The 130,165-nt window shown below is 45.4% G+C and overlaps 2 protein-coding genes across 6 annotated transcripts in view; both read left to right on the top strand.

Moving 5' to 3' along the window:
• chd6 (chromodomain helicase DNA binding protein 6) overlaps nucleotides 1-54,761 on the top strand; it is a 186,725-nt gene extending 131,964 nt beyond the window's left edge. For 4 of the 5 annotated variants that reach the window (XM_055651953.1, XM_055651954.1, XM_055651951.1 and 1 more), the window contains 25 exons: nucleotides 987-1,130; nucleotides 6,083-6,338; nucleotides 7,029-7,239; nucleotides 8,408-8,603; nucleotides 9,429-9,593; nucleotides 10,838-11,017; nucleotides 11,820-11,930; nucleotides 13,387-13,589; nucleotides 14,124-14,323; nucleotides 14,475-14,634; nucleotides 15,051-15,140; nucleotides 17,555-17,658; nucleotides 20,583-20,712; nucleotides 22,536-22,602; nucleotides 24,249-24,309; nucleotides 27,360-27,579; nucleotides 28,671-28,876; nucleotides 30,048-31,565; nucleotides 32,975-33,129; nucleotides 33,585-33,806; nucleotides 36,877-37,320; nucleotides 39,659-39,847; nucleotides 41,120-41,260; nucleotides 45,309-45,413; nucleotides 46,237-54,761. In XM_055651953.1, the coding sequence (XP_055507928.1) occupies nucleotides 987-1,130; nucleotides 6,083-6,338; nucleotides 7,029-7,239; nucleotides 8,408-8,603; nucleotides 9,429-9,593; nucleotides 10,838-11,017; nucleotides 11,820-11,930; nucleotides 13,387-13,589; nucleotides 14,124-14,323; nucleotides 14,475-14,634; nucleotides 15,051-15,140; nucleotides 17,555-17,658; nucleotides 20,583-20,712; nucleotides 22,536-22,602; nucleotides 24,249-24,309; nucleotides 27,360-27,579; nucleotides 28,671-28,876; nucleotides 30,048-31,565; nucleotides 32,975-33,129; nucleotides 33,585-33,806; nucleotides 36,877-37,320; nucleotides 39,659-39,847; nucleotides 41,120-41,260; nucleotides 45,309-45,413; nucleotides 46,237-47,118 (6,360 nt within the window). In that variant the 3' untranslated portion in view covers nucleotides 47,119-54,761. The remainder of the gene's footprint in view (nucleotides 1-986; nucleotides 1,131-6,082; nucleotides 6,339-7,028; nucleotides 7,240-8,407; nucleotides 8,604-9,428; nucleotides 9,594-10,837; nucleotides 11,018-11,819; nucleotides 11,931-13,386; nucleotides 13,590-14,123; nucleotides 14,324-14,474; nucleotides 14,635-15,050; nucleotides 15,141-17,554; nucleotides 17,659-20,582; nucleotides 20,713-22,535; nucleotides 22,603-24,248; nucleotides 24,310-27,359; nucleotides 27,580-28,670; nucleotides 28,877-30,047; nucleotides 31,566-32,974; nucleotides 33,130-33,584; nucleotides 33,807-36,876; nucleotides 37,321-39,658; nucleotides 39,848-41,119; nucleotides 41,261-45,308; nucleotides 45,414-46,236) is intronic. The other variant, XM_055651952.1, reaches the window with a different exon arrangement.
• Nucleotides 54,762-56,656: 1,895 nt separating this feature from the next.
• rbl1 (retinoblastoma-like 1 (p107)) lies at nucleotides 56,657-116,169 on the top strand. The gene is given in 23 exon segments (XM_055651963.1): nucleotides 56,657-56,997; nucleotides 61,212-61,262; nucleotides 61,264-61,346; nucleotides 64,183-64,383; nucleotides 65,110-65,174; nucleotides 74,649-74,777; nucleotides 76,219-76,379; nucleotides 77,319-77,383; nucleotides 82,172-82,358; nucleotides 83,807-83,973; nucleotides 88,784-88,896; nucleotides 89,392-89,495; nucleotides 89,584-89,721; nucleotides 90,461-90,625; nucleotides 91,440-91,572; nucleotides 92,834-93,118; nucleotides 93,287-93,507; nucleotides 96,187-96,363; nucleotides 106,302-106,373; nucleotides 107,668-107,758; nucleotides 108,609-108,814; nucleotides 111,207-111,371; nucleotides 112,810-116,169. Coding segments are annotated over 23 exon segments (3,282 nt in total). The 5' UTR covers nucleotides 56,657-56,865; the 3' UTR covers nucleotides 112,981-116,169.
• The last annotated feature ends 13,996 nt before the right edge of the window (nucleotides 116,170-130,165 follow it).

Consider the following 130,165-nt stretch of genomic DNA (forward strand, 5'->3'; position numbering starts at 1 on the left):
CAGCGGGTGCAGCAGCATCTATGGAGCGATGGAAATAGGCAACGTTTCGGGCCGAAACCGTGTCCAGCTGGATCTTGTGTTGAGATTGGTGAATGTGCAGAGAAGTTAACGGTGGATCATTGACAGTGAGGTGTTCAGAGTGAATTGCAGGATGTTGGAGCATGAGAGGGTAGTGGGAGTAAATTGGATCTTGTTGGTCCTGGGAGCGATGGAGTGTGAGGGATAATAGTCGCGGGTCATGAGTAGTCGCCCAAATAGTTGCACCTTTTTCTGGTCGCCGCTGGAATTTCAACATGTTGAAAATTTTCTGCAACCTGCTGCGACTATGACGGGTGCCGGCAAGTCACCGAAAAAATCACGTAAGTGGGACAGGCCCTTCAGAATAACTTTGTTTTTTGTAGAAGTGAGACTAACACAGGTATTGGACTTGTCAAGTTATGAAGTAGCGAAGGTTTAGATAAGGTGGAAAGTTATTGCCCCTTAAAATGTGAGTCATTGCATTTGGAAATAGGGGACATTTTAATGTGGTAAAAATTGTTTCAAAAAATGCTTTGCTGAGGATGTTTGAAAGTGTCTGTTATCTCCTTTATATCCAATGAACTCAACCTCATCATTTAGAAACAGCACTTTAGATGGTGAAACCTGGATGGCTTTGAGAGCTATATCCTGCCCCAGGGGGTCATTACCAGGTGTTTGTTTATGCCAGACATTAGAAATGATTAGATTTAAGTAAATTAAGCAGCTAGGATGCTTTGATTTGGTCTCAATGTTGTTGGAGTGGCAGTGATTCATGGGTTCACAGTGTTAATCTTCAGCTCAATTAATTTTCTTTAATAAGAAAACTAATTCTAAGAATATAAGCATAGATTTGCTGCACCAATGTGAGAGTGTTCCTTTGCTGTGTTATCTGACAACCTGTTGTATCAGCTGCCCCTCGCATCTATCCTTACTTTCTTGCTGTCTTTTTTTCTCCCTTCCTAATTTAGGAACATAAAGTTCTACTGACTGGAACCCCTTTGCAGAATACAGTGGAAGAGCTATTCAGCTTATTAAATTTTCTTGAACCCGTTCACTTTCCTTCTGAGTCCATGTTCATGGAGGAGTTTGGAGACCTGAAGACCAATGAGCAGGTATGCAAGATCTAGGCGCTGCTTGTTAACTTTTGGAAAGGCAGGAACAGAAGCCAGCCATCCGCCCCTCTCTGGTTCCACAGCCAGTTAGATCATGGGTGATTTGTACCTGAACGTGCCATGCTCACCTTGCCGATCGATGTTCCTTAACGATCGTAACTCCCAACAAATAATTTACTCCCAAACTCAGCAAGTTGTTGGAGGAGAGCACTCTGAATGCACACTGCCTTTTGTTTGTTTCCTAACAGCATGCCTCACTGCCCCAGACTCTGCTATCAGGAATGAGTTTTCTTTCTTTATTTACCTGATCGACATGATACTTTCAGTTGAATTATCTTCTACTCTTCAAGGATATACAGTGCCCTCCATAATGTTTGGGACAAAAACCCATCATTTATTTGTTTGCCTCTGTAACCCACAATTTGAGATTTATAATATTAAAAAATCACATGTGGTTGAAGTGCACATTGTCAGATTTTAATAAAGGCCATTTTTATACCATGTAGAATTTCTACATTTTCACCATGTAGAATTTACAGCAGTGTTTATACACAGTCCCCCCATTTCAGGGCACAATAGTGTTTGGGACATAGTAATGTCATGTAAATGAAAGTAGCCATGTTTAGTATTTTGTTGCATATCCTTTGCATGCAATGACTGCTTGAAGTCTGCAATTCACAGACATTATCAGTTGCTGGGTGTCTTCTCTGGTGATGCTCTGCCAGGCCTGTATTGCAGCCATCTTTAGCTTATGCGTTCTTCACTGGCTCGTCTCCAGTTGGTTCAGAATGCTGCTGCTCGCCTTTTAACAGGGACTCGAAAGAGGGAGCACATATCGCCAATTCTGGCCTCCCTACACTGGCTCCCGGTGCACTTTCGGGTTCATTTTAAGTTACTGTTATTTGTTTTTAAATCTCTGAATGGGCTCGCCCCGCCTTACCTCTCTGAGCTGCTCCACCCATACACTCCTGCCCGGTCCCTCAGGTCAGCTGGTCAGCTGCTCCTGGAGGTACCGAGGTCTAGTCGGAGGCTCAGAGGGGATAGAGCCTTCTCTGTTGCTGCTCCGGCACTCTGGAACACCCTGCCGCTGCACATCAGACAGGCCCCCTCACTGTCCATCTTCAAATCCAGTGTTAAAACGCATTTGTACTCCCTGGCTTTTGACCATGCCTGAGGCTTTGCTTCTGTTTGTGGTGTTTTTGATGTTTCTTTATTTTACATGTCTTTTCCTACTATTTCTTTTGATTGTTATTTTTGGTGTGTATTAACTTTTTTGTCAATGATTAGTGATGTACAGCACTTTGTTGCAGCTATGTTTGTTTTTAAAGTGCTCTATAAATAAAATTATTATTATTATTATTATTATTATTATTATTATTATGCTTGTTTTGGGGGCTAGTCCCCTACAGTTTTCTCTTCAGCATATAAAAGGCGTGCTCAATTGGGTTCAGATCGGGTGATTGACTTGGCCACTTAAGAATTTACCATTTTTTAGTTTTACAAAAGTCCTTTGTTGCTTTAGCAGTATGTTTGGGATCATTGTCTTGCTGTAGAATGAACCACCGGCCAATGAGTTTTGAGGCATTTGTTTGAACTTGAGCAGATAGATGTGTCTATACACTTCAGAATTCATTGTGCTACTACCATCAGCAGTTGTATCATCAATGAAGATAAGTGAGCCAGTACCTTCAGCAGCCATACATGCCCAGGGCATAACACCCCCACCACCATGTTTCACAGATGAGGTGGTATGCTTTGGATCTTGGGCAGTTCCTTCTCTCCTCCATACTTTGCTCTTGCCATCACTCTGATACAAGTTAATCTTCGTCTCATCTGTCCACAAGACCTTTTTCCAGAACTGTGGTTGCTCTTTTAAGTACTTCTTGCAAACTGTTACCTGGCCATCCTATTTTGCGGCTAACTAGTGGTTTGCATCTTGCAGTGTAGCCTCTGTATTTCTGTTCATGAAGTCTTCTGTGGACAGTGGTCATTGACAAAACCACACCTGACTCCTGAAGAGTGTATCTGATCTGTCGGACAGGTGTTTGGAGATATTTTTTAAAGAGAGAATTCTGTCATCAGCTGTGGAGGTCTTCCTTGGCCTGCCAGTCCCTTTGCGATTAGTAAGCTCACCAGTGCTCTCTATCTTCTTAATGATGTTCCAAACAGTTGATTTTGGTAAGCCTAAGGTTTGGCTGACGTCTCTAACATTTTTATTCTTGTTTCTCAGTCTCATAATGGCTTATTTGACTTTCATTGGCACAACTTTGGTTCTCATGTTGATAAGCAGCAATAAAAGTTTCCAAAGGTGATGGAAAGACTGGAGGAATAACTAGGTGCTGAGAGCTCTCTTATACCTGCATTAAGGAGGCAATTAAACACACCTGAGCAATTACAAACGCCTGTGAAGCCATGTGTCCCAAACATTATGGTGCCCTATGTGTAAACATAGCTGTAATTTCTACATGGTGAAACCAAAATGTATAAAAGTGGCTTTATTAAAATCTGACAATGTGCACTTTAACCATGTGATTATTTTCTATTACAAATCTCAAATTGTGGAGTACAGAGGCAAATAAATAAATGATGGGTCTTTGTCCCAAACATTATGGAGGGCACTGTACATGACTCATCGATGTGATTGTTGCACCTAGTTTAGCTCTAGTGTACCTGGTGAATATGTGGTGCAACTCTTCCATGGGCAGTTTACCCGAGACCTAATGTCCCGAGGGTTGCAGGTGCATCTGATGGGATCTGTCCACAACTTTGTACAGCTGAAGCTTCACTTTCTTCTCTTACTCAAGTCCATTGCAAATCACCCAAAGTATAGGTAAGTGGCAAAAGAATCAAAATGGGAGTTGATAGACTTGTCCAAAGAGGATAACTTGCAGGATTACAGGAGAACGGGACTGGTGGTATTTCTCTGATACTATCCTATGTGGGCCGAATGGTGATGTCCTGTGGAAGGATAAGTTAGTAAATGTTGGTCTTTATTGCAAAGAGAATAGAGTATAAAAATAAGTCTACCTGCAATTGTATAGGGTATTGGTAAGACCACACCCGGATGTCTGGTCTCATTAAGAAGGAATGTACTGAAGGCGAGGGAAAATGAGGACACCCATAAACATCATGGCTGAAGAGTTGTGGAAGCAGAGCTGAAAATGCTGGGACCTGTTGAAAAACATGTCGACCAGTGGGGGAATGACCTGAACATGACTCATTTCTCTGTGCACCAGAAATATACTGGATAGATGTTTGGGAAACTGGGGTGAAGGGTGGTGCTGTAAGGAAAGGCTAAGGAGACTGGATCTATACTAATGGTCCAGAAGAATGAGGGGTGATGCAATTAAGCATTAGGCAAGGTAGATACTAAGGGTGATCCCCTTTAAGGAGGGGGCTTGGCTCTAGAGCGCATAGTTTCACATTTGATAGCGGGATGAGAAGGAATTTATTCTGAGGGCCATTAATCTTTGGACTCGGCAACTGAGAATTGTACAGTTGAATATGTTCAGAATTCTACTCTATCTGGGGCACAAGGGGCAATGGAAATAGGTATGAACGTGGAACTGAGGCCAGTATCAGAGAGGCTTGAGGGGGAAGACTGCCTGACACTACTCATCACCTTATGTTTGTAGCACTGAGACTCATTTATTTTCAAAAATTCTAGATTGATTTAACACTTGAATTTGAGTTTGTGCTCGTGCTGATTGATAAATAGCAAGATTGCTGGCGCACCACACATTTTACTGTTAGCCTAATCAATGTTCTGAAGAAGGGTCTCGACCCAAAACGTCACCCATTCCTTCTCTCCAGAGATGCTGCCTGACCCGCTGATTTACTCCAGCATTTTGTGTCTACCTTCAATGTTCGTTCAGCTTTATCTTGCTTACGCCAATACTGCAGGTGGAGACTTGAGCAAATTCTCCACCAGTGGAGCTACTGCCTTTCAAATGACGATTCACCGTCTAGCTTGGCAGCTTTGCATTGCTTTTAATGCTCAAGTTTGTTGTTGTAAACAACTGAAGAGCTTGTTATTGAGAAACAAAATGGCACGATTGTGCCCAGTGACAAATGAAATGGCAGAAGAACAGATTAAAGTTAGATGTCACAGAGCACCTAAAGCCGTTGTGATCAAGATTCCACTGTCTGACCAGCTGTCATTTTTATACTGAGGTGTTGGTGCATTGACTTGAGAGTTCCAATTAGTGGAGGTGATCAGAACACCATGAAAATCAAAGGATTTGGTCATTTGTAGCCATTTTCCCTCCCTTCTGACCACAATCCAATCCAACTTTATCCAATCCAACTTTATTTGTTAAGCACTTTAAAACAGCCAATGTTGACCAAAGTGCTGTACAGAAGAATAAACAAGACATCATAAACAGACACCATAACAGCTCACGCACAAAAATTACATATGAAATACAACAATAAATTAAAAGACATAAAACATGAGCAAAAATAATAGCCACGGAATAAAAGCAATCAAAATGACCTACATCAGTGTAGTCTGATCATCTCCATTGTGTTGGAATCAAAATACTTCACACATTCTGTCTCCCCTTCTTTCTCTCAAACATCCCTTGCTGCCAACTTTTAAGACTTAATGTTTGCTGTAAACTAATATCTACTTCGTGATTTAGATTTCATTCTACTTTCCATTTAACAGTAACTGTAAAACACAAAGTGCTGGAAAATCTCAGCGGGTCAGGCAGCATCTGTGGAGAGAATGGATAGACAACCTTTCAGGTTGAAATTCTTTGGACTTCTACTAACTGGGGCTTTGCCTGCAGCATGCACTTTCCTGCGGGTTTACCAGACCTTTTTATTGTTGCTGTTTGAAATTGCCGTGAGTCTAAAGTGTTAGTAATGGTTTTGATGGGGGTGCCATTTTGGGCCCCAACAGCATATGATTGACTGGGGATATAACTGAACCTTTTCTCCTGTGTTAGGTGAAGAAGCTACAAGCAGTATTGAAACCCATGATGCTTCGAAGACTGAAAGATGATGTGGAGAAAAATCTGGCTCCAAAGGAGGAGACCATCATTGAGGTGGAACTGACTAACATCCAGAAAAAGTATTACAGGGCCATCCTGGAGAGGAACTTCTCTTTCTTGGCTAAAGGAGCTAACCAGGCTAACATGCCAAACCTGCTGAATACCATGATGGAACTGAGAAAATGCTGTAACCATCCCTACTTGATCAATGGTGAGCCCATGTACCAAGCTCAATTTAATGCTGAATGCCCCATCATTGCCCCCGAATGCCTCCGCACCTCTGTTATCCATCGACAATTTGATCGCTGTCCCATTGGCAACTGCGCGTTCATTTCAGAGACTAATACACCCGATTTTCCTGTCTAAAATCCTCTGCTTCATCCTTGCTGTCCTTAAAACATACACCCACATTTTTCTTGAAATTCTCTCGTGTCTCTTTGGGCAACTTTGGGTCAGACTTTATTTGATGAAGCTCGTGTGCATTGCTTTGAAGGACATTTGGGAGCAGAATGATCGTCTTTCTTGAAGTGCAATGCATGTTGCTTTGCTGAGCCTTACAAAGTGGAATGCTCCGGGTTCAATTCCCAGTCAAAATTGCTAGCTGACATCTTAAGTGCCTACATGTGCCCAACTATTATAGGAAATTGTCCTACCACCACCTTTACATTGACCTGATGAGGTCCTCTGGTTAATGCAGATACATGGGTTAGTGTAGATAGGTACAGAATGGACATATTGGGTGGATTGCCGTGCTCTGTCTGTCTGATTCAAGTGTCAGGGACCTGTGAGTGCCAATATCTTTGGCAGTGGTTAAAGTAAAAGAGAGGGCATAAAAAGATCTTGAAAAAGTGCTGGTTCTGGGGAAATATGTAATGAATATTTTAATTTTGATTCCCGTTAGGTGCTGAGGAGAAAATCCTGGATGAGTTCCGTGAAGTGCACAATCCTGAGGCTCCTTATTTCCAACTGCAGGCCATGATCCAGGCTGCAGGAAAGTTGGTGCTGATCGACAAGCTGTTGCCCAAACTGATAGCAGGTGGGCACAAAGTGCTGATCTTCTCTCAGATGGTTCGCTGCTTGGATATACTTGAAGATTATCTCATCCACCGACGGTAAGCCGAGACGAGCTACCAGTCTCTGTGAGCTGGAGACAGGCCCTGTCTCTGTTTTAGTCGCTGCTTATTCATGTAAAGATTAATGGGAGTGAGAAGTAATTTGGATGTCTAGTATTTTGTTAAAAATGAATGCTTAACATTTTTGATGAACATTACAAGAACATGATCCTATTGAGATGTGATTGAAGGCTCCTAGGTTACTCTTTGGCACCAATCCAAGTGAATCAAAATGTCAAGCCTTTCTTACCTAGCTTTGCTGAAGTGTTTGAGCTCTCTAGAAGCAGCATTTGATAGATCCTTTGAGTGGGCAGACACAATACAATATAGACAGTCTATATTGCCAGTGGCCATTCAGTCGTACTTGCTGGATGTGTGTGATATTCAGCAAGTGATGTGTGTGATATTCTCACAGATGTCATCAACAGGTAGTAATGTTTATCCACCTCAGTTTGAATCAGATGTGCATATGGTCTCATTAGCTTGCTACTCTTACATTTCACCATGTCAGGGACTGGAGAAGACTACCTACACCCCACTGCCCGGCCATGTGTGTGACCCATCCCCTCCCCCTCCCCAGCTCCCCCGCTCATCGCACCGCGCGGGGGGCTTTGGCACTGTTTTCTCACGTCAGTCACGGCGAGGGCAGCCAGCAGGCTGCAGTCCACAGAGTCATATCAAGTAGGTTACTCTAGTATGTGCTATTATCTATATATTATAATTCCTGGCTCCATAGCTCCAGTGATAGAGAGAATGGATTTAACATTCCCGTTGTCTGCTCCCTGACCCATGACCTCTCTCACCTAGAAAGGCAAGTATGTCCACCCTCTAATTTGCATATTCTGACTTGGAAATACATTCCATTCCTCCATCATCAACGGCTATAAATCCTGTAAACCATTCTCACAGCATCCTTACTCTGTCCTATCCGGTGACAACGAGCCTGAGCAAAAGGTTGCTCACCACTGTCTTTTCAAGGGCAGGTCAGGAGAGCCCCTCAAAGTTGTCCTTTCCAACAACAGCTGTAACCCACAAATGAATTGGGGGGGGGGGGAAGCAAAGGGAGCTGCTGAGATGAGGCTGTGTCACCTCCTTTAGTTCTCTGAGATTCTTTGTGCATGCACATAGGTTCACGTGTTCTAATTCTGGTGATTTCTACATGTTTAAGGTACACCTATGAGCGGATCGATGGCAGGGTACGGGGGAACTTGAGACAGGCTGCCATTGATCGCTTCTCCAAACCAGACTCGGACCGCTTTGTGTTTCTGCTGTGCACCAGGGCAGGAGGTCTTGGTATTAATCTTACTGCTGCAGACACTTGTATCATCTTTGATTCGGATTGGAACCCACAGAACGACCTGCAGGTGAGTCTTGCAGGGAGCCGCACAGGGGAAGTTCCTGCAGCTAATGGATCTCCCCCAGACACTGCTCTGTGCTCTGATGCTCGAAGCACCCTGTCACGTGCTCTGTGGAGCTGCCTTGTGATTCCTGACCTCACAAATCCTTTGAGGGTATCGGATAGATTTCATTGCAGTAAATTAGTTGACAAAGCAGAAAGGCTAATTAAGAATTCTTTAAGCTGTACAACAGAAATAATGAGGTTTAATTGATGGGTGTCAAATTAGGAGCCGTCTAGACATGCTGAACAGAAAGGATCCATTTCCTTTAGTAGATAATTGTGTAAATAGGATGCAGGGATTTAAATTTATTAATAGAACGATTGAGGGAGTTGAAGAAACACCCAAAAATCATTTAATCAGCAAACCCTGAAATGGGTGGAAACTCTTGCCACTGTGAAAGCACAGGTGGCTGGACATGAGAAGAGCCCCAAACATCAGGGCCACAGACAAGGGGCATGTGGGGTTAACATGAGGTCTCTTTTGGCAGCATGGACACAGTACCCACAAAATGGGACTTCTGCTATCATTTTATTTGTTTTTATTGCTCCAATGCCGATCCCACCATACACTGTGGGGACGTACTGGACACTTTCCATCTGATAAATGGAAACTTCTGAAGGAAATATTGACATATCCATACCTAAATAACGTCTAGAGAGGCTGTGGTGGGGCCAAGAATGTAAGGTTTGTTATTGTATTCCCTTCACCAATGTGTTTCCTCCTCTCCAAGCATTTGATATACGATTGCTCGGAATCTTGGAGATTGCCATAACCTTTTATTGTCTCTAGGCTCAGGCTCGTTGTCACCGGATAGGACAGAGTAAAGCAGTTCAAGTGTATCGCCTCATAACCCGTAACTCGTACGAGCGAGAGATGTTCGACAAGGCCAGCCTCAAGCTGGGTCTAGACAGAGCAGTCTTGCAAGCAATGAACCGCAGAGGAAACACCAACGGGGTAAGGTGGTCTGGTGCAGTACTGAATCTACAGTTATTTGAACTCTTTGTGTTGGACACGTTGTATTTTGTGGGGCTGGCGATGGCAATGGCACAAATTTGAAGCGTCTGCTGGATCAGGGCCCAACATGTCAATCAGGGTTATTGCAGGCAAATGTAATATGGAGGCAATTATACATGGAGAACACAAACGTGTCAGAGATAACTGAGACATGACTACAGTAATATCAGGACTGGGACAACAATAACTATGGCAGTAGGATAAAAGCATGCCGCTATAAGGAAGGCAAAAATAGAATCTATTTGAATCAAGATACAGGATTTATTGCAAAAATGGGTGCAGTTTGCAGACATTTAATAATGGGACAAAAGTAGACTGAAATATGCAAACAAATCAGGAATAGGAGGATTTCAACCGCCCTGATATTAGTTTGAAAGAAAAGGTCGCTGAAGGTGTAAAAGAATGGAATTCATACAATGTATATTGGATTCCTTTCTAGCCCAGTGTTTAGTACGTAGACACAAGGAACTACAGATTCTGATTCGCCAAAAAAGATACAAAGTGCTGGAGTAACTCAGTGGGTCAGGCAGCATCTCTGGAGAACATGGATAGGGATAGGTGGGTGGGGTTGGGGGCGGTGACAAAACTGGAAGAGTTGTGGGGTGGGCCAAAGTCTGGCAAGTGATAAATGGATTTAGATAAGTGTGAGGGGGGGGTGGGGGTTGATTGGAAGATGGTTGGACAAAGGGCAGAGATGAAAAGATATGGAAGTGTAAGATTTGTATAGAAGAGGTATGAAATGCAAAGCCAGAGGAAAGAATATAGATGGAAGGGGATGGGTCCAACCAAGGAAGTCTTGTCATTAGGTTTAGTTATGGGGAATGAACCAGATAAATATAATAAGTAAAAAAACCTATTCTCCTGTTTTCTCCCCATAATCTTTGACACCCATACTGATCAAGAATCTGTCAATCTCCGCTTTAAAAATTCCTAATGAGTGAATACCCAATGATTCTGGTAGCAGCCAATCCAACTTTTGGTTCTCTCAATTGTAGGGAGAGCAATTGGGTGAATGGGAAAGTCAGCTTATGAAAATCCATTTCCAGTAAAATCTCACAGGGCTGTAAGCATTCCCTGTCATCCACCCAACTCGCCCTCAACCCTTTTACATCGCCTTGTTTTGATGGTCAGAGCTGCTCCGTTGAAACAACTGTTTGTTTTAGACTGTGTGCCTCCCTGTGCAGGTGCAGCCATTGTCCAAGATTGAAGTAGAGGATCTTCTTCGTAAAGGAGCATATGGAGCCCTAATGGATGAGGAGGATGAAGGATCAAAGTTTTGTGAAGAAGACATTGACCAGATCTTGCTTCGGCGAACTCGCACAATCACCATTGAATCAGAAGGGAAGGGTTCAACATTTGCAAAGGTTAGAAGTAGCATTCAGGCACAACTCAATGGCTGCAACTCAACGTAGCAACCAAGAGTTAATGATTTGCTGGCGAGGCATTTTGATAGCTCAGTAGAATATTTTAACAGCAGTGTTACTGGAAGGGGGAGGGAAGAACAGAATGATCACAATACCCTGTCTTGTGTGGACTGAACTTTGATCAAATGCAGCTCTTTTAAATAGTTGGCTTCTTAACCAGGAAATAGGCAGAGAGAGAGGAGCATCGGAAGGAAGCAATTAAACTGGACACAAACATAGTTCACTACCTCCGTTTAATTAATTACTCATTAAACATCAACACATTAGCGAATCTCAGCCAAGTTATTTGAGAGCCACCTGCACAAATAAAGTCACCCTTTGAGGAGGGAAGAATGGTATCTCAGAGCACTGCCTGAGGTTGACTGTGGAGCACAGGGTAGTGCTGACCTTGGCAGTCTCACCTCAGCCCCTCTTCCTGAACATTAACAAACTTGCTTCACGGGTCATTTGCGATCACTTACAGGTTCATGAATCAGCATTGGTTCTGTCTATTCTAATTCTGTATCTGTCTGAATCAGTGCATTTATTCAAGTTTGTTTCCAGCATTCTGCTAAACCTGTGCACTCACAGCCAACTACCGATGTTTGAGCAATCCTCTGTCCACCCTCTCGGGCAGTGTCCTGACTGCATAATTTAATATCACTGGCGCATCCAATTAATATTTTTGTCGGTTGCATGAATTGCTTACAGCTCCTTAACAAGTACACCTTCGGTACTCTGATGTGATTTGTTTCTGCTTCAGGCCAGTTTTGTAGCTTCGGGCAATAGGACGGACATCTCCCTGGATGACCCCAACTTTTGGCAAAAATGGGCCAAAATTGCAGAGCTGGATATAGAGTCAAAGAACGGCAAGGTAAGTGCCCCTGACAGGTACTGTCCTTGAGCAGGTGCCCACACGTATCATTAGTGCAGAAGATGACGATCAATGGATATTCTTGGCAGTGGGTATGTAACTGGTTGTGGCCACGTCCATCTATTCCTGCTTGACTCCCCAGCCTAATGGCTCACCTGAGGTATCTGTAATGCGACAGACATCCACTGAAAGTGGCAACACAGGTAAATAGTGGTAAGGAAAGTGTACGGCATACTTGCCTTGATTGTCCAGGGTATAAAATACATGAAGTCATTTTGCAGCTGTAAATAACTTTGGTTAGGCAGCATTTGGAAGTATTGTGTACAATGCCGTTTGCCCCATTACAGGAAGCTTGTGGAGTTTTGTGAAGAATGCAGAAGATGTTTACCAGGATGCGGCCTGGATTGGAGGGTATTCGCTATCAGAAGAGGTTGAATGGACATATTGTTTTCTCTGGAGACTTGGATGCAAAGGAGAGACCTGATATTAGTTTATAAAATGATGAGAGGCACAGATAGGGTCGATATTAATTTCCCCCAGGGTGGTAATGTTAATACTAGAAGGAATAGCTTTAAGGAAGCGGGGGAAAGTGTAATGGAGATCTGTGAAGCAAGTTTTTTTTTACAGTGGTGGGTATCTGGAACATACTGCCAGGGAGATAGTAGAAGCAGATACAGCACTGACGTTTGAGTGGTATTTAGACAGGCACATGAACAGGCAGAGAATGGAGGGATTAGTTTAATTTGACAACATGTTGGCACACACATGATGGGCCAGAAGGCTTGCTTCTGTGCCATAGACTGCAGAGCAGGGCAGCCGTGCTGTCCTGTCACATGCTCACTACAGGACGGCCTTCCTGCAGTCAGAAACTGAAGCTTCACTGTGGTTGGCAAGCATCTTATTGTTAAAATGTTCAGCCTGTGCACATTTCCTTATTTAGATAGATATTGAATGTCTAGTGCCCCTCAGCCAGCTCATCAAAAGACGACTGTTTGCCTTCTGTATAATGTTGTGTTTTGAGTTGTTACTGCATACTTTAGAGGAGGAGGAGGAGGAGAAGGAGAAGGGCATGATCAGTGGGTGACTGGAAGTTGTGCTACGTTGGAGAGGGGACAAGGACTCTAGGCTACGGAACTAGAGATAGTCAAAAGGACGTTATCAAGGTCAGGTACCGCAAAGTCAAGATGCTGGAATCAGAAGCAAGCACTTTCAATTTAATGCTTTAGGAATTTGGAGTACATTTGCCCAAGACTAGAGTGAAAGGTGTGTGATTAGGATTGTATAAATCTTGAGTTGGTGGAGTATATATGATGCAAGCAGGGGCTCAGGAAAAGCCAGGAACTGGAAACGAGGCCATGTAGTTGAAGAGATCGGGTCTCCATTATTGCACATCATGAGTCACGGCAGTGAACGGGGTTGATATTGATTCTCCTCTCTCTGGACATCTTGCACACAGGACAGTTTGGTCATCGACACACCACGTGTCAGGAAACAGACCAAACACTACAATTCGTTTGAGGATGATGAATTGATGGAGTTCTCTGAGCTTGACAGTGATAGTGAAGATAAACCTTCAAGGTCTCGCCGTCTCCACGACAAGACACGGCGGTATCTCCGGGCCGAATGCTTTCGGGTGGAAAAGAACCTGTTGATATTCGGGTAAGTGTTGATTTAACTGGATTTATTGAATATAAACTGAAATGAGTTGTTTCATTGTTGCCTACCAGAACATCCCATGTACTTTATAACTATTCAAGTGAAGTTGAAATCCAATCCCTGTTGTAATATTGGAAATCTGACAGACAGTGCAATACCCGTGTGGCGAGTTCCCAGAAAAGAAGCAGTGATTGACCTAGTACGTGGACATTCTATCTTCATGATTGCGTCTTGTTGTCTACTGAACGCTGGAGGGAGGGAGGTTTGTTCAGAGAGGGCAGCAGAAATCTATCCCATGAGATGGACTTTGATGCTGGTGCTTCTTGTAAGCAAAGCCCATGAGGCCAAGATTCTTCACTGTGTATTTTGCAGAGATAGATCACATCTGAATTGGCCTGATTGGTTACCAATTTTTAACCATGGCTCCAAACTTTGCAGCAGATTGGCTGTAGTCTTGCTTCACGCTTGCCAGGGTGATGTGTGAGATGGGGAACTCTGGGCTACTGTTGCCTACAGTGCTGGTGGACTGTGTTGCAGGTGGGGGCGATGGAAGGACATCCTGTCGCATGGACGCTTCAAATGGCACTTGACAGAGAAGGACATGGAGACCGTTTGTCGCACCCTCCTGGTCTATTGCCTGAAGCATTACAAAGGAGACGAGAAGATTAAAAGTTTCATCTGGGACCTTATCACTCCTACAAAAGATGGACAGAATCAAGCACTGCACAATCACTCAGGTATGTGAGCCAGAGGCTAGAAACAAAGGGAAGGGGGAGGCCCGGTAGATGTTTGGCTTCAGTGCAAGAGTGGTGAGGGTGGAAATATTTGTTTTGGATATACGATTCAGTTCACACTGAATAACAGCACATTTTGGACAATTTCCTGCAGGGTTGTCAGCTCCTGTGCCCAGGGGCAGGAAAGGCAAGAAGCTGAAAACCCCACTGTCCCAACCAGAGCTGAAGAACGCTGACTGGATGGCCAGCTGTAACCCAGAGGTGCTTTTCCATGATGATGGCTATAAGAAACATCTCAAACAGCACTGCAACAAGTGAGTGTAAACAGGGACATGTGTGAGAGGGGGTCGGTATACGTGCACCACTTGCCCGAGGAGGGGGGGAGGGGGGGGCTGGCTGCATGTGGGATGGAAGTCAGGTTTAAGGAGCTGTTTGGGAGGTTTTGCGTGGATGCTGTGATATACATAACTGTCTGCATGTGTGCCATTTGGTTACCCCAATTGCATGTAAAGAAGTGAGATTTTTTTTTCTTAAACTATGCAAACATTCTAATATTTGGGTACAATTGTAATTTGGCCAGATTAGAATCTCTTGTATTTCTCAGTGATGGACCTCATTGCTGTACAGTGACATCCTGTCAGCCTGGTCAAGCACACTTCAGCCCAAGAAGCAATGTGTAGGCAGAGATATTCCTCCTTCCTGTTCTTGAGATTTATGTGGTTGTCCACAGGGTCTTGCTGAGAGTCCGAATGTTATATTATCTCAAGCAGGAGGTGCTGGGGGAGGCCGCTGACAAAGCTTTGGATGGTGTTGATGCAAGGTACGTCACATAGCACAACCACTGCAGTGTGGAGGGTAAAGGGACGTCCTGTTCAGTGCTGAGCCAGTCGGATTAAGGTGGCCTGCTCCTCATGAGGTTTCTTCAAGTTGAACATTGTTTAAATTTGGCAGGAATTCCTTGCTCTCTCTGCAAACTGACGTATAACGTTGGATGACAGCATGATAGAGCTGGACTGCACTGTCCATGTCCGTTTCCTTTGGCCCTCTGCTTCCAATATACAACTTGGGAAACGGAGAAACTGTTTCCAGTGTCACACAGGTTGTTGCCTGTGATCGCGGGGTGATGCCTGTATGGTCGTGAGTAGCCCAAAGTCCCCTCTCTCTTCATCACACCTTGGTGTACAGTAAGCTGGAAGTCTGGATGCCCGAGGTTGACTACAAGAGGTCATGGCCCAAAGAGTCGCACCTTTTTCTGGTCGCCGCTGGATTTTCAACATGTTGAACATTTTCGGCCACCTGCTGCGACTATGACGGGTGCCAGCAAGTCGCCGAAAACATCGCGTAAGTGGGACAGGCCCTAAATGGCAAAAGATGCAACATATTTTACAGAGAATTACATGATCTGAAAAGGCAGTGGGAGTGATTCAAAGCAGATTTCAAGAAGTGGTTGCATAAATATTTGAGGGAAAACACAGCGTAGTGGATTAGGGCCACAGCAGGAGTAGGAGGTCAATCAATCAATCAACCTTTATTGTCATCTTGCAAAGCAACAATTGTACAGTGCAAAATGAGAAGACGTTTCCCAGGGAATACCGGAGCATCCCACATAAATCTTAAACATTTCACACATAAATAAAAACAATCCAGTCCCTGATGAAACAGTACAAATAGTTAAACAGCAGATAAAACAGCAACATTAAAATACAGTGAAAACAGTCATTAATGTGTCCAGGGCAGCTGATTTGAGTGGACAATGCCAGAGTTATTAAATTGTCAGTGCAAAGCAGCAGAATCAGGTGGAGTGACTGTTTAGCAGCCTCACAGCCTGTGGCAGGAAGCTGTTTAGCAGTCTGGTAGTCCGGGCTTTGATGCTACGGTATCGCTTGCCTGATGGCAGGAGATCCAGATGTGTGTGGAATGGGGTGCAATTTGTCCTTAGCTATTCTCAGAGCTTTTTTCAGACAGCGGCTCTGGAATAGTTCATGTACCGAGGGTAGGGAGATGCCAATGATCCTCTCCGCTCCCCTCACTACCCTCTGCAGAGTCTGAGCAGTTACAGTTGGAGTACCACGTGCTCATGCAGTGCGTGAGTACAGACTCCACCGTGCCCCTGTAAAAAGTCCTGAGGATGTTGGTGGGGAGTGAGGCCTGTTTGAGTTTCCTCAGGTAGTGCAGTCGCTGATGGGCCCGTTTGACAATCCCAGTGTTGTTCCTCGACCAGGTGAGTGTCTGAAATTTGCACTTCGAGGAACTTTATGCTCTCCACTCTCTCCACCGTGGTGCCACTGATGTTGGGTGTGTGTTTTGGCTGCGACCTCCTGAAGTCGACAATCATCTCCTTTGTTTTGTCGACGTTTAATGCTAAATTGTTGTTGCCGCACCAGTCCACTAGTTGTTTCACTTCCTCCCTGTACATTGATTCATCATCTCCGCTGATGAGTTCCACCACTGTTGTGTCGTCTGCAAATTTTATGATCTTATTGTCCCTGAATCTGGCAGCACAGTCATGTGTGAGCAGTTACAAATAGCTAGCACATGCATAATGGGCAGAAAGGTTTATTCTATTATTATTATTGAATGCTCTACTTCAATGACCCTAGAATATGGCAACACCAATACCAAGCAATGAACAGGGAAATTGGAGGAGATGACGGAAGGAAAAAGATGAAGGGAACTATTTAAAAAATGCCTAAGGGCATTTAACACTAAAGTTCCAATCACCAAGTTATTTTAATGCCTGTTAGTGTAAAAGCTATCAAAATATCCCACAAGTGCTCAACCTTCCCTTTAAGAACTTATGTTTAAATAATTTTGTGGTGATCTAAATGAGGCGCTCTAAGTCATGAGATACAAAGGGAATGTATTTAACTCATGATTCCAGTACCAGGGAGTCATAACTTTATGATTAACACAAGGTCTTTCGAGGTGACATCAGAAGCACTTCCCACGCCAAAGGAAGTGAAATTTGTAACTCTCCCTCAGGCAGGGTCGCAGAGTGAGACATAAAGAGAAGTGTTTTGTTGGGGGCTGATGAATGAAAAGTCTCGATTCTCAAATTACTTTTATTAATTATTTCTAATGGCATTGAATTATTTTGTCCATCTCTCTGTGTTATTATGTCCCTCTTTGTTGCCATGTGTCTGCCTGTCTGTATGTTACATGAGCTCTATCTCTCTCACTGTCTTACCCGTTCTGCCTTGTTTTCCTCTCTCTTCACCACATCTTGGTGTATAGTAAGCTGGAAGTCTGGATGCCTGAGGTTGACTACAATGATATCCCAGTTGAATGGTGGGATGGAGATTGTGACAAGTCCATGCTCATTGGAGTTTACAAACATGGTAAGCCTGTGTTTGAGGTTTTGTATAACTTGGCGAAAAACAACCTCAAAGTAATTCATTACTCTGAATCTGGTTGATGTATTGTGCTAGATATCTATATTCTAATGGCTATAAATGTATCTGCTATAGTGTTAGATAATAGACCAAGAGAAACTATTAATTTGGAATTTGAAGTGTTTTTGGTAAAGAGTGCTTTTCTTTTTATAAACCTCACAGTATTGGGCACTTCAGAAAATTCAAGATAATCAAAGTCAATCTAGTTCTGAAAAAAAAACATCAGGGACTTTTGAGACATTCAAAATGTACTACAGATGAAGGGTCTCGACCCGAAACGTCACCCATTCCTTCTCTCCAGAGGTGCTGTCTGTCCCGCTGAGTTACTCCAGCATTTTGAGTCTACCTACACTTCTTTGTACATTGTGCCTTGGATAAAGGGGAACCACTGGATGTAGTGTATTCAGATTTCTAGAAGGCATTTGATAAAGTGCTACATGATTTTTATTGAGAGCAAGCTTATGGTGTGGGAGATGATGTTGGTAAGGACAGAGGAATAGCTGGCTAACAGGAAAGGGAGCATAGGTACACAGTACAAGGGTAGTTCTGGTTGGTAATGAGGGGGTGCCACACAGATCGATGTTAAAGCCTGAACTTTTTATGATTCATATAAATGGCTTAGCTGGTGATTAAATTTGTTAATACAAAAAAAGATGGATAGGTGACGTGTGAAGAGGGTGAATAAAAGATCTGGCAAATAGAATGTAACGTGAGAAAATGGGCATTTTGACTATTTTGGCTGGAGAAAATAGCCTAATAACCCTAGATTTACAAAAAACTAGTAACTTGGAAACCTAAGAGAATGTCATTGCTTATTGTGCGGGAATTGAATACCAAAGTTGGGAGGCCATGCTTCATTGGCTATAGGTGAGATTACATATGAAAAACTAAACAGTGTCAGTATTTGTAGTTTAAGAAGGAACTGCAGATGCTGGGAAATCAAAGGTGCATAAACACATAAACATCCTACAAATACTGAGGTAGACAAATATGCTGGAGAAACTCAGCGGGTGCAGCAGCATCTATAGTGCAAAGGAAATAGGCAATGTTTCGGGCCGAAACGGGTCTGAAGAAGGGTTTCTGCCTGAAACGTTGCCTATTTCCTTCGCTCCATAGATGCTGCCTCACCCACTGAGTTTCTCCAGCATTTTTGTCTACCTCAGTATTTGTAGGATGTTTATGTGTTGGAGCAATTCAGAGATCTTCTGACGAATGCCTGAATTGGTGGTTTTCTTATGGAGAAACATTGGGCAGGCTAGGCTGGTATCCACTGGAGTTAGAGTAAAGGCAACAACTGACACATACAAGACCCTGAGAGGTCTTGACAGGGTGAATTTTGAGAGGACAAGGGTTCGTTGGTTAAAAATAACGGATCGCCTAGAGAGCATCAATACTTACATGGATTCCCAGGAGTGCCAATTTTCACAGAGGGATTTGTAGGAGGTTCCCAGGAATGTCTCAGTATTCATGAGGTCACTATGATTCTCTCAGTATTTACAGGCACTTCCTAGGAAGTATTTACAGGGGTTCCTGCGGGATTTTGCAGTATTTGCAAGGATTTCACTGGGTGTGTCTGAGAATTTGCTCTGATTCCTGGGAATGTCTCATATCCCCAAGGAGATCCTGCGTTTGGCAGCAATTACCACGGGGTCCCAAATGCCTCAGTATTTGCAGGAGTGCCTGAGGGAGCATGTGGGCTGACTTGGAGATTTGGATTCACCTATGTTTTGATTTAAAACACACACTTGTGGGAGATTTGTGCTTGTGGGAGTAACGCAACTGAAACGTTGACCAATTGCCAGATAGTTTCAGCTATGTGGACGCTGGCTGAGCAGACTGACTGGCCTCGCTGGATTGGATTGCATTCAATTTATTGTCATTGTCTCATAAGAAACAATGAAATGGATTTTCCTTGCAGTCATAAAAAAAATTAAAAAGCACAAACACAGAAGTCCACGACACAACACAACCCCACAGTGGCACCAAAGTTAGGGAAGGAACCAAAGTCCAGCCAGCCTCCCCGCCGATCTTGCCAGATGTTCACCCGTGGTTGGGGCCTCCCGAGCACCCCGCAGTCGCCGCCATGGGCGGCCCGATGCTCAGGCTCTCTCGCCGGGAACGATGGAACCCCGACGGTAAGGCATCGCCCACCCCGCGATATATCCAGCGCTGCACCGCCACTGCTGGAGCTCTGGTCGGTCCCAGTAGGTAGGCCGGGGGGGGGGGGGGGGATGTCGCGACTCGAACCATCGTCACCCCCCCTCCAGGAAGGGACTGAAGGACGGTATCCCCCTTACCGTACCCTCTTCCCCCCCCCCCACATAAAACACAAAATATCCCCCCAAAAAACGCACTTCTAACATAACAAAAAACAAAAAAGATACCGGACTGAAGGTGGAGGCAGCCATGACAGCGCCACCGGATGTCCATCATTGTGACAGTGTCCTCCAGTCATAGGGACACTCACCCGCCCAGTTTGTAGAGGTTGGGACAATAGATGAGGGGTTCCCTCATGGTTTATTACTACATACAACATAGAACCAGCGACACGGATCCCTGGTGCCTGCTGCTTCTATGTTGTATGTTGTAATAAACATGAGGGAACCCCTCATCTATTGTCTGTCCCGTACCTACAAGAAAGGCACAGAGTGCAGGAGTAACTCAGCAGGTCAGGCAGCATCTCTGGAGAAAAAGGATGGGCTGTTAGACGAAAACGTTGGAGCCGGAAAGATATGTTTAAGGAGGAATATTAGTGATAATGTTGTGGCTGTGATTCCTGATGCACCTGTTTGCCATGGGTGGGACTTTCTCCAGTTGGACTCTCAAGCCGTTTGTTCCATCCACCGAGACCTGACTCTTTCTCTTTCCAGGTTATGAGCGATATAATGCGATGAGAGCTGACCCAGCACTCTGCTTCCTTGAGAGGGTGGGCATGCCTGATGAGACCTCACTGGCAGCCGAGCAAGGAGGTGTTGACCTGCCAGCAGACATAAGCGAAGGGTAAAACATTGCCATCTGTTGAGGGTGGGGTAGTTGAAGAGATGTTTACTGCTGATTCTGAACACCAACTCCTGTGAAAATCCTTTGCTTAAGAAGGAACTGCAGATGTTGGAAAATCGAAGGTAGACAAAATTGCTGGATAAACTCAGCAGGAGAAGAAGGGTTTCGGCCCGAAACGTTGCCTATTTCCTTCACTCCATAGATGCTGCTGCAACCACTGAGTTTCTCCAGCACTTTTGTCTACCTGTGAAAGTCCTTCCAGGTTCAAACTCCACTCAGGAGCTTAAATTTATAAAAGGTCACGATACAGGGGGAGGCCATTCAACCCGTATCTGTACCTCTGAAAGAAGCTCCTCATCCTGGATCACTACCAGCTCCCGTTTAAAAGAAATTTTGGAATTAGTTTGTAGCTTGTCAGATACAGAATGTCAAGTCTTGACAACACTGTGAAAGTTATTGCTCATCACTTTTTCCCGGGATTGTACATCTCTGACCTTGCACCTGACTGCAGAAAGAGTTTCCCTCTTCTTTGAAGAATTCTGTCAGGTCACCCGTTAACCCCATCTGTCAGGTCACCCCATTACCCCTTTCCAGGAACACGGGTGATTCAACATGTCCTAATCCAAGAGGTGCTTGTTGCTGGTCACCTGCAAGACTTCCTCACATCCCATCCTCAGCCCCACAACACTGCTGGGAAGTATTATGCTGATACCTCCAATGGTCCAGCTGAGGTATTGCATTCTCTTGCTCCAATTATAAACCCAAGTAACCTAAACTCTTTAAACCTTTGTATCAACTTGCTCTGCCAGCCTCGAAGGTTTGTCAACAAGAGCTCCCAGGGCTCGCTGCTCATCCATACCTTTCCAGGCTGGCCGTTAATGCAGCCTACCCTGTCAACCATCCCAATTTACTGCACATCCACAGTATTACTGAGAGCGCTGTCTGGCCTGATGCCCTGGTAAGCACAGGGCTGTTGTGGCCAAAGCTGCCACACTGTTCGAACAAGGCTGGGCTATTGTCCAGCCTCCAGCCCAACACTCCTCCATTGCTCAGTGCCATTTCCAATAAACAAGTTAACTAGTCATTTATCTTGTTGCTGCCCACCTGCATAATAGTCATTAGCTGAAACTGAGTGACGACGTGAAGAGGCTGATGGGTGTATGAGAGGTCTCTGTCCTGCCCCAGCTGCTGTGTGCACTTCTGCCCACGTTCTCCAGGGCACTCTTCCCAGCCATTCAAAGCATAAACAGAATGAATAGCAATTCAATGAGTCATGTAGCACGAAATCAGACCCTGCAGCCCAATTCATCCATGCCAACCAACTCACCTAACTGAGCTTGTTCTATTTGCCTGTACTTGGCCAACATTCCTTTATTATCCCTGTGGCTGTCAAAATAGGTTTTAAATGTTGTAAATTGTATCTATTGCTGCCACTCCCTCTGGCAGCCTGTTCCACCACTCAGTTTTGATAAGGTTTCCCTTTGAATACCCTGTAAAATGCTGCCCTTTCACCATTCTCATTCAAATCGTTGAACACAGATGGCAAATACTAGTAGAGCCAGCACCAATCCCTGCAGTACACTGCTGGTCTCAGGTCCGCAGTCTGAAAGATAATTCCCTGCTACCACCTCTAACTCCAACCACCAACTGGCTACCATGGGTCCCATGATCTAACTTTCCAAAGCAATCCACCACGTGGGACCTTGTCAAAGGTCTTGCAAAGACCTAGTTCATGTAGACATTGTCTACTGTCCTGACTTCCATCAGTTATTTGTGATCTCTGATTTCATTGAAATGGTCATTCTCTCTGTCCTGAATTATAGGGTTGACCTTTGTAAAGGTGATGACTCCGAGTTGAAGTCTGATGGCCAGTTCAAAGATCAGCCAGATGTGAGTAAAATGTCTTGATACTCTATGATACATGATGTTTTTTTTTTTTAATCCAGTGTTTGGCCTTCACTTGCATGTATTACTTCAAAGTTCTCCCTGTTCTTCCGGAAGGGACATGTTCTCTCCGCCCCACCAGAGTACAGATCGACAGCCTGGCTTCTGACTATTTCTGATGGTGTGCTACCAGGGTGTCAGGAGAGATAATGGAGAGCAGGCATCCTGTGTAATCCCTTGCAGGGATGCCGACACCATGGAACAGTGCAGTACGGGAAGAGGCCTCTTAAACTCCACTATTGTATCTGCCTCCACCACCACCCCCAGCAGCACTTTCTAGCGCACTTGTGTGTAAAAAAACAAACACCCCATGCATATCTTGCCAGCTTTGCCCTTCCCACCGTAATTGCCCTTCCCACCTGCCCTGTGGTCTTTGACATTTCCACCCTGAGGGAAAAGGTTCTGACTGTCTACTCTATCTTTGTCTCAAATTTGTGAAGATTTTAGAAACAGGTCTTTCAGCAGTGAGATCTCAATTCAGCATTTCATTAAATGATACCTGTTCTGTATTTGCCTTGGTCACCTATCTGAACAGATCCCTTGCATCTACCAGTATAGTATAATGTCACGTGTACCGAGGAGCAGTTAAAAGCTTTTGTTGCATGCTATCCAGTCAGAAGAAAGACAATACGTGATTACAATCGAGCCGTTTAAAGTGTGTAGACACATGACTAGTGAATAACGTTTAGTGCAAGAATAAGCCAGCAAAGTCCGATCAAGGATAGTGCGAGGATCACCAATGAGCCTCGGACTCTACATCGTTTTGCAAGGGAGATTTTCTTACCTCCTCTGTGAAAATGAGCTCAATTTTTTAAGATTATGTCCACTTGATGGTCATTTTCCAATTATATTACTACCTATTTTATTAAATCATCAACATCTGTGAGATCATTCTCGATCTTCTGTGCAAAGGGAATAGAAACAGTCTTTTCAATTTATGCTCATAATGTAACCTGTAATGTTATTCCACCTAGGCCATTATATCCTTCAGGTGATATGATGTCCCTGTATTCTATAACTTGGACAGTAATAGAGGTTCTGAACTCTAACTCCCTCTTAGACCCAATTACACTGTCATCTACAGTAATTTAATCATGTGTTATTAAAGGAACTGACCATGGGTTAACAGCAGCATTGCACGATGTGGTCATCCTGTCTTTAGTAAGCAGGAAGGTGGGTTGCTCTTGTAAGCTTAAATGTTGTGACGGGCAAGATCACAATCTGATATTAATAATAGGGGTAGCAACAGTAGGCTGGGTGGTGTGTGATAGCATCACCAGTAATGTCCATGGCAGGAGGAGGGCAGGATGGAAAACTACTACTTGAAGCATGACCCCTAACTTCCCATTTCCTGCTCTTACACACCAACCACAGATGAACAAAGGAGGAGGACTGACTGAAACATTATTTCCTTCCACCACAGTGAAGAATATTGATTCCACTGTGGTGGATGTTCATGTTGTATTCTATTGTGTATTGTGCTCTTTTTGATTGTTTGGCTCCATGGTAAATCAAATTCCACTTTACCTTAACTGGTGCATGTGGCAATAAATGTGAACTTGAACTTACTTATTGTTTTTGTTGACTTACAGGAAGATGTAAATTCCTGCATTGAATCTGGGATTTTGGAGAAAGGGGAAGACTCAATTTTAGGTAAGATACAGTGTCCTCCATAATGGTTGGGACAAAGACCCTATATTTAATTATTTGCCTCTGGACTCCACAATTTGAGATTTGTAATAGAAAAATAAATCACATGTGGTTAAAGTGCACATTGTCAGACTTTAATAAGGGTCATCTTTATACATTTTTGTTTCACCATGCAGTGTTTATACATAGTTCCCCCCATTTCAGGGCACTATAACGTTTGGGACACAGCAATGTCATGTAAATGAAAGTAGTCATATTTAGTATTTTGTTGCATATCCTTTGCATGCAATGACTGCTTGAAGTCTACGATTCATGGACATCACCAGTTGCTGGGTGTCTTCTCTGGTGATGCTCTGCCAGACCTGTATTGCAGCCATCTTTAGCTTATGCTTGTTTTGGGGGCTAGTCCCCTTCAGTTTTCTCTTCAGCATATAAAAGACATGCTCAATTGGGTTCAATTGGGATTGACTTGGTCACTCATTAATTGACCATTTTTTAGCTTTGAAAAACTCCTTTGTTGCTTTAGCAGTATTTTGGGGTCATTGTTTTGCTGTAGAATGAACCACCGGCCAATGAGTTTTGAGGCATTTGTTTGAACTTGAGCAGATAGGATGTGCCTATACACTTCAGAATTCATTACGCTACTACCACAAGCAATTGTATCATCAATGAAGATAAGTGATCCAGTACCTTCAGCAGCCATACATGCCCAGGCCATAACACCCCCACCACCGTGTTTCACAGATGAGGTGGTATGCTTTGGATCTTGGGCAGTTCCTTCTCTCCTCCATATTTTGCTCTTTCCATCACTCTGATATGTTAATCTTCGTCTCATCTGTCCACAAGACGTTTTTCCAGGCGTGTGGTTGCTCTTTTAAGTACTTCTTGGCAAACTGTAAGCTCTCTTATACCTGCACGAAGGAGGCAATTAAACACACGAGCAATTACAAACACCAGTGAAGCCATGTGTCCAAAACATTATGGTGCCCTGAAATGGGAGGTCTATATATAAACACAGCTGTAATTTCTACATGGTGAAACCAAAATGTATAAAAATTGCCTTTATTAAAATTGGACTTTGTGCACTTTAACTACATGTGATTTTTTTCTATTACAAATCTCAAATTGTGGAGTACAGAGGCAAATAAATAAATGATGGGTCTTTGTCCCAAACATTATGGAGGGCACTGTATATAAATGGTGAGTGGTTTGTGTTGGTGTAAGTGACACCAAGTGTACAGTTTTGGGAAAGACCATTCGGCCCACGTTGTCTGTGCTTCTGTTTACAGTCCTTTTAAGCCCTTCTCATCCTGTTTCATCTCAACCTAATGTTAAAGTCAAGGTGTCTCAGTTCATCACCATTCCTTCGCACCTTACCATTTGCTGGTCCAACCCCTATTGATCTCGCTTCACAATTGTCCGGGTTAAAATGGTGATGCTGCATTTGTTACCAGTAACCCAGATGAACTGACCCAAGTTTCGATTCCACCATGGCAGCGGTAACATTTAAACTATAATAATATTCTACATTTAGCAAACTTAAGTGTTGATGTTGATCACTATAAACTTGTGAAACTCATGGAGTCCATCGAAGATCTTCAGAGGAGGTTATCTGCCACCCTTACTGGTGATGCAGCCATCCAATTTCCTCGACCGCAGAACCATACAATTTCCCTCTACTAATACTTTACTCTGCCTAGCGGAGCTGTTCCTCACCCTTAACATCTTCTTCTCCCACTTCCTCCAAGACCCAGGTGTAACTATGGGCACCCGCATGGGCCTCAGCTATGCCTGCCTCTTTGTAGGGTACGTTGAGCAATCCCTGTTCCAGGCATGTACTGGCCCTATCCCCAAACTCTATCTGTGTTACATTGATGACTGCATTGGTGCTACTCCACCACCTCCAACGGGATCACCCATGCACAACTCATGGACTTTTATCAACTTCACCACCAATTTCCATCGCACTCAAATTTACTTGGCAGTCCTTACCTTCCCACCATATCAGCCATCGCATACAACACATAATCCTACGAAATTTCCACCACCTCAACGGGATCACAGCATTAGTCACATTTTCCCATCTCTACCCCTTACCACCTTCTGCAGAGACCATTCCCTCCGCAACTCCCTGGTTAACTCATCCCTTCCCACCCAAACCACCCCCTCCCCGGTACCTTTCCCTGCAACCGCAAAAGATATAACATCTGTCACTAGACCTCCTCTCTCGACTCTTGTCAAGGACCACAACAGTCCTTTCAGGTTAGGCAGACGTTCACTTGAACCTCCTCTAACCTCATCTACTGCATCCGTTGTTCAAGATGTGGCCTCGTACATCGGCGAGACCTAACGCAGACTGGACGATCGTTTCGCAGAACACCTTTGCTCAGTCTGCCTGAACCTACCTGATCTTCCGTTTGCTGGACACTTTAATTATCCTTCCATTCCTCCACAGATCTTTCTGTCATAGGCCTCCTCCATTATCAGAGTGAGGCTAAACACAAATTGGAGGAACAGCATCTCATATTTTGCTTGGGCAGCTTACAGCCCAGTGGTATGAGTTTGATTTCTCTCACTTCAGGGAGCCCCAGCATTCCCTCTCTCTCTATCCCTCCCCCACCCAAGTCGCACTAGCTTCTTATTTTCACCCAACAAACTGCTAACAATGGGCTGTTTCCTCTATCATCGTTACTTTTTTGCATATCTATCATTCATTGTTCTTTATCTCCACATCACTGTCTGTATCTCTTGTGTCCCTTATACATAATCCGTCTGAAGAAAGGTCTTGACCCGAAACGTCATCCATTCCTTCTCTCCAGAGATGCTGCCTGTCCCGCTGAGTTAATCCAGCTGACTCCCTCATGAATGTCCCATAAAATAGTTAAGAGATGGACGATCACTGCTTGCTTTGTCAATGCTCAGATCTTGAAATATGAAAAGGAAGTATTGTGCTTAAGATTGTTTGTTGCTTTAGGATACTATAGGATGTGGTTACCTGGATATCCAGCTCAGCACTAACTAACTAGTAAGTTTAATCCTTGATTCCATCGAAGGTCAGAATGGTGCAGACATGGACCGTCCCCAGTGGCCGGTGGCTTCAGTGCTCACAGCTCGTCTTCGTCGCCTCATAACCGCCTACCAACGCTGCAATCGCAAGGAGCTGGTGAGAATGGAGTCGCAGGCGCGCAATAACCGGCGTCGCTGGTATCCACAGGATGAGATCTGGGGAAGGGTGTCAGAAATGGACATTGTTACCATGGAAATCCAGCAAAGGTAAATGATTGAGGGACATTAAGTTGCGATTCTTCAGATTGTTGGGAAAAATAGTGGGTGGACTTGTGGTGAGAGCTCGGCTTGTTGTGCCTGTGATGCAACAACATGGGAGTACTCTCTCTGATATGTGCCTCATGGCTTGTTGGGAGGTGAGTGTGGAGACCAGATGCATTGCCCAGCCTGACTTCCTGATCGTTCAGTGCCCAGTTGGTGCTGATGTAAGCTCTGATCAAACTTGAGGAGGAATATTAACTTCTACAGGCAACATCCCACAATTAAACAGCTGTTTTCAAGAAGTAGCATGGTCTTTTGTGCAAATAAGTATGATTGAGAAAGAACATGCAATTTCCACACTGGGTGTGTGGAAGGTCAGGATCGAGCCTGGGTCTCTGGCGTCGTGAGACAGCAGCTGTGCCACACTTGGCCCATTCAGGATCAAAAAAGGTTCAGAGAGAAATGTTTACCGTAACCAATCAGCATATTTCTGTACGCAGCAAAAACAAATTAATTCACCAACTCATTTGTGGTATGATAATATATAATGACTCACTTGGACAAGTACATGGATATAATAGGTTCAGAGGAACATAGGCCAAATGAGACTAGCTTAGATGGTGCATCTTGTCTGCATGGACGTGTTGGGCCGAAGGGCCAGATTCTCTGCTGTATAACTTGATGACAACATGGATAATTTGATTCCAATTATAAATGGTAATGTGTTAAATTCCAAAGTCTTGTCTAGATATGCACATTGTACAGTTACTTAGATTCTGCTATTCTCGAGGAATAGGTGCACTGTTTGAAAACCACCTCTGCCCATCCGCTTCAAATTGTCCTGGGCTGGAATATGTGCACAGATCCAGGCAGTGAACTATGAGCTGAAACTGTTCAGGTCAGAGAGGGGCCAACCCACTCTCAGGGCAACAGTCAAAAACCCAGTCATTCACAGGGAAAATGGTGCAAACTACACACTGACCACACTGAACCCACGTCGCTGTATCATCTGGTCTATTCACAATGGCGGCGGCGTTGACAAGGAATTGCTGCTTGGTGTTCTTTCAGAGGGTCACATCAACTCCTTATTTTTCCAGGTGGACAAGGAGGGAACAGACAGATTTCTACCGTGTGGTCTCGACGTTCGGTGTGGTGTATGATCCAGACAAGAAGCAGTTTGACTGGAACCAGTTCCGCAGCTTTGCCAGGTTGGAGAGAAAAACGGATGGAAGCCTAGAGAGGTATTTCCGAAGCTTCGTGGCCATGTGCCGGAATGTTTGCAGGCTGCCTCAGAGGAAAGAAGGTGAGAATTATGTCCTGTTACATTCCACAGTTTGTTGTGTTTCAGTCCAGCTAAAGCAATGTGATTACCAGCTGGCTGACTCCGTAGGAGACATGTAGCTCAGTTTCTTCCCACCCTCTTCTTGCTGATCTCTAATGGAGATGCAGTCAGTGGAAACATGGCTCCTGAGTGTGGATGTGGGCAGTTCCATTCAATCCTTGCTTCTGATCTAGGAAGTAAAGTGGTTGGACACAGCGAGATTGTGCCTTAGACTGAGAACTTGGTGGTGTGGAGGGTGGGCACTTGAATGAGCTGCTGGGGACTGAGTGAGGATCCGTCTGCAGAGGAGAGGATGGAGAGAGTGATGAAGAACCCGTGAGAGATAGAAAATCAAAAAAAACTGCAGGTGTTGGACATGTGGAACAAAAACTGGCAATGCCAGAAAATGTCAGCAGGTGGCACGGTGATGCCATGGTAGAGCTACTACCTTACAGCACCAGAGACCCGGTTTCAATCCTGACTACAGGTCTGTATGGAGTTTGTACGTTCTCCCCGTCATCTGCGTGGGGTTTTTCCCGAGATCTTCGGTATCCTCCCACACTCCAAAGACAGACAGGTTTGTAGGTTAATTGGTTTGGCATTAATGTAAAATTGTCCCTAGTGTTGTTAGGATAGTTTTAATGTGCGGGGGTCGGTGCAGACCCAGTGGGCCGAAAGGCCTGTTTCTGCTCTGTGCCTCTAAACTAAAGGAAACCAAGGTCACACAGCCACTGTAGATAGAGAAATGGTTAATGTTTGCAGGGTGTGAGAAAGAGAAAGTTGTAAGTTAGTTTTCATAAGGAGGGAGGGATGTGAAGGGTGTGTGTGTGTTTTTTGTTTTTTTTTGATGTTTCAGATGGGCAATCCTTGATCAGACTGGAGAACGAAGGAACTATGTTGGCCTGGGTAAGACCAACATGTAGGTGAAGCTAGGGACATTGTCAGAGAGAGTAAGCACATGGCGGGTGGGATACGGGCTGGAGTTCTGCCTTCAGCAGACAGTGTGGAAGGGTGACACCATCCCGCTGCTTGTGTAGGGAAGCTGGTTGCTAGAGGTTGGACAATGCATCATGTTATTATGCTGTTAGTGTGTATGTCAGTAAAACCATTGTGCACGGCCATTTTCTGACTGGCGACTCTTTCCTTGTTCCAGAGGCTTCAGATCCAAGCATTTTTGTGGAGCCCATCACGGAGGAACGAGCTTCGCGGACTCTGTACCGGATAGAGTTGCTGCGCAAGGTTCGTGAGCAAGTTCTGCGGAGCCCGCAGCTGAGCGAGCGGCTGAAGCTGTGCCGCCCCAGCCTGTACCTGCCGGTGTGGTGGGAATGCGGTAAACATGACCGTGACTTGCTCATAGGCACTGCCAAGCACGGCCTCAGCAGGACGGACTACTACATCCTCAACGACCCTCAGCTTTCCTTCCGCGAGGCTCACAGGAACTACGTACAGAACGGGAACACCTACTTCCAGACAGTGCCGGCTCCTTGCAGCCAGTCCTCCCTCAATTTCAGCCAGTCTGCTTCTCCTGCCTCCACTGTGCTCACTCTGGGGGAGAAGGACAACATTGAGCAGATGGACGCGGAGCAGGAGAAGCTGGAGGAGGTTTTGGATGTGCCGAGCCCCTCGGCAGGAACGCTCAGAGACTGTGCCGAAGTGAAGAATGAAGAGGGTGCAGCTGACCCTGTAAACAAGTGCAGCGCTGCTCAATCTAGTCTCAGTCTGTCTGAGGCAGTGGCTGCAGGGAACGAATGGGGAGCTGTCAACTGCACACAGACCAAGTTTTACCCTATGCCAACAACACACGTCAAATCTGAAGAGACGAATGCCGTGGACGGAATGTGTGCAGAGGGTGATGGCGAGGAAGGTTTACTGAAGCCTGTGCTGGAATCTTGCAGCCGTGGAGAAACCATGTTCCAGAGAAATCTACAGCCTGTGTGTGTTGCTGCTGCCTCACCAATAAACTGTCTGAACTTGCTGCTGGTACAATCCAATGGTGTGTTGGAAGTGCCGTCTGTACCAGAGGAGATGATGGATAGTTCGGCACCAGTGTGTGGTGTGCAGCCTGTGGACCCGGTGCCTGGTGCCGTCCCTCCGTGTCACCTTGTGCACGACAAGCAGGTTAAAGCTGAGAATGAGAGCTCGATGGAAGTCAGTGGTGGGGAGAGCCCCATAGGTGAACACGTTTATGATCTGCAGGCTAACTGCCCGGGCGTGTGCCTCACACAGACCACAGCCAATAGTTCCAATAGACCATGGAATAGAGCCAGCCAGCTGGCTGAGTCCAACTCTCCAGTTACTGCACCTGTAAGTCCACAAGCCACCAATGGGTTGAAGCTGACTGAAGCTGTGGCGGGCACAGACCAGCAAGGTGTGGCTGTGAATGAGACCTGTTCAGCAGAAACGGAGGAGCTCGTGGCCTTTACAAATGCTGAATCAGACCATCCTCCGTTCGTGAAGGTAGCCGTGCAAAGCCTAACGAGCACTCCGTCGCTCGGAACTGCTTACTCGTTAATGAAGACGGTGCAGGCTGAGCCAGATCCATCCTCAGCCCATGATGGCATCGTTCCCATAAAGCGGGAGCTGACAATCAGGCACCTCCTCGAGGACTGCATGAAGGATGATCTCTGTAAAACAGAAGAGAAATCCGAGGAAGATAATTCACAACCTGAAGGTAGCTGCTCTTTCATCCGTTGAAATCAAACAAAAAACAAGCACACATTGAAAGGGAATCATGTGTGTCACTGCATTAGAAATGTTCTTATATTTACTTCCAAACTATTCTAGAAACTATCAAATCTTTAAAAGTTAGAGTTTGCATCTTTGATCCTTATTTAATTGTTCCTTCCTATCTTTTGCTCATAGCAGTTAGTAAACATGCAGGTACAGCAGGCAGTGAAGAAAGCTGGCCTTCATAACAAGAGGAGTTGAGTATAGGAGTAAATAGTTCTGAGACCACATCTGGAGTATTGTGTGCAGTTTAGGTCGCCTAATTTGAGGAAACATCCTTGCTATTGAGGCTGTGTAGCGTAGGTTCACGAGGTTGATCCCCAGGTTGGCGGGGCTGTCATATGAGGAAAGATTGAAAAGACTGGGCTTGTATTCACTGGAATTTAGGAGGATGAGAGGAGCTCTTGTAGAAACGTATAAAATTATAAAAGGACTAGACAAGCTAGATGCAGGAAATAGAAGGCAGAGGAGGCCAAATCACTGGATTAATTTAAAAGAGTTAGATGGAGCTCTAGGGGCTAGCGGAATCAAGGGATATGGGGATAAGGCAGGCACGGGTTACTGATTGTGGATGATCAGCCATGCGGCTTGATGGGCCAAATGGCCTCCTCCTGCACCTATTGTCTATGTTTCTAACCAGGTAGGTGTTAGAGGCAGAGGCTGCAAGCATTTTAAAGGGAGTTTGGGAACAAAGGCATAAGTTTATGTTAAAGGTGCCACATTAAAGCCTTTGGATGTTTCTGTGAATTAAGATATCACGTTCCCAAAGTAGCTCACCTTTTAATAAGCATAACCTGCGATGGTAAAGATCTGTAGCGTGGGAGAAACGCCCCTGGAATGTCACAGAAAGCTAAATGAACAAAACTGTGGTGTCTACACACCATTGTGGAGTTCTGACACTTATCCATTTTACTGAATGTTACATCTGAGGTAAGGGCTATGATGGAGAAGTGGATTCCTTGGCCAGACGTGTCCCAACCTCACAATACCCTTGTTATTATTGACCATGTTGGCGTATTAAAGCAGGTCAATCCAGGGTTGTATAGGGCCCTGGTGGGACCATATCTTCTAGTGCGATGATTCTGGTACATGGGCAACAAGACAGGCAGAGTAATATCAAGTGCCCGTCTTTTATGGCAATGGAAATTGATCCAAGAACCCAGGGAGTGGGCTGTATTTTCCTGTCCAAATAAGTTCAACAGTGTACAGAAACCATATTTTTTGGAATTCAACTTTATGACTTGGCATTTGTGGATTTCAACTTTAAATGCCAGTTTCCAGAGCAGGATGCTGATTGTATGGTTCATTAAACAACTCCAGCTCTTGTTACAGTAAGGATGTTGTTTTTCTCAGTTATCCCGCTGAAGAGTTTTGATGAGGAGAGCAACACATCTGCCAGCCTGGTCCAAGATGAGATCCAGGACACCCTCCTGCAGGACATCCGCGAGCCAACCATCGCACAACTGCTGCAGGAGAAAACACTCTACTCGTCTGCTGAGTGGCCCAAGGTGAGTTGGAATAGAGTCACCAGCTTCAACACCATTCCTGGTGGCCATATCAGTGACACTCTTCAGACAGTAAAGCTGCTAAATAGAGGCCCCATGCCCACACAGGTGAATGGAAACATCCTTGGCATTACTTAGAGAACAGGAATTCTTCCCTGTTTCCTGGACAATATTTGTATCCCATCCATTTTGTAAAAATATCTCAGTATCTTTCTCGTAGCTTTATACAAAATGGCTGCCTAATGCCACGGGTTGCAACTGATGTCAATTTTATGTAAATTGTTAGATGTTTGGGATGCCTAGAGGGTGTGAACATCATGAGAGTAATACAAGCTATTCTTTACGTTTGTTCATTCTGTTTATAAATGTTCTGCTTTGATTAGAACCAAGCATTTCTCTAGACCTGGAGCTGGCAGATATGCATTGACATTGCATTTTTCTTACTTTCATTCTGTCAGGATCGAGTTATCATAAACCGCATCGACAACATCTGCCACGCTGTGCTGAAAGGAAAATGGCCATCAGCACAACAGCAGAACCTGGAAGCTGCTGGTGTAATGTACTCCATGGCTGCCCCAGCAGACAGTCTGAACGTGAGGAGCTGCCTCAGTGTCCCTGTGCAGGCTGCACACACTCTCAGCTTTGCTGACGGCTCTGTCTCCTCCCATCAATTTTCAAAGGCAAGTGCTGCAGCTGACTCCACCTTGGATTGCACCTGCAGAGTCTTCTGCTGCTGGTATAACCTCTGCTATTCCGATATTCTTGGATATAGCAGGGCCCAGAGGTACGGTAAGGAGGGGTGTTGAGTGATTAGGTAGGAGTCAGGAGCTTTAGCTTCCCTTGGGATGCCCACGAGTCTGATGGATATAGTACCAGAAATATACTGTATAGAGTTGTATGTCACTGAAGGAGACCGTTTGACACCTGACCTAGCACTTCAATTAGACCTACTGCCCTTCCACTTCACCAAAGCCACAGTTTAACCCTTTCAATTCTCTTCTGAAAGTTGCTCTGGAATCCTTTCAGGAGTACAGCTCTGATTTCCTGACGATATGCAGCCATGTTCAGCCAGAAGTGCCGAGTGACTAATCCATCTTTGTCTGGAGATCCCATCGTTACAGAAATCAGTCTGCAGTAAATTCCATTCATTCCACATGGTCTCAAGAAATGGTTGTGAACACTGGATACTGTAAATACTGTCACACCCAACAACATAGAACATACAACAGCACAGGAACACAATATCTGTGTCGAACATGACCACAAGACTAACTCTTATATGCCGCTACATAATACCATTTCCCTGCATATCCATGTGCCTATCCAAAAGTCTCAAAGGACTACAACATCCAGACTGTGGTCCTGAAGACCTGAGCTCCGGAACCTGACTGGTCTCCAGCTAAGCTGTCCCATTGTGTTGGCAATGCAGGCATCGTGCTGACGATGTGCTCAGCAGTGTCCTGTAGAACAGTGGCAGTCGGTTATATCCTGTCCTCCCGTCTCATTTCCATACCGGAAATTGGAGGAACAGCACCTCATATTCCACTTGGGGAGTCTGCATCCTGCGGGCATGAACATTGAATTCTCCCAATTTTGTTAGCCCTTACTGTCTCCCCCAGCCCTCGGGTTCCTCCTCCTTTTTCCTTCCTTCTCCCCGCCACCCCCTATCAGTCTGAAGAAGGGTTTCGGCCCGAAACGTTACCTATTTCCTTCGCTCCATAGATGCTGCTGCACCCGCTGAGTTTCTCCAGCTTTTCTGTGTACCTCCCATCTCAATGATCAGTCATGGTGAAGGGTGATGACAGCGCCTTCCAGTGGCACTCACCAATACTGCTGACCAAAGCCCGCTTTGGGTTTTGTCTGCATCACATGGCTCCAGACTCCCACATCCTGGCAGTGCATTTCCGTTTTGGTGTTTGATAAGCCCCACCTCTCCTCATACAATGCTTTTCCTGTTTACATCCATGCAGAATATTTTAGCATTTCCTTTTATGGATGCTACCAGTCTTTTCCCATTCTCTCTCACTGTGTGTGCTATTTCCTTTCTTGTTTCCCAGCTGAACTTTATGTAATCAGTGCGGTTCGCGTGTGTTAACAGTCTGGCCTCTGACGTTGCTTTTCTCTTTGCACCAAGTCTTTGTGGTCATCCAAGGAGCACTGATTGTACTTACCCTACCCACCTCCTGCATGGGTATGAACAGAGATGTGAGCAGAAACGTCTTTGCCCTGAAAATTCCGGTACACACTTACGCGCTTTCATTCCTCTTTACCTCAGCTCAACATGTTTCCACCCAGTTAACAGTGACCCCTGTTCTACATCCTCCTTCACAACGATATGAAAAGCTATGATCACTACTTCCTTACTATATGTGCTTCTCACAACCCGACTCGTCCTTGGGCAAGTCCAGCAATACTGCCTACCTTGTTGGACCAGGACCATACTTGTCAGTAACATTCTCGCAAGCACACTTCAGGATCACCCGCCACTCTATGCCCTAGTATCATTGCAATCCTAGCCTCCATTGCCACCGAGGTATGGACCTCTCACCAAACATCAGAAGATTAGCTTCCAGCCCCCATCTTGTGCTCTCTTGCCTTGAGTGAAACCCCGAGGGAATAGTGGGAGATGAATTAGAAACTTAAAAAAAAAAAAAAAAAAATTATATTTAAGACATAAGAAACTGTAGATGCTGGAATCTTAAACAAAACAAATAGCAGCGCTGAAGGAACTCAGTGGGTCAGGCAGCATCTGTGGCGGGAAGTGAACAGGTGATATTTTGGGTCAGGACCCTTCTGTCTATCTTCTGTCGATGTCATTTGTCTATTTCCCCTCTACGGAGGTTGCCTGAGCCGCTGAGTTCCTCCAGCACTGCCTTTTGCTCATCATAAGGGAGGTAACTGTCTCTGGTAGAGCTGGGTTTTAGTGTCCTTGCGATGGGGTGGTGAGCTGATGCCTTGAACCACTGCAGTCCTTGTGATGAAGGTACTTACATATGCTCCAAGATAGCAAGTTCCAGGATTTAAATCCAGCAGCAATCGTGATACGTCTAAAAGGCAGAATGTTGTGTGAGTTTCTGCTGCTCCCATTCATGTGTTATCTCTCTCCTGTGCAGTAGTAGGGGCAGCGGGTTGGGCGGTGCTGTCAGAGTAGCCCCGAGCAATGTGCGGTGTGTTCTGTCGATGGCGCAAACTGTGACCATGGTCCATCTTTGCCAGGGTTTTCGGGGGGGGGGGGGAGGGGGGAGTGAATGGTTACTTATTTACGACTAGGTACCTGGCAAGTGGGCTGCTTGTCATGGATGGTCTCACATTTCTCTCATCCAGGCAAGTGGGCAATATTGCAGCACATGTTGACAGGAGATTTCAATGTGCTGGAAAGAGGGAGGTTTCTCTCACCACAGCGGCACCACCTGTTCCTACAGCCACAGTGTGTATGTGACTGGTCCTGTTAAGTTTCTACTTGTTGGTGCCCCACCTGGGCAGTGATAGCAGGGGACCAGGCAGTAACGCCAGGTGTAGGGAAAGGGTCTCAACCCGAAACGTTCCCATGTCCAGAGATGGTTCCTGTCCCTCCGAGTTATTCCTGCTTTTTGTGTCTATTGTAGGTGGTTGGCAGCTGCCTTGTTTGAGACAGCCGGTGTAACGTGGGCTCCATCTCACATGGTTTGCATACAACTGCTGTAGGGTTTCGGCTCTTACTAAGATTGTCATAAATGTTGCTGACACCTTGAAATTCTACTTGGAAAGCAGGAGAGCCTACTTGCATTAACGTTCCCGAGGGATCAGAGGAGGAGAAGGCGGAAGTATGAGTTTGAGACAGATCGAGGTGCAAAGAGGAAGAGCCAGGAGGAGGCTGCCTCCATCCTCACTCATCCGCCTATCATTTTGAATGGATGGCAGGAGACTGCCATGGACCTTTCCAAGGCAGCGGAAGAGGTGCCTGGCTCTGTGCCAGTCATCATCAGTGCGAGCACCCCCAGGCTGAGCTCGCTGGACCCCTCGGCTGCTTTCAGAGCAGATATGGCCGGGATCCTGCAGGCAGGCCTCGTCCATCCCGTCACAGGTCAGGTGATCAACGGCGCCTACAGAGGAGAAGACACCTCGCGCAGAAAGAGAGGACGGAGGAAGAACGTCGAAGGTGTTGATATCCTCTTCATGAAGGAGAAGAAACCAGAGATGTTGGTAGGTTTCAAGGTCAGTTTATTGTCACATGTACTAATTAAGGTACAGTGAAATTCGAATTACCATACAGCTATACTAAAAAATAAGCAACAAGACACACAACTACATAAAAATTAACATAAACATCCACCACAGTGGATTCCCCACGATCCTCACTGTGATGGAAGGCAATAAAGTCCAATCTCCTTCCTCTTTATTCTCTGGGGCAGTCGAACCATCCATAGCCGGCGGTCGAAGCTCCCGTCGGGGCGGTCGAAACTCCTGCGGCTTGGAATTCCCCGATGTCGGTCTCTATCATAGACCGCGGGCTCCGTGATGTTAAAGTCCAGCAGGCTCCCACGGTTGGAGTCCCAAAGACGACCCCCGTTAGGGATCACAAACTCCTTTATGGTGAGTCCCGCGATGGAGCTCCCGGTCGATCTCCAGCAAAGGCCGCCAACTCCACGATGTAAGGCCGCAGTGCGGACGGAGATATGATATGGAAAAAATCGCGTCTCCATCGGAAATTAGAAAAGGTTTCCACCAACTTCCCACCCCCCACATGAAACGAGGTAAAGACCACAAAAAACATACATTTAACACATACAAAACAGACACAAAGATGGAAAGGACAGACATACAGTTGGCTAGTCAGCCATTGCTGGCGCCACCCGCAGTTTGCTCCATAAGACTTAGTTGCAAGAACCATTGGTGCAGGCAGACGGCATCGTCTTGCCCTGGGCAGCGCGCCATTACATCGAGCACTGTCTGGTCTCAGTCCCCTTTGCAGCATGAGTTAAGTTTAGTACAGAGATAGTGTGGAACAGGCCCTTCAGCCCACCAAATCCACACCGACCATTGATCACCCATACATTAGTTATATGTTATCCCACTTTCACATCCTGTAATTTATAGAAGCCAATTTACCTACAAACCTGCACGTCTCTGGATTGTAGCAGGAACCCGGAGCACCCAGAGCAAACCCATGCAATCACAGGGAGGACATACAAACTGCACAGACAGTGCCAGTAGTCAGAATTGAACCCGGGTCTCTACCACTGTGAGGCAGCAACTCTACCGCTGCACCACTGCACTACCGCCACCACTTTGTCTTGCATTAGATTTAGAAACTTGGAACCCCATGCAATAATTCAAAACAAACAATGCGTTGTGAATACATTTAAATTCATTTGTTCAGCCTTGTAACTTTCACCCTCTCCCCCATACGCTTTACTCCTGCACACACTCTTCTTGCTTAAGGCACCCCTTGGTATGGTGCATCTTAGCACCCTGTGCTGTTGGGAGGTGCTGCTGTTTGCTGAGACATTCTCCATCTCGGAGACTAAGAGGTTTGTGTGAGAGTTTAGCTTGATTATTATCCTCGTTCTTTCTGTAAGATTAAATGCAAGAAAATTTAAGTCAGAAAGTTTTTATGTGGAAACTGCTCAATGAATAAAATGATATGTAAATGTATGTGCTTGGTCTGCAGCAAGAGCTTAAGCCATGTTTGGTGAAGTTGTGCACAAATGCAGTGTTTGAAATTGTATCCAGCAGTAAGACAACAGCTGTAGCAACAATTCTTTCTGAATGCCACATGGAGAAAGGGATCATAAGAAGTTTAGGGTTTAGAAATACAGCATGGAAACCAGCCCTTCGGCCCACCGCGTCCACACTGATCACCCATTCACACTAGTTCTATGTTATCCCACTTTCTTGGGTAATTTACAGAGACTAATTAACCTACAGACCCGCACACCTTTGGAATGTGGGAAGGAATCTGGAGGAAACTCACGCGGTCACGGAGAACGTGCAAACGCCACACTGACAGTACCCAAGCTTGAGATCAAAACTGGGTCTCGGGCGTTGTGAGGCAACGGCTCTACCAGCTACGCCACGGTGCTATTGGTAGAGGATGTTTATGAAAACGTTATGCGTTTTCTCCCTCATGCAGCATGGAGGTTAAGAAATTCATAGACGAGAGAGATTCAAATAAAGTAGGGAGCAACTCATTCAGTAACATACAGTCCATACATTTACAATCATAGACTGGAGGTTTGGAGTGGAGATGAGTGATTTGATCAGGCACACTCCAATGCGATAACCTCTGAATATGTCAAGGCAAAAGAGGATATAGTCTTGGAAAGCAACTCGGAGAGAGGAAGATGGAGCTTAAATTCCAGTCAGAATATCCGTGACAATGTAAAGATACGGCAGCTTAGGGCTGAGTGGCTGCCTCCTGGTCCTGATTTGGAGAATGAGAAATTGCAAGTTTCTGGAATGAAAGCTGGCTGTGGGACCGAGCCCAAATGGCACAAGCCTGCAGGGCCGAATGGCTGCATGATTCTCATTAGTGGTTCTGTTTTTAATGAAGGAGAGCGGTCTGTCGAAGCAGCTTTTCTCTGGGGTAGCTCACTCCACCGACAACATGGCCGGCATGATGATTAAACTGCCTCAGGGCAAGCAGCAACTGGGAAACGAGGAGGAAGAGAAAAACAAGAGTCTGATTGAGTGGCTAAGGCAGCATCCCACCTACACCATGGATGTGTCCAACCTGGCTCCCGTGAGTACCTCGTCGTTGTCCCTTCAGGCTGTGCTGTCTCTGAGGAGCCCTGCGGCAACCTGCAAAGGCACTTCATGTGCCCGTGGTCCCCACCTTCTGGGTGAGCATCGTGGTTGGTGGGAGCCACACACGTGGTGATGTAGAGATGCATCACTCGTCCTTCGCTGACAACACTGTGTTTCCACAGTGAATTAGCATGCATCATCTTCATCACTGTGTCCAATAATATCCATTAGAGTCAAGTCAAGTCAAGTTTATTTGTCACATACACATACGAGATGTGCAGGGAAATGAAAGTGGCAATGCTCGCGGACTTTTGTGCAAAAGACAAACAACAAAACAACCAAACAAATTATAAACACAATCATAACACACATATTCTTTTACATAATAAATAATGGAAGGAAAAACGTTCTGTAGCGTTAGTCCCTGGTGAGATAGGCGTTTACTGTCCGAATTGCCTCTGGGAAGAAACTCCTGACCGTAGCAGCTGGAACAGTCCGTTGCAGGGGTGGAAGGGGTCTCCCATGATTTTATTTGCTCTGGAGTTGCACCTCCTGTTGTATAGTTCCTGCAGGGGGGTGAGTGAAGTTCCCATAGTGCGTTCGGCCGAACGCACTACTCTCTGCAGAGCCTTCTTGTCCTTGGCAGAGCAATTCCCAAACCAGATGGTAATGTTCCCGGACAAGATGCTTTCCACCGCCGCTGCGTAGAAGCACTGGAGGATCCTCGGAGACACTCTGAATTTCCTCAATTGCCTGAGGTGGTAAAGGCGCTGCCTTGCCTTACTCACGAGTGCTGAGGCGTGTGATGCCCATGTCATATCCTCAGAGATGTGGACTCCCAGATATTTAAAACAGTTCACCCTATCCACAGGATCCCCATTTATCCTCAATGGAGTGTACGTCCTCGGATGATGTGCCCACGGATAAAGTCCATGATCAGCTCCTTCGTTTTTTTGATGTTCAAGAGGAGGCTGTTGTCCTGGCACCAGAGTGCTAGATCAGCCACCTCCTCCCGGTAGGCCTTCTCATCGTTGTCTGAGATCAGGCCCACCACCACAGTGTCATCAGCAAACTTAAGAGGTGCAGTTGTCTGCTGTTATTAGCCTGCACCACACGAGTAGCTGACTACATTGTCTTGTGGTGCAAGAGGACAGCAGTAACTGTGCAATGGTCATCATCTTAGGAGAGGCAGGAAAGATCTGAAAACGTATTTTCTATCCTGTGCAACATAAGGCTTGACTATCTCATGGTTGTATTTCTGTGGCAGAATTGCACGGCTATTTTACACAGCCTTTCGGAGCGACCAAAACAAAGGAGGCATCGCTGCAAGGATCCTAGTAAACTGGACATCAACTCGCTGACTGGGGAGGAAAGGGTGCCTGTCGTGCATAAGGGAAGTGGAAGGAAGGTAAGATTACGTGGCAGGGCTCAGTCTAAAGCTGAGGTCCTCTCATTGGAGCCTGAACACCTAGAGTCATAGAGTGACACAGTGTGGAAACAGGCCCTTCGGTCAACCTCATCCATGCTTACTCTTAAGTATCTGCGCTGGGACCTCTGCTGTTTGTCAGATATATAAATGACCTAGACGTCAATGTACAGAGGAGGTTTACCAGAATACTGCCTGGATTAGAGGGTTTCAGCTGCAGGGGATGTGTGAAGAGACCTGGATTGAAGAGTCAGAGGTTGAGGGGAGACTTGATAGAAGTATATAAAATGATGAGAGGCATAGATAGGATCGACAGTCTTATTACCCAGGGAGGAAATGTCCAATACCAGAGGGGATGTCTATAATGTGAGAGGGGGAAAGTTTGTTGGCAGGTGTTTTACACAGATGATGGTGGCGGTCTGGAACGCATTGCCTGGGGAGGTGGTGGAGACAGATTCAAGGCTTTTTGAGAATATGGACCATTTTCAGGCAGACGAGATCGGTTCAGCTAGGCATCATGTGCGACACAAACATTGTGGGCTGAAGGGCCCGTTCCTGGGCTGTTTCAATCCCCTTTGCCTGCATTAGGCCCGTATCCCTCTACTCCTTTCCTATCACAAGTACCTGTCTAACCGCCTAATAACATTGTCAATGGACCTGCCTCCACTACATCCCCTGGTAGCTCTGAAAAACTCAACCTTTCAGTCTCCTACGTTCACATGAGAATAAACCCAGCCGATCCAATCTCTCCGCATAACCACAGCACTCCATCCCAGGCAACATACTGGTAAATCTCTTCTGCACCCTTTCTATTGCCAGCACATACTGTACTTTGTGTAGTGTGTCAACTATAATACACAATGCTCTAAGCACAGTCTAGCCAATGTTTTGTTCAACTGCAACATGATGTCCCACCTCTTATACTCAATGCCTCCATCTATGAAGCCTTCTTAACTACCTCATCCACTTATGAGACAATTTCAGGAAGTTAAGAACTTGCACCCCGAGACCTCTCTACAATAATGTTCCTAAAGTCCCTGCCATTTACTCTAGACCTCCTCCTTAGACCTCCCATTGAACCTTCCAAAGTGCATTACCTCACACTTGTCTGGATGGCCATCCTAATCTGCTATCTGAATTTCATAATTCTGTCTATATTATAACATATAACTATTCAAAACTCTCTTTGTGTGTTTGTTTCTTTGTTTGTTTTCATATCTCCTCCAAAACCCGACGCGGTAACGGAGAAATGTTGACATATTCCGGTAGAGATTTACCTCATGAACTCAAAAATCTCCTCAACTGAAAATGTGGTTAATTATTTCCCGAGTTTTTAACTAAAATTGTTTTAAAATATAACTGCTGCACGACACCACAATGCCTTTGATCTTCGCGACCAGCTGTGCAGACTTTCAATGCTCAGCCAGTTACGTGGGTTGAAGCCCGCCAACACGTGATCAAGTCGTCCAGCGCTGTGCTTCTTGAAGTTCAACAACATGGCGGCGGCAGTTGTTATTGCACGAAAGAACGAGCAAGTTCTGCAGATCCCGAGGCCACCGGAGGTCACCGGCTTGCTTTTGAATCTTCTCCATCTCCCCCGCACGATCGTAGAACATGGCAGCGGTGGCCGTTATCGTCACGCGGGGTAGCGAGATGAGAAGGTGGCCCTGGCGGCCATTACTCCCTCTGGGAGAGGCCGTCTATGGAGGCCTGAGATTCCTCCGTTGATCGCAGGAACATGGGGAATCGTGAAGCCTTTACTTCGCTGGTGATCCCGATCTCAACTGTTCGCAGTCGACCTCGCCTGCTCACCGAGTTCAAGTCCGCCCACTCCCTCTCTCTCTCCCCCTTCCTCCCCTCTCCCCCTCCTCAAGCCCTCTCCTCCCCCCCTCCCCTCTCTCCTCCTATCCCCCCTCTCCTCTCCCCTACCCCTCTCCCCTTCCCTCCCCCACTCTTCCCCCCTCTCCCCCTCCATCTCCCACTCCTTCCCCTACCTCTCTCTCTCTACCCCTCTCCCCCCCCCTCCCCATTCTTCTCTCCCCTCCCCCTCCCCCTCTCCCCCCCTCCTCCCCTCCCCCCTCTCTCCCCCCATTCCCCCCTACCCCCTACCCTCCCCCCCCCCCCCCATCCCCCTCTCCCTCCCTCCCCCTCTCCTCCCCCTCGCCCCACCCCTCTTCCCCATCCCCCTCTCCCCCATTTCCCCCCTCTCTCCCCCCCTCCTCCCTCCTCTCCCCGCCTCTCTAACCCCTTCCCCCCCCCTTCTCCATCCCATCTCCACCTTTCCTCCTCCCCTCTCCCCCCCTTCCTCTCCCCCCTTCCCTCCCCCTGCCCCCCCCCCCCCCCCCTACCCCTCTCTCTCCTTCCTCCCACTCTCCCCCCCCCCCCCCGCTCTCTCTCTTTCTCTGCCCCACTCTCTCCCCTCGAGTTAGGGTGGGAATGGGATAAAAGGAGCCAATGAATAATATTAATATAATATCAAGGGGGTTCGTTACTGTGTGTGTGAGATGCCACAGCCCCCCCCCCCCCCCCCCCCCCCCCCCGCGTTGACTGGACGGAACCCTCTACCCTCCCCATCCACCCATCCCCCCCCCCCCCCCCTCTTCCCCCTCCCCACTCTCTCCCCCTCTTCTCTCTCCCCCCCCCTCTCTCCCCTCCTGTATCTCTCCCTCCCCCTCCCACCCCCCTCTGCCCCCCTCCCCACTACCCTCCTCCACCCCCCTCTCACCCTCCTCTACCCCCTCCTCTCCTCCAACTGCCCTCCTCCCCCCCTCTCCCTTCCCCTCCACCCCCCCTTTCTTTCTCCCCCTCCTCTCTAACCCTTCCTCTCTCCCCCTCCTATCTCCCCTCCCCCCTCTCCCTCCCCCTTCCTTCCTCCCTCTCCTCCCTCCCCCCCTTTCACCCTCCTGCGCACCAAGGAATAGAGACCCAACCTACTCAACCTCTCCCTATAGCTCACACCCTCTAGTCCTGGCAACATCCTTGTAAATTTTCTCTCAACCATTTCCAGCTTGACAGTATCTTTCCTAGAACATGGTGCCCAGAACTGAACACAATATTCCAAATGCTGTCTCACCAACGTCTTCTACAACTGCAACATGGCCTCCCAACTTCTATACTCTTTCCCCTATACTCAGGGGGGAGAGAGGAGGGGGTTAGAGAAGGGCTCAACTCGACCTTCAAAGAAGCATGCACCTGCACTCCTAGATCCCTCTGTTCTACATCACTTCCCAGAGGCCTACCTTTCACTGTGTAAGTCCTGCCCTTGTTAGACCTTCCAAAATGCAATACCTGACAAACTATCAGCGTCCCCCTTCCCCAGTTTAGGGCTCTATCTTGTGGGCCAGCTTTATCTCTTTCGCTGATGTCTTGAAGCTTATTGAACCATGGGCACGATGTCTGAAAGTTTCCGCGACAGACACTTCACTTCAGCTAGACAAGAATGTCCTCACCTCTACATCCCAGTCTGTAATGGTTCTCCAGGGACATGGCCTCTGGCAAGCGAACAGGTCTGGGCAAAGGTGGCACTAGCTGTTCGATTCAGCACAAACAAAAACCGTAGGAGAGCGCACGTTTTTTGAAGAATATGATTTATTTCAACTATTATTCTATTATCTGCCAAGCTTTGTCCTGCCGCTTCTCTCTTCCAACTTTCTTTCCTTCACATACAATTATTCTGAAGAAGGGTCTCAACCTGAAACGTTGCTATCCACGTTCTCCAGAAATGCTGCCTGATCTGTTGAGTTTCCCCAGCACTTTTTTTTATACACTCACACCCACAATTCCTTGTTTTTACTTTCTTCAAAACGTACAAGGTGGGGGGAGTCAGGGCTAGGTGAGGTGGGGAGTCAGGGCTAGGTGAGGTGGGGAGTCCGGGCTAGGGGAGGTAGGAGAGTCACAATGAGGGATGGTGGTTGTGGAAAGGTGGTGGTCATGGGATGAGGGAATGGAGGCCACGGTGGATGGGGTCAGTGTGGTAGAGAATTGTGCACCTACACAAATGTCCATGAGGATGTGTCTGTGTGTTTCGCAGCTGGGGGGCGCGATGGCACCGTTGCTGAAGGAGCTGGCAACATGGCTGGACGCAAACCCAGAGTACGCTGTCGCACCCGAGTGGGCGGAAATCGTGAAACACTCGGTAAGTCACTCAGACGTGTGTGTGTGTGCGCTCTCTGGAGGGGGTGGGAAGATGAGACACTTCTCCTGACTTTGTTTGCCGCTTGGTTGTGAATCTTGTAAATTTGCCAAATGTTGTACAGTATCATTAGGATTGGGGGACAGACAAAACATGGTGGGAGATGCTGTTACGCTGCTCCGCTGTTCGATAGCATTGGCTTTGATCTTTCACCTGTACTAACCCCAGATCACTGAAGGACTGCACTCTCAGACTGAAATCCATCCTGAATAAAACACCAACATGCTACTGCCGTCCTCGATTCTGTTGAGTCTATAGGTTTGTGTTCAAGGTCTCCCTGAACACCAACACCATTCAAACTCTCAATTAAATGGCACTCTGGCTTACTCATTATTCCTAGTGGATGACACTTCTCCACATTGTTTTTTTTCAATGTTCCCCTTTCCCATACATGGTGTCACTCTCTCTCCAATCGTAGCCTCCTTGCGCTCTTTTCACACCAAACACTAATACGAGTAGCCTGGAAATATTTACACAATCCTCTCGTTGGCTGAATTCCCAACTCCACCGTGTTAGGTTGATTGCTTCAAGTTGGTTTGATGTTAAAGGCCCAGGAACGTGGAGATAGGAGAGGAGTGACTGTATCCTACAGCTACGTGCAGAATCTTTGTATAGCCCCCATGCCATGATATTATAAACAATACATAAAGTATATAAATCAGGAGTGTCCCTTCTGGTTTACTACTGGTGAGCTTTGAGGTACATCTCTGCCCAGAGTCTTCAGGTGCTGCCACATTCATCTATTACTTTTTGCTTTGGTCTTCAGGGCTTTCTACCGGAGAACAAGTTTGGCCGCATCTTGACGGAGCCCGTGGTGAAAGAGACGGGTGCCAGGAAGCGGGGAAGGAGACCGCGGAGTGAGATGGTCAAACCTGGCGTCCTTATGGGTGACACCACCTCGGCAATGGGACCAATGTTCATGAACGGGCTCATCGCTGGGATGGATCTCGTGAGCCTTCAGAACCTGAGAAACATTCATAACCTTCAGCTGGCCGGGTTGATGGGATTCCCAGCGGGATTTGCTGCTATCCCCTCGGGAGAGGATGGCAAGAACAGCCTGAACATGTTGCCTATGATGCTCCCTGGGATGGCTGGGATGTCGCACGTGTTTGGCGTAGGGGGATTGTTGAACAGCCCATCGATGATGTCAAATACCAGCACTTCATGTACGTCTACGTTGACGACAAGTGTTTCCTCTAAAGCAAATAAAGGCAGCGAACAGCACAGTGGTGCTGCCGAGTCAAGGAAACACGAGGATGGATCTTTGTCAGGGGAGAAACCAGGTCCGAGTTCATCTTTCCCTGACTCTGGAGAAGCCAGAGTCACCACCAGCAATGCGTTACCCATCAACCCATTCCTGCTGCACAGTATGCCTGCTGGATTAATATACCCTTCCATGTTCCTTCCGCACGGTGTTGGCATGGCAATGCCTGGCTTTGCACACTCTGAGGGAGACACCACTGGAAGCCCAAAGAAGAAGAGGAAGAAAGCCAAGGACGAGGCTGCAACTGAGGGAACTGAACCCTGCCCACAGCTCATAAACGTTGAGGAGAGCATGAGAAATTCAACAGACTTCACTGCCGTACAGGACAGTTCTGTGCAGGAAACTCAGAAAAACTCTGTAGATGGTACCCAGAATGCCGAGTAGAATTTCTATTTACTTTTAGGTCAACTTTAGATTTTCTTGATTTAAAATTTTAAACCATGTTTATGACCCCTTCCTGCCTCGAACTGTTCTCTTCTCCACACCTCCTACACCCCCCCACCACCAATCCTCCTCTCCACTCACACTGTGTGGGGTTAGGAATCTAAAGCAGTTGTGTTGAAATACACTGAGGTTGCTTTAATGGTCAATTTTAATTGGTGACCGCATTCTCCATAGCACAAACTACGCTTTGATTGTTGCTTCAGAGATTATGGGGGACAAGTAACGGGGATGGGAGGAGAGAGAGTAGGAAGGCAAAAATGTCCTGATTTTTCACCACATAGATATCACTCAAGGGGGGCCATCAACAGTTACTTGATGCCTCTTGCTCTAAGCTCTAGTTTTGTCAGTATTCACCTTACTTTTTTTGTAATACACTGGTCTCAGGAGAGGAGGGAGGAATCTGCCAGTTGAACTCTCCCTGGCTGGTGAGATTGAAAGAGTTCTATGTGCTTGTCCTGCCTTTCCACAGTACCAGTGGCCTGTTGGTTAGTCTGTTCTCTAATTGTGCTGTGGCTTTGTGCTGCAGTTCAGGAAACTCTTTCTAGGAGTTGCATACACCACACAATAGCTGTTCCACTCTCTCTTCTGTTAGTACTGATTGGAGCATTTGATGTTGGGAGAAAGGATGAGGAGAATAAAGATCACTACCGTGACCCTTCTTCAGAACGAATCCCCTTGAAAAGTTTGCAAATTAGACTTTTAAAAGATACCTTGTCCGCAACGATTTTACAGCAAAGCATGTACAGAATTGTACTTTCTCTGAATTAAGGAACCAGTTAAAAAACTCAGTGACAAACGGAGGGGAGTGGTGTTGCAATCTCAGCATGGCGCACACACAAACCAAGATCTGGTGAGAGTGAGCTTGTAGCCCTGTATGACACACAGATCAGCAGGTTATGTTAAGCCAAGCAGATGTAAATACTGGTGCTAATCTATAAAGGTACATTGATGCCGTAAAACTCCAAATATAGATTAGTTGCTTTTAGTAAATACAGAGATGCCGGAAGTACGCAATAGGTTGGATGGCAGCTATGGAGAAAAAGTAAAATAGTTACTGTTTCAGATCTGTGGCTCTCATGAGTTCTCTAGAAAAGTCATTACCCTGAAACAGGAACTCTTCTCTCCCCATAGTTGCTGCCTGATCTGCTGAGTGTTTGCTGCATTTGCTGGTTTGGTCTCTGATTTAATCTGCAGTGTTTTGCGTTTCCAGTAGTTGCTAGTGACTATTTCTCGCTAAACTTGCTGAGGAACTGACAAGGTATTTTCCCGATATCACGCCTTGCTTTTGTCTGCTGTCGGCAGCCAGAATCCGTATCAGTTCTGTCTGCTCATCTTGTCCGTGTGTCAGCAGGCTGGTGCTCAGTAACCAGACCTGCCAAAAGTCCCATCTCCCTTCCCCGTCACACACCTCCACCCTCTGCACCAAATCTTCTCAGACGATGTGACACATTTTGGTAGTATTGCCAGCACCTATAGTGAGGTGTTGGGACACTGGTTTCCCTGTAGCAAGAAGATTCTGAATCGTACTGTAGCAGTTCTGTGTAATTATAAAATTAAATACACAGTGGGTGTGTGAATGGAAGATGAGGTTGTCTGTTACTGTATGACACTTGTTTTTTGTATTTTAGTTGTTTTATGAGGGGTGGGAAGGGAGCCAAATTATAATCAAGTATTTTCTGCCTTTATTTTGCCTTTAGTTTAGTTAGTAAATTGTTGTTATTGATTTTTAAACAAAAAACTTTTAAAAGGATCACTGAAGACCAATTTTCTTGATGACTCTTTCTGAATCTAATCCATTACAAGTTGGTCTCTTGTTTCAGAGTGGGTGGCAATGTATAACCCTCGTAACTTGCTGGAACACTGGGAAGATGGCCTGGGTTAGTATTATTTGTTAAAATGCCCCTGTTCTCTGCTCCACAACCTCCCACCTTCCAACATGTAGCTCAGAAGATGGCGGAATGCAAGCGGTGTAATTATGGCTAATGAACAGAAAGGAATATCCTATAAAGAAGTGATATCACGGTGGCAGCGTGCATTGAAAGAGTCTCTCACTCCAGCCCCTTCCCCTTGACCCAGGCTTTGCTGCTTTGACCATACCAGCAGGTGGACACTGGCTTCAGTGCAGCCGGGCACAGTCCCCTGTGCAGGTCCCATGACAGCTCGGAGATTACGTTTTTTGTTGATGGTTTATTTCCAAAGTGAATATCAAGTTTTGAAGTATTCAACGTTTACTGTCCACTGAAGTTTTTTTTTAAAAAGCAAAAGTTGTTTTTCACTTTCTTTACTGTTACAACCTTGCATAACTTATGGTTTTGTGCCGAGGTCCAAATGTTGAGTCATATATTTCGTTACTACATTATTTATTCATCTGTTGAATGTCTGTTTTTTTATTGTAATTATTCTGAATCACTAACTATGAAATTCTGTCCTGTTTTTTTTTTTAACCTTGAAATGCAAGCAAATAGTCTTTGATGTTTGCACAGTGTATTCAGCAGTTTGAAAACTTTAGATAATTTCCAAAATCTTTAATTGGAGATGCTTTCCAAAGATGCACTGTGTTTATTGAGGCGGTGTCCCATCTGTTTGTCTGCACTTGGTCTTTATGATACACATCACTTTGCGGAGAAAAGTACAGTGCATCTGGTCTTGTATTATGCAAAGTTGCTCTCTGTTTGTGATATAAAGCAGCAATGAACCCGTACATTTTCCTGGAAATTCTACAAACAATAATGGTGGATGTAGATCTGATTGTTATATAGCCCACAAATGATGCTGCTTTGTTAAAATTTGACAGCTAGGTTGCGGGGGGGGGGGGGAGAATTAAAGATGTCAAAAGTGGGGTGACGTAAACAATATTTTACCACTCCACCCAGCAGCTTTGTTGCATCTTGTTGCAGTTGCCCATCCCATCTGTTGCTTATTGAATTTGTAGCTGAACCTGCTTAATTTTACATCATGTTAATACAAGTGTAGAGAGCAAGCATTCTGCATCGAGCAAAGGGAAGCCTATTTCACACAGATGGCTGTGAAGGGAGGCAAACACGGCTTGAATTAGTTAACCTTTTAAGATATTTTTGAAGTAGTTTTGAAGTCACTTGAGACATAATTTGTGTATTATTGTACCAGGAGATGAAGGACTAAACTCAGTGTCACTCAGATCCTGGTTTGATGCTGAAACCTTCAGTGGTACATTATTGTCACATGTACCTAAGTACAGTGAATATATTTTTTGCAGCGGCTCAGTGCCTTCCTACTGTGCAGGAAGAGCAAAGTTCAGGTTAGGCTCTACTTGTCATTCACGCCTTCAAGGGGTTGATGAAAGGGACTCTGGTGGAGTCCTGGATGCAGACAGCTTCCTTAATTCCAGATTAATTTAAATAAAAGCTTTAAAAATGACCAGGGAGCCAGTGTCTTTCAATGGAGGAGTTAAAAGAGCCTTTGTGAGATGGCATTGCACTGAGCCCTGGCAAGCACATTGTAACAGTACTCATTGATGGCTAAAATAATAAATTAGCATCAAATGTCAGTGATTACACTGGAGTAGGTGGCAGTGTAGACCCACAGAGCATCTGTTGACCATTGCTGGACCGGAATACAGCACCTCTCCGTGAACGTGCTGCAGAACTGACTCCTACCACACAACCTACAGGCTCCTCTTTCCCTCTCTAGCCTCTAACAATGCTATCCTATCAGCATGATTTCCAAACAAAATATTTTGAAGAGAGGACCTTGAAGTTGACCATCCGTTTTGCAATGCCTTTGCTTCTTTCTTCCTCTTTCTTGGCCTCCACTCAGACTCATCCCCTAGTAAAGTCAGGACACAATCAGAATAGGACACAAACTCCGGAGGACATGGACAGGAAACGTTTTGGGTTGGGATCCTTCTTCAGATGGATTGTGGCAGAGGGAGAAAGCTGGAAGAGGGGTTGGGGTGGGACAGAGTCTGGCAAGTGATGGGTTGATACAGGTGAGAGGGGCTTTTAAGTTCCAACTCTCTCCCCCTCTACCACAATGAGTCTGAAGAAGGGTCCCGACCCGAAATGTGGACTGCTCATGTTCTCTAGAGATGCCGCCTGACCCGCTGAGTTACTCCAGCACTTGGTGTATTTTTCTATGTAAACCAGCACCTGTTGTTACTTGTGTCCACACAAACAGAAGAGACCATTCTAGCCTCAAACCAGTTCTGCAATTTACTTACATCAGGGGTCGGCAACCTACGGCCCCCGGGCCGAATGCGGCCTGTAACCAAAAATCATCCGGCCCGCAGGCGGATTTGTTTTTCACGTGATCATACGGAGCGCGGCCGAGCGCTGAGCTGTGGCTGTACTGCATCCTGCGCAAAGCCGTGATTTGATGCCTGCAATCCGGGGCGGGATGGGGCTGGATCCATGTTTACACGTGATATATGTGGCATGCCATCCGCTCACAGACATGCGTCCCGGCCCCTATGCAGAACAAGGTTGCCGACCCGACTCAGATGCTTTCATCCACTCTTCTTACCAGACTTTGCTGATAAATTCTATCATCAAGTGATAAACCACCATATCTGTGGTTCCCTAATTTGTGCTTTTGTTAAATAATGGAGTAACATTTGCAATTTTCCAGTCAAAAAGCATAATTCTTGCAGCTTTGGAAAATTACGGCGGTGGGTTAGTCTTGAGTCAGGAAAGACAGACCTCAATAGACTTTACTTTCAACATCCAATGAAAATTCCATATAGCAGACTAGAAAACCAATTATCAAGAATTGTTAGATGTGGTTGCTGGTTACTGAAGCAAGATGCAACACTTCTTGTGGTGAACTTTCGCCCTAATGGACCTCCCAAGCATCAAAAAAATCTAAATTTTTAATTCATTGGGCTACCATTGCGTGCAAAAAATGGTGCAAATCCACTCTTAATCATTCAGTCTAACTGAGGGAGATATTGTTCAAATTGGTTCTGAGCATAGTCTATATGGCTTGAGCAGACCAATAAATGGGAGTTGTCATTTTATAACATGATAGCTTTTATTGTGCAGTGCCCTGCGCAGACTTTTCCATTTCCTGTTACAAGACTTAACACTAAAAACTTAGCAAAGAGGAAAAAAGTGAAAGCTTTGAAAACCATTCCTGTTTGCAGATAAGCCCTATAGTTATCTATGTAATAATGTGTTTTTTTAAATAAAAAAATGAATTTTGCTAATTTGATGCAGGGAGCCACTTTGTCAAGACTGGTCAGGATGGATCCTTTTACTTGAACACAGCAAAGTAATGTCACAAAATTAATATTGTGGGATTCAGTTCCTGTCTAAGGAGCACATTTCAAGTGTTGTGGGAAAATAACCTCAGTTCATCATTTTGTTTTTGCTCTCTATGGTAAATTGACCAAATGCTGATTGAACCAACAATTAGGTACCAGTGAAGGAATTGTGAGGATGCAACGTGTCAATTAGCAGAACCAGACCAGGGTGAATAATTTGCAGTGGTTTAAAGTTGTGTTTGGAACAAGTTACATTTCTACTGCAAGGCAAGCTGTATATTATGAGAAAATGAGCACAAATTGAGAATGGGAAGAATGGGCTACATATCACAAGGCCAGACCTTTTGTAAATATAAATATACTTGACATTCTTTATTTAAAATGCAGAGGGACTCTTTAGAGAATTATAGCAATAAATTAGAGAACTGTTATGTGTTGTATAAAGAATTTGTGAAGTATATTTCTGTTCCTCTGTTCATTTCAGCAGGCTTTGTTTTGTAATGAGGCCACTGTAGAATAATGAGTAAAAAGAAAAAAATTAAAAATACTTTAGAACTGCTTAGACACAATGACAGTGGAAAGTGAAACTAGACTGTGTAGTTTCTTCTATTTATCCTTTTAATTTGAGTTTTACTTTTTTATAGGTATTCCTTTTGTGTAATTTATATATAGGTGTACAGACTATATGCTGATCACTGGTTCCAAGCAGTTTCCCTTTAAGAACTGTTTTTAGTTTTGATGTACCAATTTTGTTTGGATCAGATGGCAGCACTGAAAGATAAGCCCTCTTGTAGACCGACCCACTTAAATCAATGATTTTAAATGTTTCAGTGTTCATGAAAGGTATGTGTGTTCTTGTTACCTTGTGCTACCTAGACCCAGAAATAGCTGGAAGAGCCAGAGTTAATTTCTAACTGCACCTTGTGGTTTGCTTATTGGTTTTGAGGAGGGGTGGAAAATGAGTCAGACTTTTCATGTGAAGCTGGAATATAAATCTTCAACCCTTTTGCAAGCATTGCATGGCACTGGAGAACACATCACTGCAGCAATTACCTGAATGTTGCCTTTTTCCAAATGCACCTGTTTCACAACCCCTCCACACTGCGGTTGGTCTGCGTATTTATACTCAGACCTGAGCTGATGTTCCATAAACCAAAGGCTAGCAGTGACAGTGGAGCTCCTCGCACAACGTCACCCCTCCCACACTTTGGTTTCCAACAAAATGGCTTCTCTTCTCTATTTACCACCCTGCCCCAAAAATTGAGTTTGGACCTCGAGGTGTGAAAAGGGCATCACCTGTAGGTTTTTTTTAATCGGTCGAGCATTTCCAGTAACCTGGCTTTAGGTATAAACTGTTCAGTGATGATTCAAGCACTGTGTTTATTCACTTTTGTTTCCACTGTTGTTTCCATTGTGTTGGAAACAGATTAAAATTTAACTATCAATAAAAGAAAAGATAAATGGAAGTTGATAACTTTTATATTTTAGATGTCTTAATTTCTGGTTAGTATATGCTGTTTGTGATGTACAGCTGTTCGAAAGACCATATTGTTGCGATCTTCGAAACGTGTGCCTCCATTGTCTGATGGGTTATCGTCAGATCCACTAAACTCTGCTTACGCGCCCAGAGGTGGTCAGCTGAAGCTGCCTGTATTAAACAAAGAAATGTACTGCCTGTTTTCCCAAATCAATAATTTAGATATCTGGAGATTAACTGGGGATGAGTAACCAGACTTTTGCTTATCCTGCCAATTTATCTCTGGTTGTCATGGTTGGTCAGGGTCCATGAACAAGTGTGTGGCCAGGATTGTTCTGGCATGACAGCTGTATGGCATAGGAAGGGGAATCAAATAGCACATTGCCATGACAGTTGTCAGACAAATTCTGCCTAATTTAGCTTTACACTCTTGTGATAGGATGATTTCCAAATCCTACCAAGCATGAGAGATTGTTTCGCCATCCTGCAACCCCTCCCCAATGGACCTAGTCCATCAGTTGGAGCTGGCTTCCAAATGTAGGAGCATCTCGGCATTGGGTGTGAAGTGTGTGTAATGCAAGGTTCCTGTTGCAATCAAGGCTTCTTCCAATTGTGTTTGCCCATGTCTCCACAAATAGCATCATGGCTCGGGATTCTCTCTGCTCTTCAGTCTTTTACCAGTTTCCTGTTCTTAAGATTAAGCCTTAGAAGACATTGTTTTCAAATTTAGTTGCAATACTACGCTAAGTACTGAATACCTCATTTATTTTGTAACAGTATCCCCAGTTCTACTGATATGATTGCTCTTGTATCCTAATCCTGTACCTGACTTGTTGAAAGCCTCAATAAAATGTTAACATCCTGGTATAGAGCAGTGTTGGTGTTAGCTCATGTGAGAGTTTCCATCCTGTTTGCTCCATACATGAATACCTGAAGACCAATTTTTAGGGGTGGTACACAAAAATGCTGGAGAAACTCAGCGGGTGCATCTATTTTTAGGGGTGTTTGTGTTTGAGATTGACTAATTTTAGTGTTACACATATTAGGCACTGTTTGTGATCAGTCTCTCCAGCAGTAGCCCTTAACATGAAATGGCCAAGTTTTCTACTTGGTGGTACTGACTGTTCTTTTGTTCACTACTTGAAAATAACGAATGACTTTGGGAGACTAATTACCCTGAATATAATGATTATAGTTTTAACATAAACAGTGGGAATTTTTGTCTCTGGCAAGGCATCTACAGACAGCTGCCTAGCTTGGAATATATCTGCTTGAAATAGAATATTCCTGAACATTACTCTGCCCTGTCAATTTTTTTAAATTGTAACATACTAATTTGCACAAAAAATGCCATTATGATCTCGACCCTAGGTTACTGCCTCTGATGGCTAATTAACTTTTGGCATCATAATCCATGTACATGCTCTAACATGTGATCGGTATTAAATGGTGTAAGGACAGTATTTTAAATAATACTGCTCTTTAATTGCATTTGGATATGAATATGCCATTTAACCCTGAGTCCATTCTGCTGTTGTCAGATCATGGGATTACACCATTGTACATTTGTTCCATCTCCATTGATATCATTGGCTAATAAAAACCCATCCTTTCCATCTCTCAGATTTGAATTGATCTATCAATGACCATCGACGGATTTTTACTTTAATATGTTAAAACTTTCACTGAGTTTGCATTTTGAAACTGATTGGGTTTCATGCAGATATTATGCTTTTCAGATTGTAATTGAGTCTGGGTGTCTTAAATATGAAGGTATGAGGTATTGATATTAAGGAGAGGGCTTTCACGTTATGAAATTCAGAACCGCTAAAAAGCATAATTATCTCAAGCTCAATCCCAGCTCAGGAAGAGTTCTTATCCGACCACTGTGAGCAACTGGTGATGGGACAACTCAGTCAGTACACAATCCCCACCAACCTCTCATACTCTTGCTCAATCACCCTAGCCCCACATACTGCTACCTGCTCCCCCACATTGTGTGTCCTCCTTCTCCACCTCGCGTTCACTCCTCCACCCCTGGCCCCCTCTCCTCAACCCCTGCCCCCACCTTCACTCCTGCTCCTTTTCCCCTCCTCCTCTTTCTGCCTCCTCCACTGTGTCTCTCTTTACCCCCCCTCGCCCAGTTCTCTCCCCACCTGCCTTCTCCCCCTCGCTTCCCATCCCCCCCCTCGTCCCTTCCCTTCTCCCCTCCCCCCGTCCCATCCCTTTCCCTCTCCCCTTTCTCGTCCCTTCCCCCCCTCCTCGACCTTCCCGGTCTCGTCCCCTCCCTCCCCTTCTCGTCCTCTCCCCTTCCCCCCCCTCGTCCCCTCCTCCTCCCCCCCCCCCCTCGTCCCTTCCTTCCCCCCTGCCCTTTCACCCCCCCTTCTCGTCCCCCCCCCCCCCCCCGTCCCTCCCCCCCTCCTCGTCGTTCCCCCCTCTGCCCCTTGTCCTGTTCCCACCCCATCCACTGACCCTCTCTCTCCCCACTCTGCCCTCACCCAGACTACATTTCCCGGCATACGCCACAGAAAGTAGTCCGGGAGGCCGCCCCTCCACCGTTATTTTACCCACTCCGCCCTCGCGTTCACTCAGACCATCACGTCAAAGGCCGTGAACAGTTGAGTTAAATGTTGAGCTGGAATGAAAGGTGCGTGAGACACTGGGTCACAGAGGCACTGCACTGTACTGTACTGTACGAGTGTACTACTGTACAGGGTGGCTGGGCTGGGCTGGGCCGGCGGCGGAAGGCTCTCCCCGGGGCAGCCAGCGGGTGCGACGCGGTTTTGGCGCCACTGGCGCGCGGGGCAGGCTGGGATCGTGGCCGCACAGGGATTTAAACCGGAGCAAAAACCGGCGCAAAGTTGCCGGAGATCGCGGGGCCGGGGCTGGACTGGGCCGGGACCGGGCCACTGTTGCTGCTGCTGCTGCTGCTGCTGCTGCTGCTGCTGCTGCTGCTGTCCGCGGCACAGCTATGCCGAGCGGCGAGGAGCGGAAGGCCAGCGAGAGCTTCGACAAACTCTGCCAGGACTTGAACCTGGACCCGGAGACGGGCGCCGAGGCTTGGGGCAGCTTCCAGCGCATCGGCAGCACCTACACCCTGGAGGTGGGGGACATGAGATGCTGAGGGTGGGGGGTGGGGGAGTGACAGTCACGCGGGGTGAGGGGGTCCTGGGGATGTCAGGGAGAGGGAGGCTGCGTTCAGGGCAGAGGATAGAAGAGGAGCTTGGGGTTGAGAGGAGGGATCGGGGGGGGGGATCCTGAAGGTGGGGAGATCCCGGGTGAGAATGACCCGCAGTGAGGGGACGAGGAGATCCTGGGGCTGTCAGGGAGAGGGGCTGCGGTCAGGGCATGGGGGTGAGGGGAGGGGTAGGTCCCTGATGGTGAGGATGTAGTGGGAGGACTCTGTAGTGAGTGTGGTTCCTGTCTCCCTCTCACCCAGAGTCTCTGTCCCTGCCCCCCCTCCCCAGAATGAGGGGGTGGTGGGTCGTGCCCCCTGTAAGGAGGGCTGGGTGGGAGGTGAAGGAGATTGTGAGTGGGTACCTGTCCCAGGATCTAAAGAAGGGGTGTAGGTCACGAGGGCACGGAAAGATAGGGACAGTGTGGCGGAGAGAATGGGTTATGGCGGTGAGAATAGTAGTATCAGAACAGTGGAAAGGTCAGGGGGTTGTGGATGATGCAAGAGCACCTGAACCCTGATGGTGGGGGCAAGTGGTTATGAAAGCAGGACCTATATTTGGAAGTCAGGTGAGGTTTTTGGGATGGAGATAGAGCCTACATCCTGATGGATGGTGTGGGATTGAGGAAAGAATGGATGGATGGATGGGAGGAGAGGGACTGGGGAGAGGGTCAGTGGTCAATAATTACAATGGCCTGATTACTGTCCAGAAGCAGCCGTTATGTGCTAGGTCAGTATCTGGATTATTGCAGCTTGGATCAATTATCAATATTTGGTCCAATCAAGACTATTTCAAAAATTGGAACAATTGACAACAGTACCCCTTCAACAAGTTTATCCAGCAAAAAAAAAAAAAATGTACAGGTGTGTAGAGGTGTTAGTGTAACAGTGATGGAGAATTAGTAGAAGGCGTGGTATTGATATCCAGTATTACTTTCGCATCTACTGAGATACAGTGAAAACCTTAGTTTCATGTGCTATCCAAAATAATCATACCATGCATCGGTGCCATTGTACCACAAAGGTAGTACAAAAACAGAAAGGAAACACACTATATTCAGCATTATAACAGCTACATGGAAAGTGCAGGTTTTTTTTTAAAGTGTGAGTGCACACAGGGTAGATTGAGAGTAGACTCAAACTGCTGGAGCAACTCCAGGTAAAATGAGTTACTCCAGCATTTTAAGTCTGACTTTCGATTTAAATCAGCATCTGCAGTTCTTTCCTACACGGGGTAGATTGAGAGATCGGGAATGAATCCTTGTCTTATGAGTGGTGTGTTCAAGAGCCTGATAATATAGCAGGGAAGAAGCTGTTCTTGAATCTGGTAGTACATGCATTAAAGCTTTTGTATCTTCTGGCCGATGAGGGAGAGGAGAAGAGAGGATGGCCAGGTTATGAGTTGTCCTTGGTGCTTTACAAAAGTAGCATGATGTATACGTGGTTGATGGATGTTGGGCGGGGAGGCTGGTTTGTGACTTAGAGTTTCATAACTCTGCAGTTTCTGGCAGTCTTGGGCAGAGCAGTTCCGAAACCAAGCTCTGATGCATCCCAATCAGATATGATGCATCTATAATAATTGGCAGGAGTCATTGGAGACATGGTGAATTTCCTTAGTCTTCTGAGGAAGTTGAGGCATTGTTGTGCTTTCTGGGCCATAAGTGATAGGAGTAGAATTAGGCCATTCTTATAATGTGCATAAATTTGAGGTTATCCACTTTGGTGGCAAGAACAGAAAGGCTGATTATTATCTGAATGGTGTCAGATTATGAAAAGGGGAGGTGCAACAAGACCTGGGTGTGCTTGTACATCAGTCACTGAAAGTAAGCATGCAGTGGCATGTTGGCCTTCATTGCGAGAGGATTTGAATTTAGGAGCAAGGAGGTCCTACTGCAGTTTGGGGCTTGGGCCCTGTCCCTGTACATTGCCCTGGAGAGACCGCAGCTGGAGTATTATGTGCAATTTTGGTCTCCTAATTCAAGGAAGGACATTATTGGTATTGAGGGAGTGCAGTGTAGGTTCACCATGTTAATTCCCGCGATGGTGGGACAGATATATGATGAAAGAATGGGTTGACTGGGCTTGTATTCACTGGTATTTAGAAGGATGAGAGGGGATCTTATAGAAACGTATACAGTTCTTAAAAGATAGGACACGCTAGATGCAGGGGAAATGTTCCGTATGTTGGGGAGTCCAGAACCAGGAGGCACAGTTTAAGAATAAGGGGTTGGCCATTTAGGCCTGAGACGGGGGGAAAAAACGTTTTCAGCCAGAGAGTTGTGAATCTGTGGAATTCTCTGCCACTGAAGGAAGTGGGGGCCAATTCAATGGATGTTTAAGAGAGGGTAATAGCCCTGTCCCTCGGTGCAAGTTCATTCCAAGAGCTCTCCCGAGTTTTAAAAAAATCAAACTCGTGGTAAGTACGGAGAATGAACGTAGCCTGTACGTTGGAGCTCGGGGAAGTCTCTTAGCGGCTCATAACGATAACGGCGGGTCCTCAGGAAGTCTAGCTAATGGCAGGTAAGCACGGGAAGATTCGCGAAGATTTTTCAACATGTTGAAAAATGTCCACGAGAGCCCCGAGTACCGACAAGTGGCCATTACCGTAAATCTCCAAGTTCGAATCAGGGCAAACTCGGGAGAGCTCTTGGAATGAACTCTTACCATGGGACAGGGCTTTTAGATTTAGCTCTTGGGGCTAATGGAATCGAGCAGAAATGGGGTACTGATTTTGGATGATCATATTGAATGGCGGTGCTGGCTCAGAGTGCCGAATGGCCTACTCCTGCACCTATTTTCTATGTTCTATGTCCAAAGCTGGAGTAGTGTGCACAGTTATGGTTGCCACACCAGGAAGGATGTGAGTCCATTAAACAAAGGGAATTCACCGGAATGTTGTCTGGGGTAGAATTAAGATTCAGGGTAGGAGGTTTGTAGAATAATTCTTTTCACCCATAGTGTAGTTCAAATGTGGTGCAAACTGTTTGAGGAAATAATAGAGGTAGGTTCTTCCCCCAACATTTAAGAAGCAACTTTATGAGCACTTGAAAGGCAATGGCATAGAAATCTGTGGGAAATGGAATTATTCTCAATTGGTGCTTTTATGGTTAGTATGGACATGGTGGAGCAAAGGGCACATTTCCCCCTGTGTGGCTATTGCTGTAGATCCTGCTCCACAATTAATGGGGACACAATCCTAGTATCGATATCTTCACCAAAATCCCAGCAAGTTCATGTTTCTTCTGGTGGGCATGTTTACAGGCTATAAAGAATCCGTTCATTATTCGTGACTCCTATCGAAATTAGTGTTAGTTGTTCATTGCAGAACTTTTGGCATTATCTGTGATTTATGTGATAAGAGCAGAATTAGGCCATTCGGTCCCTCAAGTTAACTCTGCCTTTCAATCGTGGCTGATCTATCTCTCCATCCTAACCCCATTCTCCTGCCTTCTCCTTAAATTCTGACACCCGTACTAATTAAGAATCTATCTCTGCCTTAAATATATCAACTGGCTTTGCCTCCACAGCCTTCTGTGGCAAAGAATTCCACAGATTCACCACCCTGAAGTGCCAGTGTTTTTCTTACTCTTGTACAACGGCGAGACAAAACGTAGACTGGGCGATCGTTTCACTGAGCACCTTTGCTCAGTCTGCCTGGACCTACCTGATCTCCCGGTTGCCAAACATTTTAATTCCCCTTCCCATCCCATACTGACCTTTCTGCCCTAGGCCTCCTCCATTGTCAAAGTGAGGCTAAACACAAATTGGAGGAACAGCATCTCATATTTCGCTTGGGCAGCTTACAACCTAGTGGTATTGATATTGAGAATATTGATTTCTCTAACTTCAAGTAACCCCTGCATTCCCTCCCCCACCCATCGCACCAGCTTCTCATTCTCACCAAGCAGACAGCTAACAATTGCCTGTTTCCTCATCATCACTACTTTTTTGCATATCTTGCATTCATTTGTTTTATATCTCGCTACATCTCCGTCTATACCTCTCATTTCCCTCTCATTCTGAAGAAGGGTCTCGTCCCGAAACGTCACCCATTCCTTCTCTCCAGAGATGCTGTCTGACCTGCTGAGTTACTCTGGCATTTGTGTCTATCTACAGTGTTTTTATCAACCTATTTTTTTCAGGGAGAAACTCTACATTGGCTGGCTTGTGCTCTATATGTGGCATGTCGAAAAAAGCATCACCCCAACTGTCGGCAAGGGGACGATGGAAGGGAATGGTGTTTCGTTGACAAGAATTCTTCGCTCGTCAAAGTTAAGGTAACAATCATCCCATGTTCCCAAGCTAGAAGTAGGCATTAGGTACATTCCACTTCCTTGTGTCTGGCAAGGTACAATACTGATGTTTATAAGACTGACACTTGGTCCTGACTGAGTAATTTGAAAGAACACTCAACTTTGTGGTTTTAAGTACAATGGGATTTCTATCTACATTTTGCAATTGGAAAGTTGGAATTTACCTCTGCTGTGACTGTAGCTGATACATCTTTAGTTTCAAATTAGCCTCAAATGTTATCTCAGTTAAGGGCAGGATTATTGATTACATTCTGTTAAATTGATATTTTATAGTATGCAAAACTGCGGGGTAGCCAATTGTATTCTGGACTATAATTTGAGTAGAATCTGAACTAATGTTCCACCTTAACCTTCCCAGGAAAATGTAGAACGGTGAAAATATAGTATTACAATGAAGGACCAATAGTTGGTAGAATTGAAGAAACGAACGAACAAAAGTTGGGGAACGATTGTACTTGCAAAGCATTATCGATAAACAGTGTTAAAAACCGTTAGCTAATGGAAGCACATGCTGTAGTAGAACGACACATTGCCACCGCCCTCTGCCTCCATCTCCCACTAGGACGGTCTTAAAGCCCTCCATTTCTTCCTCGACCGCAAAATCTGCCAAATTCCCACTAGCAACGCTCTCCCTTGCCAAGCAGAGATGGTCCTCGCACTTAATGACTTTTCCGTCGACTTCTCCAGCTTCCTCCAAATCCAAGGCGCAGCCATGGGCACTCGCCTGGGCCCCAGCTATGCCTGCATCTTTGTTGGGTACTTCGAACAATCCCTGTTCCAGGTGTATGCTGGTCTTATTCCTGAACTCTATTTCTGCTACATTGACGACTGCATCGGGGCTACCGCCTGCAGAACTCACGGACTTCATTAACTAATTTCATTCCTGCACTTAAATTCACTTGGACCATCTCCAACATCTCCCAACCGTTTCTTGATCTCACCGTCTCCATCACAGGAGATAGACTGACATCTATTTAACTTACTGACTCCCGCAACTGTCTAAACGTCACTTCTTCCCACCCTGCCTTCTGCAAATACTCTATCCCCCTACTCCCATTTCCTCCGTCTACGCCGCATCTGCGCCCAAGATGAGTTCCATACCAGGATATCTGAGATGTCCTCATTCTTTAGGGTACTGGGGTGCCCCTCTTTGTACTCGGTAAATTTCCTCACTTCAAGAGTAATCTTTAGAGAACGGTGGGATCCCCATCTTCCATCATAGATGAGGCCCTCACAAGGGCCTCCTCGATATCCTGCAGCTCCACTCTTGCTCCCCCTCCCCCGAGTCGCAACAGAGACAGAGTCCAGTAGTCCTCACATTTCACCCCATCAACCGACACACACAGCACATAATTCTCCGACATTTTTGCCACCTCCAACCGGATCCCACCATTAGCTACATCTTTCCATCATCTCTGCTTTCTGCAGAGACTGTTCCCTCCGCAACTCCCTGGTTAACTCGTCCCTTCACACCCAAACCACCCCCCTCCCCAGGTACTTTCCCCTGCAACCACAGGAGATTCAACACCTATCCCTATACCTCCTCCATCCAAGGACCCCGACAGTCTTTTCAGGTGAGGCAGAGGTCCACTCCTACTGTAAAATAACCTTTAATAATCCTTTACAGGAAATTACAGTGATTTAATAATCCTTTACAGGAAAAACAGAGCACTGGTCACCACTGAATGGTAGGCACTGCACAGTAGGGGTTGGCAGATGTTGAATGACCTTAGCCTCCTTAAAAAATACAGTTGACTTTGTCCCTTCCTGTACACCGCCTCCATATGACTCTTCCAGTCCAGCTCACTGTCAAGCTACACACCAAGGTACCTGTGGTTGGCGACTACCTCCACCTCAGTGCCCCTGATGGTGATTGGTGTTGGTTGAGTCCTCCTCCTCCCCCTCCTGAAATCCACAACTATCTCCTTCGTTTTTGTGGTGTTGAGATGGAGGTTATTGTGTGCACTCCACTCCACAAAGTATCCGCTGTTCCAGGTGTGGACACCAACCGCAGACTCGGCAATCGTTTTGATGAACACCTCCGATCGGTCCGCCTAAACCTACCTGATCTGCCAGTTACTAAGCACTTCAACTCCCATTCCCATACTGTCCCTTCTGTCCTGGGCCTCCTCTGCTGTCAGATGCAAATTGGAGAAACAACACCTCATATTTTGCTTGGGCAGCTTGCATCACAATGGTTTGAATATTTACTTTTCTAACTTGCAGTAACCCTTGCTTTCCCTCTTTCTCCATCTGACCAGTCTGACTGTCCCCCTGATTAATTTTATCTCTGTATTGCTGTCAACTTTTCCAAGCTAACTGCTCAATTCTACGTTTTCCTTGCACCTTATCCCCTGATGTCTCATTTTCACAACTTGCACTTCCATATCTCTGTATCTCCCTCTCCTCTGATTCTGTCTGAAGAAGGGCCTCGACCCAAAATGTCACCCATTCCTTCTATCCACAGAAACAGCCTGTCCCGCTGAGTTCCTCCAGCATTTTGTGCCTATCTTGTGTGTAAACCAGCATCTGCAGTTCCTTCCTACAACCTCCCTCACCATCCCTTTGCTTCCAAGACCTAAGGTCGCCACTTCCCGAACTGATCATGAAACTGTAGGGCACTCTCAGAAGCTCTGTTCATTGTCACTCACTTTCCTCGTCACCGTCTCCGCCACCATCTGGAGTTATTGGAATGTTAGTGTGGATGCCCCATTAGTGTGCTGTGGACTTTAAAAGTGCACAGCAATTATTTTGGTATTTCGCTGGTTTTCAAACTTTTCATCTTCTGCCATTCTTATAGCCTAATTCAATTCTTCAGCAAGATGAAGAAATGGACCGATATGGCAAACTTATCCCAAGACTTCCGAAAGCGAGTAGAGCAGTTGGAAAGGAATTTTGAAGTTTCAACTGTTATATTCAGGAAATTTGAGCCTATCTTTTTGGATATGTTTCAAAATCGTCACCAGGATCCGCCCCGGCTTCAGCGAAGCAGAAAACAGAGGTACGTTAGTCTTGCTAATTTTCATTTTCATTTTAGAAAGCTACGGTCATCTTTAAACTTGCCAAATTACGGGTTTAAAACACTGCACCTAGTGATGTGCTGTCCACTGGACTGAGAATCACGAGGAAGACATTCATAAAAGATAGACAAGTTTAGCTCCTATGGCCTTACAGGCAGATGTGTCTTACTCACTTCCCTGCTTGGTCTTGTATCACTTTATTCTCTCAGTGTGGAAAGCATGGCAGCGCTGAATTTTTCTGAGGGCTTTTGTACCACTTTAACCTGTTTTGAAACCAGAAGCCAGCTCTGAGGGAAAGGCAGCATCTCTGGAAAGAAGGAATGCGTGAAAACACCCATTCGTTCTCTCCAGCCTGTCCCGCTAAGTTACTCCAGGATTTTGTATCTATCTTCAGTGTAAACCAGCATCTGCACTTCCGTCCTACACATTCGCCAGCTCTGAACCTCCACTGCAATATTGCCCGATAATGCTCAGAATCTAATCCTTTGAATGGTATTTAATTATGTGAAGTGCAGTGCCCAAAGGGAGCTGTTATTTTTATGATACTCTGGGCTGTAATTGCTTTTGGGAGCATGCTATAATACGGAAGGAGAAAAAATGCAAATGGATGTAGAAAGAGGTGTTTCACTTCCTCTACCAAATCTTGGCACAATTCCACAAAATATATAGGCCATTGTATTTAGAATGTGATTTTGATTCTTTTACAGGCGCCTTCCATGCAGTGTAAGAGATGCTTTTAGTTTTTGCTGGACCTTATTCGTATACATTAAAGGTAAGAGATTTTGTTTCTATTCCCCTCTCATTAGTTCTGTGGGGTTCCTGTTGAGATCATGCATTACTGCCACTCCATCGGAAATAAAGCCACCATCTCTATTATATCAGAACTCATTATTGAAGGTAACATAGCTCCAGTGTCCCATCTGTCCTGTTCAGTGTACCTTCTCAGCCACGGCAACAGCCTCATGAATCAGTACCGTACATATTCTGCCTTCCATCTCTAATAAAACAACAAAGTATTTAGTTGCAATCTAATCGTGTTTTAGGTTGGTTTATCATTACAGTTGTTATAGAGTGATACAGCGTGGAAACATGCCCTTCGGCTCAACTTGCCCAGCTACTCTAGTCCCACCTGCACGGGTTTGGCCCATATTCCTCCAAACCTGTCCCATCCATGTGCCTGTCCGACTGTTTCTTAAATGTTGGGATAGTCCCAGCCTCAACGACCACCTCTGGCAGCTTGTTCCATACACCCACTATCCTTTGTGTGAAAAAAAATTACCCCTCAGATTCCTATTAAATCTTTTCCCCTTCACCTTAAACCTTCACCTGAATCCTCCGGTCCTTGATTTACCTACTCTGGGCAAGAGACTCTATGCATGTTCCCAATCTATTCCTTTCATGTATACAGCTCAATAAGATCACTCCTCATCCTCTTGCGCTCCAAGGAATAGTCTCTGCCTACTCAACCTTTCTCGATAGCTCAGACCCTCTAGTCTTGGCACCACCTTCGTAAATCTTCGCTGTACCCATTCCAGATTGACAACACCTTTCCTATAACTTGGTGCCCAGAACTGAACACAATAATCTAAACGGCCTTACCAACGTCTTTGACAACTGCAACATGACCTCCCAACGTCTATACTCAATACTCTGACTGATGAAGGCCACAACTTCTATACTCAATAATCACTCTGCTCTACAACACTGTGTAGGTCTTGCCCATGTTTAATTTCCCAAATGCAACATCGCTCATTCTCTTTACTAAATTCCATCAACCATTCCTCAGTCCACCTGGCCAATTGATCAAGATCCTGCTGCAATTTTTCGCAAATATTTTCACTATCTGCAAACCACCCACATTTGTACCATCAGCAAACTTGCTAATCTTGCCATGTATGTTCTCATCCCAATCATTGATATTGATGACAAACAGTAACTGGCCCAGCACTGAACCCTGAAGCACACCACTAGTCGCAGGCCTCCAGTCCGAGAAACAACCTTCCACGATCATCCCATACAACAGTCCTCATGTCCCTCTCCTTCCTGAAAACCCACCATCCCTCCCCACAGACATCGCTTCGGCCTCCATCTACTCACCTGCCTTCCTCCGACCCCAACCCCCACCCTTGCCGCGTGTTCACCACCTCCCCCTTTCTGATTCGGAATGGTCTGTCCTCAGCAGAGGCCTCGCCTTTGTTCCCCTCCGCCCCCACCTCAACGGGTTCCGTGTCTGCCACGATGTAGAGCTCTTATTCCGTCACCTCTTCCTTCAAGTCTTTTTCTGTGGGAAGGAGTCCTGGCCCAGTGATGACCCCTTCTCCCGTCACCAACAGACCCCCTCCTCTTGGACCCCTGGATGGCTCACAGACACCTCCTCCTACTTATCTTTGAAACATGACCCCACAGACTAGCACCAGGCCTTAATTTCAAGCACCGTTACTGATTTCATCACTTCCGGCTCTCTGCCCCCTAAAGCCTCCAACGTTAATGTTCCCCAGCCCCGCATCAACTTCACCACTAATTTCCATCCTGCACTCAAATTCACTCGGACCATCTCTGACATCTTCCAACCGTTTCTAGATCTCACCGTCTCCATCACAGGAAACAGACTATTGACCAACATCTACTGCAAACCTACTGACTCCTATAGCTATCTTGACTGTACTTCTTCCCACCCTGCTTCCTGTAAAGACTATCTGCTACTCCCAATTCCTCCGTCTACACCGCATCTGCGCCAAGGATGAGATGTTCCGCACCAGGGTTCATACCATCAGAGATGTCCTCATTCTTTAGGAAACGGGGATTCCCCTCTTCCATTATAGATGAAGCTCTCACTAGGGTCTCCTCTTTATCCCGCATTTCTGCTCTTCCCCCCCCCCCCCCCCCCCCCCCCCCACCCCATTCGTATCAAGGACAGAATACCCACTTGTCCTCAGCTTCCACCTCATCAGCCGTCACATACAGCGGGATCCCACTATTGGCCACATCTTCCCATCTCCACCCCTTTCTGCTTTCCGCAGAGACCGTTCCCTCCGAAACTCCCTGTTCAACTCGTTCCTTCCCACCCAAACCGCTCAGATACTTTCCCCTGCAACCGCAGGAGATGCAACATCTGTCCCTTTACCTCCCCCCCCTCGACTCCATCCAAGGACCCAAACAGTCTTTCTAGGTGAGGCAGAGGTTCACTTGCACCACCTCCAACCTCATCTACTGCATCCACTGTTCCAGGTGTCAACTTCTCTACATCGGCGAGACCAAGCGCAGGCTTGGCGATCATTTCACTGTCCGTCTTAACCTACCTGATCTCCCGGTGGCCCAGCACATCGATTCCCCATTCCCAATCTGACCTTTCTGTCCTGGGCCTCATCCATTGTCAAGAGTGAGACCCAGTGCAAATTGGAGGAACAGCACGTCGTATTTTGCTTGGGAAGTGGTATGAACATTGACTTCCCTAACTTCAGATAGCCCTTGCTTTCTCTCTCCATCCCCGTCCCCTTCCCAGTTCTCCCGCTAGTCTTACTGTCTCCAACTACATTCCATCTTTGTCCCGCCCCCTCCCCTGACGTCAATCTGAAGAAGGGTCTCGAACAGAAACATCGCCCATTCCTTTCCAGAGATGCTGCCTCACCCGCTGAGTTACTCCAGCATTTTGTGTGTACCTTCCACCATCATTGTCTGCTTCTTTTCATGAAGCCAATTTTCTATCCATTCAGCTAGCTCTCCTTGGAACCCATGCAATCTAACCTTCCAGAGCAGCCTACTATGCGGAACATTTTCGAATGCTTTGCTGAAGTCTATATATGCAACAGTTCTGCCGTCCATTCACCTATTTGCTCACATCTTCAAAAAAACTCAAATCAGATTTATGACAACCTCACACTTACAAAACAATACTCATAATCATCATCATAATAATACTTTATTAGCCAAGGATGTTTTGCAACATACGAGGAATTTCATTTGCCATACAGTCGTACCAAGAAAATGCAACAGAACACACAAAATATATTTTAACATATGACTCCTCCACATTCCTCACTGTGTTGGACGGCAAAAAAAAGTTCAATCTCTTCCCTTCTTTGTTCTTCCACGGTCGGGGGCCTCGAGCCTACTGTTGACGGGGCGATCTTGGCTCCCGTAGCCAGCGCCGTTTGGGCCCTCATGTCGGGGTGATCAAGCTCCTGCATTGGGGGGATCTCAGCTTCCCCGCGCCGGGCGATCTGACCCCGCGTCGGGGCTGGGCAAAACCTTCTGCGTCGTTTGGAGCTTCCCGACATCGGTCTCCACCCAAGATTGCGAGCTCCTCGATGGTGAAATCCGCAGGCAAGGGATCGGCTTCGATGGTAAGTCCACGACCCCGCGGTGGGGCTCAAAATCAGTCCCGAGCAAGGCCTCCAGCTCCATGATGTTAGGCCGCAGAGCGACCGGAGATACGATCCGGAAAACAATCGTGTCTCCGGCAAGGTAAGAGATTGGGAAAAAAGTTCCCCCCGTCCCCCACCACCCACATAAAACAAACCAGAGAACATTAACACATACTTTTAAATCACATTAAAAGTAACAAAAAAAGATGAAAAGACAGGCAGATCGTTGGCGAGGCGGCTATTGTGTGGCGCCCCTGGTGGTAACTCCCTATTCAGCCCTTGTCCATCTAAATGCATGTATATCCTATCCCTCAGAATGCTTTCTAGTAACTTTCCAATTACAGATGTTAAGCTCACTGGTGTATAGTTCACAGCATTTTCCCTGCAGCCCTTCTTGAATAAAGGCACAACATTTTCCACCCTCCAGTCTTCCAGCAGCTCTCCTGTATTTAAAGACGACTCGTAAATCTTGTCGAGAGATCCCGCAATCTCCTTTCTAGTTTCCCACAATGTCCGCGGATATATCTGATCAGGCCCTGGAGATTTGTCTACCTCTATACATCATCGTACCTTCAGCACCTCTTTGACGGTAACACTGACTGCTCTCAAAGACACTTCCATTGACTGCCCCAAGTTCCTCCATACTCCTGCCAAATACAGAGGAGAAATACTTGTTGAGGACCTTGCCCATCTGTGTCTCCACACAGAGTTGACTGCTTTGATTCCTGAGGGGTCCCACTCACTTTCTAGTTACCCTTTTCTCCCTTATTTATTTTTAAAATTTCTTGGGGTTGCCCTTAATGCTATCCGCCAGAGTTATCTCCTGGCCCCTTTTTTGCCCTTCTGATTTCTTTTTTTAGTTTAATCCTTAGTTCCTGAAACTCCTCCAGGGATGCACTTAATCCCAGCTGCCTATACCTGTCATATGCGTCCTTCCTATGTTTGACCAATGCCTCAATTTCCCTCGAGAACCAAGCTTCCTTACGTTTGCCTGCCTTGCCCCCCACTCTAACAGGGACGTACAATCGTGAGCTTTTGTCAGCACATTTTTAAAAACATCCCACTTGGCCGATGTTCCTTTCCCCTCAAACAAACTACTTCAGTCAACTTGAGCAAGACCTTCTCTCAAATCCTCAAAGTCGGCCTTGCTCCAATTTAGCATTTTAACACGTGGACCCTCTCTATCCCTATCCATAACTATCTTAAACCTAATCAAACAGTGGTCACTGATCCCAAAAGACTCTTCCACAAACTCTTCATTCACTTGCCCTCCCGACTAGATCAAGTGTTGCCCTCACACATGTGAGGTTCTCTACATATTGCTGGAGAAAGCACCGGAACACTTTTGGGAAATTGCACCCCATCTGAACCTTTCACATTATGATTTTCCCAGATAAAAGGGGGACGAGGGATATAATTGGTCCATTAGAGAGTCAGAGTGGACAGCTATCTGCAGAGCCAAAAGAGATGGGGGAGATATTGAACAATTTGTTTTCTTCGGTATTCACCAAATAGAAGAATATTGAATTATGTGAGGTAAGTGAAACAAGTAGAGTAGTTATGGAAACTATGAGATTCAAAGAAGAGGAAGTACTGACACTTTTGAAAAATATAAAAGTGGATAAGTCGCCAGGTCCTGTCGGGATATTCCCTCGGACATTGAGGGAAGTTAGTGTAGAAATAGCAGGGGCTATGACAGAAATATTTCAAATGTCATTAGAAACGGGAATGGTGCCGGAGGATTGGCGTACTGCACATGTTGTTCCATTGTTTAAAAAGGGTTCTAAGAGTAAACCTGGCAATTGTAGACCTGTTAGTTTGATGTCACTGGTGGGCAAATTAATGGAAAGGATACTTAGAGATAATATATATAAGCATCTGGATAAGCAGGGTCGGATTAGGAACAGTCAACATGGATTTGTGCCTGGAAGGTTATGTTTGACTAATCTTCCTGAATTTTTTGAAGAGGTTAGGGAAATTGATGAGGGTAAAGCGGAGAATGTTCCAGAACTAGGGGTCACAGTTTAAGGATAAGAGGGAAGTCTTTTAGGACCAAGATGAGAAAATCATTTTTTACACAGAGAGTGGTGAATCTGTGGAATTCCCTGCCACAGAAGGTAGTTGAGGCCAGTTCATTGGCTATATTTAAGAGGGAGTTAGATGTGGCCCTTGTGGCTAAAGGGATCAGGGGGTATGGAGAGAAGGCAGGGATGGGATACTGAGTTGGATGATCAGCCATGATCATATCGAATGGCGGTACAGGCTCGAAGGGCCGAATGGCCTACTCCTGCACCTATTTTCTATGTCTGTATGGACTTCAGTAAGGCCTTTGACAAGGTTCCACATGGAGGGTTGGTTAAGAAGGTTCAATTGTTGGGTAATAATGGTGGAATAGCAAGATGGATTCAACAGTGGCTGAATGGAAGATGCCAGAGAGTAATGGTGGATGGCTGTTTGTCAGGTTGGAGGCCGGTGATTAGTGGGGGTGCCTCGGGGATCTGTGTTGGGTCCACTGTTGTTTGTCTTGTACATCAATGATCTGGACGATGGTGTGGTAAATTGGATTAGTAAGTATGCAGATGATACTAAGTTAGGTGGCGTGGATAATTAAGTAGATTTTCAAAGTCTACAGAGAGATTTAGGCCATTTGGAAGAGTGGGCTGAAAGATGACAGATGGAGTTTAATGCTGATAAGTGTGAAGTGCTACATCTTGGCAGGACAAATCAAAATAGGACGTACATGGTAAATGGTAGTGAATTGAGGAATGCAGTTGAACAGAGGGATCTAGGAATAACTGTGCATAGTTCCCTGAAGGTGGAATCACATGTAGATAGGGTGGTAAAGAAAGCTATTGGTGTGCTGGCCTTTATAAATCAGAGCATTGAGTATAGAAGGTACACAGAAATGCTGGAGAAACTCAGCGGGTGCAGCAGCATCTATGGAGCGAAGGAAATAGGCGACGTTGCGGGCCGAAACCCTTCTTCAGACTGATGGGGGGTGGGGGGGGAGAAGGAAGGAAAAAGGGAGGAGGAGGAGCCTGAGGGTGGGGGGATGGGAGGAGACAGCTCGAGGGTTAAGGAAGGGGAGGAGACAGCAAGGGCTAGCAAAATTGGGAGAATTCAATGTTCATGCCATCCGGACGCAAGCAACCCAGGTGGAATATGAGGTGCTGTTCCTCCAATTTCCGGTGTTGCTCACTCTGGCAATGGAGGAGACCCAGGACAGAGAGGTCGGATTGGGAATGGGAGGGGGAGTTGAAGTGTTGAGCCACCGGGAGTTCAGGTAGGTTATTGCGGACTGAGCGGAGGTGTTCGGCGAAACGATCGCCCAACCTCCGCTTAGTCTCCCCGATGTAAATCAGCTGACATCTAGAGCAGCGGATGCAGTAGATGAGGTTGGAGGAGATACAGGTGAACCTTTGTCGCACCTGGAACGACTGCTTGGGTCCTTGAATGGAGTCGATGGGGGGGGGTGAAGGGACAGGTGTTGTATTTCTTGCGGTTGCAACGGAAAGTGCCCGGGGAGGGGGTGGTACGGGAGGGAAGGGAAGAATTGACAAGGGAGTTGCGGAGGGAGCGGTCTTTGCGGAAGGCAGACATAGGGGGAGATGGGAAGATGTGGCGAGTGGTGGGGTCACGTTGGAGGTGGCGGAAATGGCGGAGGATTATTTGTAGTATTTGCTGGCTGGTGGGGTGAAAGGTGAGGACTAGGGGGACTCTGCCCTTGTTGCGAGTGCGGGGATGTGGAGAGAGAGCAGTGTTGCGGGGTATGGATGAGACCCTGGTGCGAGCCTCATCTATGGTGGCGGAGGGGAATCCCCGTTCCCTGAAGAACAAGGACATTTCCGATGCCCTGGTGTGGAACGTCTCATCCTGGGAACAGATGCGGCGTAGGCGGAGGAATTGGGAGTAGGGGATGGAGTCTTTACAGGGGGCAGGATGGGAAGACGTGTAGTCCAGATAGCCATGTGAGTCCGTTGGTTTGTAGTGTATGTCGATCAGAAGTCTGTCCCCTGCGATGGAGATGGTGTGGTCAAGGAATGGTAGGGAAGTGTCGGAAATGGTCCAGGTGTATTTGAGTGCCGGATGGAAGTTGGTGGTGAAGTGGATGAAGTCAGTCAGTTGTGTGTGGGTGCAGGAGGTGGCCCCAAAGCAGTCGTCAATGTAACGGAGGTAGAGGTCGGGGATGGGGCCCTGGTACGTATTGAACAAGGATTGTTCAACGTACCCGACAAAGAGGCAGGCGTAGCTGGGGCCCATGCGTGTGCCCATAGCTACGCCTTGTGTTTGGAGGAAATGGGAGGAGTCAAACTTAAAGTTGTTGAGGGTGAGGGCCTAGAGAGTGGAATGTGCGGAGGCGGCGGAGAGTGTCTGAGGTGTCTAGAACATAGGTGGGAAGGGATTTGACCAAGGGGGGATAGTATGGAGTCAAGGTATGTGGAGATGAGTTCGGTGGGGCACGAACAAGCAGAGACAATGGGTCAGAGACAATAGAGGTTTTTAAAATGATGAGAGGGATAGACAGAATTGATGTGGATAAGCATTTCCCATTGAGAGTAGGGAAGTTTCAAACAAGAGGACGTGATTTGAGAATTAAGGGACAGAAGTTTAGGGGTAACATGAGGGGGAACTTCTTTACTCAGAGAGTGGTAGCTGTGTGGAATGAGCTTCCAGTGGAAGTGGTGGAGGCAGGTTCGATTTTATAATTTAAAAATAAATTGGACAGGTATATGGACGGGAAAGGAATGGAGGGTTATGGTCTGCGTGCAGGTAGATGGGACTAGGGGAGAATAAATGTTCGGCACGGACTAGAAGGGCCGAGATGGCCTGTTTCCTTGCTGTAATTGTTATGCGGTTATATGGTTAAAAGTTGGGAAAACGGGAAATTGCCAGGAAATAGCTTGGTGATGTGTGAAGCAGGAATTTATAGATTTAGATTCATAAGCTGATAACAACAAGTGAAGATCTAATCCTGTGACATTAACTATGGTGACCATTTCCACCATTTTCATTTTTTATCTGTTGCTGATGTACATTGAAGAGTAAAGATAGATAAATATGTTGGATAAACCCCCCCTGCCCTCTTTTCCAATATTCATACGTTCCACGTGTCAACTTTGTCCACCCAGGCGTCATAGAGTTATATGGGATGGAAATTTGCCCACATCGGCCAACATGCCCCATCTACACCAGTCCCACCTGCTTGTGTTTGGCTCATATCCCTCTAAACCTATCCTATCCATGTACCTGTCTAAATGCTTCTTAAGTGTCAGAGTTCCTAAACCTCCACTTCTGTGCATTTATATCCAGTCAGTTGCATATGCTAATAAATAGCTATAACATGGAAATGGGCCCTTCGGCCCAGCTTGTTCATGCTGACCAAGTAGCTGAGCTAGTTCTACTTGCCTATGCTTGACCCATATCCCTCCCAATCTTTCCTGCCTACATACCTGTCCAAGTGTCTTGTAAATGTCAATGATCCATACCTGCCATAACCACTTCTTCTGGCATCTCCTTCCACACCTGTCACCCTCTGTGTGGGAAGGTTGCCCCTTGAGTCCCTTCCATCTCTCACCTTAAAGCTATGCCCTCTGCTTTTGTACTTGTCTCCCCTGGATAAATGAGCAATATTTTGATATTGCAAGGAATATTTTCTTTATAACATTTCATCTATGATAACTATATTTCCACTAAAAGAATGGATGGTTAAATTACTAAAAAATAAAAGCAGAAAATGCTGCATGAAGCCACCTGGGCAACATCTGTAAAAAGAAGAAGTGTTCCGACCTAAAATAGGGTCACGTATTATTTTTCTCTAGAGATGCTGCCTAATCCATGTCTAACTTCATATCATTTTGTGTTACTGCATTATTGTTTTTCAGGAAACTTCCGTATGATTGGTGATGACCTTGTAAATTCTTACCACCTTTTGCTCTGCTGCTTGGACCTCGTGTTTGGAAATGCATTATTGTGCCCTAACAGAAAAGATTTACTTAACCAAGGATTTGAAGGTAAGTGCGGGTGTTTTATGATATGTACTTTTTGATTAATTGTGAGCCCTGAATGTAAAATTATTTCATCATTTCTAATAGGCTATCTTAAGTCCCTCGCTTTATTCAAAATTTCAATCTGTTAGTAACGCTGCACATTCCATAGGGTTAATATAAACTTGGGAGATTGAGTTGGGCAATGCAAACACAATTCCTATTTGGATCACGAGATCTTAAAATTCTAACTCACTGCTGTGCTTTCTTGTGCAGTTTCCAGTGTTTTATCTTGTTATTACTAACATGGGAAATATTGATTCATTTTTTTGACTGAATCTATGAGCTTGTTATCGGAAACGGTAAATGTAATCCAGTTATCACGAAACACAGCCGGTTATGACTGCAAATAATCGTCTTATAACCATATAACAATTACAGCACGGAAACCGGCCATCTGGGCCCTTCTACTCCGTGCCGAACGCGTATTCTCCCCTAGTCCCATCTACCTGCACTCAGACTATAACCCTCCATAACTATCCAATTTATTTTTAAATTATAAAATCAAACCTGCCTCCACCACCTTCACTGGAAGCTCATTCCACACAGCTACCACTCTCTTGAGTAAAGTAAAGAGTAAAGAAGTTCCCCCTCGTGTTACCCCTAAACTTCTGTCCCTTAATTCTCAAGTCATGTCCTCTTGTTTGAATCTTCCCTTGACTGGTTTCAATTGGATTTTATTTCTGGTAAGGATGCCACCCTTCTCCTGGTTTAGAAAACTCTCCTGGGTGTTTACTAGTTTCATTTTAAGATTAAATTCGGGAAGTGGATTCAAGCTCTGGGGTTCAGCAATTAATTACATAAAAGTTTGCCAGGACCTAGGCTTAAAATAGAACTAATTGGGGTGGGACACTGGTGCATCATGGTGCTCCTCAATAAAAGTGGTTCTTCTAAATAAATGCTGCTTTTCAAACAGCCACAATCTTGATTATTCTCAAATGCTGGATTCTGTTAACTATCAGAGTTTAGTGCACACATTGCAACTTGGGAAATATTTAACATGACTTCATTGGCTGTGTGGCTGGTGTAGGTGGGATTTTATCTCCCATCCTCTGTTGCTGTTGGAAAAGGTGCTGATTAGCTGCTGTCTCATCCATGGTCGTTTCTGCAGAAAGTGGCCTCACAGTTCAGTAGCGAAATCAGGAAGCAATGTTGCACTCACGGGTCTTTTGAATTCTGGAGCCTTTCACAATGACACCCATGGCTTATGTAGAAACAGCAAGTAAATGAAGTTTGGGTGCAGATTCGGTCGGATAGAAAATGGCCAGCTCCAATTCCTAAAGTTCAATTCATATTTTTGGTCACCTGATTTTTTTTTTCAAGTTTCATTTTCAGTGTAAACTATAAAATGTGGCTTTTTGTGCTTGCGTGACTTTGTCTAGAATGTGTGCACTTGTGTATTATGTAGGTTTGCCACCGGGGTTTGGCAGCCAGGACTATAAGCCTCCTGTACATCCACCGTGTATCATTGAGAAACTATGTGATTTGCATGATGGGCTCATAGTAGAAGCAAAAGGTATCAAGGAGCACTACTGGAAACCTTACATTAAGAAATTATTTGAAAGGAAGGTAAGCAAGATGGATTGTACGCATTTGAATTGCACGTTCACTCCATACTGTCCTGTAAATACAGATGTGTGCCTTTGTTATAATAATGATGACCTGTTTCTCGTGTGCAAAGTAAACTGTACGGATGCACACACATCTGATTAACAGGAAAACTATTCTCCCTCTTTGACTTGATCTTCAGTATCTTCATTCATTAATCTGCCTCCATTTGAAGCAGATTAAACATTTATAAGATGTCTAGGAATTGGTAGTTGTCGCAGTATTTTGTTCACTCTCTCCGTTTTCTTAGCTCAATATAGAGATGCAGCACGGAAACAGATCACCGACCAGCGATCCCCTCACATTAACATTATCCTGCATACACTAGGGACAATTTACACTTATACCAAGCCAATCAACCTACAAACCTGTACGTCTTTGGAGTGGGAGGAAACCGAAGATCTCGGAGAAATCCCACGCAGGTCTGGGAGAACGAACAAACTCCGTACAGACGGCACCTCTCGTCTCTGGTCTCTGGCACTGCCAGCGCTGTAAGGCAGTAACTCTACCGCTGTGCCACTGCAGTTAATTTAGGTTCAATTTTCCATATTCCACAGTATTATGTGCATGATTAGTCATATAAACTGTTTGTTCAGTGACCATGTTTTAAGCATGCATTGATACTCTAGTTATAAAAATGTGATAGTAACTACCGGTAACTCTTTAAACAAGTTTATTTTGCCTATACCTCATGCATTCAGAAAGAATTGCATTATCTGTTTGGTTTGTGATCATAACTGTATGTGACTGTGGGGAGTATGTTGCAGAGTTGCTGTGCTTGTGCTGGTGATGTAATGGACTGATTTTAGGTAGTGATTATCTTTTAATTGTGATTATCTTTTAATTTGACCTGTTTTGAGAGCACAATTTTGAATCTGTTTTATTTTTTTAACTTTGCAGATTCTAAAAGGAAACAGTGAGCTATTTGCCGATCTTCTGGATGTTAGCAATTTCACAGACAACAAGTGAGTTTAACGTTTTGTTAATATAAAAATGACTACGATTGACAGTAATAAGAAATGAAATGGTGTACTTAACAAAATGTATTTGGGGATCGGAAGCACAGTTGTGAGTGAGCTGAAGATAGTAAATATGGTTAACTTAGAACTTGGTCCCTAAACCTGATCACACCTCCAAAAAACCTTATTGAGTGTGCAGCAATGGGGACACTAGGTGCAAGCCGTGTTCCTGGCACCATAGCATGTAGCCAAAGTAAATGTCATTTTTAAATTACAGATGGTAGGTACCTGTGAGTGTTCTGAATGGAGGACCAAGAGTACTGCAATGAAGTAGCACAAAGCAAGGTCCCAGTGTGTCTTGTCTGTACGGTCTATCATTATAAAATAACTCAGTTCATGAAAAACGTTTCAAAATAGCTGGGAAATTAGAATCCCTACATTCTATCAGTCAACTACAAAACTGTTCACTGAGTGTGTTGTCCCTTTACACTTTCATACAAGTTTACATTGCATCCATAAGGAGAAAATCTTGGCCCATAATCTGTCCTTTGGACATGTTTAAACAGAGGCCAGATGAGTCTGGAGTGGCTTATTGTCAGAGTGGTAGAGTCATACAGTGGGAATCGGGCACTTCAGCCCAACTTGTCCATGCAGAACAAGATGCCCCATCTACATTCCATGAGCCTCTAAGCCCTTTCGGCGGTCACAGTGGCGCAGCGGTAAAGTTGCTGCCTTACAGCGAATGCAGTGCCGGAGACCCAGATTTGATCCTGACTATGGGTGCTGTCTGTTCTCCCCATGATCTGCGTGGGTTTTCTCCGAGATCTTCGAATTCCTCCCACACTCCGAAGAAGTACAGGTTTGTAGGTTAATTGGCTTGGTAAATATAAAAATTGCCCATAATGGGTGCAGGATAGTTTTAATGTGTGGGGATCACTGGTCGGCGAGGACCCGTGGGTTGAATAGCCTATTTCTGTGCTGTATCACTAAACTAAACTATCCATTGGTATTGTTCATATGATGTGGGCTGACAAGACTAGTATTTATTGCCCTTCCCAAATTCCCTTGTAGTGGTGGTGAGCTGCTTTTGCTGCTCCATTCTGTCAGCTACAGTCATGCCGGGTAGGGGGTTATGACCCAGCGACCAGAAAGACATGTTTCCAAATCTGGATGGTGCTTGACTTGGAGAGAAGCTTGCAATTGGTAGTGTTCCCATGTGCCTTTCCTCCTTTGTGTATTGGCACCAGGGTTGTATGCTTAGATGATGCAATTTAAAAAATAAAAGTGAAATGGGGGGCAGTGTTAGCTGTGAGGAGGATGCTAAGAGGCTGCAAGGTGACTTGGATAGGCTGGGTGAGTGGGCAAATGCATGGCAGATGCAGTATAATGTGGATAAATGTGAGGTTATCCACTTTGGTGGCAAAAATAGGAAAGTATTATCTGAATGGTGGCCGATTAGGAAAAGGGAAGATGCAACGAGACCTGGGTGTCATGGTACACCAGTCATTAAACGTAGGCATGAAGGTGCAGCAGGCAGTGAAGAAAGCGAATGGTATGTTAGCATTCACAGCAAAATAATTTGAGTATAGGAGCAGGGAGGTTCTACTGCAGTTGTACAGGGTCTTGGTGAGACCACACCTAGCGTATTGCGTACAAATTTGGTCTCCTAATCTGAGGAAAGACATTCCTGCCATAGAGGGAGTGCAGAGAAGGTTCACCAGACTGATTCCTGGGATGTCAGGACTTTCATATGAAGAAAGACTGGATAGACTGAAGAAAGACTGGCTTGTACTCGCTAGAATTTAGAAGATTGAGGGGGGGAGAGAGTGGTGAATCTGTGGAATTCTCTGCCACAGAAGGTAGTTGAGGCCAGTTCATTGGCTATATTTAAGAGGGAGTTAGAAGTGGCCCTTGTGACTAAAGGGATCAGGGGGTATGGAGAGAAGGCAGGTACAGGATACTGAGTTGGATGATCAGCCATGATCATTTTGAACGGCGGTGCAGGCTCGAAGGGCCAAATGACCTACTCCTGCACCTATTTTCTATTTTGTATGAAATGCTGCAACGCATTGCGTAATTGGATGCAGAATAAGCAAAAGAATATTGCGTATTGTGGAAAAATGGAACGCTTCTTATTTTTGTGGGAAAAATAGGAAATGTATTTCAGAATAGTGAGAAACTTGAAAAAATTGTTTTAAAAGTATTCTGGGTGTGCTGATGAATGAAGAACCTGAAGATTCAGCAAGAAATTCAGACATAAATCAAATCTTGTTCGTCACAGGCAAAGTATTTGAAGTATAATTCCGGAAGTGGCGGCGCTGTTAACAGCTGCGGCTCGCCTGCAGTCCGTCTGTCTTTACTTTTTTCTGTTGTTTTTTTTGTCTTGTTTTGGTTAAGTTTTAGTTTGTTGGGTTGTGTTAGAGGGGGTGGAACATGTTCTCTGTCTCTTCCTTCGGGGGAATGCGACTTTTTCATGTCGTATCCCCCTTCTCTGCCTCCGTCTGCGCTGAGGCCTAATGGCGGAGCTGGCGGCCTCCAGCCTGCGACCGACCCCGAGGCTCCGGAGGCAGAGCCAGCCAGGACTTACCAACGAGAGGCTGGCCGTCTTCGGGGCTGAGCAGCGGTGGCCCGACTTGCTGGTGCGGCGTTCTGGCTTTCGGCGGCGGCCTGGGGCTGATGCAGCGGGGCCCGGAGCTGGGGCAGCGGCCTGGAGCTGGGGCAGCGGCCCAGAGCGGAGACTGCAGGATCTGGAGCTGGGGCAGCGGCCCGGAGCGGAGACGGCGGGACCTGGAGCAGCGACTGCGGGACCAGAAGCTGGCGCGGCGGCCTGGAGCTGGGGCAGCGACCTGGAGCTGGGGCATCGGCCTGGAGCTGGGGCAGCGGCCCGGTGCGGAGACTGCAGGATCTGGAGCTGGGGCGGCGACCTGGAGCTGGGGCATCGACCTGGAGCTGGGGCGGCGGCCCGGAGCTGATACTGTGGCGGGCCGTCTCGGAGCGGGGATGGCGTTCCGGCTATCGGCAGCGGCGACATCACCACGGAGGTCCGCTGGACTGGAGAGCGGCATCTCCGGCCTGGATCGACCGCCTCAGCGCAGAGGGAGAACAAGGAGGGAAGAGATGGAAACTAAGACTTTGCCTCCATCACAGTGAGGATGTGCTTGGTGAACTCACTGTGGTGGATGTTTAATTGGTGTTTATTGTATGTTTTGTTATTATTGATTCTGTGTATGACTGCAGGCAACATAGTTTCGTTCAGACCGTAAGGTCTGAATGACAATAAAGGATCTATCTATCTATAATACAAGCTTGTCTAAAGTTGTACAGAGCTTTGATTTGACCTCACTTTGAGTAATATTTGGGTGTTTGTGATTTTAGCCTCATGACAAATATCTATACTTTTATAACTGTGGGTGTACAGCGTTTTGCATTTGATTCGTTACTCCATGCAAACCAGACGCCAAAACACCGACATTTTTACCATTTCGCTAGCGATTTTTAATTTTACATTCGCACATACACTCCTTGGTCAATTATTTCCCCAGATTTTGAGTAAAATTGATCACAAAACTCAAACACAACTCAATTTTTAAGATCTAAACGGCTGTTACCAGCTGCTCGACGTCACAATGCCCACATGCCGACCAATCCAGGCCCGCCTGCCTCCAGGAAGCCTCCAAGTACGCTCGCACCACACCTCCCGCTGCTGGACACCAGCCCGCCTGCCCGCTCGCCCCAACCCCCCCCACCCCCCCAACTTCCCCTCTCCCCCCCATCCTCTCCTTCCTCCCCCCCACTTCACCCCCGCTCTGTCCTATTCCCCCCGCCCCCACCTACTCGGGGTCTGAAGCGCCGAGGATGCGAGGCCATGCTCACTCTGAGGCCGACGGCAGCAGGGTCGTGCCCCTCTCTGTGTTCTCTCTCTCCCCGGCGCAGTGAAGCCACGATCGGCCGGCCATCTGCTGCTATTGATCGTCCGCCCGCTTGCAGCAGCAGGGTCGCCGCTCAAAACAGGCCGCAAATCGGAAACCCCAGCGCCAAAAGGCAGCGGATACCCGGAAATCCCAGCTCCAAAAGGCTCACCTGCCTCTGTGTCCCTCTCTCTGTGTCCCTCTCTCTGTGCCCCTCTCTCTGTGCCTCGGTGTCTCCCTGTCTGTGTGCTTCGGTGCTCCCTCTCTCTGTGCCTCCATCTCCCCCTCCATGCCTGCAAATTGGGGGCTATGTGTGAGTGGATAGGGCAGTGCCTGGGGTAAAAGGAGTGAATTAATAAAATTAATATAATATCAATGGGAGTGGTTAGTGTGTGTGTGGGTGTGAGACGTTGGTTAGTATGTGTGTGTGTGAGGGGTGGTTAGTGTGTGTGACTCCTCAGGCCGCCCCCTCCCCTCGCAACCGCGCGTTGGGGAACTCTAGTAAAACACTAGAATGCTCGAAACGCTCGGCAGGAGAGGTAGCTTCAACAGAGAGAGAAACAAAATCAAAATTTCAGGTTGAAGATAGAACAGTTCTGTTTTAACACATTCTGCCTGACCTCATTGAATGTTTTCAACTTTTTGTTTTTCATTCGGTGAAGAATATATATTCCCCTTAAAGTCAATGTGGTGTTGTTTCATGAATGAATCCTGGTGGGTTGGGGAGCGAGATTGAGGTACATTGCACATTACAAGAATGAGAGATGGTCTCACTGAGGCAACCACGATTCTGAAAAAACCTGGACACAAAGATGTTATTCAAAATGAGTCCATTGTCTCTGTATACAAAATGATTTATTTTTGCCATTGTGCTTACTTTGTACAGCAAAGCAGTAAACAGAGAATATGAAGAATACGTTTTGACAGTGGGTGATTTTGATGAACGGATATTTTTGGGAGACGATGCTGATGAGGAAATAGGGACACCTCGTAAAGCTACAGCAGATATTCCAGTTGGCAACCTATCAGCACGAATGCAAGTTGAGTGCAACCTGCAACAACACTTTGAAAAGGTTACCTATCTATTTTTTAGAAGTCGACAATTGTGTATATTGACAAATTGAGTCTTGGTGATCACATAATTGTTTCTTAACATGTTATCCTTAATTAGCTCATCCTGTTCCTTTATGTTCTTCTTCTTGACTTTGACCTTGTGTTTAGTTTAAACATACAGCATGGAAACAGGTCCTTTGGCCCACTGAGCCCATGCTGACTATCGATCACCCGTTCACACTAGTTTTATTTTATCCCACTTTCAGATCCACTCCCTACAAGCTAGGATAGACACAAAAGCAGGTCAGGTCTGGAGAAACGGAATAGGTGACATTTCGGGTCGAGACCCTTCTTTAGGCATTCAGGGTCATGACCCAAAACATCACCTATTCCTTTTCTCTGGAGATGATGCCTGACCATAGGGAAAACGTGCAATCTCCCTCCAAGATCAGGATTGAACCCTGTGGGACAACAGCTCCATTGGCTCCACCCTTGTGTTGCCCTAGAAAAGTAACTGAGTGTCACTCTCTACAGAATTACAAATTTAGAAAGTAGAACTGGACCTACAACCCACAATGTCTGTGGCAAATTAAACTCATCTCTCCTGCCTGCACATGCTCCATATCTCTCCATTCCCTTCATATTCATGTGACTATCTAAAAGCCTCTTAAATGCCACTACCTTATTTGTTTCCACCACCACCCCTGGCAGTGCATTCCAGTCTCTGAATATATTAAAAAAAAAAAAACTCCTTCAGTGTACTCCTGCACCTTTCCTTGAGATATACCACAATTGGTAAGGGACATGGCATGAACCAGTGGGACCCATGACGAGCAGACTTTCCAGTCATTAAGTTACCATCGACTTGTCACCCTTTCCTGACATTGGGCAGAGCCTGGACCCAGGTTGTCATTTTCACATGGCTCTCAGCTTTGACCTATCTGCAGGTGGGGCCTTGTTGCTGTCAAAATGAATAAAACCATGTATTATTCTTTCCAACTTTCTTAAGTCCTTTCTTCAAACAATCTACTTGGTTGTATTTGCTCCATTTCTCTCCAATCAGATGCATGCAGATGAATAATTTCCTGTTTTTTAGTCAGATGTAATGCTCCCTTTTCAAATGCTCTCTTTCTGACCTTGACCAATCAGTGTATTTCTGAATGGCAATTACATACTCAGAATTCTTTCCAGATGTTTTTGCCACCGTTGATGTAGGCTGACTGTCTATAATCACTAAATCAAACCTTTTCTCCATCTTTCAATCAACCAGAATTACACCTCCTTGAAATGACTGAATTGAACTTTATCCAAAAGCTGCAGTTTTCTGTGCTTAGCCCAGACAATGTAACGTTGGCGATTGAGATGTTAATCTGAGTCCCTGTGTACTTGAATCAATTAAGGTTCAAGTACAGAAACATTGACACCCTATATTTTGCGTGAAATGAAGAAATCTTGAATGTTTTCACAGACAAGATCTTTGGCACCATCAACTCCATTGACAGGAAGACGCTACTTGAAAGAAAAGGAGCCTGTTGTGACACCAGTATCCTCAGCAACGCAGAGTGTAAGTCGTTTGCAGACCATGGTAATGGGACTGAAGAATACTCCAAGCGAGCATCTGCTGCAAATCTTCAAGTAAGCAACGTAATATTTTACCCACACTGGTAAGCACAGAGGTTTTAGTTGTTGTGCGATCAGTCATTGCATTCAAATTCCCTCACTCTCTCAACTTCCCTGTCTCAGCTATTGGGAGAGGGGAATCTTTGTAGAGTTCAGTGCTTCCTGACAGCCAAAGATGTAAGGACCATGGAGAGTTGTGCAATGTGCTGAAGAGACATTTCAAGCTGCTTTAACAGAGGCAAGAACAAATTGTTTGTACTTGTAAACCTCTTGTGGGTTGGAGTAGGATATGGGAGACGGGGATAAGTATTCCTTCAATAATTTGGTTGTTGGGCTTTACTAGAACTAGTATTTGTCATCATCCATGGTTCCCTGAGGCATTACATTTCAGTTGTGGAGTTGGTAATATTGTCTGTCTCCCCAGAAGACTTGTTTTATTCATTCGATTGGAATACACTTGTACTTTGCTTAGCATATAACAATTACAGCACGGAAACAGGCCATCTCGGCCCTTCTAGTCCGTGCCGAACACGTATTCTCCCCTAGTCCCATCTACCTGCACTCAGACCATAACCCTCCTGTCCATATAACTATCCAATTTATTTTTAAATGATAAAATCAAACCTGCCTCCACCACTTTCACTGGAAGCTCATTCCACACAGCTACCACTCTCTGAGTAAAGAAGTTCCCCCTCATGTTACCCCTAAACGTCTGTCCCTTAATTCGCAAGTCATGTCCTTTTGTTTGAATCTTCCCTACTCTCAGTGGCAAAAGCTTATCCACTTCAAATCTGTCTATCCCTCTCATCATTTTAAAGACCTCTATCAAGTCCCCCCTTAACCCTCTGCGCTCCAAAGAATAAAGACCTAACTTGTTCAACCTTTCTCTGTAACTTAGTTGCTGAAACCCAGGCAACATTCTAGTAAATCTCCTCTGTACTCTCTCTATTTTGTTGACATCTTTCCTATAATTAGGCGACCAAAATTGTACACCATACTCCAGAATTGGCCTCACCAATGCCTTGTACAATTTTAACATTACATCCCAACTTCTATACTCAATGCTCTGATTTATAAAGGCCAGCACACCAAAAGCCTTCTTTACCACCCTATATACATGAGATTCCACCTTCAGGGAACTGCACAGTTATTCCTAGATCCCTCTGTTCAACTGCATTCCTCAATTCGCTACCATTTACCATGTACGTCCTATTTTGATTTGTCCTGCCAAGATGTAGCATCTCACACTTATCAGCATTAAAATCCATCTGCCATCTTTCAGCCCACTCTTCCAACTGGCATAAATCTCTCTGTAGACTTTGAAAATCTACTTCATTATCCACAACACCACCTATCTTAGTATCATCTGCATACTTACTAATCCAATTTACCACACCATCATCCAGATCATTGATGTACATGACAAACAACAGTGGACCCAACACAGATCCCATTGGCACCCCACTAGTCACTGGCCTCCAACCTGACAAACAGCCATCCACCATTACTCTCTGGCATCTCCCATTCAGCCACTGTTGAATCCATCTTGCTACTCCACCATTAATACCCAACAATTGAACCTTCTTAACCAACCTTCCATGAGGAACCTTGTCAAAGGCCTTACTAAAGTCCATATAGACAACATCCACTGCTTTACCCTCATCAATTTCCCGAGTAACCTCTTCAAAAAATTCAAGAAGATTAGTCAAACATGACCTTCCAGGCACAAATCCATGTTGACTGTTCCTAATCAGACCCTGTTTATCCAGATGCTTATATATATTATCTCTAAGTATCCTTTCCATTAATTTGCCCACCACTGACATCAAACTAACAGGTCTATAATTGCTAGGTTTACTCTTGGAACCCTTTTTAAACAATGGAACAACATGCGCAGTACGCCAATCCTCCGGCACTATTCCCGTTTCTAATGACATTTGAAATATTTCTGTCATAGCCCCTGCTATTTCTACACTAACTTCCCCCAATGTCCTAAGGAATATGCTGTTCGGACCTGGAGACTTATCCACTTTTATATTTTTCAAAAGTGTCAGTACTTCCTCTTCTTTGAATCTCATAGTTTCCACAGCTACTCTACTTGTTTCCCTTACCTCACATAATTCAATATCCTTCTCCTGGTGAATATTGCCGAAGAAAATGAATTGTTCAATATCTTCCCCCATCTCTTTTGGCTCTGCAGATACCCATTTCAATTTTTACTATTTCCTTTCAACCGAACAGGGACATAAAGATTCTGTACTCTTAAAATTTCACCTTTAAATGTCCTCCATTTCTCTTCCACATCTTTCCCATAAAACAAAATGTCCCAATTCACTCCTTTTAAATCGTTTCGCATCTCCTCAAAGTTAGCCTTTCTCCAATCAAAAATCTCAACCCTAGGTCCAGTTCTGACCCTCTCCATAATTATATTGAAACTAATGGTATTGTGATCACTGGACCCGAACTGTTCCCCAACGCATACCTCCGCCACCTGACCTGTCTCATTTCCTAACAGGAGGTCCAGCACCGCCCCTTCTCTAGTAGGTTCCTCTATGTACTGCTGTAAAAAACTATCCTGCACACATTTTACAAACTCCAAACCATCCAGCCCATTTACAGAATGTGTTTCAGAGTCTATGTGTGGAAAATTGAAATCTCCCACAATCACTACCTTGTGCTTACTACTAATATCTGCGATCTCCTTACATATTTGCTCTTCCAATTGTCGCTCCCCATTTGGCGGTCTATAATACACCCCTATAAGTGTTGCTACCCCTTTCCCATTTCTCAGTTCCACCTAAATAGCCTCCCTAGACGAGCATAGAAACATAGAAATCACTTGCAGGAGTAGGCCATTCGGCCCTTCGAGCCTGCACCGCCATTCAATATGATCATGGCTGATCATCCAACTCAGTATCCTGTACCTGCCTTTTCTCCATACCCCCTGATCCCCTTAGCCACAAGGGCCACATCTAACTCCCTCTTAAATATAGCCAATGAACTGGCCTCAACTACCCTCTGTGGCAGAGAGTTCCAGAGATTCACCACTCTCTGTGTGAAAAAAGTTCTTCTCATCTCGGTTTTAAAGGATTTCCCCCTTATCCTTAAGCTGTGACCCCTTGTCCTGGACTTCCCCAACATCGGGAACAATCTTCCTGCATCTAGCCTGTCCAACCCCTTAAGAATTTTGTAAGTTTCTATAAGATCCCCTCTCAATCTCCTAAATTCTAGAGAGTATAAACCAAGTCTATCCAGTCTTTCTTCATAAGACAGTCCTAACATCCCAGGAATCAGTCTGGTGAACCTTCTCTGCACTCCCTCTATGGCAATAATGTCCTTCCTCAGATTTGGAGACCAAAACTGTACGCAGTACTCCAGGTGTGGTCTCACCAAGACCCTGTACAACTGCAGTAGAACCTCCCTGCTCCTATACTCAAATCCTTTTGCAATGAAAGCTAACATACCATTCGCTTTCTTTACTGCCTGCTGCCTGCTGCACCTGCATGCCTACCTTCAATGACTGGTGTACCATGACACCCAGGTCTCGCTGCATCTCCCCCTTTCCCAATCGGCCACCATTTAGATAATAGTCTGCTTTCCCGTTTTTGCCACCAAAATGGATAACCTCACATTTATCCATATAGGTTTAGCAGGGTACTGGTGTATTTATTACAGGAATATAGCCCTCTAATATATCCTGCCAAAGCACTGCTGTAATATCTTCCCTGACAAGCAATGCAACACCTCCACCTCTTGCCCCTCCTATTCTATCACACCTGAAGCATCCAGACTGAATCCCCAGAACAAGCATACTAGTGGAATTAGTACTGAAAGGGACATTATACCTGTCTTTCCCCACAGCCATTGAATGTTTAAAGTGATCGTGTGACTGCATGTCTCGGTGAGGAGTGAATCTCCAAGGCAGCATGGACTGGAGATTGGTCACTCTGGTGCATTCAGTGGGCTGGAGCCTCTGCCAGTCTCCAGCAATGCCATGCGTTCACTGTGCTGGCCTGGTGCACTCCTGAGCCCTTCGTCTCACCACTGCATGGCTGCTGCACTTGCCCCAGCCGGCCTGTCACCCACCCTCACAGCTAGTCTTTACATGTTGTCTTAGTGGTTCATTCCACGTCATTAGAGCGGCTCTAAGGGGAGGCTCCAGAGGATGGCTCGGGCAAGTTTATTACTTAAATGGAGTTGAGAGTGTGTGTGTGGTTGTATACCTGTGTCTGTTTGGACTACAAAACCAAGTGTTATAACTATTCTGCACTCTTCAGGGTAGGTTTAGCAGGGTACTGGTGTATTTATTACAGGAATGAGTTAAAAAACACTTGTATTTTAGATGGTTCCTTACAGCCTCAGGGTATTGCAATGCCCCACACATAAAGCTGCCCACGCTATCACTGGGGTTCTGTGGGGGAATACCACTGGTGTTCTGGACAGTCTTTTATTTAAGAGATATTAGTGACTGGGGGAATTTTCACTATTGTTTGAATATAGCAATGACATTTAAACTTGCACCCGAGCAGGCAAGCTAAGTTAATGAGTATCAGTCTTAGCAACACGGAACGGCAAATTACCACACAGAGACTGAAATAAAATATAAATAAATGAAAATATTCAACAGGCCAAGTGGCAAATGAGTTTGAAATGGACATTTCATGAAATTTGAATAGAAGCAAGACACCAATTGGAAATGCTTTGGAGGGCAGAGCAGAATTTCATCAGTCCCTAAGATTGGTTCAAGACAGAGTTACTCTTGTTGATATTTTACTTGTCATGCCACGCATTTACGTGCAGTTAAAAAAAAAAATGCTTATTTCAGCTCCTGTTCACGAAATCCAATTGAGGCCGTATCAGCCCGGGTCAAGGAGATTGGTGATATCTTCTGCCAGCACTACTCCCAGCCTACAGAAAACCAGGCTGGTTCTCATATAGGTGAGAAACTCAGAGGGTACAGGTTTTATATTGAAGCTGAACTGAATTCACACTTAACTGAAGATGCATGGCACTCCTTCCTACACATTGCTTTTCATAGAGTATCATTGTCTCAAATGATACCTGTGTATGTGCTCCTGTGTTTAAACTATTAGGCTGTGTAGACACTGCTCCTTTCAACAGAGATACTAAGCTGGCGATAAAAGACCATGAGCATGCTCCTGCACCTCATTATGGTTTAATTGTGCCCAGTGGTGGAGGCAGACAGACAGTGCATCCAGCCTTCACTCTCCTCACACAAAACATTCTTCCTCATCCTCTCAATCCATGCCACAGGTGTTTGACTACTTATTGCATAGCTGGCGATTTTGAAAAATATTGAATTTTATAAATATTACAGGTGCTCTACCCTTCTGATAAACCACATTGAACCTGTAGCTTACTGAAATGCAATTAATGTGTAAATCCTCCTTGTGTTGCGATTGTTTGAAACAGATTTTGCCATCAAGCGGTGGCGGCTTGCTGAAATCCTGTATTGGAAGATCCTGGAGACCGTGATGGTGCAGGAAAGTCGACGAAACCCTGGGAAGGACATGACTGTAAGTAACTGATGCTTTTGCATGTCAGAAGCTTGTGTCCATGTTTACCTTTGTGCAGACTGATTCAGATGCATTGAAATACCTCTAGGTGTTGCTGGAGCAGGATATCTTCCATTGCTCCCTGATGGCTTGCTGCCAGGAGATCGTCCTCTCCTCCTACAGTTCCCAGCGCACGTTCCCATGGATTATTGACATCCTCAACCTGAGTCCCTTTTATTTTTACAAGGTACGTCCAAACTTTAAGATAGTGGGAGATATACTGACGAGGAAGCTCATTTGATCAATATAAGATGTTAAAATCCTCCTATAGTTCAGAGCACCAATTCAACTCTTATTGCCATTAGTTTTTATCTTGAAGCAGATAATATACATTCTTCGTCATTTCATCACGCTTTAGCTGCAGGGTTTTTTAGATGGGTTATGTTTTTAATTCTGTTCCTCTCACTCATGAGATATTTATCGTATCAGTCATAAGTTAGCAGAGATGGGCGAGTTGGAGTGGCATAAAACCTCAACAACGCATCACATAAATATACATTAAATTATTGTTATTCAAAGTAAACTAGTCCATGATAGTGAAAACCTAAGTCCATTCATTAAGTGGGGTAGTGCAGTCTGCAGTTGTAGGGTTGTACAGGATAGGTCAAGCATCGGGTGGTTAATAGGAAACTGCCATGTTGCTATTCTGATGAATAGCGGCATAAATGTACCTCGGTATATTGACCAATATTTAATCTTCATCCAACGTGCCTTATTAGATTATTTATTGCTTATGTTGTTGATATTTCTAGGGTCTTGATCTGCGTAATTTGCCGTTTTCTTGTGTCATAACAGCTAACTACCCTTCAACATGTAGAGCACTTTCCTGCCTCCTTGCATGAATAAGAGAAACCCCATTATATATATTTTTACGAGACCGTTGCGAGAAGGAACCTGCCATTATTAGTGATACTGGTGTCTTTTAGGTTATCGAGGTGTTGATTCGGGCAGAGGAGGGTCTATCACGAGGCATAGTGAAGCACCTGAACAACATCGAAGAGCAGATCTTGGAGAGTCGAGCTTGGACACACGATTCAGCCCTCTGGAAGGCTTTACATGGAGTGGACAATAAGGTTCCCACTTGTGAGGAGGTGTGTGCTCTTTTGCTAAAGTGTGTTTGTAGTGTTAACATTGATATTATTCACTCCACTGTGGGTATAATCAAAAGAATTAAAAAGTAAAGAATGGTCCTGGTAACATTTTGATCCATTGCTTCACTGACTCGAAATGATGGCAGTTCTATGGATTGTTAGGTTTGTTTATTATTTTCACGTGTACCAAGGTACAGTGAAAGGCTTTTGTTTGCATGCTCTCCAATCAAAGAAAAGACAATACATGAATACAATCAAGCCGTCCACAGTCACTCATAACTATCCTTTTGTCACATGCACAATCTGCCAGCATTCCAAATGTTCCCTTTTCTCCTCTTCATCTTTTCAGTTGTACTTAGTGTAAGGTGTTCATAACAGCAAACACTTTGTTTTTTCACCATATAGTTTAATTGTCTGCCCGCCATAACTGGTAAAGCTGCTGCGTCGCAGCACTAAAGACCTGGGTTCTATCCTGACCTCGGGTGCTGCCTGTGCAGAGTCTGCATGTTCTCCCTATGACCGCCTGGGTTTCCTCTGGCAGCTCCAGTATCCTCCCACATCCCAAAGATTTGTAGATTAAATGGCCTCTGCAAAATTGTCCCCAATGTGAAGGAGATGGATGGAAAATGAAAAAAACCTGTGTGAACAGGTGATTGATGCTCGGTTTAGACTTGCTGGGCCGAAGAGCCTGGTTACATGCTGTATCTCTAAACTAAAGTAAACTATATTGATAAATCTGCTTGTAAATATATTGTAAATGTAGAATACATTTTTACTGTAATTAATTATAAATGATAATTAACTATGGTTCCAGGTGACGTTTCCTTCCAATTTTGAAAGTGGTAATAGTGGTCCCACCCACCTGCCACTGATGTCCATGTCACCTATAGTCCATCCTCGGGTGAAGGAAGTCCGCACAGATATTGCTGGGAGTTTCAACAAACGTGGTAAGTTGTTTCCTCCATCAACATCTCCCTCTTTCCAAAAACATCCACTTAAATCTTGCTAAAGTAAAAGCACTCTTGTCTATAATTGCGGCATCTTTGTCTTGTCCTAATTTCCCAAATCACAGCTTGTTCCCCCACCCACACCACTTGAATCGTATAAATCATATGCTCACATTAGGACAGATATATGGATAGGGGGGTTTAGACGGTTATGGGCCGAATGCAGGCTCATGAGACTAGCCCGGTATGGTCAAGGAGAGCTTAAGGGCCTGTTTCGCGCTGTCTAACTCTGACTGTTTGTGACACAACAATGTCATGTAAATGAAAGTAGTCGTGTTTAGTATTTTGTTGCATATCCTTTGCATGCAATGACTGCTTGAAGTCTGCGATTCATGGACATCACCAGTTGCTGGGTGCCTTTTCTGGTGATGCTCTGCCAGGCCTGTATTGCAGCCATCTTTAGCTTATGCTTGTTTTGGGGGCTAGTCCCCTTCAGTTTTCTCTTCAGCATATAAAAGGCATGCTCAATTGGGTTTAGATCGGGTGATTGACTTGGCAAATAAATAGATGTTGGTTCTTTGTCCCAAACATTGTGGAGGGCACTGTATAAAGCTCCAGAGTACAGAGAGCAAGACCCTTGGCCCAATTTATCCGTCAACCATGATACCTCCGCTAATCTTACCCCTCTACCTTCCTAGAAAGGTACCTGTCCAAATGCCTCATTTGTCTCTTCTGTCTCTTCCATCATGAGAACATCATATACTGTTCCATCAGGGACTGGATTGTTTTTAGTGTTATGTGTGAAATGTTTTAAATTTCATGTGTGATGCTCCGCTATTCCCTGGGAAACGTCTTCTCATTTTGCACCGTACAACTGTTGCTTGCAAGATGACAATAAAGGTTGATTGATTGATTGATTGATTGAACAATCTGACTTGTGTCTTCCCAAACTATTTTAATAATTTTATTGGATTGTGTACAATTATTCCTACTTCACCTTTTCACCTCAGATGTGTTTGCGTTTTAAATCTGACCCTCTGCTAAAATCGCCCATGTACCATTGATAAAAGAAATGATGATTGTCCCTTCCTATTGGTTATTGAAATAAAGGCTGCTTCAGAACTATACATCTTAAGACTTTTGAATGAGTTTTTAAGAAGTAGCTGGTCTTATTATTGGGGCTTCAAGTCGTACTGTGTAATGGGACATTTTGGTTTGATGACTGTTGCTATTTATTATTTGCGTATTGACTTTCCTCTAGAACTTCCTCCTCCAGCATCGCCGCTCTCTGTCCACGATCGGTTCACCTCTCCCTCTGCGGGAAGTGCCAAGAGGAGGCTCTTCGGGGATGATTGTTCAATGGATGCTCGCGTGACTATTGCACAGAATAAGATTAATGTCACCCAGTTATCTGGACGGAGTATTATTCAAACCCAAAGCACCACCAATGAAAACATTACTCTCGCTCCTGGTCAGACTGTTGTAACCATGGCAACTGCTACTGTAACCACCACCAATGGTCAGATGCTCACTATACCCGTGCAAGGTTAGTTTATGTGTATGTAGCTCAAAGTATGAACATTAGGAGCAAACCTGGTGCATCTACCCTTTCAAGCCTGTTCCTGTGGGTGATCGTTACCTTGCTTCAATTTTCAAGCTCTGCTATTGAAGCCTTAATGTTGTTAAAGGGGATTTCTGCCTGCTTTTCTTTCAGGAGTTACGTATGAGACTGGAGGGATCGCCTTCATCCCCATGCAGATGAGCGTCCCCCGGCAAGCACAGGTTGCAGAAGACACAGCCCAGGTGCCCCTGTCTGCCCAGGCCTTAATCAACTCTTCCCCCAAGGGAGTGGGAGGTGCATCGGTGCAAGAGCCTCAGCTCACAGCAGTCGTTAAGCCAAAGAAAACTGGCTCCCTGGCATTATTCTTCAGAAAGGTGAACATATAAAGTACTGATTTGTTATCACTCCTCTACTACCATGAGTTAAAAGTTTGTATTATTGGGCTGGTATTCCTCAGTGTGGCACTGGGGTGGGAGCAGGAATCCATGCTCTTGATTCATGACTTCAGGCCCACTCGGTACCAGGATGCACCACTCCTGGGTTTACAATATATATTCATGATTTAGATTAAGGGATTACAAGTAACATTAGCTAATTTGGAGATGACACAAAGCTGGGTGGCAGTGTGAACTGTGAGGAGGATGCCATGAGTATGCAGGGTCACTTGGACAGGTTGGGTGAGTGGGCAGATGCATGGCAGATGCAGTTTAATGTGGATAAATGTGAGGTTATCCACTTTGGTAGCACAAACAGGAAGGCAGATTATTATCTAAATGTGTCAAGTTGGGAAAAGGGGAAGTGCAACGGGATCTGGGCGTCCTTGTTCATCAGTCAATGCAAGTGACACATTTGGATAGCGGTATCAGGATCGGTCCGAGTCAGCATAGATTTACGATGGGGAAATCATGCTTGACTAATCTTCTGGAATTTTTGGAGGATTTAACTATGAAAATAGAAAATGGACAAGGCATTTGATATTTTTGGAGGATTTAACTAAGAAAATGGACAAGGGAGAGCCAGTGGATGACATAGTGAACCTGGCTTTCAGAAAGCAGTTGGGATAACGGGTCCCTTTCATAGGAGAGTGACTAGTGGGGTACCACAAGGCTCAAACTGGGGCACAATGGTATTAATGGGGTAAAGGTATGAGTAACATAGTTGGAGAACATTGCAAGGTGACTTAGCAGACAGGTAAACAGATGCAGTTTAATGTGGATAAATGTGAGGTTATCTTTGGTAGCAACAACAGGAAGGCAAATTATTATTTAAATGGTGTCAAGGTTTGAAAAGTGGACGTTCAAGGGGATCTGGGGGGTCCTTGCTCATCAGTCAATGAAAGTAAGCATGCCGGTACAGCAGGCAGTGAAGAAAGCGAATGGCATGTTGGCCTTCATAACAAGAGGAGTTGAGTATAGGAGCAAAGAGGTCCTTCTGCATTTGTACAGACCCAAAGTGAGACCACACCTCGAGTATTGTGTGCAGTTTTGGTCTCCAAATTTGAGGAAGGGCATTATTGCTATTGAGGGAGTGCAGCGTAGGTTCACAAGGTTAATTTGACATTCAATTAATTGTAATTAAATTGACTGTCATATGCTGAGAGAATTGAGCGGCTGGGCTTGTATACTCGGGAATTTAGAAGGATGAGAGGGATCTTATTGAAACATAAGATTATTAAGGGTTTGGACAAGCTAGAGGCAGAAAGCATGTTCCCGATGTTGGGAACCAGGGGCCACAGTTCAAGAATAAGGGGTAAGCCATTTAGAACGGAGATAAGGAAACACTTTTTCACACAGAGAGTTGTGAGTCTGGAATTCTCTTCATCAGAGTGAGGGTGAGACCGGTTCTCTGGATACTTTCAAGAGAGAGTTAGATAGGGCTCTTAAAGATAGTGGAGTCAAGGGATATGGGGAGAAGGCAGGAACGGGGTACTGATTGAGGATAATCAGCCATGATCACATTGAATGGTGGTGCTGGCTCGAATCGAATGGCCTACTCCTGCACCTATTGTCTATTGTGTGACTGGCAGCATCCTGTTCCAACACATGCCAGCAGGGAATGAAGTGCAGCTGAAAGGCTCCAAATAAAGCATTTGCTGGCTGTGTACTGTACCCTCGGCAATGTAGCTGACTTATGGTCTCTGTCACCCACCCTGCCTCCCCTCAGCAACCCCACCCAGGGTTTCCTAAACAAACACTGTGCTCTTAAAGGAACATACAAAAAACAAGTTGTTGTTCCAAATGGGTTGAAGGGACATGATTACAGGTATATTCAGTTATCTCAGATGCTTACTCAAACAAAAGCATTTCTTGCTCCAGTAGCCGGTTGAGTAGACAATCCCCTCCTCTCCTCCCTCCACATCTTCTTGGTGATTTGAATTGATAAACGGTAGAAATGATAAACCCTCATCACTCATTCCACAAACATAGCAGAGATTATGAAGTAAAATAATTGTCCGGGTGTTTGAAATCTGAAATAAGAACTGAAAATGCTGCAAATACTTAACCGGAGGATAAAGGGAGACCTGATAGAAATGTATTTAATTATGAGGCATAGGTAGGGTTAACAGTCAGAACCTTTTTCCTGGGGTGAAAATGTCAAAGACTAGAAAGCATAGCTTTTATTTAAGGTTAAATGGGAAACACGGAAAGGTGATGTGCAGGGCAAGTTTTTCTATATGTAGAGTGACGGGTTGTGGAATGAGATGCCTGGGGTGATGATGGAGGCAGCTACACTTGTAGTGTTTGAGGCTTTTAGATAGGCATGTGGATATGCATGGAATGAGAGATATGGATCACGTGCAGACAGAAGAGATCAATATGCTTGATTCTGAAGCCTCTCAGTTCATCTACTACTTTGGATACATATTCATTTTTCCCCCTCAACCAGAGTTAAGAGCATTAAGTTGTAGCTAGTAACGGTTTGTTCATTCTGTGAAGCCAGCCTTCCTTCTGAAGACATTTGCAGTCATCCTATTTGATGTCTTTCAATCCAAGGGCAGAGGGAATTCCTTCCATCTTTCCTAATGTACAAATATTGGAACATTTTTCTTGCAGGTGTATCATTTGGCCAGCGTCCGTCTGCGTGACCTGTGTCTAAAACTGGATGTGTCCGCAGAGCTCCGGAGAAAGATATGGACTTGCTTTGAGTATTCTTTGGTCCATTGCACAGATTTGATGACAAATAGGCACCTTGATCAACTTCTCCTTTGTGCTGTCTACATAATGGCAAAGGTATGCTTGCACTTTCACTTCGTGTCACTCTCTGCTGTTCCTATGCAAAGCTAGTCATGTTCGAAGCTTAGTAACAAAGCGGTTGTGGGAGGAACGTGGAACACTTTTACAGCTGCTGTAGGTTTGTAGCAGGGCAATGATGAATCTGCATTCATTGTCCTCCAGGTGTCTCTGTTCTTTGAAGTAACGGGTCCAGTTCATGACCCTTGTACCTGAATTGCCAACAACACAACCGTACTTCTACTCGGCAATGAGGTGTAGCAGTGTAAAGCTTATCTCGTTGCTTCATTCTGCAATTATTCAATGGTTTCATGTTGGCCAGTGGGAAATAACAAAGCTTGTTGCACCCATGTATAGAGATGCTGGTAGACAAAAATGCTGGAGAAACTCAGCGGGTGAGGCAGCATCTATGGAGCGAAGGAAATAGGCTACGTTTCGGGCAGAAACCCTTCTTCAGGCTGATGTGAGGGTGGTGGGGGGGGAGAAGAAAGGAAGAGGTGGAGCTAGAGGGCTGAGGGAGAGCTGAGAAGGGGAGGATATAGTAAGGACTGCCTGAAATTAGAGAAGTCAATGTCCATACTGCTGGGTGCAAACTGCCCAAGCGAAATATGAGGTGCTGCTCCTCCCAATTTGTGGTGGGCCTCACTCTGGCCATGGAGGAGGCCCAGGACTCCTGGGAGGCCCAGATGGAGTTTAATGCTGATAAGTGTGAGGTGCTACATCTTGGCAGGACAAATCAAAATAGGACGTACATGGTAAATGGTAGCGAATTGAGGAATGCAGTTGAACAGAGGGATCTAGGAATTATAGTCTCTGAAGGTGGAATCTCATGTCGATAGGGTGGTAAAGAAAGCTTTTGGTGTGCTGGCCTTTATAAATCAGAGCATTCAGTATAGAAGTTGGGATGTAATGTTAAAATTGTACAAGGCATTGGTGAGGCCAATTCTGGAGTATGGTGTACAATTTTGGTCGCCTAATTATAGGAAGGATGTCAACAAAATAGAGAGAGTACAGAGGAGATTTACGAGAATGTTGCCTGGGTTTCAGCAACTAAGTTGCAGAGAAAGGTTGAACAAGTTAGGGCTTTATTCTTTGGAGCGCAGAAGGTTCAGGGGGGACTTGATAGAGGTCTTTAAAATGATGAGAGGGATAGACAGAGTTGACATGGATAAGCTTTTCCCATTGAGAATAGGGAAGATTCAAACAAGAGGACATGACTTGAGAATTAAGGGACAGAAGTTTAGGGGTAACATGAGGGGGAACTTCTTTACTCAGAGAGTGGTAGCTGTGTGGAATGAGCTTCCAGTGGAAGGCGGTGGAGGCAGGTTCGATTGGTATCATAAAAAAAAATAATATGGATGGATAGGGTATATGCAGGATGGGAAGGGGAATCGGAAGGGTAGGGCCGAGATGGCCTGTCTGTAATTGTGCAGGTAGAGGGGGACTAGAGAGTGGTAGGGTGGAATACGTGAGGCGTTCGCATTTAAAAACATGGATATGCTGACATTGGAATGAAGTTTCTGTGCTGAGTAGGTAGATGGGACTTATATGGTTATAGGACATGAAAAAGTCGCCTGATTCTGTAATTGTTATATGGTTATAGGACAGAAAAGTCGGATTCGGAATGGGAGGGGGAGTTGAAGTGCTGAGCCACCGGGAGATCAGGTTGGTTATTGCGAACCGAGCGGATGTGTTCGGTGAAGCGATCGCCAAGCCTATGCTTGGTCTCACCTATGTAGAGCAGCTGACACCCAGAGCAGCGGATGCAATAGATGAGGTTGGAGGAGGTGCAGGTGGACCTCTGCTGCACCTGGAAGGAAGATGCTGGTATGGGATTCAAGCGATACCTAATCATGTTTAAATCCCACACGCATTCGTTCATTTCTAACAATCGGATTTACATTTTAATATAGAAACATTTGCTGTCTGCTCTCAAGAGGTGTATCCTTCATGTAATTAATATGATACGTTTTAATTACAATTTGAGAGGGAGTAGAATAAATCGGAGGTGTCAGTGTTACTGTTGAACAAAGGGGACCATGGAGCCATGAGGGAGGGGCTGGCTAAAGTTGACTGGAAAGATACCCTAGCAGGGATGACGGTGGAACAACAATGGCAGGTACTTCTGGGAATAATACAGAAGGTGCAGGATCGGTTCATTCCAATCAATCAATCAACCTTTATTGTCATTTTGCAAGCAACAGTTGTACAGTGCAAAATGAAAAGACGCACATGAAATTTAAAAAATTTCACACATAATAACACTAAAAAACAATCCAGTCCCTGTTGGAACAGTATAAATAGTTAAAAGCAGGTAAAACAACAACGTTAAAATACAGTAAAACCAATCATAAAAGTGTCCGGGGCAGCTGATTTTAGTGGCCAGAGCCAGTTATTAAAGTGTCCGTGCCAAGCCGCAGAATCAGGTGACTGAGTACAGAGTGACTGTTTAGCAGCCTCACAGCCTGTGGCAGGAAGCTGTTTAGCAGTCTTGTAGTCCGGGCTTTGATGCTGCGATATCTCTTGCCTGATGGCAGGAGATCCATGTGTATGTGGAGGGGGTGCAGTTTGGCCTTAGCAATTCTCTGAGCTTTTTTCAGACAGAAAGAGAAAGAAAGATTCTAAGGGGAGTAAGGGCTGAACATGGCCGACAAGGGAAGTCGGAGACAGTATAAAAATACAAGAGAAGTACAGCATAGCAAAGATGAGCGGGAAGCCAGAGGATTGGGTAACATTTAAAGAGTAACAAGATAACTAAAAAGGCAATACGGGGAGAAAAGATGAGGTACAAAAGTAAGCTAACCAAGAATATAAAGGATGATAGTAAGAGCTTCTTTAGCTATGTGAAGAGGAAAAAAATAGTCAAGACCAAAGTTGGACCATTGAAGACTGAAAAGGATGAATTTATTATGGGGAATAAGGAAATGGCAGATGAGTTGAACAGGTACTTTGGACCCATCTTCACTAAGGAGGACACAAACAATCTTCCTGATGTATTATTGGCCAGAGGATCCAGGGTGACGGAGAAACTGGAGGAAATCCACATTAGGCAGGAAATGGTGTTGGGTAGACTGATGGGACTGAAGGCTGATAAATCCCCAGGGCCTGATGGTCTGCATCCCAGGGCACTTAAGGAAGTGGCTCTAGAAATTGTGGACGCATTGGTGATCATTTTCCAATGTTCTATTGATTCAGTATCAGTTCCTGTGGATTGGAGGGTAGCTAATGTTATCCCACTTTTTAAGAAAGGCAGGAGAGACAAAACAGGGAATTATAGACCGGCTAACCTGACATTGGTGGTGAGGAATATGCTGGAGTCAAGCACAAAAGACAAAATAGCGGCACATTTGGATAGCAGTAACAGGATCGGTCCGAGTCAGCATGGATTTACGAAGGGGAATCATGCTTGACTAATCTTCTGGAATTTTTTGAGAATGTAACTAAGAAAATGGACATGGGAGTGCCAGTGGATGTAGTGTACCTGGACTTTCAGAAAGCATTTGATAAGGTCCCACATAGGAGATAAGTGGGCAAAATTAGGGCACATGGTATTGGGGGTAAAGTGATGACATGGATAGAAAATTGGTTGGCAGACAGGAAACAGAGTAGGGATTAACGGGTCCCTTTCAGAATGGCAGGCAGTGACTAGTGGGGTACCACAAGGCTCAGTGCTGGGTCCGCAGCTATTTACAATATATATTAATGATTTAGATGAAGGGATCACAAGTAACATTAGTATATTTGGAGATGACACAAGGCTGGGTGGCAGTGTGAACTGTGAGGAGGATGCTATGAGAATGTAGGGTGACTTAGACAGGTAGGGTGAGTGGGCAGATGCATGCCAGATGCAGTTTAATGTGGGTAAATGTGAGGTTATCCTCTTTGGTAGCAAAAACAGGAAGGCAGATTATTATCTAAATTGCGGCAAGTTGGGAAAAGGGGTCCTTGTTCATCGGTCAATGAAAGTAAGCATGCAGGTACACCAGGCAATGAAGAAAGCAAATGGCGTGTTGGCATTCATAACAAGAGGAGTTGAGTATGGGAGCAAAGAGGTTCTCCTGCAGTTGTACGGGGCCCTAGTGAGACCACACCTGGAGTATTTGTGTGCAGTTTTGGCTTCCAAATTTGAGGAAGGACATTCTTGCTATTGAGGGAGTGCAGCGTAGGTTCACAAGGTTAATTCCCGGGATGGCGGGACTGGCATATGCTGAGAGAATGGAGCGGCTGGTCTTGTATACTCTGGAATTTAGAAGGATGAAAATATATTTTATTGAAACATATAAGATTATTAAGGGTTTGGACACGCTAGAGGCAGGAAACATGCTCCCGATGTTGAGGGAGTCCAGAACCTGAGGCCACAGTTTAATAATAATCCGTTAGCCATTTAGAACAGAGATGAGGAAACAGTTTTTCATATAGAGAGTTGTGAATCTGTGGAATTCTCTGCCTCGGAGGTCGGTGGAGGCTGGATCTCTGGATACTTTCAAGAGAGAGCTAGATAGGGCTCTTAAAGATAGCAGAGTCGGAGGATATGGGGAGAAGGCGGGAACGGGGCACTGATTGTGGATGATCAGCCACGATCACATTGAATGACGGTGCTGGCTTGAAGGGCCGAATGGCCTACTCCATCTGTTGTAAATGTTTTATTATTTTCATGTTTTTAGATTGTTTTCTTTATTTTAGGTTTAACCCTTCGTCTGCATTGTAAAGCCAGGCAGCCAGTAGCCAGTGTGGACAGCAGCAAGCATTTATCAAGTGCCTTTCCCATCTCTGCTTCTGAACCCAAGGCTTAGGAGTGTGTATCATATCCCACCCCTTAAATGGCTTCCTTAACTTTCTTCACATAGCTGGTGCCTATCCCTAGTTTCTTTGTGATGTTGGTTTTAAATCCCTTTCATTGCAGCTAGGCTCTTGTCAAGTCACGAGCAGGTGGTTCAGAGTCACTCAGAGTAGAAATAGGAGGATATTGCAGATGAATACGTGGCTTGAAAAATGGTGCAAAGGGGAGGGATGCAAATTTCTAGGGCATTGGAACCAGTTCTGGGGGAGGTGGGACCAGTACAAACAGGACGGTCTGCACCTGTGCTGGAATGGAACCAATGTCCATGGGGAAGTGTTTGCTAGTGCTGTCGGGGAGGATTTAAACTAATGTGGCAGGGGGATGGGTACAAGAGCAGAGAGGCAGGGGGGGGTGTAAAATGAGGGTGGAAGCAATAGGTAGCAAGGTGAAAAGTAAAAGTGGCAGGCAGACAAATCCAGGGCAAAAATCAAAAAGGGCCACTTTTCAACGTAATTGTATAAGGGGTAAGCGTGTTGTAAAAACAAGCCTGAAGGCTTTGTGTCTCAATGCAAGGAGCATTCGTAATAAGGTGGATGAGTTGAATGTGCAGATAGTTATTAATGAATATGATATAGTTGGGATCACGGAGACATGGCTCCAGGGTGACCAAGGCTGGGAGCTGAACATCCAGGGATATTCAATATTCAGGAGGGATAGAGAGAAAGGAAAAGGAGGCGGGGTAGCGTTGCTGGTTAGAGAGGAGATTAACGCAATAGAAAGGAAGGACATTAGCTTGGAGGATGTGGAATCGATATGGGTAGAGCTGCGAAACACTAAGGGGCAGAAAACACTAGTGGGAGTTGTGTACAGGCCACCTAACAGTAGTAGTGGAGTTGGGGATGGCATCAAACAAGAAATTAGAAATGCGTGCAACAAAGGTAAAACAATTATAATGGGTGACTTCAATCCACATATAGATTGGGTGAATCAAATTGGCAGGGGTGCTGAGGAAGAGGATTTCTTGGAATGTATACGGGATAGTTTTCTAAACCAACATGTAGAGGAACCAACGAGAGAGCAGGCTATTCTAGACTGGGTATTGAGTAATGAGGAAGGGTTAGTTAGCAGTCTTGTTGTGCGTGGCCCCTTGGGCAAGAGTGACCATAATATGGTTGAGTTCTTCATTAGGATGGAGAGTGACATTGTTAATTCAGAAACAAGGGTCATGAATTTAAAGTAACGTGGAGGACAAAAGATAAATTGGGAAAGGGAAAATAGATTATGAAAGAAAACTGGCAGGGAACATAAAAACTGACTGCAAAAGTTTTTATAGATATGTGAAGAGGAAAAGATTAGTTAAAACAAATGTAGGTCCCTTGCAGTCAGAAACAGGTGAATTGATCATGGGGAACAAGGACATGGCAGACCAATTGAATAACTACTTTGGTTCTGTCTTCACTAAGGAAGACATAAATAATCTGCTGGAAATACAAGGGACCGGGGGTTAATTGAGATGGAGGAACTGAGTGAAATCCAGGTTAGCCGGGAAGTGGTGTTAGGTAAATTGAATGGATTAAAGGCCGATAAATCCCCAGGGCCAGATAAGTTGCATCCCAGAGTACTTAAGGAAGTAGCCGCAGAAATAGTGGATGCATTAGTGATAGTTTTTCGAAACTCTTTAGATTCTGGAGTAGTTCCTGAGGACTGGAGGGTAGCTAATGTAACCCCACTTTTTAAAAAGGGAGGGAGAGAGGAAATGGGGAATTACAGACCAGTTAGTCTAACATCGGTGGTGGGGAAAATTCTGGAGTCAGTTATTAAAGATGGGATAGCAGCACATTTGGAAAGTGGTGAATTCATTGGACAAAGTCAGCACGGATTTATGAAAGGTAAATCATGTCTGACGAATCTTATAGAATTTTTCAAGGATGTAACTAGTAGAGTGGATAAGGGAGAACTAGTGGATGTGTTATATCTGGACTTTCAGAAGGCTTTCGACAAGGCTTTCGACAAGGTCCCACATAAGAGATTAGAATACAAACTTAAGGCACACGGTATTGGGGGTTCAGTATTGATGTGGATAGAGAACTGGCTGGCAGACAGGAAGCAAAGAATAGGAGTAAACGGGTTCTTTTCAGAAAGGCAGGCAGTGACTAGTGGGGTACCACAAGGCTGGGACCCCAGCTATTCACAATATACTGTATATTAATGATTTTGACAGGGGAATTGAATGCAACATCTCCAAGTTTGCGGATGACACGAAGCTGGGGGGCAGTGTTAGCTGTGAGGAGGATGCTAGGAGGCTGCAAGGTGACTTGGATAGGTTGGGTGAGTGGGCAAATGCACGGCAAATGCAGTATAATGTGGATAAATGTGAGTGGCAAAAACATGAAAGTAGACTATTATCTGAATGGTAGCCGATTAGGAAAAGGGGAGATGCAACAAGACCTGGGTGTCATGGTACACCAGTCATTGAAAGTAGGAATGCAGGTGCAGCAGGCAGTGAAGAAAGCAAATGGTATGTTAGCATTCATAGCAAAAGTATTTGAGTATAAGAGCAGGGAGGTTCTACTGCAGTTGTACCGGGTCTTGGTGAGACCACACCTGGAGTATTGCGTACAATTTTGGTCTAATCTGAGGAAAGACATTCTTGCCATAGAGGGAGTACAGAGAAGGTTCATCAGACTGATTCCTGGGATGGCAGGACTCGTATGAAGAAAGACTGGATAGGCTCGGCTTGTACACGCTAGAATTTAGAAGATTGAGGGGGGATCTTATAGAAACTTACAAGATTCTTAAGGGGTTGGACAGGCTAGATGCAGGAAGATTGTTCCCAATGTTGGGGAAGTCCAGAACTAGGGGTCACAATTTAAGGATAAGAGGGAAGTCTTTTAGGACCGAGATGAGAAAATCATTTTTTACACAGAGATTGGTGAATCTGTGGAATTCTCTGCCACAGAAACATAGAAACATAGAAACATAGAAATTAGGTGCAGGAGTAGGCCATTCGGCCCTTCGAGCCTGCACCGCCATTTAATATGATCATGGCTGATCATCCAACTCAGTATCCCGTACCTGCCTTTTCTCCATACCCTCTGATCCCCTTGGCCACAAGGGCCACATCTAACCCTCTTAAATATAGCCAATGAACTGGCCTCAACTACCCTCTGTGGCAGAGAGTTCCAGAGATTCACCACTCTCTGTGTGAAAAAAGTTCTCCTCATCTCGGTTTTAAAGGATTGCCCCCTTATCCTTAAGCTGTGACCCCTTGTCCTGGACTTCCCCAACATCGGAAACAATCTTCCTGCATCTAGCCTGTCCAACCCCTTAAGAATTTTGTAAGTTTCTATAAGATCCCCTCTCAATCTCCTAAACTCTAGAGAGTATAAACCAAGTCTATCCAGTCTTTCTTCATAAGACAGTCCTGACATCCCAGGAATCAGTCTGGTGAACCTTCTCTGCACTCCCTCTATGGCAATAATGTCCTTCCTCAGATTTGGAGACCAAAACTGCACGCAATACTCCAGGTGTGGTCTCACCAAGACCCTATACAACTGCAGTAGAACCTCCCTGCTCCTATACTCAAATCCTCTCTTGCTATGAAAGCCAACATGCCATTCGCTTTCTTTACTGCCTGCTGCACCTGCATGCCTACCTTCAATGACTGGTGTACCATGACACCCAGGTCTCGCTGCATCTCCCCCTTTCCCAATCGGCCACCGTTTAGATAATAATCTGCTTTCCCGTTTTTGCCACCAAAATGGATAACCTCACATTTATCCACATTAAACTGCATCTGCCAAACATTTGCCCACTCACCCAGCCTATCCAAGTCACCTTGCAGTCTCCTAGCATCCTCCTCACACCTAACACTGCCCCCCAGCTTAGTGTCATCCGCAAACTTGGAGATATTGCCTTCAATTCCCTCATCCAGAAGGTAGTTGAGGCCAGTTCATTGGCTATATTTAAGAGGGAGTTAGATGTGGTACTTGTGGCTAAAGGGAGAAGGCAAGGGTGGGATACCGAGTTGGATGATCAGCCATGATCATATCGAATGGCGGTGCAGGCTCGAAGGGCCGAATGGGCTACTCCTGCACCTATTTTCTATGTTTCTATGTTGTGGGAGATGGGAGTAGTTTATAGGTGGGGCTTGATTTTGTTTTGGTCTAACTGATAAAAGAAGAAACATGCCTGAAAACCTATTTTGAATGTTCTATTGTGACACCAATGCAATTCGTTTGGCCATGCATTTTACTTTAAAAATACAAACTTGGCCAACACTGACTAACCAAATTTGTGCATGGAATATGCTGCTCAGTCATGTGACAGTTGTCACTTGCAGTGGGACACACTGCGTGAAACTGGAATGGAAAACTCTCTGCTTAAGGAATCCCATCTCAACCTCTGGCCTGGTACATATGCTCCAGATAATACAAAAAAAAATCGAATGTAGAATGAGGCTTGTGGAAGAGGAGGGACTGCCTATTGAATTCATTCAAACTGAGTTTCACAGCCTGGGCCCACACTGTCCAGAGAATAGACCCTTTAGTGAGTTGTTCCACAAAGGTATTTGCTGGATGTTTGTTGAAATTACTTAAAGTATTGCAAGTATAGTGGTCTTAAAGTCCAGCCATTACCCGTGGAAGCCCTGAGCTCCTGACAGTCCAGTTGCAAGCTGAGAAGATTTTAAGTCTTTGGTTTCATCTGTGTAGGAGCATTGCTGACTCGACACTTTATAATTCCAATTCCAATTAAGATTCAAACATCTGTGATTTGAGTGCATATTCAACGGATTAATTTGGAGCTTTTAAACAACAAGCTCTGGCTGAAGCTGAATTCCATGGAAAATGTTACAGCAGATGAGGCTTGTAGATAAGTCTTGAGAAGTTGTAACAACGAATTATTAGAGTAGGAAATAAAGTGCGGTAGGGGGAGGGGGGAAAGAATTACAGATTGCGAGATTTTGTAGAGCAGCACAGTGATGCAACGGTAGAGCCAGAACCCCGTTCGATCAGGTCTTGGTGGGCCGAAGGGCCTGTTGCTAGGCAATATCTGTAAAGCTAAAACTAACTAAACATTGCAATTTTTGTTTAAAGATCCTCTAGGCTGTTTCAGGTGTTTGGTTGATGATTCAGTAATATAAACACTGTCTTTACAGATTACTAAGGAAGACAGGTCTTTCACAGATATCATGAAGTGTTACAGAAGCCAGCCACAAGCCAGCAGCCATGTGAGTTTACATCATTTATGTAGATGGTCATAGATTCATACAGCATAGAAATAGACTCTTCAGCCCATCCTGACCATTAAGTGCCCATCAACACTAACGTAACTTATCTGCACCTGGCCTTCTGTGCCATGGTATTCAAGCACTCATCTACAGGCTACGGTGAGAATACCCATCTCCACTGAGTCTCGGCCTGAGAGTTGCATGTTTCCTGTTGAAAGCAAAAGGTTCCTCAAATCCCATCTAAATGTTCTCTCTCTTAAACCTATGACTCTCTTCCAAGAGGAAAATATTTATTGTACCTATCCATGCCCCTCATAACTTTGTATACCTCCATTGAGTTCTCCATCAACCTTATCCACTCCCAAGAAAAACAGCCCCAGATTATCCAGAGTGCCTCGTGGCTGAAATGTTCCATTCTGGGCAACATCCTCAGGAATCTCCCCTGCACCCTCTCCAGTGCAATCTCATCCTTTCTGTTACTGTGGCAACCAGAACTGTAAGCAGTACTCCAGCCTTATTGTAACTGATGTGTATACAGTGATACCATAACCCCCCCTCTTGTGTTCAATGCCCGGAGTAAAGAAGGCACATACTACTATTTACTGTGTGTATCTTAGCCTTATTAGTATTCCCAAAATATAATAGCTTGCATTTTTCATTACATTTGATTACATTTATTTTGCCATTTCTCCAGCCATGCCTATCTCTACTCATTATGTTGTCACGTGTACAGAGATACAGTGAAATGCTTCGCTAGCCAGAGTTACTTACCCTTGCAATCCAGAGTGTTAAGGGGTTGGACAGGCTAGATGCAGGAAGATTGCTCCCGATGTTAGGGAAGTCCAGGACAAGGGGTCACAGCTTAAGGATAAGGGGGAAATCCTTTAAAACCGAGATGAGAAGAACCTTTTTCACACAGAGAGTGGTGAATCTCTGGAACTCTCTGCCTCAGAGGGTAGTTGAGGCCAGTTCATTGGCTATATTTAAGAGGGAGTTAGATGTGGCCCTTGTGGCTAAGGGGATCAGAGGGTATGGAGAGAAGGCAGGTACGGGATACTGAGTTGGATGATCAGCCACGATCATATTGAATGGCGGTGCAGGCTCGAAGGGCCGAATGGCCTACTACTGCACCTAATTTCTATGTTAACAGTCCGGTGTCATTTGCTACATTACTGATCCTACTTTATATATTCATCCCTAATTCAATCTTAATTGTTATTAACAAAAACATATATAGTCTTCATTGTTGGTTAATTTGCAGTGTCTTGAGGTGTTTGTGATTAATTTTGTTTAGGTGTACAGAAGTGTTCTGCTGGATGGTAAAGGATCCAAGAGTGCTGATGTTACTGAGAATGCAGGGGGAGATGGAAGCATGGAATGCCAAGGTGCGTTATATGGCTGAAGTCTCAGGGCCTGTCCCATTTGGGCATCATTTGCGCCTCACGCAGGTGGCGCACGAAGATTTTGTGAATCCCAAAATCCTGGGGCGCTGCGCGTGACCACGCGTCACTGCCTAATTCACCTCGCACCATGCACGTGTAATGCATGCCATGCGCGCATCATGTGCGTCGTGACACGTAAATGATGTTGCGTAAATGAAGCCCAAGTGGGACAGGTCCTTCAGACTTTGAATATCCTTATACCTTTCCTCTTGTGCTGCATAATGCTGTTTAAGTCGTGGGTTACCTTTTCAATGTTTTGCATTTTAATTGATATATTTTCTTTCCTGAGCTCATTTGTTGAGCTCGAGACTCGCGTAGACCTGGCGTGATCATCTGGCGGGGTGCAGTGGACGATGGAGCTAGTCTTCACTTCAGTCAACATGTTAACACACACACACCATGCCCTGTTGTACTAATCGTTGAGCTGTATCGTTTAAGCTGAATGTTTAAATATTAGACTGAGTGTTTATACAACACGTGAAGCTCTTCAAGATGACATTTTCGGTTGGGACCCCATTTCAGTTGCCTGTCCTACTGAGTTTCCAGCACTTTGTTTTTAGACTAACATTTCTCTAGGTGTGCTTTTCTAAGATTAAAGTTGAAAGAAAAATATAAAGCACTTTGCCTTCCTGATCTGGGAGTGTGGAGAGTGTCAAAGATTTTAATTTCCTAGCACTAAGATTTTCATTGATTGTGGTAGAATAGTAAAATATATTTCATTGTGGAATGATCAGTTATTTCAAGGAGCCGATTTAAAAATCCAGGAATAACAATCCTTTTGTGCCCCTTTCAGTGTCCGACTGTGATCCCAGCATAACAAACAACAGTCAGCATCCCGTTGAGACAAGCATCTCTGCGGTGACTGCAACCAGCTTGTCCAGGAGTCTAGATGCTGTGGAGGAGGAACGGGGTGACCTCATTAAGTTCTATAACACTATCTATGTGACTAGAATTAAAGAGTTTGCACTGAAGTACTCCAATGTAAAACTGGAGTGTGGGGTAAGTAAACGTGTGTTGATAGCATTCCAAGTTTAACATACAAACCTACTGACGTCCATAGCTATCTTGACTACACTTCTTCCCACCCTGCTTCCTGTAAAGACTCAATCCCAATGCCTCTGCCTACGCTGCATCTGCGCCCAGGATGAGGTGTTCCGTACCAGGGCATCGGAGATGTCCTCATTCTTTAGGAAACGGGGGTTCCCCTCTTTCATTATAGGTGAAGCTCACACTAGGGTCTCCTCGATATCCCGCAGCTCCGCTCTTACTCCCCCTACCCCTATTCTTAATGAGGTCAAAGTCACCCTGTCCTCGCCTTTCACCCCATCAACCATTGCATATAATCCTCCCAACATTTTCGCCACCTCCAACGGGATTCCACTACTGGCCACATCTTCCCATCTCCACTCCTTTCTGCTTTCCGCAGAGACCGTTCCCTCCGAAACTCCCTGGTCAACTCGTCCCAAACCACCCGCTCCCCAGATACTTTCCCCTGCAACCGCAGGAGATGCAACACCTTTCCCTTTACCTCCCCCCTCGACTCCATCCAAGGACCCAAACAGTCTATCTAGGTGAGGCAGAGGTTCACTTGCACCTCCTCCAACCTCATCTACTATATCTGCTGTTCCAGGTGTCAACTTCTGTACATCGGCGAGACCAAGCGCAGGCTCAGCGATCATTTCACTGAACACCTCCGCACAGTCCATCTTAACCTACCTGATCTCTCGGTTGCTCAGCACTTCAACTCCCCCTCCCATTCCCAATCTGACCTTTCTGTCCTGGGCCTCCTCCATTGTCAGAGTGAGGCCCAGCGTAAATTGGAGGAACAGCGCCTCATATTTTGCTTGGGTAGTTTACACCCCAGTGGTGTGAACATTGACTTCCCTAACTTCAGATGGCCCTTGCTTTCTCTCTCCATCCCCTTCCCAGTTCTCCCACTATTTACTATCTCCGACTACATTCTAGCTTTGTCCCGCCCCCTCCCCTGACATCAGTCTGAAGGGTCTCGATCCGAAATGTCACCCATTCCTTCTCTCCAGAGATGCTGCCTGACCCGCTGAGTTACTCCAGCATTTTGTGTCTGTCCTTAACATACAAACAACTATCTCTATAGTTGCAATGATGCTAAGCTACATAAGGATATGTATACTGAGGAGAGAAGGGGTATTACTTGATATGAGAGCTTAATAGTAAGTACAGACCATAATTATGATTTTTCACATATTATTGGAATTCAGTAGATGGAAAAACATCAGTTAACAGTTTAATGGTTTAATACAGCTGTTTGTCCACATGACCTGGTTTTGCCCCATGGAATATGACACAGACTTCACTACCTCGCCAGCCTTCCTCATTCTCCTCTCCGTAAACCAGCTACATAGATACAGAGACAATAGGTGCAGGAGTAGGCCATATCCCCTGATTCCGCTAGCCCCAAGAGCTCTATCTAACTCTCTTTTGAATGCATACAGTGAATTGGCCTCCACTGCTTTCTGAGGCAGAGAATTCCACAAATTCACAACTCTGTGTGAAAACGTTTTTCCTCATCTGAGTTCTAAATAGCCTTCCTCTTATTCTTAAACTGCTGCACTCCCCCAATAGCAAAAATGTCCTTCCTCAAATTAGGAGACCACGACTGCACACAATACTCCAGGTGTGGTCTCACCAGGACATGTACAACTGCCGAAGGACCTCTTTGCGCCTATATTCAACTCCTCTCTTTATGAAGGCCAATATGTTATTAGCTTTCTTCACGGCCTGTTGAACCTGTATGTTTACTTTCAGTGAGTGGTGTACAAGGACACCCAGGTCTCATTGTACTTCCCCTTTTCCTAACCTGCAACCATTCAGTTCATAATCTGCCTTCACGTTCTTGCCTCCAAAATGGATAACATCACATTTATCCACAGTATACTGCATCTGCCCACTCACTCAACCTGTCCAAGTCAACCTGCCACCTCATAGCATCCACTTCGCAGTTCCCACTGCCACCCAGCTTTGTGTCAACTGCAAATTTGCTAGCATCACTTTTAATTCCTTCATCTAAATCACTAATGTAAATAGCTGCGGTCCCAGCACCGAGCCTTGCAGCACCCCAGTTAAAGATACTCCTTAAAGCACGCTCCCTCTTGAGTTAGCTTTTGACAGTATGCCCTGATGTTGTGAGTTTGCATCAGCTTTTTGTTTGTTCATGATTCTGTGAAACATTTGAGCAGTTACATAACTGATTGTTGACTTTAGAAGTACAAGGAATCTATGATGTCACTGGAAGCCTGTACAGACCAGGCACCAGGTGTTGTTTCCCTCTCTGGGATGAATGAACAAGTTGATCTGAAGGCTGCCTCTGTAGATTCAACATTAACCGTTTAACTTTTAACCTTTGCCTTGACAGGTGGAAGCCCCACCCCTCTCGCCCTTTCCAAACGTTAAGCCTCACCCTGTATCTCCCCGGCGGATATCTCAACAGCATGCAGTATATATCTCCCCTCATAAGAATGGCACTTCCCTCACTCCACGTACCGCAATGATGTACAGGTTTAACAGAAGCCCCTCAAAGGTGAACTTTCCTTCCTTTATTCACTGCTCATGATTGTTGTTGTGTTTGGGGTTCATTAATAGAGATTACTATCAGTGTTAAACTTTCTAACGTGATTTGAGTTGCCTTAAGATATTTGTGGACACTTTTCTGCCCTGGATAGTGTTTCTGTACAAGTGTTGATGCTGTTCAGGACAAGGTTCCTTCCCCGTTTTCTCTTGGGATGCACTGTTCGACTGTGCCTTATTTTTTAAGGCTAAAAGCATCGTTCTCTCAGTATGAGAGCTTTATTATAACTGAAGATTTCAGACTGATGGAATTATGGGGTTTTGTTACTGGAGGGCAGTTGGTTAGGGTGCTAGTCCACAACTATGTTTGCAAACTTTATTGTCCTGGGAATCAGTTGCTTTGGGAACAATGACATGTCATCAAGGCCATAAAGGGTATCTTGCCTGTACACGGATGGCCAGGCATCCAGGTTGTTGCAGAGTGATCTGACAACGTAGTGGTCATTCTGGAATACTTCATGAGGTTATAGATGATAGGAGCGGAATTAGGCCATTCAGCCCAACAAGTCAACTCCGCCATTCAATTATGGCTGACCTATCGTAACCCCATTCTCCTGCCCTCTCCCCATAACCCCTGACATCGGTACTATTCAATAATCTATCTATCTCTGCCTTAGAAATATCCATTGACTTGCCTCCACTACCTTCTGTGGCCATGAATTCCATTTACTGGAATACAGTTTCCAGGGAGGGCCAAAGTGACATGTTTTAGTGAGTGAAACTTAAAGGTCCGTTAAACAAATTAGGATGCGATAATGTTCCCAAATCGACCAAAGAAGAGGAATCCTATATATCAGCAGAGGTCTGAATCAACTAGTCTCTCTACCGTTGTGTGTCACTGATGCACTGGTCATCGTATAATCCAGGGAGTACCCTACCCCAGCACATCTGCAGTTCAACAAGATCGGGGAACAGATAAATCACCCACATTGAAGTTATTGAAGCAGGCCCTCCGGCTCACAATATCTGACCAACGTGATCTGACCAACAGTTGTTCGGCACGGACTTGTAGGGCCGAAATGGCCTGTTTCCGTGCTGTAATTGTTATATGGTTATGCCAAGACCAACTCTTGTCCGCCAGCACATAATGTATATCTCTCCATTCCCTGCATGTGCCTACCCAAACGTCTATTAAATACCATTCTTGTATGTTCCTCAACCAGCACCCCAGCCCAGCAGTGTTTTCCAAACACCCACCCCCTCTGTAAAAAACAACTTGCCATTAGATATATTCAGGGCCAAGGTGGATGTGTGTGTGTGTGTGTGCTGGGGGAGTGGGTGACAGTGGAGCCGAGGCCATGGTGGTGTGGGCTGTGGTTTTATTGAATGTTCAGATGGCCGCAAGGTTTGTAGGCTGGATTCCTACATGTCTTGCTTTTGATTTTCCACAGAACCTGCGGGATATCAACTGCATGATCAAACAGGGGGAGCGGCTGAGCAGAAAACGAGCGTTCACCATGGAGAGTGACAGCGAGTCGCCGACTAAATATCTCTGCCAAGAAAACGACGACATTTTGTTGAAAAGGTTGCAGGATGTTGTCAGCGAACGGGCAAACCGCTGAGGCCATAAAGCTGCTGCTTAGAATCCTTTAGGTAGATTACCTAGAGTCAGATTGGCTGGAAAAAGCCTAGAATCCCACCCACATTGAACCATTAGATTGTGGCATGGCCACAGACCCCTGGGTCCTTATAATTGTCCCATAATGGGGACATTAGGACATGTGCACAAGGTCTCCAGGTACTATAGGGTTAAAACAAATATCTCTTATCAATCCACAAAAACTGTCATGGCTTTGGGCAGTGATATTATAGCCGTTTGAAAGAGCATGTAATCAACATTTCATCCAGGCATCAGTTCCACACTGCCTGCTTGCCTGCCGGCATGGTTTGACCTAGCACACAGTCAAACAGCTTCATGCATTAGTAAGCAAGTCTTTGGATAACTGAGTTGAGGTTGAAGTGTTTTCAGACTAGATTGGATTTGGGTTATTATTAGGTAAGTACAAAGAATTGTAGTACAAATTCAACTTTTAATGATGTGTGTACATATTGACAGCATACAGAGGGGGTTGGTGAGAGGAGTCAAAGAATACAACGGCTATACTGGGAATGGGCAATCTCAGTAAAGCTGTCATAAACCCCAACACCTAATACAGTGGAATTCCCAACATGGATGCACTTTACAATCACAATCCCAAAGAATAAATCTAGTGTTGATTCATGGAATATGGAGATGAATGATTCCCATCTGTTGAAATCTCTTCACTTCAAACAGCCACAGATGCTGGGGTCTCACTTATGAGACCATTGTTTGTGGGAGCACTGCATCTGAAGTCTGGCATAGATTGATTGGAGGAAACCACGGTGTGTTTTCAGGCTTACTGCAGCATCAACCTTGTGGGAGCCTGTGGGTGCTTTAGGGTGACCCACAGCCTCTGTCCTTCCTCTCACCACTCTGCTGCCACTCTGGCATCAGCTATCAAGTGCCTTATCGCTTCTTCTTCCAGTTTGGATATTTGCAGTGGGGAAAGTGAACAGTGCAGGTTACTGTAGACCTTCACTAAAAATGTCTCATCTGCAGGTTTGTGGACCTTGGAGAATTCAGTGCAGTTAGCCAGATGCTTCAGCTTTGCAGGAACTAGATTGCCTGAGAAAAGGTCTTTCTTGCAGACCTTATGCTGAGATTTAGTGCCGGCTCTTGGTCAGTAGAAGAGAACGTTTTGTACACATTCCTAACACGGCTGTACTGACTGCTCCCTGCAGCCCTGCGATTTGGCCCTGCAAATTTAAGGTGTTTGTTTTTTAAATTTGTCTGCACCTACCAGTGACTGTCCACAACGTTGGGTGGTGCCTCGGTGAGCTACAACTTGTCTCTGAACCTGGAATTGTTTTCCAGTTATTAACAGCATCAGCTTGAGCGGTGAGACGGCAGCTGGCTGTAGTCCCTGGTGCTCTGGGATTCTATGAATTGAATCTAAGCTTGGCTGTGGTTGACCACCCCATCTCATCCCATCTCCTCTGGACCTTGCCACAGTCCAGTATTAGAACAGTACAGCACGGGAGAAGGCCGTTCAGCCCTTGCTCGGGTAGTGATCAATACCCAGTGGAGCTGTACATGGAGCTGCCTCTGCAGGACAAGGTCCATGGCAGGGACTGAGCAGATGCTGGGCCTTGCCATCTCCTTCACTCAGTGTTGGGGCAGTGGCGACTGCTTTACTTAGACTCCAGACGGACATAATCTGCTACACCTCGGCTTCATCACAAAAGTGCATTAAAAAATTATAGGAATCCTTCTTGTTACAGTGTTCAACCAGTGCTTAACTTTGAGTCGCTGTGATGCAGCTGGTAGTGCTGCTGCCTCTTCTGATGACCTCTGTGTGGAGTTTGCACTGTCTCTGACGTTTGTTTCCTTCCATATCACTGTGAACTGACGGGGGAGAGAGGAGCATCCTGGAGAGAATGGCTTACAGTGAGCTCAGTGAGGGAATGGGAATGCGTTGGGAACTGGAATAGACTCTTTGGGCCAATTGGCCTCCTTCCATGTAATTAGGAAATATGAGATGCTCTCCCACCCAGTAAGGGAAATGGGGCCCAATCGGCGTGTAAACCTTGGCGTATAAACCGTGGCCTCCCCACGCATTGGGAGGTCTTGCTGATATCCTGTGATTCTGAATCTGATGTTGTGATGTGTCTGTATTTTCTAGCTGTAAATGCTACAGCTTTCTACTGGTGCTCAGACCAACAGCAAGTGTCCAGTCTCAGCACGATCACCCTTACTCCTGCAAGCTCTGCAATAAGTTGTTTCATTGTAACTATTGTGTAGTATCTACACACACTGTCCCTTTTACATTAATTTCCTGTTTCAAGAATAGGGTGGGAGTTAATCATGTATATTTGTATAGTTTAGATTATTCTATGAGAATATTTGTACTTTTAATGCTTTGTATGGAATTGCGAGATTTTTTTCTGAATGAAAATGTAAGAAAATTATCAGTTTTAATTCTCCCCCCATGATTTTGTTGGGTATAAGATTTGTATTCCTCTATGGTGTGTTAACGGGCGAGTCTACTGTTTCCAGAGGATTAGGGGAGGCAGATCCCATGGCCCCTCTACTCCCCAAGCACATTTGATTGCAGTGAGGAGGGCCAGTACTGTGTCCCCATGACATTCTGTTTTGGTTACATTCTGCCCATTCACAGCAATGTGTTTTCTCGAATACTTCAGTACAGTAATATCTACCATGGGTTCCACATTGGCACAACTTCAGCAGAATTCCCAAGGAACGGAGTGACTGCTCTATGCTCTTCTTCCAGCTTTAGTGGACCCCATTCAGGGAAAAACAGAAGACATTCTCGTTAAAGTTCCTTTTTATAAACTTATCACGAGGTTGAGAGTTGTACTGTGCATGGCATCGATTTCAGCAATGCAATTAACTATTGCCGCAAAGTTTAGAATTGCCAGCTTGTCAGGACTAGAGCAATTCTCTGCTTGCAACGCCTCTTTCCTTGCCAACGTATCAACAGAAGATTCTGTGCTCCTGCTCCCACCAAGAACTGACGTTTGCCAGTGTTGTCCTGGGCTCCGGTGGGAATAGTCCGACAGTGAGCTTGAGGTGCTCAGTTTGTTTAAGACTTGCTCATCTTGTGATAGCTTTCAAAGCTTTCCACTTTGTGCTTTTACTCAGTGATACTCCTTATACCTTTTAAATATCTTTTACTTTTGAAGTTTTGTTTTTAATAAAAAGTATTTACCTATAATCTTTGCATATTCTGCCACTTTCTTTCAAGGAATACTGCTCAGAGCTTTCATCCTTGGGTGCTTGTTTTAATCTCTTATTAACCATTATTGGGTGACTTCACAGATGTTTCACATTGAAACTTCTTAAGTATTAAACTGCGGTGTTTAAGTACACTAATGTTGGCCATGCTAAAATGCTTTATGGATTATAGCACAAGGAACAGTCCAGAAAGCAGAGCGTAATGGTGGAAGGATGTTATTCTGGCAGGAGAGCTGTGACCAGTGGTGTTTCATGGTGATCTGTGCTGGAACCTCCTATTTGTGATATACTGCATATAAATGACGGACGAAATGCAGAGGGGTTTGCAAACAACAGGTAGAGTTGCAGACAATGAGGAAGGTTGGTAAAGGATCCAATGGGATTTGGATCACTTACCGTTTGGGACAGAATTGTTGGTGATGGACTGAACAATGCGAGGCTTTTTTGAACTTTTTGAAGCCAAACTCTGATAGGACATTTGGGGAAAAATGACAGGGACATGAGGAGCATTGATGTACAAAGATGTACTTTGGGGTGCAAGTTGAAAGCTCCTGGAAAATGGCAACATGGGTAGATAGGGTAGTGAAGAAGATGTTTTGGTTTGCTTGCCTTCATTGGCAAAAGCATTGAGTTTGAGTTGGGATGTCATGTTGCAGCAACACAAAACATTGGCCAGGTGGCAAGTCAGAGTATGGTGTACACATCTGGTTGCCACTACAGGAAGGATGCACAAGATACAAGGAGAGTGCAGAAGACATTCACCAGAGTGTCGCCTGCAATGGAGGACTAGTTATAAAGAAAGGTGGATTTATTCTCGAAGGGGGGGGGGGGGGGGGGGGGGTGTCCACCATCATAGTCAGATAGGCCCTTTGGCCCAACGCGTCCATGCTGACCAACATCCCATCTATACTAGTCCCACCTTCCTGCATTTGGCCAATATCTTTCGAAACCTTTCCCATCCATGTTCTGTGTCTTTTGGCCCAAATTACAGGCAAATGGGACGAGTGTAGAGAGGCACTTTGGTTCACGGGTAGGGTGATACCACCCTATATAATCTCCTGACTGTAATTTAACAAGTAGATACACATGACCAAAATCCACTCTCACCCTGGCACTCCCTCTCCCCGCTCCCGTTGACCAGAAGATACAAAAGCTTGAAACCACACTCAAGAGCAGCTTTTTCTCCACTGTTATCAGATTACTGAATGGAGTTTCCATCTACTAGGGAAGTACTCCTGATTTCCCAACCAACCTCATTGTGGCCATTGCACTTTCTTTTACCTGCACTTTCTCTGTAGCTGTAACTATGTTCTGTGCTCTTTTTATTTTCCCTCTTGCACCACCTGGTATACTCATGTATGATCATGTATGGCATGATCTGCCTGGGTAGAACACAAAATAAAGAAAACCGAGTCTGTGTTAAACATTGGTGACCATGGGTGAAATTCCCTGGTGTTATTTGCAAGGCCCAGAGATGTGGAACCTATGTTGATCTGTCACCTGATTATCTTTAAATCTCTATTTTATTTTGGAGATTATTGATGCATTGAAGAACAGGTTCTTCACCACACAACGTCTGAGCCCAACATGATGCCCAGACTGTCACCTCTCTACCTGCACGTAATCCATTATCCACATATCCACGTGCCTATCCAAAAGTCTTTTAAACACCAATATCATATCTGCTTCCACCACCACCTCTGGCAGCATCTTCAAGGCTTCCACCACACTTGTCTTACTCAAAGCTATGCCCTCCAGTCTTAGATTTTCTCCTCTGTGGAAATAGGTTCTGACTGTGTACCCAATCTATGTTTCTCATAATTTTATAAACTTCTATTAGGTCTCCCCGCAACTCCAGCATTCCAGAGAAAACAGTTCCAGTCTGTCCAACCTCTCCCTAACTAATACGCCCTAAACCAGGCAGCATTCTGGTAAACCTCCTCTGCACCCTCTCCAAAGCCTCCACATCCTTCCTGTAATGGGGCAACCAGAACTGCAGACAACACTCCAAATGCAGCTTCACCTAAGTCTTATGAAGCTGCATCATGATTAACTGACATACCTATGAAAGCAAGCAGGCCATATGTCTTCTTTGCCGCTCTGTCTACTTGTGTAGCCACTTTCAGGGAGTTATGGACTTGGGGCCCCAAGATCTTTCTGTCCATCACTGCTGTTAAGGCTCATGTCATTAATTATACATTTTCCAGTCGCATTACATGGGCCAAACGCGGGCAGGTGGGACTTGTGTAGCTGGGACATGTTGGTCGATGTGGACAAGTTGGGCCGAAGTGCCTGTTTCCATGCTGTATCATTCTATGACTATTTGACCTCTCAAAGTGAACACCTCATAGTAGGGATTGGTTGTCGTATTTGTTTTCCCGACATTGACTGGGAATGTTATAGTGCGACAGGTTTAAACGGGGTGGAATTTGTCAAATGTGTTCAGGAAAGTTTTCTCCAGCAATATTCAAATGGTTGATGTGTTTGTGGAGGAACCTTTTGAGACCAGCGACCACTGTTCTACTAGGTTTAAGAGAATTATGGATAGGGACAGAGTTGGAATTGAGTTAGAATGCTAAATTGGGGCAAGGCCAACTTTTGAGGGTATGAGACAGGAAGTAGATTGGAGTAGGTTGTTTGATGGAGAAGGAAAGTGGGATTTTTTTTAAATGTGCTGACAAGAATTCAGGAATTAAGAGTGAAGGTAAACGTACTGGATGATGAGGGAAATTGAGGATTTGGTTAAGAGTAAGAAGGAGGCATGGGACAGGCACGAATGACACATAAAACACTAAACCTTAATATTAAAACATTAATAATAAAACACCATTGATCAAGCTTGTGAACCAACAAAATACCAGATCAAAGGGAGGCAACAGATTTTTGGCTGTTGAGTAGAGCAATTACTCGTGGATAAAAAGTGTTTTTATGTCTGGCTGTGGCAGCTTTGACAATCCGGAGTCGCCTTCCAGAGGGAAGTGATTCAAAGAGTTTGTGGCCAGGGTGAGAGGGGTCTCAGATGATCTTGCCCGCTCGCTTCCTGGCCCTTGCAGTGTACAGTTCATCAATGGAGGGAACGTTGCAGTCAATAATCTTCTCTGCTGATCGGACGATTCGCTGCAGCCTCCGAGTGTCGTGCTTGGTGGCTGAGCCAAACCAGACCATGATGGAGAAGGTGAGGACAGACTCTACGATGGCCGTGTAGAATTGGACCATCATTGCCTGTGTCGCTTTACCTCCCCTTTGACTCCATCCAAGGACCCAAGCAGTCTTTCCAGATGTGGCAGAGCTTCACCTGCACCTCCTACAACCTCATCTATTGCATCCGCTGCTCTAGGTGTCAGCTGCTCTACATCGGTGAGAGCAAGCGTAGGCTTGGCGATCGCTTCGCCCAACACCTACACTCGGGTTTGCAATAACCAACCTGATCTCCCGGTGGCTCAGCACTTCAACTTCCCCTCCCATTCTGAATCCAACCTTTCTGTCTTGAGCCTCCTCCATGACCAGAGTGAGGACCACCGTAAATTGGAGGAGCAGCCCCTCATATTTCACTTGGGCAGTTTCACCCCAGTGGTATGAACATTGACGTCTCCAATTTCAGGTGGTCCCTGCTTTCTCCTTCTTTCCCCTCCCCTTCCCAGCTCTCCCACAGCCCACTGGCTCCGCCTCTTCCTTTCTTCTTCCCGCCCCCCACATCAATCTGGAGAAGGGTCTCGACCCGAAACATCAGCTATTTCCTTCGTTCCATAGATGCTGCCTCACCCGCTGAGTTTCTCCTGCATTTTTGTCTACCTTTAGGGAGTATTGTGTTCAGTTTTGAGCAACATGTTATAGGAAAGATATTGTCAAGTTGGAAAGGGCGCAGAAAAGGTTTATGAGGATGTTGCCAGGACTCGAGGGCCTGAGTTATGGGAAGAGATTGAGCGAGCTAGGACTCTATTCCTTGTAGCGCAGGAGGATGAGAGGTGTATAAAATCATGAGAGGAATAGATTGGGCAAATGCACAGAGTCTCTTGCCCAGAGTAGGTGAATTGAGGACCAGAGGAAATAGGTTTAAGATGAGGGGGGAAAGATTGAATAAGAACCTGAGGGCTTACTTTTTCACGTAAAGGTGGTCGGTGTATGGAACGAGCTGCCAGAGGAGATAGTTGAGGCAGGCACTATCGCAACATATAAGAAACTTTTAGACAGGTACATGGATAGGACAGATTCAATGGGATATGGGCCAAATGCACCTAGGTGGAACGAGTGTAGCTGGGACATATAACCATACAACAATTACAGCACGGAAACAGGCCATCTCGACCCTTCTAGTCCGTGCCGAACACATAATCTCCCCTAGTCCCATATACCTGCGCTCAGACCATAACCCTCCATTCCATTCCCGTCCATATAACTATCCAATTTATTTTTAAATGATAAAAACGAACCTGCCTCCACCACCTTCACTGGAAGCTCATTCCACACAGCCACCACTCTTGAGTAAAGAAGTTCCCCCTCATGTTACCCCTAAACTTCTGTCCCTTAATTCTCAAGTCATGTCCCCTAGTTTGAATCTTCCCTACTCTCAGTGGGAAAAGTTTGTCCACGTCAACTCTGTCTATCCCTCTCATCATTTTAAAAACCTCTATCAAGTCCCCCCTTAACCTTCTGCGCTCCAAAGAATAAAGCCCTAACTTGTTCAACCTTTCTCTGTAACTTCGTTGCTGAAACCCAGGCAACATTCTAGTAAGTCTCCTCTGTACTCTCTCTATTTTGTTGACATCCTTCCTATAATTAGGCGACCAAAATTGTACACCATACTCCAGAATTGGCCTCGCCAATGCCTTGTACAATTTTAACATTACATCCCAACTTCTATACTCAATGCTCTGATTTATAAAGGCCAGCACACCAAAAGCTTTCTTTACCACCCTATCTACATGAGATTCCACTTTCAGGGAACTGTGCACAGTTATTCCCAGATCCCTCTGTTCACCTGCATTCTTCAATTCCCTACCATTTACCATGTACGTCCTATTTTGATTTGTCCTGCCAAGATGTAGCACCTCACACTTATCAGCATTAAACTCCATCTGCCGTCTTTCAGACCACTCTTCCAATTGGCATAAATCTCTCTGTAGACTTTGAAAATCTACTTCATTATCCACAACACCACCTATCTTAGTATCATCTGCATACTTACTAATCCAATTTACCACACCATCATCCAGATCATTGATGTACATGACAAACAACAGTGGACCCAACACAGATCCCTGTGGCACCCCACTCGTCACTGGCCTCCAACCTGACAAACAACCATCCACCATTACTCTCTGGCATCTCCCATTCAGCCACTGTTGAATCCATCTTGCTACTCCACCATTAATACCCAACCATTGAACCTTCTTAACCAACCTTCCATGAGGAACCTTGTCAAATGCCTTACTGAAGTCCATATACACAACATCCACTGCTTTACCCTCGTCAATTTCCCGAGTAACATGTTGGGCTGACTGGCCTGTTTCCATGCTGCAAGATTCTATGACTCCAGGACCTCACATTTGTTTGAGTTAAACTCCATCTGCCATTTCTCCGCTGATCGACATCCCCTTGTAAACCTTCCTCACAGTCCACAATTACAACAATCTTGGTGTCAGCTACAAACTTACTAACCTACCCATCCATGTTTACTTCCAAGGCATTTATACAAACAGCAGAAGTCCCAACAGACATCCTTGTGGAACTGCACTGGTCACAGACCTCCAGCCTGAATATTGTCTGTTCACCACCACCCTCTGCCTCCTATCAGTAAACCAGTTCTGAATGCACACGACCAAACCACTGCACCTTAATCTTCTCCATCAGCCTACTATGGGGGACACTATCGGATGCCTTACAAAGATTCATGTAAACAAAATCAACCACGCTACCCTCATTGATCACCTTCATCACCTCCTCCAAAACGTCATTGTTGGTAAGACACAACCTGCCATGTACAAAGTCAAGCTGGCTATCCCTAATTAACCCATTCTCTTCCATATGGAAAGAATCCTCACCAATAGCGTCCATATCACTGACACAGGCCTATAGTTGGCCTGGATTCTCTGCTTTTCTTAAATAAAGGAACAACATCCGTTAATCTCCAGTCCCATGGGTCCTCACCTGTGGTTATGTAATTCTGCTCCTATTCTCACCCCGTTAGTCTGGTTCAGTAAAACACTGAGTCAAGCACTGGATCAACTCACTTTATTTTCTGAACTCAAACACACTTCCTATACGATACCTAACCAACACTTGTCTTTACTTGTCCAAGTCCTTCAGCCTCATGTGAATAGACACCTCCTGATGGTCAGCCTGGTCCCAAGTGCTACCCAGAAGATCGACATAGACTCATGTGCTCTTACCTCTTATATACTATATCGGACCCGTGGCGCGAAATTCATGGGGGTGGGGGCGGGGGCAACCCCTACAAACCAATCACAAATAAAGATCATACGATACATTAATTGACATTCCCTAACCCAACTACAAAATATCCCATTACATTGTTTCTACAGAAAGTTCCTAATGGTGGACAGTTCCCTTAAGTAAAAAAACATTTTACCAGGTAATGTAAACTATTTGGGCAAGGTCCCTCTCATTGACCAATCACAAATGACAGCGCAAAGGCCGTGCAACATAGTTAACAATAGTATTACAATCTACTACTCTCCAACCAATCCTGATCATGCATTTGCAGCAGGACTCAGCTCCTTCTGCAAAACCCTCATACATATTAACAGTTAAAGGACATCTGCACATCACCCTGTAATTAACTTCCTCCCAGAACCTAGACATTGTGGAACCATGATCCTCATGGTCTTTGCAGCCTTTGCAAAAAGATGCCAAGCAGGTTTTGCAGGCAGAAATCCTCCATTTTGTCAGACACTTAAATGCCCAATATTAACAGTTAGACATGACGCAAAGATCTTTGTCAATGCTGCCACAACCTCCTCTCTCTCAACAACCTAAGATAGATCCCATCAGGTCCAGGAGTTTTGTTATAGCGAGACACGTGTTGTGAAACAAAGTGATCTTTATTGAGTTAAACCAAAAACAGCTCACGAGCAACTGGGGAGAGTTCTCCCAAAGTTCTATATTTATAACAGGGCACACCTCAAAAGCCACGCGACGACTTCTTCCCACCAAACCTAGTCACGTGACCCTACCAGTCCTAGGGCCGAAGGTCCGATCAATAGGTGGCCTAACCACTGGGTTGCACCATAGGACCCTCCTCCCCAGAACCAGAGGCACGAAAATGAAACGGCAGACGAAAAAGGCACTGCCCCCTCACATCCACCAACAGGGATTGAGACCGGATGAAATCAGCACTCAGCAACGGCTGGGAGACATCGACAACCATGAACGGCGAGGTAAAATGGCAGGAGCCAAAGATAAGCAGGACCGTGCGAATCCCATACGTACGCATGGAGCTGCGGTTAACGAGGGCCCCCGCTTTCCGGAACGAGTGTCGGCCCCCAATGGGGGCAAAAGGCTAACCTCTGCCCCCGTATCAAGGAACCGTCGTTCCGAATGTTGATCCCAAGCGTTGCGGTGGTGTATCTGGCCGACCGCCGCAGCAATTATATAACCATAATGAGAAGGGAATGGAGGGTTATGGTACGAGTGCAGGCAGGTGGGACTAAGGGGAAAAAAATTTGTTCGGCATGGACTTGTAGGGCCGAGATGGCCTGTTTCCGTGCTGTAATTGTTATATGGTTTATATGGTTAATTACAGCACGGAAACAGGCCATCTCGACCCTTCTAGTCCGTGCCGAACACGTATTCTCCCCTAGTCCCATCTACCTGCACGCAGACCATAACCCTCCATTCCTTTCCCGTCCATATATCTATGCAATTTATTTTTAAATGATAAAATCGAACCTGCCTCCATCACCTTCACTGGAAGCTCATTCCACACAGCTACCACTCTCTGAGTAAAGAAGTTCCCCCTCATGTTACCCCTAAACTTCTGTCCCTTAATTCTCAATTCATGTCCTCTTGTTTGCATCTTCCCTCCTCTCAGTGGGAAAAGCTTATCCACGTCAACTCTGTCTATCCCTCTCATCATTTTAAAGACCTCTATCAAGTCCCCCCTTAACCCTTCTGCGCGCTCCAAAGAATAAAGCCCTAACTTGTTCAACCTTTCTCTGTAACTTAGTTGCTGAAACCCAGGCAACATTCTAGTAAATCTCCTCTGTACTCTCTCTATTTTGTTGACATCCTTCCTATAATTAGGCGACCAAAATTGTACACCATACTCCAGAATTGGCCTGACCAATGCCTTGTACAATTTTAACATTACATCCCAACTTCTATAGTCAATGCTCTGATTTATAAAGGCCAGCACACCAAAAGCTTTCTTTACCACCCTATCTACATGAGATTCCACCTTCAGGGAACTATGCACAGTTATTCCTAGATCCCTCTGTTCAACTGCATTCCTCAATTTGCTACCATTTACCATGTACGTCCTATTTTGATTTGTCCTGCCAAGATGTAGCACCTCACACTTATCAGCATTAAACTCCATCTGCCATCTTTCAGCCCACTCTTCCAACTGACATAAATCTCTCTGTAGACTTTGAAAATCTACTTCATTATCCACAACCCCACCTATCTTAGTATCATCTGCATACTTACTAATCCAATTTACCACACCATCATCCAGATCATTGATGTACATGACAAACAACAGTGGACCCAACACAGATCCCTGTGGCACCTCACTAGTCACTGGCCTCCAACCTGACAAACAACCATCCACCATTACTCTCTAGCATCTCCCATTCAGCCACTGTTGAATCCATCTTGCTACTCCACCATTAATACCCAACCATTGAACCTTCTTAACCAACCTTCCATGAGGAACCTTGTCAAAGGCCTTACTGAAGTCCATATACACAACATCCACTGCTTTACCCTCATCAATTTCCCGAGTAACCTCTTCAAATAATTCAAGAAGATTAGTCAAACATGACCTTCCAGGCACAAATCCATGTTGACTGTTCCTAATCAGACCCTGTTTGGAACTGTCGGCTGTTCGGATTACTGCCGGCCATCCCCGGCATTTCTCGGATATGAGCAGGGCGGGCGGCATTGACAGGCCGCGGAACCCCAGCATTGATGGTAGTAACACCACTTCCCTTTACCAACTTCTCCCGGGACCGGTGCGCTGTCAAGATCCCGGTGGATACAGGGCCTGGTCGCTGAGCCTTCCAAGGCACTGCTGACACCCTATAGAGTGAACCGCTGCCCTGCCGCTTGGACTGCCACAGCGCGTCCCCACTCTCCGCTAGCTACAGGGGGTCATCAAAATTCTCACCCACGAGGAGCAGGCGGATGTCATCCGGCATCTGCTCCAGAAAGTCGTGTTCAAACAGGAGACAGGGCTGATGACCGTCCATCAAAGTGAGCATTTCGCTCCTGAGCAACGACGGCTTGCGATCGCCGAGACCGCCCATGAGCACGAGCCGTGCTGCTCGATCTCGGCGGCTGAGCCCGATGGTACGCATGAGAATCGCTTTGAGGCCCCGTACTTGTCTTCAGCCGGCAGCGTGCGTAGGTAAGGGACCAGACGACCGGCCAGATCCAGATCCAGCGCCGACCACATAATAGCACTTAGTGTCATCAGCCGTGATGCGGCGAATGTGGAACTGGGCCTCGGCTGCTGGAACCACACTTGAGGCTGTGATGTCCAGAACACGGCAGATTAAGAGAGACAATGTTCTGCTGGGCCGACGGTGGAGTGTTGGCTGCTTCCATTATTCTAATCCACAATAACTGTTTTGGATCGTCGGGGTCACCAATATAGTGAGACACGTGTTGTTAAACAAAGTGATCTTTATTGAGTTAAACCAAGAACAGCTCACACGGGACTGGGTACGGTTCTCCCAACGTTCTATAATAACAGGGTACACCCCAAAAGCCACGTGACGACTTCTTCCCGCCAAACCTAGTCACGTGACCCTGCCAGTCCTTGGGCCGCGGGCTCGACCAATAAACGGCCTAACCACCGGGTGGCGCCACATTATCCACCTTAATGCTCTTTAAGAGCCCGAACACTCCCACCTTCTTAATCGCTAACTGCCCTTGCGTATGTGTTCTCATGGGTATCTGGAACATTTTTAATCAGGTGCCACATAATGAGATTATCAGCAAAATCAAAGCGTGGAACAAATAGGACATTGGTGGTTTGAAGGAGCAGAGTACAGGGTGGTGAACATGGAGTTACAGGCTGATTTCCCCAGAGATTGGTGTTGGGGTCACTGCTTTCTGTGGTCGACAATTATTGATGTTGACTTGGGGCACACCACAATTTGGCAATATTGCAAACTGAAGGAATGATCATAGATTATAGCAGGATATGAACAGGCTGGTGGGAGGGCAGGCATGTGGAAGGTGACGTTTAATGTGGAGAAATGTGTAGGAATGCATCTTAGTGAGAATGATGAGAGGCAAACTAGGATATGGAACATTGTTGTACAAGTGGTGCTGGGACAGAGGGGACGTGGAGGGTGAGGGAGCACCACTCAATGATGCTGGGGAGATGGAACAATGGGTGATGACCACACACAACTGGGCTTTGGCGGGGGACACAGAGAGAGAGGACAGCTCTTGGCTGGGATTGTCAGGTGGAAGGTTCTTCCTGTGGGAGGGAATGTTGACCACAGACAGGTCAAGTATGAAGCAGATGGGTGGAGGCAGTGTGTCCAAGATTGACTGACATGCTGACAGCAACTTCCATCAGTTGGAGGCCATGTACAAAGCCAAGCTGGCTATCCCTAATTAACCCATTCTCCTCCATATGGGAGTAAATCCTATCCCGGCCGCTGAGGTGAGATCCTGCCTGTACTTGCCAGGCTGGTCTTTGTTCCTTCGGTTTCCCCACTGGAGAGGAGACCACTCGGCCCATGGTGTCTACCCAGCCTATCAACTCACCCCCATCTTATCATTCACTCCCCACTGGTCTCCTGTTTAAAACTCTGCCATCCGGATCCACCAGGAATACACTGAGTAACAGCCGCTGCATCTGCTCACGGCACACCAGTCAAATTCTCCAGGTGCAGGGAATACTAGGGGACCGAGGGAGGGAAGAATAGAGGGAATCCACATTAGTCAGGAATCGGTGTTAGGTAAACTGTTGGGACTGAAGGCAGATAAATCCCCAGGGCCTGATGGTCTGCATCCCAGAGTACTCAAGGAGGTGGCCCTAGAAATCGTGGATGCATTGGTGATCATTTTCCAATGTTCTCTCGACTCTGGATCAGTTCCTGTGGACTGGAGGGCAGCCAATGTAACTCCACTTTTTAAGAAAGGAGGGACAGAGAAAACGGGGAATTATAGACCAGTTAGCCTGACATCAGTAGTGGGGAAGATGCTGGAGTTGATTATTAAAGATGTTATAGCAGTGCATTTGGTAAGCTGTGATGGGATCGGTCAAAGTCAGCATGGATGTATGAAGGGAAATCATGTTTGACTAATCTTCTGGAATTTTTTGAAAAGGGCTGTCCCACTGTGGCGACCTAATCCACGAGTTTAGAAATGTTTGCCCTCGACTCCAACTCTCAGCATGGTCGACACGTGGTCCTATGAGGTTGCTGGAACTCTCCTTCATGCTCGAGGGAAGTTCCCGCGTACTCGCGGCCTCAGCTAGGTCACGGAAAAATTTTCAGCATGTTGAAAGATGTAGGATTTAACGAGTCTTCAAAATGGCAGGCAGAGACTAGTGGGGTGCTGCAAGGCTCGATGCTGGGACCCCAGTTGTAACATCTCCAAATTTGTAGATTCCACTAAGCTGGGTGGCAATTGAGCTGTGACGAGGATGCTATGAGGCTGCAGGGTGACTTTGATAGGTTGGGTGAATGGGCAGAAGCATGGCAGATGCAGTATAATGTGGTTAAATGTGAGGTTATCCACTTTGGTGGCAAGAACAGGAAAGCAGATTATTATCTGAATGGTGGAAAAGAACTGCAGATGCTGGTTTAAATTGAAGGTAGACACAAAATGCTGGAGTAACTCAGTGGGACAGGCAGCATGTCTGGAGAGAAGGAATGGGTGATGTTTCGGGCCGAGACCCTTCTTCATGATGAATGGTGTCAGATTAGGAAAAGGGGAGGTGCAATAGACCTGGGTGTCCTTGTACATCAGTCACTGAAAGTAAGCATGCAGGTACAGGAGGCAGTGAAGAAAGCTAATGGCATGTTGACCTTCATATCGAGAGGATTTGAGTTTAGAGCAAGGAGGTCCTACTGCAGTTGTACATGGTCCTGGTGAGACCGCACCTGGAGTATTGTGTGCAATTTTGCTCTTCTAATTTGAGGAAGGACATGATTGCTATTGAGGGAGTGCAGCGTAGGTTCACCAGGTTAATTCCCAATGTGGCGGAACTGACATATGATGAAAGAATGGGTCGACGGCTTGTATTCACTGGAATTTAGAAGGATGAGAGGATATCTTATAGAAACATATACAATTCTTAAAGGATTGAACTAGATGCAGGAAAAATGTTCTTGGTGTTGGGGGAGTCCAGAACCACAGTTTAAGAATAAGGGGTAGGCCATTTAGGACTGAGACGAGGAAAAGCTTTTTCACTCAGAGAGTTGTGAATCTGTGGAATTCAGTGGAGGCCAATTCACTGTATGTTTTCAAGAGAGTTAGATTTAGCTCTTGGGGCTAACGGAATCAAGGGATATGGGGAGAAAGCAGGAACAGGGTGGTGATTTTAGATGATCAGCCATGATCATATTGAATGGCGGTGCTGGCTGGAAGGGCCGAATGGCCTAATCCTGCTCCTATTGTTCTGTTTCTATGTTTCGTACATCTCCACTTCCCCGTCCCAAGGAGTGACCTCTGATTCCATTCCCCCCCCCCCCCCCCCCCCCCCCCACCCGCGGCCATCATCAGCTTCAGAACCCTCAGTTCATCATTACTGTCTCATTACCCCATTGTGGACATTTGTCTCCGGAACTGATGTTCTACAAGAAAGACACAAAATGCTGCAGTAACTCAGCGGGACAGGCAGCATCTCTGGAGAGAAGGAATGGGTGACGTTTCGGGTCTAGACCCTTCTTCAGACTGCTACAATGCTGAGAACTATATTCTGCACTGAAAGTGGCGCAGCTGTAGAGTTACTGCCTCACAGCGCCAGAGAACTGGGTTCGATCCTGACCTCGGGTGCTGTCTCTGTGGAGCCTGCACGTTTTCCCTGAGACCATGTGGGTTTTCTCTGGGTGTTTTGGTTTCCACCCACATCCCAAAGAGGAGGTTGGAAGGTTCTGTCCCCAGTGTGTCGGATAGTGCTAGTGTAGGGGATGAACGCTGGTTGGCGTCGACTGTGTGGGCCGGGGGATGCTTCCTGGGATCCAGGGATATTCAATATTCAGGAGGGATAGACAGAAAGGAAAAGGAGGTGGGGTGGTGTTGCTGGTTAGAGAGGAGATTAACGCAATAGAAAGGAAGGACATTAGCTTGGAGTATGTGGAATCAATATGGGTAGAGCTGAGAAACACTAAGGGGCAGAAAACGATAGTGGGAGTTGTGTACAGGCCACTTAACAGTAGTAGTGGAGTTGGGGATGGCATCATACAGGAAATTAAAAATGCGTGCAACAAAGGTAAAATAATTATAATGGGGGACTTCAATCTACATATAGATTGGGTGAATCAAATTGGCAGGGGTGCTGAGGAAGAGGATTTCTTGGAATGTATGCGGGATAGTTTTCTAAACCAACATGTAGAGGAACCACCGAGAGAGCAGGCTATTCTAGACTGGGTATTGAGTAATGAGGAAGGGTTAGTTAGTAGTCTTGTGTGTGGCCCCTTGGGCAAGAGTGACCATAATATGGTTGAGTTCTTCATTAGGATGGAGAGTGACATTGTTAATACAGAAACAAGGGTTCTGAACTTAAAGAAAGGTAACTTTGAGGGTATGAGACGTGAATTGGC

Source organism: Leucoraja erinacea, chromosome 21 (assembly GCF_028641065.1).
Source record: "Leucoraja erinacea ecotype New England chromosome 21, Leri_hhj_1, whole genome shotgun sequence".
Taxonomy (NCBI): Eukaryota; Metazoa; Chordata; class Chondrichthyes; order Rajiformes; family Rajidae; genus Leucoraja; species Leucoraja erinaceus.